Source organism: Phyllobates terribilis, unplaced genomic scaffold, assembly GCF_046119375.1.
Source record: "Phyllobates terribilis strain yellow unplaced genomic scaffold, ASM4611937v1 Scaffold_6__1_contigs__length_29720123, whole genome shotgun sequence".
Classification (NCBI taxonomy): domain Eukaryota; kingdom Metazoa; phylum Chordata; class Amphibia; order Anura; family Dendrobatidae; genus Phyllobates; species Phyllobates terribilis.
This window is the reverse complement of record NW_027362766.1, coordinates 8414056-8558234: the sequence shown is the minus strand read 5'-3', so window position 1 is coordinate 8558234 and position 144179 is coordinate 8414056. Positions and strand designations below refer to the sequence as shown.

Here is a 144179-nt window from a genome sequence, read left to right as displayed (position 1 = left end):
ATATATATATATATATACACACACACATATTGTGTTTATATACTGTAATATACAGTTGAAACCAGAAGTTTCCATGCACTATATAAAGACACATCTCCATGTTATTCTCAATATCTGACATGAAATCAGAATAAACCTTTCCCTTTTTAGGTCAATTAGGATTATCATCATTTTTAATATTTGCCAAATGCCAGAATTATGAGAGAGCGAGAATGTTTTAAGGCATTTTTATTACTTACTGCAAAGTCAAATGTTTCCATCCATTTCATTAGTATTTGGTCCCATTACCCTTAAACTGAATGTCTTGGGTCTGACGTTTGGGATCTCCTTCCACAGCTTCTCACAATAGTTGGTCTGAAAGTTTTAGGATAAACTCAAGATGTTTCATACTTTTGCCAGTCTTGATCAAATCAGGGAGTCGATCGATGGGAGACAAGAGAAACACAACCAATTCTGTCTGAGTCCCAGACTTGTCTACTCTCAGATGCCTGGTTACATGCTTTTATTACTAACCACAAAGATAAGGAAAGTGGGAGTCGCTTACATTACGTTACCTAAAATGAAAGATAAGTTGGGAAAAGCAAAGTTGTACATTTATGTATTTTTCTAAATTTCCTTAACTTGTTATATCTAGTTTTACTATAGTTTCAGAAATAAAGGAAAGCTTCATACGGAGACAGCTCTGTATGAGACACCACGAAATAACACTTATAAAGCTAATATTAAAATTGTCTAAATAAATGTGAATTGTCTAAATAATAAAGCATAGTATAAATCTTTACCATAACACTGCCGACAAAACTGGTGTAACTGATCCAGGTTTGTAGGTCGCCTTGCTCGCAGCCTTTTCAGCTTTGCCCATAAATTTTCAATAGGATTGACATCAGGGCTTTGTGATGGCCGCTCCAAAACACTTAATTTGTTATTCTTAAGCCATTTTGTTACCATTTTGGCAGTATGCTTCGGGTCATTGTCCATTTGGAAAACCCATTTCCGCCCAAGCTTTAACTTCCTGGCTGATGTCTTGAGATGTTGCTTCAGTATTGCCACATAATCTTCTTTTCTCATGATGCCAACTATTTTGTGAAGTGCACCAGTCCCCCACAACATGATGCTGCCACCCCCGTGTTTCACAGCTGGGATGGTGTTCTTAGGCTTCCAAGCTTCTCCCTTTTTCCTCCAAACGCAACGATGGTCATTTATGCCCGAAAAGTTAAATTTTAGTTTCATCAGACCACAGGACATGTCTCCAAAAATTAAGGTATTTGTTCTTGTGTGCATTTGCAAACATTAATCTGGCTTTTTTATGTTTCTTTTGGAATATTTCCTACTTCCTGGCAGAGTGGCCTTTCAGCCCATGTTGATACAGTACTGGTTTCACTGTGGATATTGACACAATCTTACCAGCTTCCGCCATCATCTTCACAAGGTCTTTTGCTTTTGTCCTGGGGTTGATATGCACATGTCTGACCAAAGCACGTCCATCTCTGGAACATAGAACCTATCTCCTTCCTGAGCGCTATGATGGCTGGACATTCCCATCTTGTTTGTACTTGCGTATAATTGTTTGTACAGATGAACAAGGCACCTTCAGGTATCTTGATATTGTACCCAAGGATGAGCCAGAGTTGTGCAAGTCCACAATTCTCTTCCTGATATCTTGGCTGATTTCTTTAGACTTTCCCATGATGCTACACAAAGAAGCAGTGTGTTTCAGGTGTGCATTAAAATACATCAACAGATGTGTCTCTAATTAACTCAGATGATGTTTAAAGGCAGAGTAATCTTACTGTATGTAAACTTTTGACTTTGCAGTAAGTAATAAAAATGCCTTAAATAAAACATTCTCTCTCTCTCATTATTCTGCCATTTGGCAAATGTTAAAAATGGAAAAGGTTTATTCTGATTTCATGTCAGATATTGAGAAAAACATACACTATATAAAAAGACACATATGGATGTAAACTTCTGGTTTCAACTGTGTATATATAATATATACAGTTATATGAAAAAGTTTGGGCACCCCTATTAATCTTAAGCTTATTGTTTTAGAAAAATTGGTGTTTGTGCATCAGCTATTTCAGTTTGATATATGTAATAACTGTTGGACACAGTAATGTTTCTGCCTTGAAATGAGGTTTATTGTACTAACAGAAAATGTGCTATCTGCATTCAAACAAAATTTGACAGGTGCATAAGTATGGGCACCTCACCAGAAAAGTGACATTAATATTTAGTAGATCCTCCTTTTGCCTCTAGTCGCTTCCTGTAGCTTTTAATGATTTCCTGGATCCTGGATGAAGGTATTTTTGACCATTCCTCTTTACAAAACAATTCCAGTTCCTGTAAGTTTGATGGTCGCCCCCGAGCATGGACAGCCCTCTTCAAACGATCCCACAGATGTTCAATGATATTCAGGTCTGGGGACTGGGATGGCCATTCCAGAACATTGCAATTGTTCCTCTGCATGAATGCCTGAGTAGATTTGGAGCGGTGTTTTGGATCATTGTCTTGCTGAAAGATCCATCCCCTGCGTAACTTCAACTTTATCACTGATTCTTGAACATTATTGTCAAGAATCTGCTGATACTGAGTGAAATCCATGCGTCCCTCAACTTTAACAAGATTCCCGGTGCCGGCATTGGCCACACAGCCCCAAAGCATGATGGAACCTCCACCAAATTTTACTGTGGGTAGCAAGTGTTTTTCTTGGAATGCTGTGTTTTTTTGCCGCCATGCATAACGCCTTTTTGTATGACCAAACAACTCAATCTTGGTTTCATCAGTCCACAGGACCTTCTTCCAAAAAGAAATTGGCTTCTCCAAATGTGCTATTGCATACCACAGCCGACTCTGTTTGTGGCGTGCTTGCAGAAACCGCTTCTTTCGCATCACTCTCCCATACAGCTTCTCCTTGTGCAAAGTGCGTTGTATAGTTGACCGATGCACAGTGACACCATCTGCAGCAAGTTGATGCTGCAGCTCTCTGGAGGTGGTCTGAGGATTGTACTTGACTGATCTCACCATTCTTCTTCTCTGCCTTTCTGATGTTTTTCTTGGCCTGCCACTTCTGGTCTTAACAAGAACTGTCCCTGTGTTCTTCCATTTCCTTACTATGTTACTCACAGTGGAAACTGACAGGTTAAATCTCTGAGACAGCTTTTTGTATCCTTCCCCTGAACAACTATGTTGAATAATCTTTGTTTTCAGATCATTTGACAGTTGTTTTGAGGAGCCCATGATGCCACTCTTCAGAGGAGATTCAAACAGGAGAACAACTTGCAAGTGGCCACTTTAAGTAGCTTTTCTCATGATTGCATACACCTGGCTATGAAGTTCAAAGCTCAATGAGGTTACAAAACCAAAAAAAGTGCTTTAGTAAGTCAGTAAAAAGTAGGAGTATTTAAAACAAGAAAATAAGGGTGCCCATACTTATGCACCTGTCAAATTTTGTTTGACTGCAGATTGCACATTTTCTGTTAGTACAATAAACCTCATTTCAAGGCAGAAACATTACTGTGTCCAACAGTTATTACATATATCAAACTGAAATAGCTGTTGCAAAAACACCAATTTTTATAAAACATTAAGCTTAAGATTAATAGGGGTGCCCAAACTTTTTCATATAACTGTATGTGTGTGTATATGTATATACGGTACAGACCAAAAGTTTGGACACACCTTTTTATTTAAATATTTTTCTGTATTTTCATGACTATGAAAATTGTCCATTCACACTGAAGGCATCAAAACTATGAATTACCACATGTGGAATTATATACTTAACAAAAAAGTGTGAAACAACTGAAAATATGTCTTATATTCTAGGTTCTTCAAAGTAGCCACCTTTTGCTTTGATGACTGCTTTGCACACTCTTGCCATTCTCTTGATGAGCTTCAAGAGGTAGTCACCGGAAATGGTTTTCACTTCACAGGTGTGCCCTGTCAGGTTTCATAAGTGGGATTTCTTGCCTTATAAATGGGGTTGGGACCATCAGTTGTGTTGTGCAGAAGTCTGGTGGATACACAGCTGATAGTCCTACTGAATAGACTGTTAGCTGCTTTTTTCTTGCCATAATACAAATTCTAAGTAAAGAAAAACGAGTGGCCATCATTACTTTAAGAAATGAAGGTCAGTCAGTGCGAAAAATGGGCAAACTTTGAAAGTGTCCTCAAGTACAGTTGCAAAAACCATCAAGCGCTACAAAGAAACTGGCTCACATGAGGACTGCCCCAGGAAAGGAAGACCAAGAGTCACCTCTGCTTCTGAGGATAAGTTTATCCGAGTCACCAGCCTCAGAAATCGCAGGTTAACAGCAGCTCAGATTAGAGACCAGGTCAATGCCACACAGAGTTCTAGCAGCAGACACATCTCTACAACAACTGTTAAGAGGAGACTTTGTGCAGCAGGCCTTCATGGTAAAATAGCAGCTAGGAAACCACTGCTAAGGACAGGCAACAAGCAGAAGAGACTTGTTTGGGCTAAAGAACACAAGGAATGGACATTAGACCAGTGGAAATCTGTGCTTTGGTCTGATGAGTCCAAATTTGAGATCTTTAGTTCCAACCACCGTGTCTTTGTGCGACGCAGAAAAGGTGAACGGATGGACTCTACATGCCTGGTTCCCACCGTGAAGCATGGAGGAGGAGGTGTGATGGTGTGGGGGGGCTTTGCTGGTGACACTGTTGGGGATTTATTCAAAATTGAAGGCATACTGAACCAGCATGGCTACCACAGCATCTTGCAGCGGCATGCTATTCCATCCGGTTTGTGTTTAGTTGGACCATCATTTATTTTTCAACAGGACAATGACCCCAAACACCTCCAGGCTGTGTAAGGGCTATTTGACCAAGAAGGAGAGTGATGGGGTGCTACGCCAGATGACCTGACCTCCACAGTCACCAGACCTGAACCCAATCGAGATGGTTTGGGGTGAGCTGGACCGCAGAGTGAAGGCAAAAGGGCCAACAAGTGCTAAGCATCTCTGGGAACTCCTTCAAGATTGTTGGAAGACCATTTCCGGTGACTACCTCTGGAAGCTCATCAAGAGAATGCCAAGAGTGTGCAAAGCAGTCATCAAAGCAAAAGGGGGCTACTGTGAAGAACCTAGAATATAAGACATATTTTCAGTTGTTTCACACTTTTTTGTTAGGTATATAATTCCACATGTGGTAATTCATAGTTTTGATGCCTTCAGTGTAAATGAACAATTTTCATAGTCATGAAAATACAGAAAAATCTTTAAATGAGAAGGTGTGTCCAAACTTTTGGTCTGTACTGTATATATACTAAAATAAAAATTCAGACAGGGCAAAAATAACCTCCAAGATAAGGGGAGGTAACACAACTCACTATGGCCTTTTCTTGGAGGTTATTTTTGCCCTGTCTGAATTTTTATTTTAGTTCATTTATCTTTGTTGTTTTCCATCATTATCAATAAAGTATTATATTTTACTTTTTGCAGTTAGAATCTCTTCTTCTCTGATCGGTTGATATACCGATATAGATTATGGAGTTCTATCAATGTTGAAGTGTCTAACACTATAATTTTCTTTGCTCTGGACATATGGAAATAATTGTATAGTGTTTGTAAAATGTTTTGTATGTTTTATAAAGGGGACAAAACAATACGGAATATACAGTTACATAGAATAAAAGGATAAAGCAAGGAAACTGTTACGGATCCGGGTGGTGGAACCTCTGTGCTGTGATACAAGGAGGGACCAGATGGGTGTAACTAAGTGCCAACCCGGACCGACCCTGGCCACACGGCGGCTTAGTCGACTCCGTGAACCAAGGAGGGACCGAGCAGAGGGACCAGGTGCCACTCTGGGACCGACCTTGTGTGAGAGCAGGCGACTCCCACGGGTCAGATGGCTGAAGCTGACAGGTACAGCGGATGAGCACGGCAGGTCGCCTGACAGGTGATCCGGGAAGGCAAGCAGGTGGGCACGGCAGGTAGACTAACAGGTAGACAGGCTGGCGGGCATGGCTGATAGGCTGGCGGGCACGGCTAACAGACAGGCTGGCAGGTACTGGAACCTGAGGGCTGAGGAGAGTGTTAGCACACAAACAACAACCTTGCACGGGCACCTCCATTTTGGAGGAGGTGCTATATATAGGAGTGGTTCTCCGGCCATTGACCGGGGACTCTTTAGGACGGCGTGCACGGCCCCTTTGAGAGGGAGGAAGCGCGTGCGCGCCCTAAGCACAGTGACCGGGAAGCTGCGCGGTGCGCTCAACAGCAGCATGGGAGCTGGAGGATGCCGGACTGGGACCGGGGCGGTGAGGGGAACGGCATCTCTGCCCGGCAGGAGGCAGAGACACCGATGCTACAGTACCCCCGTCTTTACACCCCCTCTTCTTTAGGCCTGCAAGAAATTTTTCTAGAAGACGAGGGGCATGAATGTTCTCCCTGGGCTCCCAAGACCTCTCCTCAGGACCAAACCCCTTCCAATCCACAAGAAAGAAAGTCTTTCCTCTTACCCTCTTGATGGCCAAAATGTTTTCTACCTCAAAGACGTCCTCAGCGGAGACTGGAGCTGGAGTGGTACCTGAATCGTCTAAAGAATTAAGGACAACCGGCTTGAGGAGAGACGCGTGAATGGAGTTGGGGATCCGTAAGGAGGCCGGGAGTTTCAGCTTGTAAGCCACTGGATTTATTTGGTTCAGAATCTCGAACGGACCGATGAACCGCGGACCCAACTTGCATGATGGTATCTTGAGACGGACATATTTGGAGGAAAGCCAGACCTTGTCTCCCGGACAGAATTGAGGCGGCTCCAGACGTCTCTTATCAGCATGTCTCTTCATCCGCTCGGAGGACTGAAGAAGCGCAGATCTAGTGTCTTACCAAATCGCAGAAAATTCACTGACGAGAGACTCCGTGGCAGGATTGTCCACTGAAGAGGAGACTGGAAACAGTATCCGGGAGTGTCGACCGTAGACCACAAAAAACAAAGACTTAGCAGAAGACTCACTCACATGGTTGTTATAGGAAAACTCGGCCCAGGGCAGGAGCTCAACCCGATCGCTATGGTGAGCATTGACAAAGTGCCGAAGAAAACTGGTGAGGATCTGATTTATACGTTCCACTTGGCCATTGGACTGAGGATGATAGGCCGAAGAAAAATCCAAAGAAACATCCAGCAGCTTGCACGCGGCTCTCCAGAAGTGAGAAGTAAACTGAACTCCTCTGACTGAGACAATGTGGAGGGGTAAGCCGTGGAGACGGAAGATGTGATGGATGAAGTCCTTAGCCAGCACAGGTGCAGACGGAAGACCAGGCAGAGGGATGAAGTGAGCCATCTTGGAGAAGCGGTCGGCGACCACCCAAATGACAGTACAACCGGCCGATACAGGAATGATGAAAATCCATTGCAATATGTTGCCATGGAGCGGAGGGCACGGGAAGAGGAAGGAGACGACCGGCTGGAAGGCGCCTAGGTATCTTGTTACGGGCACAAGAGGAACAAGCTGCGACAAAATCCGCAACATCCTTGCGCAGGGTGGGCCTCTAATAATGCCGGGTAATGAGTAGAAGCGTCTTCCTCTGGCCAGCCAGTTTGGACAAATGGCCCCAGAGTAAGACCCTCTTCCGATCCTGAGCCGCAACAAAGGTCTTACCAGGAGGTAGATGAGACAGGTCAAATGGAGCAACAGTCATAATTCTGGAGGGGTCAATAATGTGTAGAGGCTCCTCCTCTAGGTCGGAAGACAGAAAAGAGCGGGATAGAGCGTCAGCTTTAATGTTCTTGTCTGCCGGGCGGTAATGGAGAGAGAAGCCGAATCAAGCAAAGAACAAAGACCATCTGGCCTGACGCGGGTTTAGTCTTTGGGCGGTCTGCAAATAAGCGAGGTTTTTATGGTCAGTGTAGATGACCACCGGGTGTAGAGCCCCCTCAAGCAAGTAGCGCCACTCCTCTAGCGTTAATTTGATGGCCAGCAGTTCTCGATCTCCTATGGAGTAATTGTGCTCGGACGGAGAGAAGAGTTTGGAAAAGAAGCCGCAGGTCACCATTTATCCGGACGAGGATTTTTGGGTAAGCACTGCTCTTGCTCCTGAGAAAGACGCATCAACCTCCAGGAAGAACTGTTAATTGCAATCCGGACGGTGTAGCACGGGAGAAGAGGAGAAGGCTGGTTTAAGAGAGATAAAGGCATTCTCTGCCTCGGAAGACCACTCCCTGGGATTTGCTCCCTTATGGGTAAGAGCAGAGATGGGAGCTGTCTGGGAGGAGAAATGAGGAATGAAGAGGCGGTAATAGTTAGCGAATTCCAGAAACCACTGAATAGCCTTCAAGCCCTCCGGTCGGGGCCACTTTAAGACTGCAGACACCTTCTCGGGATCCATCCGCAGTCCAGTCTCAGAGATGATATACCCCAGAAACGGCAGGGAGGTCTGCTCAAAGAGGCTATTTCTCGAACTTGGCATACAGGCGATTCTTCCGGAGCCTCAGCAGGACCTGATGAACATCCCTTCGGTGAGAGGGCAGATCAGGGGAGAACACCAAGATATCGTCCAGGTACACCACCACGCAGGAATACAGGAGATCTCAAAAGATATCGTTTACCAACTCCTGGAAGACGGCTGGAGCATTACAGAGGCCGAAGGGCATCATGTGGTACTCGTAGTGACCATCCCGAGTGTTGAATGCCGTCTTCCACTCATCTCCCTGACGAATCCGGACCTGATTGTACGCCCCACGCAGGTTGAGCATAGTGAAGATCTTTGCGCCTTTTAGGCGGTCAAACAGCTCCGAGATGAGAGGCAGGGCTAACTTATTCTTGATGGTAATCTGGTTTAGGTCCCTATAGTCGATACAAGGACGAAGAGAGACGTCTTTCTTTTTGACGAAGAGGAATTCTGCTCCAGCCGGAGAGGTGGATTTCTGGATAAATCCGCTAGCAAGATTTTCTTCAATGTATTCAGAAATAGCACGGGTCTCGGCCAGCGACAAGGGGTGGATTCGCCCGCGAGGAGGTGAAGCCCCCGGTATTAGGTCGATGGGGCAATCATACGGCCTATGAGGTGGTAGTGTCTCTGCCTCCTTTTTATCAAAGACGTCCGCATGGGATCAGTAGGGTGCTGGCAGGCCAGGTAGGTTAGCCGGAGTAGACGGGGGTCGAGCAGGACGAACCGGAACTAGACAGGTCTTATGACATTCCTGACCCCAACAGAGCACCTCACCCGAGCTCCAATTCAGGACGGGCACATGTCTCTGTAACCAAGGCAGGCCAAGCAAGATAGGATGAGAGAGATCGGACAGTACGTAAAAGATCTTCTCCGAGTGCAGCTTTCCCACTTGAAGAGTTACCGGCTCAGTGACCAACAAGATGGTTTCAGGGAGAAGCTTTCCATCCACAGAGGAAACCGCTAAAGGATCCGCCAGACATATGGTAGGAATCTGAAAATGCTCCACAATGACCTGTTGGATGAGATTCCCAGCGGCTCCGGAATCCAGATGGGCAGTCTCGAAGAAGCGGGTCTCACCACTGGTAACGGAAACGGACAGAGTCAATGGCGGAGAGGAAGAACTCTTGCCTAGGACGACCTCTCTGAGCGGTCGTAGACACTGGAGTTTCCCGGTCTCACCGGGCAAGAGCGGATCTGATGCTCTATATTGCGACAACAGAGGCAGCTCCCCTCGGCATGATGGGTCTCCTGGCGAGACTTGACCATCTTAACTTGATAAATTTGCATAGGGTCTAGAGAAGACACCCGGGGGAGTGTAGGTTGCGAGACTGGACTTTGGAGGACGGGAGCGAGGCGCAGAGGTCTCCTCTCACGGGTCATCTCCTTAGCGCGTTCGAGAAAACGGATGTCAATCCGGGTAGCTTACACCAAGTCGTCCAGGGAGGTAGGTATGTCACGACTGGCTAACTCATCCTTGATCCGTCCGGAAAGGCCCTCCCAAAAGGTGGACACTATGGCTTCATTGTTCCAGGCAAGTTCAGATGCGAGGGTTTGGAAACGCACGGCATACTGTCCCACAGAGAGACTCCCTTGGCGTTGTTGGAGAAGTGAGGAGTCAGTAGAAGATTTTCGTCCGGGCTCATCGAACACCTTCCGGAAAGCCTGGAGATCAGACACCAGAAGATCCCCTCTCTCCCACAGAGGGTTAAGCCACGCCAACACCTCTCCGGTGAGGTGAGACATGATGAATGCCACCTTGGCCCGGTCGGAGGTGAACTGGTGTGCCAGGAGTTCAAAGTGCAGTGTGCACTGATTTATGAAGCCCCGACATAGGACAGGGTCACCACCAAAATGTGGAGGCGCTGAAAGCCGGGGTCCAAAGCCAGGTGCCACAGCGTCACTGGGTTGAGGTGCCGTTCGGTTAGAGGCGGACACAGTCGGGGTGGACAGCACGTCCAAGCGGGAGTTGACTGTCTGCAGATAAGACAGGATTGTATCCTGTTAGGATCTCTGGTGAGAGACCTCTTGGTACAGGTCTGAGAGTGAAGGAGCCTGGGAGCCACCGGGTTCCATGGCCTGTTCAAACTGTTACTGATCCGGATGGTGGAACCTCTGTGCTGAGAAGCAAGGAGGGATCAGAGGGGCGTAACTAAGTGCCAACTCGGACTGACCCTGGCCACACGGCGGCTTAGTCGACTCCGTGAACCAGGTGCCACTCTAGGACCGACCTTGTGTGAGAGCAGGCGACTCCCACGGGTCAGATGGCTGAGGCTGACAAGTACAGCGGATGAGCACGGCAGGTAGCCTGATGGGTGATCCGGGTAGGCAAGCAGGCGGGCACGGCAGGTAGCCAGACAGGTGCTCCGGGTAGGCAAGCAGGCGGGCACAGCAGGTAACCTGACAGGTGATCCGGGTAGGCAAGCTGGCGGGCACGGCAGGTAGACAGGTTGGCAGGTACTGGAACCTGAGGGCTGAGGAGAGTGTTAGCACACAAACAACAACCTTGCACAGGCACCTCCATTTTGGAGGAGGTGCTTTAAATAGGAGTGGTCCTCCAGCCATTGGCCGGGGACTCTTTAGAACGGCGCGCGTGGCCCCTTTAAAGAGGGAGGAAGTGAGCGTGCGCGCCCTAAGCACAGTGCCCGGGAAGCTGCACGCAACAGCAGCAGGGGGGCTGGAGGATGCCAGACTGGGACCGCGGCCATGAGGGGAACGGCGTCTCTGCCTCCTGCTACAAAAGCTTACTAAACCTGTCATCACAGCAATGGCTTCAGATTTATGGAGGGAGGTTCTCCAGGAAAAACTGACAGCACCCGCAGTGAACTGTGCCTCCTAGTACTGACAATGCCCAAAACTTGCATTTTCCTTTTTATAAGCTCCTAAGTTACACCCACATACCTCCCCCTTGACGACCCTCTAGAGGGTTGGATTTGGGATGTGGCTTCAGTTTCAGAAAATTATGAGATTCCCTAAATTGACTAGCTTTGCTCCGGAGAGTTGCATGTGCTCGATATCAACGTCATATTTTTTTACCATGATTGTATCTTTACATAGAGACCAAATATGACAGGTGTAGCCTCGTCTATTAGGTCCGTATTCAATTGACGGGATTCTGGTCATCGCTCAGCGACTTGAAACCATGCCTTGCATTAGCCACTTCATCACGTTTCCAAAAATATGATTTTCCTATCTATTGGATCAACACAGTTCATGCAAACCTCCCTTCTTAATTTCTAGTAAGCACACAAAAGAGAATCCCAGACCTTTACATTTTTTTTAAACATCTTATCTCAATCATAAATCTACTCCAGGTTCCTGAAGCAGTGCCTCACATCTGTTAGGTAACCATGGAAAACTTCCATTGGCTAATTCCAAGGGAGGGGGTCAGCTGCATAGAATAGAGTGCGAGCTCTTCGCTCATCTCCATAAGCATTTTAATTTTCTCCATGACAATGTGCCTTACCAAAAAGCTCTAACTTGGTCTCGCCTGTCCACAAAACTCTCTCAGAAGGATTTTTGCTTACTGCAGTCAAGCTTTTTTATGTCTCTATGTTAGCAGTGGGGTCCTACTGGGTCTCCCGCCATAGCATTTCATTTCATTCAGATGTGGACAGATAGTTTGCGCTGACAAGGATAAACCTTGAGCCTGCAGAACAGCTTGAATTTTTTTGGAACTTTATTGGGGTTGTTACAAACTATCAGGACTATCCTACATTGCAACCTTTCAGAATTTTTTCTCTGCCATCCATGTCTAGGGAGATTAGCTAGTGCCATGGGTTGTAAACTTTTTAATTATCTTGTGCACCGTGGACAAAGGAACATCTAGATCTCTGGAGATGAACTTGTAACCTTGAGATTGTTGATATTGTTAAACCATTTTGGTTCTCAACGCCTCAGACAGTATTCTTCTCTCTCCTCCAGGCTTAGTTTGGCACACCCAGACACACTGTCACAAATAATTTGGGGATTTGTGTGTGCTGTAACTTAAATGTAGTTTTTTCCTTTTTGTCCAGCAAGGGTTAATCTTAGTCTCTTTCTGGCAGCCTTTTGAGGATGGTCAGCTGATATTGGTTGCTGCCACTCCCACCTCCCTTTAAATAGCCACATGATCCATCAGCTGACCACTGGTTATAGTTCATTCTATGCTGACCTCTTTGAAGGAGCCAGTCTTTGGAGAAGCTGTGGTGTTCGTTGCAGTTGCAGAGGTGAAGTTTCCTGTTGGAAATTTAAGTGTATTTTATGTTATCTTCCCATTGTCTTGTCTTGCCTTCCTCGTGTTGTCCTATTGTAGTGGTGAGGCTAGTGTCTCGCTGGCCTGCGCACTAGCCAGGTTAAATCCAGGGCCAGCAAGGGCTTAGGCACGTGATCACGCACAGGGGGCAGGACCTGTCTAGGGGCATTATGGGAGCTTAGGGACAGACACAGGTTGGTGTCAGGTGGTGTCCCTTCCCATGTTCCCTACCGCTAGGGCCCCCCCCCCCTATATTCTCCCGTTGCAGCCCTGTGTTGTGCCGTCCATCTCCTTGTCATTCCGTGACACACACAATGCAAAGATTGAGTCCTTTTCTCCCCTTTTTATCTAGTTTCTGGTGTGATTTTCATATTGCTCACACCTTTTACTTGCCACAGGTGAGTTTGAACGAACATCACATGCTTGAAACAAATTTATTTACCCACAATTTTGGAAAGGTGCCAACAATTTTGTCCGACCTATTTTTGGGGTTTTGTGTTTAAAGTATGTTCAATTTGCCTTTTTTCTCTCTCTTTTCTTGTGTTGTTTAAATACACACAAAGGAAATACACGTGTGTGTGTGTGTGTGTGTGTGTGTATAACAGAACATGTGAAATTGCAATAATTTTCTAGGATAAATAATTCATTTTCTGGAACAATTTCAAGGATGCCAACACTTCCATCCATGACTGTATACTGGTCAGGAGATGCTAGGAGTAGTTATCAGTCATTATCAGACTGCAGACCACACAGGAACCACAGCAGTGATGAGACACACACAGGATCATAGATAATCATATATATCCAAATACCTTATATCCTCTCTGATTGCAGCCATTCTCATCCCTTTCTTCTCCGCCTGATCCAGACGCCATGAGGACTTTTCACATCCACATCTCATCTCTTCAGATTTCCATCTTCTCTGGTCTCTGCAGCACATCCGGACAAGATGCCCTTTAAAATGTGTTATTAAATGCACTCTCCTCCATAGTGACCCCTCACGCTCCCCCTCCTCCATACTGTCCCTCACACTCCCCCCTCCTCCATAATGTCCCTTACATTCCCCCCCCATACTGTCCCCTCACGCTCACCCCTCCCCCAAACTGTCCCCTCAGACTCCTGCCGCCCACATACTGTCCCCTCACGCTCCTGCCTCCCCTCCCTCTCCCCTCACTCCCCCAAGCTGTCTGCCAACAATCCCCCCTCCTCCATACTGTCCCTCACACTCCCCCCCACCCCCCTCATACTGTCCCTTACACTCCCCCTCCTCCATAATGTCCCTTACACTCCCCCTCCTCCATAATGTCCCTTACACTCCCCAACTCCATAATGTCCCTTAAACTCCCCCCTCCTCCATAATGTCCCTTACACTCCCCCTCCTCCATAATGTCCCTTACATTCCCCCTCCCCCATACTGTCCCCTCAGATTCATGCTGCCCCCATACTGTCCCCTCACACTCCTGCCTCCCCTCCCTCTCCATACTGTCCCCTCACTCCCACTCCCCCATGCTGTCTGCCAACACTCCCCCCCCTCCTCCATACTGTGCACTCACATTCCCCCCTCCATAATGTCCCCACACTTTCTCCCCTCCCTGATACTGTCCTCTCACACTCCACTTTTCCCATACTGTCCCCTCACATTCCCCTTCCCATCCTGTCCCCTCACACTCACTCCCATACTATCGCCTCATACTCCCCCGCCCCCCCATGCTGTCCCCTCACACTCACTCCCATACTATCGCCTCATACTCCCCCACCCCCCCATGCTGTCCCCTCACACTCACTCCCATACTATTGCCTCATACTACCCCGCCCCCCCATGCTGTCCCCTCACACTCCACCTTCCCATCCTGTCCCCTCACACTCACTCCCATACTATCGCCTCATACTCCCCTCCCCCCCCCATGCTGTCCCCTCACACTCCACCTTCCCACCCTGTCCCCTCACACTCACTCCCATACTATTGCCTCATACTCCCCCCCCCCCTCCCCCCCATCCTGTCCCCTCACACTCCACCTTCCCACCCTGTCCCCTCACACTCACTCCCATACTATCGCCTCATACCCCCCCCCCATGCTGTCCCCTAACACTCCACCTTCCCACCCTGTCCCCTCACACTCACTCCCATACTATCGCCTCATACCCCCCCTCCCCATCCTGTCCCCTCACACTCCACCTTCCCACCCTGTCCCCTCACACTCACTCCCATACTATCGCCTCATACTCCCCCCCCCCATGCTGTCCCCTCACACTCCACCTTCCCACCCTGTCCCCTCACACTCACTCCCATACTATCGCCTCATACTCCCCCCCCCCCCTATCCTGTCCCCTCACACTCCACCTTCCCACCCTGTCCCCTCACACTCACTCCCATACTATCGCCTCATACTACCCCCCCCCACCCCCCCCCATGCTGTCCCCTCACACTCCACCTTCCCACCCTGTCCCCTCACACTCACTCCCATACTATCGCCTCATACTCCCCCCCCCCCCCCCATCCTGTCCCATCACACTCCACCTTCCCACCCTGTCCCCTCACTCACTCCCATACTATCGCCTCATACTCCCCCCCCCCCCCCCCCCCCCAATACTGTCTCCTCACACTCCACCTTCCCACCCTGTCCCCTCACACTCACTCCCATACTATCGCCTCATACTCCCCCCCCCCCCCCCATGCTGTCCCCTCACACTCCACCTTCCCACCCTGTCCCCTCACACTCACTCCCATACTATCGCCTCATACTCCCCCCCCCCCCCCCATGCTGTCCCCTCACACTCCACCTTCCCACCCTGTCCCCTCACACTCACTCCCATACTATCGCCTCATACTCCCCCCCCCCCCCCCCATACTGTCCCCTCACACTCCACTCCTCCTTCCCATACTGTCCTCGCACATTCCCTTTCCTTCATACTGTCCCCTCACGCTCCCCAATAGATAATACTAATAGATCACAGACTGCACGAGTCAACAGTGTGACGCAGCAGCAAAAAAAGGCAAACACAGTTCTGGGATGTATTAAGAGAAGAATAATGTTCTGTCCTAGCAGTAAAATGCTGTTTTATATTGTTTGGTAATAGCACCATATGTTGGCGATTTTAATGTATGCATTCTAGTTTGTTTGCAATGTATTATGGGAAGTTCCTAATGCATTGTGTGGGATTGTTCCTTCTGCATTATAGTCCTGTTATGACACTGTGAAAGGAACAGCTGCCATTGTTCCTGTATTCTAAAGAGAAACCACATCACTCATTTTCTATCTTGTGCTCCTTATAAACAGCCTGCTCCAAGCATAGTTTGTAAACCACCATCTATGTGTTTACTGCGGTGTTGTTACAAGTATGTATTAGATAGGTAATCATCAGCTTGTATATTCCATCATGTTATTATTTATTATTATATCGCCATTTATTCCATGGCGCTTTACATTTGAAAGGGGTAACATAGCAAAACAAATACAATGATCTTTAACAAAACGTGTCGGCGACTGGTACAGGCGGAGCGAGGGCCCTCCCCGCGAGGGCTCACAGTCTACAGGGGATGGGTGAGGATACAGTAGGTGAGGGTAGAGCTGGTCGTGCAGCGGTATGGTGGAGCAAGGACCCTGCCCGCGAGGGCTCACAGTCTACAAGGGATGGGTGAGGATACAGTAGGTGAGGGTAGAGCTGGTCGTGCAGCGGTATGGTGGAGCAAGGACCCTGCCCGCGAGGGCTCACAGTCTACAAGGGATGGGTGAGGATACAGTAGGTGAGGGTAGAGCTGGTCGTGCAGCGGTATGGTGGAGTGAGGACCCTGCCCGCGAGGGCTCACAATCTACAAGGGATGGGTGAGGATGCAGTAGGTGAGGGTAGAGCTGGTCGTGCAGCGGTATGGTGGAGCGAGGACCCTGCCCGCGAGGCTCACAGTCTACAGGGGGATGGGTGAGGATACAGTAGGTGAGGGTAGAGCTGGTCGTGCAGCAGTATGGTGGAGTGAGGACCCTGCCCGCGAGGGCTCACAATCTACAAGGGATGGGTGAGGATGCAGTAGGTGAGGGTAGAGCTGGTCGTGCAGCGGTATGGTGGAGCGAGGACCCTGCCCGCGAGGGCTCACAGTCTACAGGGGATGGGTGAGGATACAGTAGGTGAGGGCAGAGCTGGTCGTGCAGCGGTATGGTGGAGCGAGGACCCTGCCCGCGAGGGCTCACAGTCTACAGGGGATGGGTGAGGATACAGTAGGTGAGGATAGAGCTGGTCGTGCTGCGGTATGGTGGAGCGAGGACCCTGCCCGCGAGGGCTCACAATTTACAGGGGATGGGTGAGGATACAGTAGGTGAGGGCAGAGCTGGTCGTGCAGCGGTATGGTGGAGCGAGGACCCTGCCCGCGAGGGCTCACAGTCTACAAGGGATGGGTGAGGATAGAGCTGGTCGTGCTGCGGTATGGTGGAGCGAGGACCCTGCCCGCGAGGGCTCACAGTCTACAAGGGATGGGTGAGGATAGAGCTGGTCGTGCTGCGGTATGGTGGAGCGAGGACCCTGCCCGCGAGGGCTCACAGTCTACAAGGGATGGGTGAGGATAGAGCTGGTCGTGCTGCGGTATGGTGGAGCGAGGACCCTGCCCGTGAGGGCTCACAATTTACAGGGGATGGGTGAGGATACAGTAGGTGAGGGTAGAGCTGGTCGTGCAGCGGTATGGTGGAGCGAGGACCCTGCCCGCGAGGGCTCACAGTCTACAGGGGATGGGTGAGGATACAGTAGGTGAGGGTAGAGCTGGTCGTGCAGCGGTATGGTGGAGTGAGGACCCTGCCCGCGAGGGCTCACAATCTACAAGGGATGGGTGAGGATGCAGTAGGTGAGGGTAGAGCTGGTCGTGCAGCGGTATGGTGGAGCGAGGACCCTGCCCGCGAGGGCTCACAGTCTACAGGGGATGGGTGAGGATAGAGCTGGTCGTGCTGCGGTATGGTGGAGCGAGGACCCTGCCCGTGAGGGCTCACAATTTACAGGGGATGGGTGAGGATACAGTAGGTGAGGGTAGAGCTGGTCGTGCAGCGGTATGGTGGAGCGAGGACCCTGCCCGCGAGGGCTCACAGTCTACAGGGGATGGGTGAGGATACAGTAGGTGAGGGTAGAGCTGGTCGTGCAGCGGTATGGTGGAGTGAGGACCCTGCCCGCGAGGGCTCACAATCTACAAGGGATGGGTGAGGATGCAGTAGGTGAGGGTAGAGCTGGTCGTGCAGCGGTATGGTGGAGCGAGGACCCTGCCCGCGAGGGCTCACAGTCTACAGGGGATGGGTGAGGATACAGTAGGTGAGGGCAGAGCTGGTCGTGCAGCGGTATGGTGGAGCGAGGACCCTGCCCGCGAGGGCTCACAGTCTACAGGGGATGGGTGAGGATACAGTAGGTGAGGATAGAGCTGGTCGTGCTGCGGTATGGTGGAGCGAGGACCCTGCCCGCGAGGGCTCACAATTTACAGGGGATGGGTGAGGATACAGTAGGTGAGGGCAGAGCTGGTCGTGCAGCGGTATGGTGGAGCGAGGACCCTGCCCGCGAGGGCTCACAGTCTACAAGGGATGGGTGAGGATACAGTAGGTGAGGGTAGAGCTGGTCGTGCAGCGATATGGTGGAGCGAGGACCCTGCCCGCGAGGGCTCACAGTCTACAGGGGATGGGTGAGGATACAGTAGGTGAGGGTAGAGCTGGTCGTGCAGCGGTATGGTGGAGCAAGGACCCTGCCCACGAGGGCTCACAGTCTATAAGGGATGGGTGAGGATACAGTAGGTGAGGGTAGAGCTGGTCGTGCAGCGGTATGGTGGAGCGAGGACCCTGCCCGCGAGGGCTCACAGTCTACAGGGGATGGGTGAGGATACAGTAGGTGAGGATAGAGCTGGTCGTGCTGCGGTATGGTGGAGCGAGGACCCTGCCCGCGAGGGCTCACAATTTACAGGGGATGGGTGAGGATACAGTAGGTGAGGGCAGAGCTGGTCGTGCAGCGGTATGGTGGAGCGAGGACCCTGCCCGCGAGGGCTCACAGTCTACAAGGGATGGGTGAGGATACAGTAGGTGAGGATAGAGCTGGTCGTGCTGCGATATGGTGGAGCGAGGACCCTGCCCGCGAGGGCTCACAGTCTACAAGGGATGGGTGAGGATACAGTAGGTGAGGGTAGAGCTGGTCGTGCAGCGGTATGGTGGAGCGAGGACCCTGCCCGTGAGGGCTCACAACTTACAGGGGATGGGTGAGGATACAGTAGGTGAGGGTAGAGCTGGTCGTGCAGCGGTATGGTGGAGCGAGGACCCACAATTTACAGGGGATGGGTGAGGATACAGTAGGTGAGGGTAGAGCTGGTCGTGCAGCGGTATGGTGGAGCGAGGACCCTGCCCACGAGGGCTCACAGTCTACAGAGGATGGGTGAGGATACAGTAGGTGAGGGTAGAGCTGGTCGTGCTGCGGTATGGTGGAGCGAGGACCCTGCCCGTGAGGGCTCACAGTCTACAAGGGATGGGTGAGGGTAGAGCTGGTCGTGCAGTGGTATGGTGGAGCGAGGACCCTGCCCGCGAGGGCTCACAGTCTACAGGGGATGGGTGAGGATACAGTAGGTGAGGGTAGAGCTGGTCGTGCAGCGGTATGGTGGAGTGAGGACCCTGCCCGCGAGGGCTCACAGTCTACAGGGGATGGGTGAGGATACAGTAGGTGAGGGTAGAGCTGGTCGTGCAGCGGTATGGTGGAGCAAGGACCCTGCCCACGAGGGCTCACAGTCTACAAGGGATGGGTGAGGATACAGTAGGTGAGGGTAGAGCTGGTCGTGCAGCGGTATGGTGGAGCGAGGACCCTGCCCGCGAGGGCTCACAGTCTACAGGGGATGGGTGAGGATACAGTAGGTGAGGGCAGAGCTGGTCGTGCAGCGGTATGGTGGAGCGAGGACCCTGCCCGCGAGGGCTCACAGTCTACAGGGGATGGGTGAGGATACAGTAGGTGAGGATAGAGCTGGTCGTGCTGCGGTATGGTGGAGCGAGGACCCTGCCCGCGAGGGCTCACAATTTACAGGGGATGGGTGAGGATACAGTAGGTGAGGGTAGAGCTGGTCGTGCAGCGGTATGGTGGAGCGAGGACCCTGCCCGCGAGGGCTCACAGTCTACAAGGGATGGGTGAGGATACAGTAGGTGAGGATAGAGCTGGTCGTGCTACGGTATGGTGGAGCGAGGACCCTGCCCGAGAGGGCTCACAGTCTACAAGGGATGGGTGAGGATACAGTAGGTGAGGGTAGAGCTGGTCGTGCAGCGGTATGGTGGAGCGAGGACCCTGCCCGTGAGGGCTCACAACTTACAGGGGATGGGTGAGGATACAGTAGGTGAGGGTAGAGCTGGTCGTGCAGCGGTATGGTGGAGCGAGGACCCACAATTTACAGGGGATGGGTGAGGGTAGAGCTGGTCGTGCAGTGGTATGGTGGAGCGAGGACCCTGCCCGCGAGGGCTCACAGTCTACAGGGGATGGGTGAGGATACAGTAGGTGAGGGTAGAGCTGGTCGTGCAGCGGTATGGTGGAGTGAGGACCCTGCCCGCGAGGGCTCACAGTCTACAGGGGATGGGTGAGGATACAGTAGGTGAGGGTAGAGCTGGTCGTGCAGCGGTATGGTGGAGTGAGGACCCTGCCCGCGAGGGCTCACAGTCTACAGGGGATGGGTGAGGATACAGTAGGTGAGGGTAGAGCTGGTCGTGCAGCGGTATGGTGGAGCGAGGACCCTGCCCGCGAGGGCTCACAATCTACAAGGGATGGGTGAAGATACAGTAGGTGAGGATAGAGCTGGTCGTGCAGCGGTATGGTGGAGTGAGGACCCTGCCCACGAGGGCTCACAGTCTACAGGGGATGGGTGAGGATACAGTAGGTGAGGGTAGAGCTGGTCGTGCAGCGGTATGGTGGAGCGAGGACCCTGCCCGCGAGGGCTCACAATCTACAAGGGATGGGTGAAGATACAGTAGGTGAGGATAGAGCTGGTCGTGCAGCGGTATGGTGGAGTGAGGACACTGCCCGCGAGGGCTCACAATCTACAAGGGATGGGTGAAGATACAGTAGGTGAGGATAGAGCTGGTCGTGCAGCGGTATGGTGGAGTGAGGACACTGCCCGCGAGGGCTCACAGTCTACAGGGGATGGGTGAGGATACAGTAGGTGAGGGTAGAGCTGGTCGTGCAGCGGTATGGTGGAGCGAGGACCCTGCCCGCGAGGGCTCACAATCTACAGGGGATGGGTGAGGATACAGTAGGTGAGGGTAGAGCTGGTCATGCAGCGGTATGGAGGAGCGAGGACCCTGCCTGCGAGGGCTCACAGTCTACAAGGGATGGGTGAGGATGCAGTAGGTGAGGGTAGAGCTGGTCGTGCAGCGGTATGGTGGAGCGAGGACCCTGCCCGCGAGGGCTCGCAGTCTACAAGGGACGGGTGAGGATACAGTAGGTGAGGGTAGAGCTGGTCGTGCAGCGGTATGGTGGAGCGAGGACCCTGCCCGCGAGGGCTCACAGTCTACAGGGGATGGGTGAGGATACAGTAGGTGAGGGTAGAGCTGGTCATGCAGCGGTATGGTGGAGTGAGGACACTGCCCGCGAGGGCTCACAGTCTACAGGGGATGGGTGAGGATACAGTAGGTGAGGGTAGAGCTGGTCGTGCAGCGGTATGGTGGAGCGAGGACCCTGCCCGCGAGGGCTCACAGTCTACAGGGGATGGGTGAGGATACAGTAGGTGAGGGTAGAGCTGGTCATGCAGCGGTATGGTGGAGTGAGGACACTGCCCGCGAGGGCTCACAGTCTACAGGGGATGGGTGAGGATACAGTAGGTGAGGGTAGAGCTGGTCATGCAGCGGTATGGTGGAGCGAGGACCCTGCCCGCGAGGGCTCACAATCTACAGGGGATGGGTGAGGATACAGTATGTGAGGGTAGAGCTGGTCATGCAGCGGTATGGAGGAGCGAGGACCCTGCCTGCGAGGGCTCACAGTCTACAAGGGATGGGTGAGGATGCAGTAGGTGAGGGTAGAGCTGGTCGTGCAGCGGTATGGTGGAGCGAGGACCCTGCCCGCGAGGGCTCACAGTCTACAGGGGATGGGTGAGGATACAGTAGGTGAGGGTAGAGCTGGTCATGCAGCGGTATGGAGGAGCGAGGACCCTGCCCGCGAGGGCTCACAGGCTACAGGGGATGGGTGAGGGTAGAGCTGGTGGTGCAGCGGTATGGTGGAGCGGTGGTTACTGCAGGTTGTAGGCTTGTCGGAAGAGGTGGGTCTTCAGGTTCCTTTTGAAGGTTTCCACGGTAGGCGAGAGTCTGATGCGTTGAGGTACAGAGTTCCAGAGTAGGGGGGATGCACGGGAGAAATCTTGTATATGGTTGTTGGAGGAGGAGATAAGAGGGGAGTAGAGAAGGAGATCTTGTGAGGATCGGAGGTTGCGTGCAGGTAAGTACCGGGAAACTAGGTCACAGATGTATGGAGGAGACAGGTTGTGAATGGCTTTATATGTCGTGGTTAGGGTTTTGAAATGGAGTCTCTGGGCAAGGGAGAGCCAGTGAAGGGATTGACAGATAGGAGAGGCCGGGGAATAGTCTGGCAGCAGAGTTTAGGATAGATTGGAGGGGTGCGAGAGTGTTAGAAGTGAGGCAACAGAGCAGGAGATTGCAGTAGTCGAGGCAGGAGATGAGGGTGTGCACTAATAATTTTGCAGATTCGTGGTTGAGGAATGTGCAGATCCAGGAGATATTTTTGAGTTGGAGTCGGCAGGAAGTGGAAAGGGCTTGGATATGAGGTTTGAAGGAGAGATAAGAGTCCAGGGTTACCCTGAGGCTGCGAGCTTGTGGGACTGGGGAGAGTGGGCAGCCATTGACTTTGATGGATAGGTCTGTTGGGTGGGTTGAGTGAGATGGGGGGGGGGGGGAGATGATGAATTCTGTTTTATCCATGTTAAGTTTTAGGAATCTAGCAGAGAAGAAGGATGAGATAGTGGACAGACATTGTGGGATTCTGGTTAGTAAGGAGGTGATATCAGGTCCAGAGAGGTAGATCTGTGTGTCGTCAGCATAGAGATGATACTGAAAGCCATGGGTCTCTGAGCTGTCCCAAACTGAAGGTGTAGATGGAGAAGAGCAGGGGTCCAAGAACTGAACCTTGGGGGACACCGACAGATAGGGGGCGAGATGAGGAGGTGGAGTGGGAGACGTTAAATGTCCGGTCTGTTAGGTATGAGGAGATCCAAGATAGGGAAAGAACTGTGATGCCAAGAGATGAGAGAGTCTGTAGTAAGAGGGAATGGTCCACTGTGTCAAATGCAGATGACAGGTCCAGGAGGAGGAGGACAGTAGTGTAGCTTGGATTTGGCGGTTAGTAGGTCGTTGGTGACTTTAGTCAGTGCAGTTTCAGTGGAGTGATGCGGTCGGAAGCCAAATTGTAAGCGATCAAGCAGAGAGCAGGAGGAGCGGTGGGAGGACAGTTCAGAATGGACGTGTTGTTCCAGTAGTTTTGAGGCAAAGGGGAGAAGTGATATGGGGCGATAGCTAGACAGAGAGGATGGGTCAAGGGATGGCTTTTTGAGGATGGGTGTGATCGAGGCATGTTTGAAGCATGAGGGGAAGACACTAATTGTTAGTGACAGGTTGAAAAGGTGGGTTAGGGTTTTGATGAGAATTGTGGTAAGGTTAGGGATGAGGTGGGACGGGACTGGTCAAGTTCACAGGTGGTGAGGTGTGATTTGGAGAGTAAAGAGGAAAGTTGATCTTCCATAATGATGGAGAAGGTGGTTTTAGAGGTGGAGGGTTGAGTAGATATGAGGAGGGGCTGTGGAGACTTTAGGCAAAAGCATTGTCTGATGGTGTCAATCTTCTGCTTGAAGAATGAGGCAAAGTCTTCGTCGGAGAGGAGAGGGAGGAGGCACTGGGGGACAGAGGAGAGAATTGAAAGTTTTGAATAGCTGTTTAGGGTTGTGAGACATTGAGGATATGAGAGATGAGAAGTAGGTTTGTTTTGCAGCAGTAAGTGTGGACTTGAAAGAAGTGAGGGACTGTTTGAATGTGATGAAGTGCTTGTTGGAGTGCGACCTTTTCCATATCCGTTCAACAACCCTGGAGGCCCTTCGTAGCTCTTTAGTCAGGTTGATGTGCCAGGGTTGACTATTGAGTGTGCGAGCTGTGGTATGTGTGGGAGGGGCGACCAAATTGAGAGCTGCAGCTGGTGAGTTAGATAGGTAACAAAGGCTGGTGAAGATGAAGTCCAGTGTGTGACCATCTTTGTGAGTGGGGGTGGAAGACCATTGAGCAAGGCCGAAGGAGGAAGTGAGGGATAGAAGCTTAGAGGCAGCAGAGAGGGAAGTGTCAATGGGGATGTTGAAGTCACCCATGATGATAGTGGGGATGTCGGCGGAAAGGAAGTGAAGTAGCCAGGTGGTGAAGTGGTCGAAGAAAGTGGTGGCTGGCCATGGGGGGCAGTAAATGACTGCCAGTTGGAGGGGGAGTAGATGCGCACACAGTGCACCTCAAAAGAGGGGAGAGTAACGGAGGGCGGCAGTGGGATATGGGTGAAGGTGCAGGTATCTGACAGGAGAAAACCTACTCCTCCACCATGCTTGCCGCTGGGTCGGGGTGTGTGGGAAAGGTGGAATCCGCCGTACGAAAGTGCAGCTGGAGAGGCCGTGTCAGAGGGGGGCAAGCCAGGTTTCAGTGATGGCGGGAAGGAAAATTTGTTAGTGATGAAAAGGTCATGGACATAGGAAAGTTTGTTGCAGACGGAGCAAGCGTTCCATAGAGCTCCTGTTAGTGGGACTGGGGAAGCGGGAGCTGGGCGGATGGATATAAGGTTTGAAAGGTTGCGAGAGTTTGTGACATATCGTGGATAGGAGGTGGAAGTGACTCTGGGGATGTGGTGAAGTTGACCAGGATTTGAAGGGATATCGCCTGCAGTCAGAAGAAGAAAGTGTTAGTAGGTAGGAGCAGGAGAGGGCATGAGTTGGCTGTCTGTGTTTGGAGATGCAGGATTGAATGTTGAGGAATAGTTCTGAGGAGGAGGTGAGATGAATGGGGAGGATGGAGGGAGAGATGAAGAGTTCCTTGCTAGGTGTAGGGATTAGGGGTGTTAGTAGAAAGTGTAGGACTATAAGGGAGAGAGTGAAAACAAACAAACATTGTTTACTTTGCCTGGGTATCTTGTTTCCTTCAGGTTCAATTCAGGGTCTAATTCAATGCCACACTTGTATGATCCACACTGGCCGACTACATCATCAAACTTAGTCTTTAGAATATATATACTAGCAAATGCATTCAGGTGTTAAGGAGAGGGGAGACTCCTCCAACCCATGTTTATCAGATAACATGTTATGCTGTGTATTGCAGACTATCTATTGCACTGTACAGTTACATGTTCTGAAATACTCCTGTTATTACATCTTATAGTTTCACCCTTTCCTGTCACAATCTCCAATCAATAAAAAGAAGGTTACAACTTCACAGCCTCTTTTCTTAACCCCTTTAAAGCCTGGGGTGTATTAGTACGCCGCAGGCCATCCCCCCCCGGTTTAGTGAGGGCTCCGGCGCTGATTCTTACAGCTGACATGTGCCCGCAACAGCCGCGGGTAGAATCGCGATCCACCCGCGGCTGTTAACCAGTTAAATGCCGCTGTCAATCGCTGACAGCGGCATTTAACAGCTGCGCCGGAAGCGTGGGCTTAGCCCGCCCATCAGTGACCCCGTCACGTGATCGCAGGACACTGATGGGTGGGCATGGCAACCTGGGGTCTGCAGCAGACCCCTGTGGTTGTCATCTCTCGCTAGCGATGAGCGCCACCTAGTGGTCGGTGCTCATGGCACAGGAGCATTTCTCCTGCATACAGGCAATCTGCTCGTCGCCTGTATGCAGTAGAAACGATCAGGAAGCTGCAGATTCTAGTCTCCTATGGCGACTATAGAAGAAAGCAGAAAGTGTAAAAACCAATGGTTTTAAAAATATAAAATACGTTTAAATCACCGCCCTTCGCCCCATTCAAAATAATTAAAAAAAACAACCCACATACACATATTTGTCTTGCCGCATTCAGAATCGCCCGATCTATCAATATAAAAAAAGAATTAATCCGATCGGTAAACGGCGTAACTAGAAAAAAATTCTAAACGCCAGAATTACGATTTTTGGTCGTCGCAACATTCAAATAAAATGCAATAACGGGCGATCAAGACATCTGATCTATCCCAAAATGGTATCAATAAAAACGTCAGCCCGGCACGCAAAAAATAAGCCCTCACATGGCCATATTGACTGAAAAATAAAAAGGCTATGGCTCTGGGAAGAAGGGGAGCAAAAAACGAAAACTGAAAAACCCAAGGTCCTTAAGGGGTTTCTTAAAGACGGGGTTTAGCTACATGTCTCAGTGCACACCGTGCTAACGTGTGAGGACAGTATACAGAGAGTCTAGATCACGTGAAGTCATTACCGCACTTTACTCCTCTCTGGTCAGACCTCATCTGGATACTGCGTCCAGTTCTGGGCACATTTTAAAAAAGACATCGACAAACTGCTGCAAGTGCAAAGAAGAGCGACCAGAATGGTGACCGGTCTGCAAACCATGTCCTATGAGGAACGGTTACAGGATCTGGGAATGTTTAGCTTTCAAAAAAGAAGACTGAGAGGAGACTTCATAGCTGTCTACAAATATCTGAAGGGCTGTCACACTGTAGAGGGATCATCTTTATTCTCATTTGCACAAGGAAAGACTAGAAGCAATGGAAGAAACTGAAATAGAGAAGATACAGATTAGATATTAAAAAAAACCTTTTTGCCAGTGAGATGATCAATGAGTGGAACAGGCGGCCCCGAGAGGTGGAGAGTTCTCCTTAAATGAAAGTATTCAGAGGCTGGACAGACATCTGTCAGAGAAGCAGGGGGTTGGACACTATGACCTTGGAGGTTCCTTCCAAGTCCAAAATTCTATGATTCCCACCCTCCCATATATTGTCCCCTTACACTCCCACCTCCCCCACAGTGTCCCCTAACACCTTTCCCTCTCCCAAATTGTCCCCTCCATACTGTCCCCTCGCTCCCATCTTCCCTCCATACTGTCCCCTCAAGCTCTCCCTCCCCCATAATGTCCCCTCACACACTCTTCCCTCTACACTGTCCTCTTAAAGTTCCCTCCATACTGTCCCCTCAAACAAACCCTCCCTTGGATACTGTCCCCTCACACTCCTCCCTCCATACTGTCCCCTCCCATTCCCACTTCATCTCCATACTGTCCCCTCAAACACCATTTCCTTTTATACTATACCCTCACACTCCCCCATACTGTCCTCACGCACTCCCCTCACCCATACTGTCCCCTGAAATTCCCTCCCATCCATACTGTCCCTTAACACTTCTCCATATTCTTCTCACATTCCCCTTCCCTCCATATGTTCCTCACATTACCCCTTCCCCTCCATACTGTCCCCTCACACTCACCCCCCCACTCCCATACTGTCCCTTCACACTCCCACCTCCCTTATGCTGTTCTCCTCTCACACTAAACACTAATACTGTCCTCCCCTCCATACTGAATTCTCACATTCCCCCTCCATACTGTCCCCTAACACTCTCCAAACCTCCCAAAGCATCTCCTCACACTACTCTCTTCCCCCATACTGTCCCCTCATACTCTCCCTCCTCTCCATACTGTCCCATCAGGCCACCCCCTCCCCTCCATACTGTCCCATCAGGCTACCCCCTACCCCATACTGTCTCCTCACTCCCCCTCCCCCATACTGTCCCATCAGGCTACCCCCTCCCCTCCATACTGTCCCATCAGGCTACCCCCTCTCCTCCATACTGTCCCCTCACATGCCCTCTCCATACTGTTGCCTCAAACTCCCCCATACTGTCTCCTCCCCCGCTTCCATACTGTCCCCTCACACTACCACCTCCCTCATACTGACCTCTGGCACTCCCCTCTAATACGGTCCCCTCACACTCCCTCCCCTCCATAATGACCCCTCCCCTATATTGTCCCCTCACATTACCCCCTCTCACTATCACCATGCTATACCCTTACACTCCCCCTCCCCCTACACACCCTCACCTACACTCTCACCTCCATACTGTTCATTCCCCCTCCCATCCATACTGTCCTTTCACACTAACCATCCCCTCCATACTGTCCCCTCACACTCCCACCTTTCGCCTATTGAACCCTGGAAAATCCACCCTAATACTGACCCCTACATTCCCCCCACTGACCCTTAGCACACCCCCATACTGTCCCCTACCACTCCTTCCATCCCATATTGTCCCCCCACACTCCCTCCTTGCATACTGTGCCATCACACTCCCCCCTCTTCCATACTGTCCCCTCACGCCCCCCTCTTCCATACTGTCCCCTCACGCCCCCCCCTCTTCCATATTGTCCCCTCACGCTCCCCCCCCTCTTCCATATTGTCCCCTCACGCTCCCCCTTCTTCCATACTGTCCCCTCACGCTCCCCCCTCTTCCATACTGTCCCCTCACGCTCCCCTCTTCCATATTGTCCCCTCACGCCCCCCCTCTTCCATATTGTCCCCTCACGCTCCCCCCTCTTCCATATTGTACCCTCACGCTCCCCCCTCTTCCATATTGTCCCCTCACGCTCCCCCCTCTTCCATACTGTCCCCTCACGCTCCCCCCTCTTCCATACTGTCCCCTCACGCTCCCCCCCTCTTCCATACTGTCCCCTCACGCTCCTCCCTTCTCCGTACTGTCCCCTTCCCCCTCCCCCCTCCTCCATACTGTCCCCTTACGCTCCCCCCCTCTTCCATACTGTCCCCTCACGCTCCCCCCCTCTTCCATACTGTCCCCTCACGCTCCCCCCCCCACCTCCATACTGTTCCCTCAGGCTCCCTCCCCCTCCTCCATACTGTCCCCTCAGGATCCCTCCTCCATACTGTCCCCTCACGATCCCCCCTTCTCCATACTGTCCCCTCACGCTCCCCCTTCTCCATACTGTCCCCTCATGCTCCCCCTTCTCCATACTGTCCCCTCACACTCCCCCCTCCTCCATACTGTCCTCTCACGCTCCCTCCATACTGTCCCCTCACGCTCCCTCCATACTGTCCCCTCATGCTCCCCCTTTCTCCATTCTGTCTCCTCACGCTCCCCCTTCTCCATACTGTCCCCTCACGCTCCCCCTTCTCCATACTGTCCCCTCACGCTCCCCCTTCTCCATACTGTCCCCTTACGCTACCACCCTTCTCCATACTGTCCCCTTACGCTACCACCCTCTTCCATACTGTCCCCTCACGCTCCCCCCTCTTCCATACTGTCCCCTCATGCTCCCCCCTCTTCCATACTGTCCTCTCATGCTCCCCCCTCTTCCATACTGTCCCCTCACGCTCCCCCCTCCTCCATACTGTCCCCTCACGCTCCCTCCACACTGTCCCCTCACGCTCCCCCCTTCTCCATACTGTCCCCTCGCACTCCCCCCTTACGCTACCACCCTTCTCCATACTGTCCCCTTACGCTACCCCCCTCCTCCATACTGTCCCCTCATGCTCCCCCCTCCTCCATACTGTCCCCTCACGCTCCCCCCTCCTCCATACTGTCCCCTCACGCTCCCCCCTCCTCCATACTGTCCCCTCACGCTCCCCCCTCTTCCATACTGTCCCCTCATGCTCCCCCCTCTTCCATACTGTCCCCTCACGCTCCCCCCTCCTCCATACTGTCCCCTCACGCTCCCCCCTCCTCCATACTGTCCCCTCACGCTCCCTCCATACTGTCCCCTCACGCTCCCCCCTTCTCCATACTGTCCCCTCGCACTCCCCCCTTACGCTACCACCCTTCTCCATACCGTCCCCTTACGCTACCCCCCTCCTCCATACTGTCCCCTCACGCTCCCCCCTCTTCCATACTGTCCCCTCATGCTCCCCCCTCCTCCATACTGTCCCCTCACGCTCCCCCTCTTCCATACTGTCCCCTCACGCTCCCCCCTCTTCCATACTGTCCCCTCACGCTCCCCCCTCTTCCATACTGTCCCCTCACGCTCCCCCCTCTTCCATACTGTCCCCTCACGCTCCCCCCTCCTCCATACTGTCCCCTCACGCTCCCCCCTCCTCCATACTGTCCCCTCACGCTCCCTCCATACTGTCCCCTCACGCTCCCCCCTGCTCCATACTGTCCCCTCACGCTCCCTCCATACTGTCCCCTCACGCTCCCTCCATACTGTCCCCTCACGCTCCCCCCTTCTCCATACTGTCCCCTCGCACTCCCCCCTTACGCTACCACCCTTCTCCATACCGTCCCCTTACCCTACCCCCCTCCTCCATACTGTCCCCTCACGCTCCCCCCTCTTCCATACTGTCCCCTCATGCTCCCCCCTCCTCCATACTGTCCCCTCACGCTCCCCCCTCTTCCATACTGTCCCCTCACGCTCCCCCCTCCTCCATACTGTCCCCTCACGCTCCCCCCTCTTCCATACTGTCCCCTCACGCTTCCCCCTCTTCCATACTGACCCCTCACGCTCCCCCCTCTTCCATACTGTCCCCTCACGCTCCCCCCTCTTCCATACTGTCCCCTCACGCTCCCCCCTCTTCCATACTGTCCCCTCACGCTCCCTCCTCTTCCATACTGTCCCCTCACGCTCCCCCCTCTTCCATACTGTCCCCTCACGCTCCCCCCTCTTCCATACTGTCCCCTCACGCTCCCCCCTCTTCCATACTGTCCCCTCACGCTCCCTCCTCTTCCATACTGTCCCCTCACGCTCCCTCCTCTTCCATACTGTCCCCTCACGCTCCCCCCTCTTCCATACTGTCCCCTCACGCTCCCCCCTCTTCCATACTGTCCCCTCACGCTCCCCCCTCCTCCACACTGTCCCCTCACGCTCCCCCCTCTTCCACACTGTCCCCTCACGCTCCCCCCTCTTCCATACTGTCCCCTCACGCTCTCCCCTCTTCCATACTGTCCCCTCACGCTCCCCTCTTCTCCATACTGTCCCCTCGCACTTTTCTCCCTTCACGAAATTACTTCCAACAAAGCAGGGGTGACTTCGCCCCCCTGGAAGCACTTCGCCCCCCTGGAAGCACTTAGCTCACTCCTCCTCTTCGGAGTCCGGTCCCTCGGCTTCTTCCGTTGTGGTGGCAGGTGATATGCCGGCGTGACGCCTCTCATATTCTTCTTCTTGGCTTTCAGTGTAAGCACCGGCTCGCAGAATGGCGGAACATAAAGAGGGCTGCCGCCTGGACACTAATGACTGCCGGGGCCCCTGCACAGTGGTTGTGGCCCTGCTTTCCCGCTCCTGTCCGCCAGGAGGCGCTGGCGCGGCCCCGCCCCGTGCAGAGCTCACCTGTACCTGATACCGCCCATGTAACCGGGAGCAGGAGACCCCGGAACAGAGACAAGACCCTGAGCGACCCCCGGACCGAGGAGCGGGACACTTAATGAGGTCGTGAGACCCCGTAGGAGACGGCGTCCTGAGACCACCATGGTGAGAGCCACTGCTACGAGGGGGGGTCCGCTGTGTAGTGATGTGTATGAGGGGGGTCCGCTGTGTAGTGATGTGTATGAGGGGGGTCCGGTGTGTAGTGATGTGTATGAGGGGGGTCCGCTGTGTAGTGATGTGTATGAGGGGAGGGGTCCGCTGTGTAGTGATGTGTATGAGGGGGGGTCCGCTGTGTAGTGATGTGTATGAGGGGAGGGGTCCGCTGTGTAGTGATGTGTATGAGGGGAGGGGTCCGCTGTGTAGTGATGTGTATGAGGGGGGTCCGCTGTGTAGTGATGTGTATGAGGGGGGTCCGGTGTGTAGTGATGTGTATGAGGGGGGGGGTCCGCTGTGTAGTGATGTGTATGAGGGGGGGGGTCCGCTGTGTAGTGATGTGTATGAGGGGGGGGGTCCGCTGTGTAGTGATGTGTATGAGGGGGGTCCGGTGTGTAGTGATGTGTATGAGGGGAGGGGTACGCTGTGTAGTGATGTGTATGAGGGGGGGGGTCCGCTGTGTAGTGATGTGTATGAGGGGGGTCCGCTGTGTAGTGATGTGTATGAGGGGGGTCCGCTGTGTAGTGATGTGTATGAGGGGGGGTCCGGTGTGTAGTGATGTGTATGAGGGGGGGTCCGGTGTGTAGTGATGTGTATGAGGGGGGGTCCGGTGTGTAGTGATGTGTATGAGGGGAGGGGTCCGCTGTGTAGTGATGTGTATGAGGGGGGGTCCGCTGTGTAGTGATGTGTATGAGGGGGGTCCGCTGTGTAGTGATGTGTATGAGGGTAGGGTCCGCTGTGTAGTGATGTGTATGAGGGGAGGGGTCCGCTGTGTAGTGATGTGTATGAGGGGAGGGGTCCGCTGTGTAGTGATGTGTATGAGGGGGGTCCGCTGTGTAGTGATGTGTATGAGGGTAGGGTCCGCTGTGTAGTGATGTGTATGAGGGGGGGTCCGCTGTGTAGTGATGTGTATGAGGGTAGGGTCCGCTGTGTAGTGATGTGTATGAGGGAGGGGTCCGCTGTGTAGTGATGTGTATGAGGGGGGGGGTCCGCTGTGTAGTGATGTGTATGAGAGGGGGGGTCCGCTGTGTAGTGATGTGTATGAGGGGAGGGGTCCGCTGTGTAGTGATGTGTATGAGGGGGGAGGGGTCCGCTGTGTAGTGATGTGTATGAGGGGAGGGGTCCGGTGTGTAGTGATGTGTATGAGGGGAGGGGTCCGGTGTGTAGTGATGTGTATGAGGGGGGTCCGCTGTGTAGTGATGTGTATGAGAGGAGGGGTCCGCTGTGTAGTGATGTGTATGAGGGGAGGGGTCCGGTGTGTAGTGATGTGTATGAGAGGGGGGGTCCGGTGTGTAGTGATGTGTATGAGGGGAGGGGTCCGCTGTGTAGTGATGTGTATGAGAGGGGGGGTCCGGTGTGTAGTGATGTGTATGAGGGGAGGGGTCCGCTGTGTAGTGATGTGTATGAGGGGAGGGGTCCGCTGTGTAGTGATGTGTATGAGGGGAGCGGTCCGGTGTGTAGTGATGTGTATGAGGGGGGTCCGCTGTGTAGTGATGTTGACGCGCCCCTGGGCCTGCTTGGTGTAGCGTTGCGCACGCGGGGACTACCCGGAGCCGGGCCTGTTGGGGGTAGTAGTCTCGTGGCGGTGACCCGGTCCGTGCCCAGGGAGTCAAACTGTGTGGCTGAGTATTAGCAGTAGATGTTGGACGACTACACCACCCGTTGAATGCAGCTATGGAGCTGCCGCTGCAGGGCAGACCGCTGAGGCCGGTGGTACGATTGTGCAGCGTAGATGGTATAACCCCCAACGGGAGGGGTATGGCCTCAGGGCAGCCGACGTGGATGATGGGGGTAGCAGGAACCACTCAGAGACGATGCGGTGTCGTTCAGGGTCTTTACTGGTGATAAAGATAGACCCTCCCGGAGTACTGGCTAGCGATCGGGGCCTGGTCAGTCTTTGAGCAGATGGGATTTCCCCTGGCCAGGCGGAGTTGTAGGCCTCCCCAACTAATTGTACTCTTCTGGCTACCTTGCTAGAGGCGGGTAAAAGTAGCCCACGTCCCTGAGTGTACCGTGTGGTGCTCACCCGTATGGCCGGTGACTCGGGGCCTTCTAGTGGCTTCCGCTCCACGACGGCGGTGCTGGTCCCACGCGTGTGACCGTACCTTCGGGTTTCTTGGCCAGAGGACCTGAAATCCCCTGCCGGTCGGTTTCTGCTGCTGGGTAAGGATTAGTCCCCACAGCCTCGGACTCCGGGTCCGGTGATAATTCTTGAATCAGGGCGAGCTCTACAGCTGCCAGCCCCTGATTCCTTTTAGCGCGACTTCCCAGAGCTCCTGATCTCTCTTTCCTATAGCTGCTCCTCTCCAGACCAGACTTTGTCTCTGTCTGGGACTCCTCTTCTTAACTCCCTAACCCTGCCTCAGCCCCAGTTTTATATAGGGGAAGTTCTTCCCCTCCCAGGACTGGGCAGGAGGTGTGGCATACATAGGATTCCTGACCAAGAGACCTCCCACCTGCTCTCAGACATAATATTGCTATTACTGTGGAACCCAGACCCCTGGGGTGCCACATTCCCCCCTAGTGAAATTTAGTACTCCGGGACTAAACATACTTTTGTCAACATAACAAGGTATAAACAATAACGTTCTGGTAGAAACAACACATAAGGTGGTCACGGCGTGTCCGCAACCGGGTGTAACTTTTGAGGAAAACAAAGGTGTCCATTTCACCAAAACAGGGAGACCGTAACCAGGTAGGGGTCTGTCCTGCCCCGAGTCCTTATCAGTCTTTTAGTCCGTCCTGGGTTACGCGCCAACTATATGCACAAAGGATTCCCGGTAAATCCACCAAAGACTCCTACAAATAACTAGAAACACATAATTATACACAAGCAACAATAAACAGGTAAACATTAATAGAATAGCTTGAACATTTAGATCCTCCACCGTATGGGCAACTGGCCTCTAGTGACCCTAGTGGACCTACGGAGCTGGCTGACTGGTCCTGAGCTACAGGGTATAGGAGCTGTCAAGGGTAAACTGGGCAGCCGTCTACGGACTCTTTGGCTCACTAGGGGTATGGCAGGCTCACTATAAGCAGAGGGTTGATTCTCCGGGTCTGCTTGTGTGGGGTCTTCTGCCTCCTGGACCGGCTGTTCTTCCAGCTCTACCTGTGTCTCCGTAGGCACTTGGGATGCTGGTTGGAGGAACGTGAGGACGGGTACCACAACAGCACCATTGACTTGAGTCCAAGACCGAGGGAAGTCTCCGAGCACAGTACTAACCATATCTTCCCTTTCCTCTACGGGTCGAGGGTCTTCTTGTGCCTCTTCAGGGTTCCGTAGCTGTTCAGGACACTTCTTCAGGTGATCCCGGGATACAATGGCTGTGGTTTCCCCTCCGTCTTTACTGATTGTACAGATCTTTGGGTTGTCGTGGCTTGAGGGCAGTACGGTGTACGGGTCCTTCTCCCACTGGTCGTCCAACTTGTGGAGCCGTCTTTTCCTCTTCAAGACCTGCTCTCCGGGCACCAGGGGAACAGCGGGAGCATACTGGTTGTAAGTTTTCTCCTGTCTTTCCCTAGCATGACAGAGACTTCGCTCCACGCTCTCCTGTACTTTCCGGTACTGCTGCTGCCTCTCTGTGTCCCAGTCTGCTTCTGGTGAAGTGTCCTCGGGTGTCAGGACTCCCATCTCCAGATCAACAGGAAGCTTACCAGGTCTTGTCCTCATTAGGTAAGCCGGGGTACAGTTGGTGGAACCTACAGGGATGTGGTTGTATAGGTCCACCAGGTCGGGCAGCTTTTCAGGCCACAGACTACGTTCTTCCAGGGGCAATGTTTTCAGAAGATCTATCACCACCTGGTTCATTTTCTCACAAAGTCCATTAGTTTGCGGGTGATAGGGTGTTGTTCTAATCTTCCGGCAGCCATACAGGGTGCAGAACTCCTGGAAGACTTCCACTTCAAAGGCAGGCCCCTGGTCCGTCAGCACCTGCTCCAGGTATCCGTGCGGACGGCAGAAGTGCTGCTGGAAGGCTCTAGCTGCTGTTTGAGCCGTTAAGTCCTTGACGGGGACGACAACCAAGAACCGGGAGTAGTGATCCACGATGGTTAACGCGTAGACGTAGCCACTTCTGCTTGGGGTCAGTTTTACATGATCCAAGGCTACCAGTTCCAACGGCTGTCTGGTGATGATGGACTGCAGGGGAGTCTTCTGGCTGGCACGGTCCCTCCTTCTTAGGTTGCATGGGCCACAGTCTCTGCACCACCTCTCGATGGTTCCTCTCATGCCTACCCAATGGAACCGCCCGCGCAGCAGGAACTCCAGCTTCTTCCATCCGAAGTGCCCAGCTCCGTCGTGGTATGCCTCCATCACCATAGCTGCGTCTCTTCTTGGCACCACTACTTGCCAGATTAGTTCATGCGTCCGGGAGTTAACCATTCTGCGGCACAACTTCCCCTTGTAAAGGAACAGTCGACTTTTCTCAGCCCACAGTTGCTTGGCTTCCTCCGGAGCGTCTGGGTCAAGGCGTGCATCTGGCCGAGTCAGCATCTCCTTTACCAGTCGGACGGCAGGGTCACTGTCTTGCGTCTCCGCCCAGTTGTAATGAGGTAATGGGTTGAACGTAGCGGATTGCTTACTCCTTACACGGTGGGAATACTGGATAGTCCCATGACGGTGGAACGCGGGGAGTTCAACTTCTTCCAGTTCCTCTGAATCTTCCCCTACGTCCGGTAGGTTCGGCATCCTGGACAGGGCGTCCGCGTTGGTATTGGAGCGTCCTGCCCGGTATTTGATTGTAAACTCATAGTTGGACAAGCGGGCCATCCATCTCTGTTCTAGGGCACCGAGTCTTGCAGTGTCCAGGTGTGTCAACGGGTTGTTATCCGTGTACACGGTGAACCGGGAAGCAGCGAGGTAGTGCTTAAAGCGTTCGGTGACTGCCCACACCACTGCCAGGAACTCTAGCTTAAATGAGCTGTAATTCTCAGGGTTTCTTTCGGTGGGTCGCAGTTTTCGGCTGGCGTAAGCAATTACCCGTTCCTTCCCCTGCTGGATCTGGGACAGTACGGCTCCTAGCCCGATGTTACTGGCGTCGGTGTAGAGGATAAAGGGCTGGCTATAATCAGGGTACGCCAGGATTTCATCCCCCGTGAGGGCCATCTTCAGCTGGCGGAAGGACTCTTCTTCCAGCTTCTCCCATCTGAAGGGTGGCTTCTGGTTCTTGGCCTTCCTGGACTGGCCTATCAGGAGGTCCTGCATAGGAGCTGCCTTTTTGGTGAAACCGGGAATGAACCTTCGGTAGTAGCCTACCAACCCGAGGAACTGCCTCACTTCCTTTACGCTGGAGGGGCTTGGCCATTCCTTAATTGCGGTGATCTTATCAGGGTCGGGAGCCACTCCGTCAGCACTCACCACGTGTCCCAGGTACTGCACCTTTGGCTTCAGGAGGTGACACTTGGAGGGTTTCACCTTTAGGCCGTAACTTGCCAGAGCTTCGAACACTTCCGCCAGGTGTTTCAGGTGGTCCTCGTAGGTCTTGGAATAGACGATGACATCGTCCAGGTATAACAGGACCGTCTCAAAGTTTCGGTGTCCCAGACAGCATTCCATCAATCGCTGGAAGGTTCCTGGTGCGTTGCAGAGTCCGAACGGCATGCAGGTAAACTCGCTAAGTCCCATCGGGGTGGTGAATGCGGTCTTCTCCCGGTCCGCCTCTGCTACAGGAACCTGCCAGTACCCGCTAGTGAGATCCAAGGTGGAGAAGAAGTTAGCAGATTTTAAAGCAGCAAAGACTCCTCTATTCTTGGTAAGGGGTACGCATCTTTGTGTGTGATACGGTTAATTTTCCGGTAATGTACACACATTCTCATGGTGTTGTCTTTCTTTTTGACCAAGACTAGTGGAGCTGCCCAGGGGCTACAGCTATCCCTGATTACCCCAGCCTCCTTCATGTCTCTAAGCATCCCCTTGGCGTGTTGGTAGTGTGCAGGGGGTACGGGTCGATACCTCTCTTTTATGGGAGGATGGTCTCCCGTGGGGATGTGGTGTTCTACCCCCTTGACTCGCCCGAAGTCTAACGGGTGTTTACTAAACACTTTCTCGTACTCTCGAACCACCCGGTAGACTCCCTGTTTCTGGTGGGAGGGAGTGGAGTCAGTACCCAAATGTAGTTGCTGACACCAATCCTCCATTATTTTCGTAGAGCCGTTACCTTCCTCCGGGTGAGATGGAGGCAAGGGTTCCACAGACTGTATAGAATTTTGGTTGATAGTATATAATTTGGCTAGCGTAGCATACCGGGGCAGGTATACTTCCCTTTTCCCGATATTTATTATACGAACGGGCACCCTCCCATGGCGTACATCAACTACCCCCCGTGCTGTCAAAATGGTGGGCCTACTGTCTGAGTAGACTGGTTCTACCATGGCCTGGTAATCTCTACCTCTCAGACCAATAGCTGCCCGGCACCAAATCATCATTTCACTTTTCGGGGGCATGGCAATAGGGAAAGGGTCACACATTCTTACGCTACCAATCTCACCACCGGAGAGTTCCACCTGTTGCCGTCGCATCAGTGCCCGGATCTCTTTCTGGAGCACTCGCTGCTGGCCGGAGCTGGCGTTCTTGGCAACCTGCTGTAAAATGAAAATCACCTCTGCAAGACAATTTTCAATCACATTAGTTCCTAGAGTTATCTTTGGGTGACTCTCGCGCTTGTCAATGTCTACAATGATCAATCCCTGTGCTGCCAGTTCGACTCTACCGATTTTAATGGTCATTTCTTTAAATCCGATCTGTGGCACGGGCTGACCATTACTGGCGATGATACTCAAGTCGTCTTCTGGATAGCGGGTTATATCCGAGTCATTCCAGTACTGCTTGAAGAGCACGTACGGGATGGTGGTGACCTGTGACCCGGTGTCCAGTAGGGCACTCATAGGGATGCCATCCAGTACCACAGGCAAGACTGGACGTCCTCCCACATATTTGTCGCGCCAGTTCGATGGGCCTGGTGATCTTTTTCCTGGGGGTTGGCCCTCTACCCCAGGTTGTGCCAGTTTAAAGGACAGTACCTTGCCATATGTCCGGGTTGATTGCAGCGGCGGCAGATAGGTTGTCCGTCCTCGTTGTACCGGTCGCTGGGTCTTCCTCTGGCCGGTGGGGTCCTCCTTGGTCGACGCCACGGGATGTCCTCCGGTCCGGATGCCAGCTGGATCTTCCCTGGAGTGGAAACCTGTAAAGACTGCACAGTTCGGGTTAGCGCAGCAACGCTTTTAACTAGCTCTTGGACCTGATGGTGCAGGTCCGGAGCCGGGTCATTGTTCAAAGCCTGCGCATCAGCCCACACAGGCCCTGCCGACAAGGGCGCCGCCTCCTGGTGGTAAGTGATAGCTGGGCGCCTGTGGGTCACAACGCCACCCGGTGTCGGTTCTCGGAGCACCCGGATGGCTCTGTCCTTGAACTGTGCAAAGTCCAGATGAGGATCCTGTAAGGCTATGGCCCGCAACTGGGTTCGGTGGACATTGCAATATAGTCCCTCTATAAATTGCTCGGTCAACAGCCTGTCCTCGTTTCCCACGCTGTCAGGGTCGGTCTGCTTAATGGCTCTCAGTGCCTCTTGTAGGTTTAGTGCATAGTCCCTTATACTCTCATGTGCTCGCTGCTTGCACCCATAGAATCTAAGCTTAATCTCGGCTGAGGTGCGGGTATCAAAGGTGTCCCTCAGCCGGGTTAGTATCCCTGCGACAATCCTCCTCCCAGGTGGCCAGGACTTTACCTCCCTTTGGGCTGCCTCGGTTAGTTGGGCCACCAGGATGCTCACTTTTTGCTCTTCTGTGAGGGGGTACACCTGGAAGAGGCTATCCAGCTTTTCTTTAAAGTCATTCAGGGTATGTGACTCCCCTGAGTACTGGGGTAGCCAGGCTGCTCCCGGGATATAGGGCATGGTGAAAGGCATGACTGCAGCAGCGGTGGCGCTGGCGGGGGTTGAGGCAGTGAAGCTCTCCTCCGTATCCGACATCTTTCTCCCCCCCTAGTGGACCGTGGCCTACCTTGCGATGATCCTCTTCCGTAGGCCGCGGCTCCGCAGTGGATCGTCAGGGTTGAGGACCTTCCGTCGCGCTCCTGTGACGTCGGCGTCTGCTGGGCTCCTTCCAGGACCTTACGCAACGTCCTGACGTGAGGCGGGGCTTCAGTTCTCGCGCACTTTCAGAGTCCACGCCCCTCTTCTTCCCGCACGGCGTCTTCAAGATGGCGTCCAACGGCGGGAAAACTCCACGGATGGCGGGAAGAAGGCAGAAGATGGCGCCGGATGGCGGGAAAACTTCGCGGATGGCGGGAAGAAGGTAGAAGATGGCGCCGGATGGCGGGAAAACTTCGCGGATGGCGGGAATCTTCACCACTGGTAAGTTTGAACAGTCTTTTTCAGGCACGCAGTACCCGGTGGTTGCGGGCACGAAATCCTGCCGACTACGCCAAAGTTGACGCGCCCCTGGGCCTGCTTGGTGTAGCGTTGCGCACGCGGGGACTACCCGGAGCCGGGCCTGTTGGGGGTAGTAGTCTCGTGGCGGTGACCCGGTCCGTGCCCAGGGAGTCAAACTGTGTGGCTGAGTATTAGCAGTAGATGTTGGACGACTACGCCACCCGTTGAATGCAGCTATGGAGCTGCCGCTGCAGGGTAGACCGCTGAGGCCGGTGGTACGATTGTGCAGCGTAGATGGTATAACCCCCAACGGGAGGGGTATGGCCTCAGGGCAGCCGACGTGGATGATGGGGGTAGCAGGAACCACTCAGAGACGATGCGGTGTAGTTCAGGGTCTTTACTGGTGATAAAGATAGACCCTCCCGGAGTACTGGCTAGCGATCGGGGCCTGGTCAGTCTTTGAGCAGATGGGATTTCCCCTGGCCAGGCGGAGTTGTAGGCCTCCCCAACTAATTGTACTCTTCTGGCTACCTTGCTAGAGGCGGGTAAAAGTAGCCCACGTCCCTGAGTGTACCGTGTGGTGCTCACCCGTATGGCCGGTGACTCGGGGCCTTCTAGTGGCTTCCGCTCCACGACGGCGGTGCTGGTCCCACGCGTGTGACCGTACCTTCGGGTTTCTTGGCCAGAGGACCTGAAATCCCCTGCCGGTCGGTTTCTGCTGCTGGGTAAGGATTAGTCCCCACAGCCTCGGACTCCGGGTCCGGTGATAATTCTTCAATCAGGGCGAGCTCTACAGCTGCCAGCCCCTGATTCCTTTTAGCGCGACTTCCCAGAGCTCCTGATCTCTCTTTCCTATAGCTGCTCCTCTCCAGACCAGACTTTGTCTCTGTCTGGGACTCCTCTTCTTAACTCCCTAACCCTGCCTCAGCCCCAGTTTTATATAGGGGAAGTTCTTCCCCTCCCAGGACTGGGCAGGAGGTGTGGCATGCATAGGATTCCTGACCAAGAGACCTCCCACCTGCTCTCAGACATAATATTGCTATTACTGTGGAACCCAGACCCCTGGGGTGCCACAATGTGTATGGGGGGGGGGTCCGCTGTGTAGTGATGTGTATGGGGGGGGGGGTCCGCTGTGTAGTGATGTGTATGAGGGGAGGGGTCCGGTGTGTAGTGATGTGTATGGGGGGGGGGGTCCGCTGTGTAGTGATGTGTATGAGGGGGGTCCGCTGTGTAGTGATGTGTATGAGGGGGGTCCGGTGTGTAGTGATGTGTATGAGGGGGGGTCCGCTGTGTAGTGATGTGTATTGGGGGGGGGTCCGCTGTGTAGTGATGTGTATGAGGGGAGGGGTCCGCTGTGTAGTGATGTGTATGAGGGGGGAGGGGTCCGGTGTGTAGTGATGTGTATGAGGGGGGTCCGGTGTGTAGTGATGTGTATGAGGGGGGTCCGCTGTGTAGTGATGTGTATGAGGGGGGAGGGGTCCGGTGTGTAGTGATGTGTATGAGGGGGGTCCGCTGTGTAGTGATGTGTATGAGGGGAGGGGTCCGGTGTGTAGTGATGTGTATGAGGGGGGTCCGCTGTTTAGTGATGTGTATGAGGGGAGGGGTCCGGTGTGTAGTGATGTGTATGAGGGGAGGGGTCCGGTGTGTAGTGATGTGTATGAGGGGGGTCCGCTGTGTAGTGATGTGTATGAGGGGAGGGGTCCGGTGTGTAGTGATGTGTATGAGGGGGGGGGGGGTCCGGTGTGTAGTGATGTGTATGAGGGGGGGGTCCGCTGTGTAGTGATGTGTATGAGGGGAGGGGTCCGGTGTGTAGTGATGTGTATGAGGGGGGGGGTCCGGTATGTAGTGATGTGTATGAGGGGGGGGGTCCGGTATGTAGTGATGTGTATGAGGGGGGGGGGGTCCGGTGTGTAGTGATGTGTATGAGGGGGGGGTCCGCTGTGTAGTGATGTGTATGAGGGGAGGGGTCCGCTGTGTAGTGATGTGTATGAGGGGAGGGGTCCGCTGTGTAGTGATGTGTATGAGGGGAGGGGTCCGCTGTGTAGTGATGTGTATGAGGGGAGGGGTCCGCTGTGTAGTGATGTGTATGAGGGGGGGTCCGCTGTGTAGTGATGTGTATGAGGGGGGTCCGCTGTGTAGTGATGTGTATGAGGGGAGGGGTCCGCTGTGTAGTGATGTGTATGAGGGGGGGGGGGTCCGCTGTGTAGTGATGTGTATGAGGGTAGGGTCCGCTGTGTAGTGATGTGTATGAGGGGAGGGGTCCGGTGTGTAGTGATGTGTATGAGGGGGGGTCCGGTGTGTAGTGATGTGTATGAGGGGGGTCCGGTGGCTGCGGGTCTTTGTGTACTATGAGCCCCATCATCATTGATCTTGCGTCTTCTCGTTCAGCGACTTTCCTGCCACAGTTGGTTCCTCCGGGAGGAAGAGACAACTTCATACAGAAACCAATGAGAACAGCCATAGTGTGACCTGTATCTGATCCTCTCCTGTGTGATACTGTCTGCTGAGCCGTGTATCTAATCCTCTCCTGTGTGATACTGTCTGCTGAGCTTTGTATCTAATCCTCTCCTGTGTGATACTGTCTGCTGAGCTGTGTATCTAATCCTCTCCTGTGTGATACTGTCTGCTGAGCTTTGTATCTAATCCTCTCCCGTGTGATACTCTCTGCTGAGCTGTGTATCTAATCCTCTCCTGTGTGATACTGTCTGCTGAGTCGTGTATCTAATCCTCTCCTGTGTGATACTGTCTGCTGAGCCGTGTATCTAATCCTATCCTGTGTGATACTCTCTGCTGAGCCGTGTATCTAATCCTCTCCTGTGTGATACTCTCTGCTGAGCCGTGTATCTAATCCTCTCCTGTGTGATACTGTCTGCTGAGCCGTGTATCTAATCCTCTCCTGTGTGATACTGTCTGCTGAGCCGTGTATCTAATCCTCTCCTGTGTGATACTCTCTGCTGAGCCGTATCTAATCCTCTCCTGTGTGATACTCTCTGCTGAGCCGTGTATCTAATCCTCTCCTGTGTGATACTGTCTGCTGAGCCGTGTATCTAATCCTCTCCTGTGTGATACTGTCTGCTGAGCCGTGTATCTAATCCTCTCCTGTGTGATACTCTCTGCTGAGCCGTATCTAATCCTCTCCTGTGTGATACTCTCTGCTGAGCTGTGTATCTAATCCTATCCTGTGTGATACTGTCTGCTGAGCCGTGTATCTAATCCTCTCCTGTGTGATACTCTCTGCTGAGCCGTGTATCTAATCCTCTCCTGTGTGATACTGTCTGCTGAGCCGTGTATCTAATCCTCTCCTGTGTGATACTGTCTGCTGAGCCGTGTATCTAATCCTTTCCTGTGTGATACTGTCTGCTGAGCCGTGTATCTAATCTTCTCCTGTGTGATACTGTCTGCTGAGCCGTGTATCTAATCCTATCCTGTATGATACTGTCTGCTGAGCTTTGTATCTAATCCTCTCCCGTGTGATACTCTCTGCTGAGCTGTGTATCTAATCCTCTCCTGTGTGATACTGTCTGCTGAGTCGTGTATCTAATCCTCTCCTGTGTGATACTGTCTGCTGAGCCGTGTATCTAATCCTATCCTGTGTGATACTCTCTGCTGAGCCGTGTATCTAATCCTCTCCTGTGTGATACTCTCTGCTGAGCCGTGTATCTAATCCTCTCCTGTGTGATACTGTCTGCTGAGCCGTGTATCTAATCCTCTCCTGTGTGATACTGTCTGCTGAGCCGTGTATCTAATCCTCTCCTGTGTGATACTCTCTGCTGAGCCGTATCTAATCCTCTCCTGTGTGATACTCTCTGCTGAGCCGTGTATCTAATCCTCTCCTGTGTGATACTGTCTGCTGAGCCGTGTATCTAATCCTCTCCTGTGTGATACTGTCTGCTGAGCCGTGTATCTAATCCTCTCCTGTGTGATACTCTCTGCTGAGCCGTATCTAATCCTCTCCTGTGTGATACTCTCTGCTGAGCTGTGTATCTAATCCTATCCTGTGTGATACTGTCTGCTGAGCCGTGTATCTAATCCTCTCCTGTGTGATACTCTCTGCTGAGCCGTGTATCTAATCCTCTCCTGTGTGATACTGTCTGCTGAGCCGTGTATCTAATCCTCTCCTGTGTGATACTGTCTGCTGAGCCGTGTATCTAATCCTTTCCTGTGTGATACTGTCTGCTGAGCCGTGTATCTAATCTTCTCCTGTGTGATACTGTCTGCTGAGCCGTGTATCTAATCCTATCCTGTATGATACTGTCTGCTGAGCTTTGTATCTAATCCTCTCCCGTGTGATACTCTCTGCTGAGCTGTGTATCTAATCCTCTCCTGTGTGATACTGTCTGCTGAGTCGTGTATCTAATCCTCTCCTGTGTGATACTGTCTGCTGAGCCGTGTATCTAATCCTATCCTGTGTGATACTCTCTGCTGAGCCGTGTATCTAATCCTCTCCTGTGTGATACTCTCTGCTGAGCCGTGTATCTAATCCTCTCCTGTGTGATACTGTCTGCTGAGCCGTGTATCTAATCCTCTCCTGTGTGATACTGTCTGCTGAGCCGTGTATCTAATCCTCTCCTGTGTGATACTCTCTGCTGAGCCGTATCTAATCCTCTCCTGTGTGATACTCTCTGCTGAGCCGTGTATCTAATCCTCTCCTGTGTGATACTGTCTGCTGAGCCGTGTATCTAATCCTCTCCTGTGTGATACTGTCTGCTGAGCCGTGTATCTAATCCTCTCCTGTGTGATACTCTCTGCTGAGCCGTATCTAATCCTCTCCTGTGTGATACTCTCTGCTGAGCTGTGTATCTAATCCTATCCTGTGTGATACTGTCTGCTGAGCCGTGTATCTAATCCTCTCCTGTGTGATACTCTCTGCTGAGCCGTGTATCTAATCCTCTCCTGTGTGATACTGTCTGCTGAGCCGTGTATCTAATCCTCTCCTGTGTGATACTGTCTGCTGAGCCGTGTATCTAATCCTTTCCTGTGTGATACTGTCTGCTGAGCCGTGTATCTAATCTTCTCCTGTGTGATACTGTCTGCTGAGCCGTGTATCTAATCCTATCCTGTATGATACTGTCTGCTGAGCCGTGTATCTAATCCTCTCCTGTGTGATACTGTCTGCTGAGCCGTGTATCTAATCCTCTCCTGTGTGATACTCTATGCTGAGCTGTGTATCTAATCCTATCCTGTGTGATACTGTCTGCTGAGCCGTGTATCTAATCCTCTCCTGTGTGATACTGTCTGCTGAGCCGTGTATCTAATCCTTTCTTGTGTGATACTGTCTGCTGAGCCGTGTATCTAATCCTCTCCTGTGTGATACTGTCTGCTGAGCCGTGTATCTAATCCTCTCCTGTGTGATACTGTCTGCTGAGCTTTGTATCTAATCCTCTCCCGTGTGATACTCTCTGCTGAGCTGTGTATCTAATCCTCTCCTGTGTGATACTGTCTGCTGAGTCGTGTATCTGATCCTCTCCCGTGTGATACTCTATGCTGAGCTGTGTATCTAATCCTCTCCTGTGTGATACTCTATGCTGAGCTGTGTATCTAATCCTCTCCTGTGTGATACTGTCTGCTGAGCTGTGTATCTAATTCTATCCTGTGTGATACTGTCTGCTGAGCCGTGTATCTAATCCTATCCTGTGTGATACTCTCTGCTGAGCCGTGTATCTAATCCTCTCCTGTGTGATACTCTCTGATGAGTCGTGTATCTAATCCTATCCTGTGTGATACTCTCTGCTGAGCCGTGTATCTAATCCTCTCCTGTGTGATACTGTCTGCTGAGCCGTGTATCTAATCCTCTCCTGTGTGATACTGTCTGCTGAGCCGTGTATCTAATCCTCTCCTGTGTGATACTGTCTGCTGAGCCGTGTATCTAATCCTCTCCTGTGTGATACTCTCTGCTGAGCCGTATCTAATCCTCTCCTGTGTGATACTCTCTGCTGAGCCGTGTATCTAATCCTCTCCTGTGTGATACTGTCTGCTGAGCCGTGTATCTAATCCTCTCCTGTGTGATACTGTCTGCTGAGCCGTGTATCTAATCCTCTCCTGTGTGATACTCTCTGCTGAGCCGTATCTAATCCTCTCCTGTGTGATACTCTCTGCTGAGCCGTGTATCTAATCCTATCCTGTGTGATACTGTCTGCTGAGCCGTGTATCTAATCCTCTCCTGTGTGATACTCTCTGCTGAGCCGTGTATCTAATCCTCTCCTGTGTGATACTCTCTGCTGAGCTGTGTATCTAATCCTCTCCTGTGTGATACTCTCTGCTGAGCCGTGTATCTAATCCTATCCTGTGTGATACTCTCTGCTGAGCCGTGTATCTAATCCTCTCCTGTGTGATACTGTCTGCTGAGCCGTGTATCTGATCCTCTCCTGTGTGATACTCTCTTCTGAGCCGTGTATCTAATCCTATCCTGTGTGATACTCTCTGCTGAGCCGTGTATCTAATCCTCTCCTGTGTGATACTCTCTGCTGAGCCGTGTATCTAATCCTCTCCTGTGTGATACTGTCTGCTGAGCCGTGTATCTAATCCTCTCCTGTGTGATACTGTCTGCTGAGCCGTGTATCTAATCCTCTCCTGTGTGATACTCTCTGCTGAGCCGTATCTAATCCTCTCCTGTGTGATACTCTCTGCTGAGCCGTGTATCTAATCCTCTCCTGTGTGATACTGTCTGCTGAGCCGTGTATCTAATCCTCTCCTGTGTGATACTGTCTGCTGAGCCGTGTATCTAATCCTCTCCTGTGTGATACTCTCTGCTGAGCCGTATCTAATCCTCTCCTGTGTGATACTCTCTGCTGAGCTGTGTATCTAATCCTATCCTGTGTGATACTGTCTGCTGAGCCGTGTATCTAATCCTCTCCTGTGTGATACTCTCTGCTGAGCCGTGTATCTAATCCTCTCCTGTGTGATACTGTCTGCTGAGCCGTGTATCTAATCCTCTCCTGTGTGATACTCTCTGCTGAGCCGTATCTAATCCTCTCCTGTGTGATACTCTCTGCTGAGCTGTGTATCTAATCCTATCCTGTGTGATACTGTCTGCTGAGCTGTGTATCTAATCCTCTCCTGTGTGATACTCTCTGCTGAGCTGTGTATCTAATCCTCTCCTGTGTGATACTCTCTGCTGAGCCGTGTATCTAATCCTATCCTGTGTGATACTCTCTGCTGAGCCTTGTATCTAATCCTCTCCTGTGTGATACTGTCTGCTGAGCCGTGTATCTAATCCTCTCCTGTGTGATACTGTCTGCTGAGCCGTGTATCTAATCCTCTCCTGTGTGATACTGTCTGCTGAGCCGTGTATCTAATCCTCTCCTGTGTGATACTGTCTGCTGAGCTGTGTATCTAATCCTCTCGTGTGTGATACTCTCTGCTGAGCTGTGTATCTAATCCTCTCCTGTGTGATACTCTCTGCTGAGCCGTGTATCTAATCCTATCCTGTGTGATACTCTCTGCTGAGCCGTGTATCTAATCCTCTCCTGTGTGATACTGTCTGCTGAGCCGTGTATCTAATCCTCTCCTGTGTGATACTGTCTGCTGAGCTGTGTATCTAATCCTCTCCTGTGTGATACTCTCTGCTGAGCCGTGTATCTAACCTCTCCTGTGTGATACTGTCTGCTGAGCCATGTATCTAATCCTCTCCTGTGTGATACTCTCTGCTGAGCCGTATCTAATCCTCTCCTGTGTGATACTCTCTGCTGAGCTGTGTATCTGATCCTCTCCTGTGTGATACTGTCTGCTGAGCCGTGTATCTGATCCTCTCCTGTGTGATACTCTCTTCTGAGCCGTGTATCTAATCCTATCCTGTGTGATACTCTCTGCTGAGCTGTGTATCTAATCCTCTCCTGTGTGATACTCTCTTCTGAGCCGTGTATCTAATCCTATCCTGTGTGATACTCTCTGCTGAGCTGTGTATCTAATCCTCTCCTGTGTGATACTCTCTGCTGAGCCGTGTATCTAATCCTCTCCTGTGTGATACTTTCTGCTGAGCCGTGTATCTAATCCTCTCCTGTGTGATACTGTCTGCTGAGCCGTGTATCTAATCCTCTCCTGTGTGATACTGTCTGCTGAGCCGTGTATCTAATCCTCTCCTGTGTGATACTGTCTGCTGAGCCGTGTATCTAATCCTCTCCTATGTGATACTGTCTGCTGAGCCGTGTATCTAATCCTCTCCTGTGTGATACTGTCTGCTGAGCCGTGTATCTAATCCTCTCCTGTGTGATACTGTCTGCTGAGCTGTGTATCTAATCCTATCCTGTGTGATACTCTCTGCTGAGCCGTGTATCTAATCCTCTCCTGTGTGATACTGTCTGCTGAGCTGTGTATCTAATCCTCTCCTATGTGATACTGTCTGCTGAGCCGTGTATCTAATCCTCTCCTGTGTGATACTGTCTGCTGAGCCGTGTATCTAATCCTATCCTGTGTGATACTGTCTGCTGAGCCGTGTATCTAATCCTATCCTGTGTGATACTCTCTGCTGAGCCGTGTATCTAATCCTCTCCTGTGTGATACTGTCTGCTGAGCTGTGTATCTAATCCTCTCCTGTGTGATACTGTCTGCTGAGCTGTGTATCTAATCCTCTCCTGTGTGATACTCTCTTCTGAGCCGTGTATCTAATCCTCTCCTGTGTGATACTCTCTGCTGAGCCGTGTATCTAACCTCTCCTGTGTGATACTGTCTGCTGAGCCGTGTATCTAATCCTCTCCTGTGTGATACTCTCTGCTGAGCCGTGTATCTAATCCTCTCCTGTGTGATACTCTCTGCTGAGCCGTGTATCTGATCCTCTCCTGTGTGATACTGTCTGCTGAGCCGTGTATCTGATCCTCTCCTGTGTGATACTCTCTTCTGAGCCGTGTATCTAATCCTATCCTGTGTGATACTCTCTGCTGAGCTGTGTATCTAATCCTCTCCTGTGTGATACTCTCTGCTGAGCCGTGTATCTAATCCTCTCCTGTGTGATACTTTCTGCTGAGCCGTGTATCTAATCCTCTCCTGTGTGATACTGTCTGCTGAGCCGTGTATCTAATCCTCTCCTGTGTGATACTGTCTGCTGAGCCGTGTATCTAATCCTCTCCTGTGTGATACTGTCTGCTGAGCTGTGTATCTAATCCTCTCCTATGTGATACTGTCTGCTGAGCTGTGTATCTAATCCTCTCCTGTGTGATACTGTCTGCTGAGCTGTGTATCTAATCCTATCCTGTGTGATACTGTCTGCTGAGCCGTGTATCTAATCCTCTCCTGTGTGATACTGTCTGCTGAGCCGTGTATCTAATCCTCTCCTGTGTGATACTGTCTGCTGAGCCGTGTATCTAATCCTCTCCTGTGTGATACTGTCTGCTGAGCTGTGTATCTAATCCTCTCCTGTGTGATACTGTCTGCTGAGCCGTGTATCTAATCCTATCCTGTGTGATACTCTCTGCTGAGCTGTGTATCTAATCCTCTCCTGTGTGATACTGTCTGCTGAGCCGTGTATCTAATCCTCTCCTGTGTGATACTGTCTGCTGAGCTGTGTATCTAATCCTCTCCTGTGTGATACTCTCTGCTGAGCCGTGTATCTAACCTCTCCTGTGTGATACTGTCTGCTGAGCCATGTATCTAATCCTCTCCTGTGTGATACTCTCTGCTGAGCCGTATCTAATCCTCTCCTGTGTGATACTCTCTGCTGAGCCGTGTATCTAATCCTCTCCTGTGTGATACTCTCTTCTGAGCCGTGTATCTAATCCTATCCTGTGTGATACTCTCTGCTGAGCCGTGTATCTGATCCTCTCCTGTGTGATACTGTCTGCTGAGCCGTGTATCTGATCCTCTCCTGTGTGATACTCTCTTCTGAGCCGTGTATCTAATCCTATCCTGTGTGATACTCTCTGCTGAGCCGTGTATCTAATCCTCTCCTGTGTGATACTCTCTGCTGAGCCGTGTATCTAATCCTCTCCTGTGTGATACTGTCTGCTGAGCCGTGTATCTAATCCTCTCCTGTGTGATACTGTCTGCTGAGCCGTGTATCTAATCCTCTCCTGTGTGATACTCTCTGCTGAGCCGTATCTAATCCTCTCCTGTGTGATACTCTCTGCTGAGCCGTGTATCTAATCCTCTCCTGTGTGATACTGTCTGCTGAGCCGTGTATCTAATCCTCTCCTGTGTGATACTGTCTGCTGAGCCGTGTATCTAATCCTCTCCTGTGTGATACTCTCTGCTGAGCCGTATCTAATCCTCTCCTGTGTGATACTCTCTGCTGAGCTGTGTATCTAATCCTATCCTGTGTGATACTGTCTGCTGAGCCGTGTATCTAATCCTCTCCTGTGTGATACTCTCTGCTGAGCCGTGTATCTAATCCTCTCCTGTGTGATACTGTCTGCTGAGCCGTGTATCTAATCCTCTCCTGTGTGATACTCTCTGCTGAGCCGTATCTAATCCTCTCCTGTGTGATACTCTCTGCTGAGCTGTGTATCTAATCCTCTCCTGTGTGATACTCTCTGCTGAGCCGTGTATCTAATCCTATCCTGTGTGATACTCTCTGCTGAGCCTTGTATCTAATCCTCTCCTGTGTGATACTGTCTGCTGAGCCGTGTATCTAATCCTCTCCTGTGTGATACTGTCTGCTGAGCTGTGTATCTAATCCTCTCCTGTGTGATACTCTCTTCTGAGCCGTGTATCTAATCCTATCCTGTGTGATACTCTCTGCTGAGCTGTGTATCTAATCCTCTCCTGTGTGATACTCTCTTCTGAGCCGTGTATCTAATCCTATCCTGTGTGATACTCTCTGCTGAGCTGTGTATCTAATCCTCTCCTGTGTGATACTCTCTGCTGAGCCGTGTATCTAATCCTCTCCTGTGTGATACTTTCTGCTGAGCCGTGTATCTAATCCTCTCCTATGTGATACTGTCTGCTGAGCCGTGTATCTAATCCTCTCCTGTGTGATACTGTCTGCTGAGCCGTGTATCTAATCCTCTCCTGTGTGATACTGTCTGCTGAGCTGTGTATCTAATCCTCTCCTGTGTGATACTGTCTGCTGAGCTGTGTATCTAATCCTCTCCTGTGTGATACTGTCTGCTGAGCTGTGTATCTAATCCTCTCCTGTGTGATACTCTCTTCTGAGCCGTGTATCTAATCCTATCCTGTGTGATACTCTCTGCTGAGCCGTGTATCTAATCCTCTCCTGTGTGATACTTTCTGCTGAGCCGTGTATCTAATCCTCTCCTATGTGATACTGTCTGCTGAGCTGTGTATCTAATCCTCTCCTGTGTGATACTGTCTGCTGAGCCGTGTATCTAATCCTCTCCTGTGTGATACTGTCTGCTGAGCTGTGTATCTAATCCTCTCCTATGTGATACTGTCTGCTGAGCTGTGTATCTAATCCTCTCCTGTGTGATACTGTCTGCTGAGCTGTGTATCTAATCCTATCCTGTGTGATACTGTCTGCTGAGCTGTGTATCTAATCCTCTCCTGTGTGATACTGTCTGCTGAGCCGTGTATCTAATCCTCTCCTGTGTGATACTGTCTGCTGAGCCGTGTATCTAATCCTCTCCTGTGTGATACTGTCTGCTGAGCCGTGTATCTAATCCTCTCCTGTGTGATACTGTCTGCTGAGCTGTGTATCTAATCCTCTCCTGTGTGATACTCTCTGCTGAGCCGTGTATCTAACCTCTCCTGTGTGATACTGTCTGCTGAGCCATGTATCTAATCCTCTCCTGTGTGATACTCTCTGCTGAGCCGTATCTAATCCTCTCCTGTGTGATACTCTCTGCTGAGCCGTATCTAATCCTCTCCTGTGTGATACTCTCTGCTGAGCTGTGTATCTGATCCTCTCCTGTGTGATACTGTCTGCTGAGCCGTGTATCTGATCCTCTCCTGTGTGATACTCTCTTCTGAGCCGTGTATCTAATCCTATCCTGTGTGATACTCTCTGCTGAGCCGTGTATCTAATCCTCTCCTGTGTGATACTCTCTGCTGAGCCGTGTATCTAATCCTCTCCTGTGTGATACTGTCTGCTGAGCCGTGTATCTAATCCTCTCCTGTGTGATACTGTCTGCTGAGCCGTGTATCTAATCCTCTCCTGTGTGATACTCTCTGCTGAGCCGTGTATCTAATCCTCTCCTGTGTGATACTCTCTGCTGAGCCGTGTATCTAATCCTCTCCTGTGTGATACTGTCTGCTGAGCCGTGTATCTAATCCTCTCCTGTGTGATACTGTCTGCTGAGCTGTGTATCTAATCCTCTCCTATGTGATACTGTCTGCTGAGCTGTGTATCTAATCCTCTCCTGTGTGATACTGTCTGCTGAGCTGTGTATCTAATCCTATCCTGTGTGATACTGTCTGCTGAGCTGTGTATCTAATCCTCTCCTGTGTGATACTGTCTGCTGAGCCGTGTATCTAATCCTCTCCTGTGTGATACTGTCTGCTGAGCCGTGTATCTAATCCTCTCCTGTGTGATACTGTCTGCTGAGCCGTGTATCTAATCCTCTCCTGTGTGATACTGTCTGCTGAGCTGTGTATCTAATCCTCTCCTGTGTGATACTCTCTGCTGAGCCGTGTATCTAACCTCTCCTGTGTGATACTGTCTGCTGAGCCATGTATCTAATCCTCTCCTGTGTGATACTCTCTGCTGAGCCGTATCTAATCCTCTCCTGTGTGATACTCTCTGCTGAGCTGTGTATCTGATCCTCTCCTGTGTGATACTGTCTGCTGAGCCGTGTATCTGATCCTCTCCTGTGTGATACTCTCTTCTGAGCCGTGTATCTAATCCTATCCTGTGTGATACTCTCTGCTGAGCCGTGTATCTAATCCTCTCCTGTGTGATACTCTCTGCTGAGCCGTGTATCTAATCCTCTCCTGTGTGATACTGTCTGCTGAGCCGTGTATCTAATCCTCTCCTGTGTGATACTGTCTGCTGAGCCGTGTATCTAATCCTCTCCTGTGTGATACTCTCTGCTGAGCCGTATCTAATCCTCTCCTGTGTGATACTCTCTGCTGAGCCGTGTATCTAATCCTCTCCTGTGTGATACTGTCTGCTGAGCCGTGTATCTAATCCTCTCCTGTGTGATACTGTCTGCTGAGCCGTGTATCTAATCCTCTCCTGTGTGATACTCTCTGCTGAGCCGTATCTAATCCTCTCCTGTGTGATACTCTCTGCTGAGCTGTGTATCTAATCCTATCCTGTGTGATACTGTCTGCTGAGCCGTGTATCTAATCCTCTCCTGTGTGATACTCTCTGCTGAGCCGTGTATCTAATCCTCTCCTGTGTGATACTGTCTGCTGAGCCGTGTATCTAATCCTCTCCTGTGTGATACTGTCTGCTGAGCCGTATCTAATCCTCTCCTGTGTGATACTCTCTGCTGAGCTGTGTATCTAATCCTCTCCTGTGTGATACTCTCTGCTGAGCCGTGTATCTAATCCTATCCTGTGTGATACTCTCTGCTGAGCCTTGTATCTAATCCTCTCCTGTGTGATACTGTCTGCTGAGCCGTGTATCTAATCCTCTCCTGTGTGATACTGTCTGCTGAGCTGTGTATCTAATCCTCTCCTGTGTGATACTCTCTTCTGAGCCGTGTATCTAATCCTATCCTGTGTGATACTCTCTGCTGAGCTGTGTATCTAATCCTCTCCTGTGTGATACTCTCTTCTGAGCCGTGTATCTAATCCTATCCTGTGTGATACTCTCTGCTGAGCTGTGTATCTAATCCTCTCCTGTGTGATACTCTCTGCTGAGCCGTGTATCTAATCCTCTCCTGTGTGATACTTTCTGCTGAGCCGTGTATCTAATCCTCTCCTATGTGATACTGTCTGCTGAGCCGTGTATCTAATCCTCTCCTGTGTGATACTGTCTGCTGAGCCGTGTATCTAATCCTCTCCTGTGTGATACTGTCTGCTGAGCTGTGTATCTAATCCTCTCCTGTGTGATACTGTCTGCTGAGCTGTGTATCTAATCCTCTCCTGTGTGATACTGTCTGCTGAGCTGTGTATCTAATCCTCTACTGTGTGATACTCTCTTCTGAGCCGTGTATCTAATCCTATCCTGTGTGATACTCTCTGCTGAGCCGTGTATCTAATCCTCTCCTGTGTGATACTTTCTGCTGAGCCGTGTATCTAATCCTCTCCTATGTGATACTGTCTGCTGAGCTGTGTATCTAATCCTCTCCTGTGTGATACTGTCTGCTGAGCCGTGTATCTAATCCTCTCCTGTGTGATACTGTCTGCTGAGCTGTGTATCTAATCCTCTCCTATGTGATACTGTCTGCTGAGCCGTGTATCTAATCCTCTCCTGTGTGATACTGTCTGCTGAGCTGTGTATCTAATCCTCTCCTATGTGATACTGTCTGCTGAGCTGTGTATCTAATCCTCTCCTGTGTGATACTGTCTGCTGAGCCGTGTATCTAATCCTCTCCTGTGTGATACTGTCTGCTGAGCTGTGTATCTAATCCTCTCCTGTGTGATACTGTCTGCTGAGCTGTGTATCTAATCCTATCCTGTGTGATACTGTCTGCTGAGCTGTGTATCTAATCCTCTCCTGTGTGATACTGTCTGCTGAGCCGAGTATCTAATCCTCTCCTGTGTGATACTGTCTGCTGAGCCGTGTATCTAATCCTCTCCTGTGTGATACTGTCTGCTGAGCCGTGTATCTAATCCTCTCCTGTGTGATACTGTCTGCTGAGCTGTGTATCTAATCCTCTCCTGTGTGATACTCTCTGCTGAGCCGTGTATCTAACCTCTCCTGTGTGATACTGTCTGCTGAGCCATGTATCTAATCCTCTCCTGTGTGATACTCTCTGCTGAGCCGTATCTAATCCTCTCCTGTGTGATACTCTCTGCTGAGCCGTATCTAATCCTCTCCTGTGTGATACTGTCTGCTGAGCTGTGTATCTGATCCTCTCCTGTGTGATACTCTCTTCTGAGCCGTGTATCTAATCCTATCCTGTGTGATACTCTCTGCTGAGCCGTGTATCTAATCCTCTCCTGTGTGATACTCTCTGCTGAGCCGTGTATCTAATCCTCTCCTGTGTGATACTGTCTGCTGAGCCGTGTATCTAATCCTCTCCTGTGTGATACTGTCTGCTGAGCCGTGTATCTAATCCTCTCCTGTGTGATACTCTCTGCTGAGCCGTGTATCTAATCCTCTCCTGTGTGATACTCTCTGCTGAGCCGTGTATCTAATCCTCTCCTGTGTGATACTCTCTGCTGAGCCGTGTATCTAATCCTCTCCTGTGTGATACTGTCTGCTGAGCCGTGTATCTAATCCTCTCCTGTGTGATACTGTCTGCTGAGCCGTGTATCTAATCCTCTCCTGTGTGATACTCTCTGCTGAGCCGTATCTAATCCTCTCCTGTGTGATACTCTCTGCTGAGCTGTGTATCTAATCCTATCCTGTGTGATACTGTCTGCTGAGCCGTGTATCTAATCCTCTCCTGTGTGATACTCTCTGCTGAGCCGTGTATCTAATCCTCTCCTGTGTGATACTGTCTGCTGAGCCGTGTATCTAATCCTCTCCTGTGTGATACTGTCTGCTGAGCCGTGTATCTAATCCTCTCCTGTGTGATACTGTCTGCTGAGCTGTGTATCTAATCCTCTCCTGTGTGATACTCTCTGCTGAGCTGTGTATCTAATCCTCTCCTGTGTGATACTCTCTGCTGAGCCGTGTATCTAATCCTATCCTGTGTGATACTCTCTGCTGAGCCGTGTATCTAATCCTCTCCTGTGTGATACTGTCTGCTGAGCCGTGTATCTAATCCTCTCCTGTGTGATACTGTCTGCTGAGCTGTGTATCTAATCCTCTCCTGTGTGATACTCTCTGCTGAGCCGTGTATCTAACCTCTCCTGTGTGATACTCTCTGCTGAGCCGTGTATCTAATCCTCTCCTGTGTGATACTCTCTGCTGAGCCGTGTATCTAATCCTCTCCTGTGTGATACTTTCTGCTGAGCCGTGTATCTAATCCTCTCCTATGTGATACTGTCTGCTGAGCCGTGTATCTAATCCTCTCCTGTGTGATACTGTCTGCTGAGCCGTGTATCTAATCCTCTCCTGTGTGATACTGTCTGCTGAGCTGTGTATCTAATCCTCTCCTGTGTGATACTGTCTGCTGAGCTGTGTATCTAATCCTCTCCTGTGTGATACTGTCTGCTGAGCTGTGTATCTAATCCTCTCCTGTGTGATACTCTCTTCTGAGCCGTGTATCTAATCCTATCCTGTGTGATACTCTCTGCTGAGCCGTGTATCTAACCTCTCCTGTGTGATACTGTCTGCTGAGCCGTGTATCTAATCCTCTCCTGTGTGATACTCTCTGCTGAGCCGTGTATCTAATCCTCTCCTGTGTGATACTCTCTGCTGAGCTGTGTATCTGATCCTCTCCTGTGTGATACTGTCTGCTGAGCCGTGTATCTGATCCTCTCCTGTGTGATACTGTCTGCTGAGCCGTGTATCTAATCCTATCCTGTGTGATACTCTCTGCTGAGCCGTGTATCTAATCCTCTCCTGTGTGATACTCTCTTCTGAGCCGTGTATCTAATCCTATCCTGTGTGATACTCTCTGCTGAGCTGTGTATCTAATCCTCTCCTGTGTGATACTCTCTGCTGAGCCGTGTATCTAATCCTCTCCTGTGTGATACTTTCTGCTGAGCCGTGTATCTAATCCTCTCCTGTGTGATACTGTCTGCTGAGCTGTGTATCTAATCCTCTCCTATGTGATACTGTCTGCTGAGCTGTGTATCTAATCCTCTCCTGTGTGATACTGTCTGCTGAGCTGTGTATCTAATTCTATCCTGTGTGATACTGTCTGCTGAGCCGTGTATCTAATCCTCTCCTGTGTGATACTGTCTGCTGAGCCGTGTATCTAATCCTCTCCTGTGTGATACTGTCTGCTGAGCCGTGTATCTAATCCTCTCCTGTGTGATACTGTCTGCTGAGCCGTGTATCTAATCCTCTCCTGTGTGATACTGTCTGCTGAGCTGTGTATCTAATCCTCTCCTGTGTGATACTGTCTGCTGAGCCGTGTATCTAATCCTCTCCTGTGTGATACTCTCTGCTGAGCCGTATCTAATCCTCTCCTGTGTGATACTCTCTGCTGAGCTGTGTATCTGATCCTCTCCTGTGTGATACTGTCTGCTGAGCCGTGTATCTGATCCTCTCCTGTGTGATACTCTCTTCTGAGCCGTGTATCTAATCCTATCCTGTGTGATACTCTCTGCTGAGCCGTGTATCTAATCCTCTCCTGTGTGATACTCTCTGCTGAGCCGTGTATCTAATCCTCTCCTGTGTGATACTGTCTGCTGAGCCGTGTATCTAATCCTCTCCTGTGTGATACTGTCTGCTGAGCCGTGTATCTAATCCTCTCCTGTGTGATACTCTCTGCTGAGCCGTATCTAATCCTCTCCTGTGTGATACTCTCTGCTGAGCCGTGTATCTAATCCTCTCCTGTGTGATACTGTCTGCTGAGCCGTGTATCTAATCCTCTCCTGTGTGATACTGTCTGCTGAGCCGTGTATCTAATCCTCTCCTGTGTGATACTCTCTGCTGAGCCGTATCTAATCCTCTCCTGTGTGATACTCTCTGCTGAGCTGTGTATCTAATCCTATCCTGTGTGATACTGTCTGCTGAGCCGTGTATCTAATCCTCTCCTGTGTGATACTCTCTGCTGAGCCGTGTATCTAATCCTCTCCTGTGTGATACTGTCTGCTGAGCCGTGTATCTAATCCTCTCCTGTGTGATACTGTCTGCTGAGCCGTGTATCTAATCCTCTCCTGTGTGATACTCTCTGCTGAGCCGTATCTAATCCTCTCCTGTGTGATACTCTCTGCTGAGCCGTGTATCTAATCCTCTCCTGTGTGATACTGTCTGCTGAGCCGTGTATCTAATCCTCTCCTGTGTGATACTGTCTGCTGAGCCGTGTATCTAATCCTCTCCTGTGTGATACTCTCTGCTGAGCCGTGTATCTAATCCTCTCCTGTGTGATACTCTCTGCTGAGCTGTGTATCTAATCCTATCCTGTGTGATACTGTCTGCTGAGCTGTGTATCTAATCCTCTCCTGTGTGATACTCTCTGCTGAGCTGTGTATCTAATCCTCTCCTGTGTGATACTCTCTGCTGAGCCGTGTATCTAATCCTATCCTGTGTGATACTCTCTGCTGAGCCTTGTATCTAATCCTCTCCTGTGTGATACTGTCTGCTGAGCCGTGTATCTAATCCTCTCCTGTGTGATACTCTCTGCTGAGCCGTATCTAATCCTCTCCTGTGTGATACTGTCTGCTGAGCTGTGTATCTAATCCTCTCCTGTGTGATACTCTCTGCTGAGCCGTGTATCTAACCTCTCCTGTGTGATACTGTCTGCTGAGCCATGTATCTAATCCTCTCCTGTGTGATACTCTCTGCTGAGCCGTATCTAATCCTCTCCTGTGTGATACTTTCTGCTGAGCTGTGTATCTGATCCTCTCCTGTGTGATACTGTCTGCTGAGCCGTGTATCTGATCCTCTCCTGTGTGATACTCTCTTCTGAGCCGTGTATCTAATCCTATCCTGTGTGATACTCTCTGCTGAGCTGTGTATCTAATCCTCTCCTGTGTGATACTCTCTGCTGAGCCGTGTATCTAATCCTCACCTGTGTGATACTTTCTGCTGAGCCGTGTATCTAATCCTCTCCTATGTGATACTGTCTGCTGAGCCGTGTATCTAATCCTCTCCTGTGTGATACTGTCTGCTGAGCCGTGTATCTAATCCTCTCCTGTGTGATACTGTCTGCTGAGCTGTGTATCTAATCCTCTCCTGTGTGATACTGTCTGCTGAGCCGTGTATCTAATCCTCTCCTGTGTGATACTGTCTGCTGAGCTGTGTATCTAATCCTCTCCTGTGTGATACTCTCTTCTGAGCCGTGTATCTAATCCTATCCTGTGTGATACTCTCTGCTGAGCCGTGTATCTAACCTCTCCTGTGTGATACTGTCTGCTGAGCCATGTATCTAATCCTCTCCTGTGTGATACTCTCTGCTGAGCCATGTATCTAATCCTCTCCTGTGTGATACTCTCTGCTGAGCTGTGTATCTGATCCTCTCCTGTGTGATACTGTCTGCTGAGCTGTGTATCTGATCCTCTCCTGTGTGATACTCTCTTCTGAGCCGTGTATCTAATCCTATCCTGTGTGATACTCTCTGCTGAGCTGTGTATCTAATCCTCTCCTGTGTGATACTCTCTGCTGAGCCGTGTATCTAATCCTCTCCTGTGTGATACTTTCTGCTGAGCCGTGTATCTAATCCTCTCCTATGTGATACTGTCTGCTGAGCTGTGTATCTAATCCTCTCCTGTGTGATACTGTCTGCTGAGCCGTGTATCTAATCCTCTCCTGTGTGATACTGTCTGCTGAGCTGTGTATCTAATCCTCTCCTATGTGATACTGTCTGCTGAGCTGTGTATCTAATCCTCTCCTGTGTGATACTGTCTGCTGAGCTGTGTATCTAATCCTATCCTGTGTGATACTGTCTGCTGAGCTGTGTATCTAATCCTCTCCTGTGTGATACTGTCTGCTGAGCCGTGTATCTAATCCTCTCCTGTGTGATACTGTCTGCTGAGCCGTGTATCTAATCCTCTCCTGTGTGATACTGTCTGCTGAGCTGTGTATCTAATCCTCTCCTATGTGATACTGTCTGCTGAGCTGTGTATCTAATCCTCTCCTGTGTGATACTGTCTGCTGAGCTGTGTATCTAATCCTATCCTGTGTGATACTGTCTGCTGAGCTGTGTATCTAATCCTCTCCTGTGTGATACTGTCTGCTGAGCCGTGTATCTAATCCTCTCCTGTGTGATACTGTCTGCTGAGCCGTGTATCTAATCCTCTCCTGTGTGATACTGTCTGCTGAGCCAGTGCAGCATGTGCAGTTGCTGGGTGCAGTAGTGCCCCGGTGAGGGGTGGTAGATCTGTGCAGCTCCTCTGGGTCGGCTATAATCTGTGTGATCGGTACATTCGGACCTGTGCGGCGTTCCACACACCAGCATAGGCTGATACTGGTCGGATGTCTGTACATCGCGCTGTCTACACCGGCGATTGATCCAACGATAGTGCAGCCCACACAGGGACAGAACCATGTCCGCTGTTCACATGTGCTGCCGACAACCCGCATGTTATGTCTGGTAGTCAGCAGTGATAGGGTGCGGGGGTCCAGTGATCGGGCGCGGGGGTCCAGTGATCGGGCGCGGGGGTCCAGTGATCGGGCGCGAGGGTCCAGTGATCGGGCGCGAGGGTCCAGTGATCGGGTGCGAGGGTCCAGTGAGCGTGTCTTCTGCCGCTCTTCGGCTTATTGTTGCCCCAGGATCTTCCTTCACCCTCTGAGGGGCACATGGCGGATGTTCATGGGGGCCCAGGTTTAGGGATTTGTCACAGAGGAGTCGCTGCACCCAGTTAGTCATATGAGAACAGTAATTTTTTTATACTGAGACACCTGGTCAAAGTGCATGTCACCCGCCCGCCTCTTACCCTAAGGCTCCGCCCCTTACCCTGAGGCCCCGCCCACACTCCGGCACATTCCTAGCCTACTTTTTACCCCTTCACGATTTGCTCAGACCTGCACTTCGCAGGGAGGGTGAGGCCGGCACTGCATTCCTCTGCTGATAACTGTACACATCACACGAGGCCTCGTGTATAACCTGCCCCTCCGTATCACACATGACATCTCAGCGTGGACCGGTCACACGAGTGTGTGTGTGTGTGTGTTAGTTGTCAGCGTGGACCGGTCACACGCGTGTGTGTATTAGTTGTCAGCGTGGACCGGTCACACGCGTGTGTGTATTAGTTGTCAGCGTGGACCGGTCACACGCGTGTGTGTGTCTTAGTTGTCAGCGTGGACCGGTCACACGCGTGTGTGTATTAGTTGTCAGCGTGGACCGGTCACACGCGTGTGTGTATTAGTTGTCAGCGTGGACCGGTCACACGCGTGTGTGTCTTAGTTGTCAGCGTGGACCGGTCACACGCTTGTGTGTCTTAGTTGTCAGCGTGGATCGGTCACACGCGTGTGTGTATTAGTTGTCAGCGTGGACCGGTCACACGCTTGTGTGTGTTAGTTATCAGCGTGGACCGGTCACACGAGTGTGTGTGTTAGTTATCAGCGTGGACCGGTCACACGCGTGTGTGTGTGTGTGTTAGTTGTCAGCGTGGACCGGTCACACGCATGTGTGTGTGTTAGTTGTCAGCGTGGACCGGTCACACGCGTGTGTGTGTTAGTTGTCAGCGTGGACCGGTCACACGCGTGTGTGTGTGTGTTAGTTGTCAGCGTGGACCGGTCACACGAGTGTGTGTGTGTGTTAGTTGTCAGCGTTGACCGGTCACACGCGTGTGTGTGTCTTAGTTGTCAGCGTGGACCGGTCACACGCGTGTGAGTCTTAGTTGTCAGCATGGACCGGTCACACGAGTATGTGTGTGTTAGTTGTCAGCGTGGACCGGTCACACGAGTGTGTGTGTGTTAGTTGTCAGCGTGGACCGGTCACACGAGTGTGTGTGTGTTAGTTGTCAGCGTGGACCGGTCACACGAGTGTGTGTGTGTGTTAGTTGTCAGCGTGGACCGGTCACACGAGTGTGTGTGTGTTAGTTGTCAGCGTGGACCGGTCACACGAGTGTGTGTGTGTGTGTTAGTTGTCAGCGTGGACCGGTCACACAAGTGTGTGTGTGTGTTAGTTGTCAGCGTGGACCGGTCACACAAGTGTGTGTGTGTGTGTGTGTTAGTTGTCAGCGTGGACCGGTCACACGAGTGTGTGTGTGTGTTAGTTGTCAGCGTGGACCGGTCATACGCGTGTGAGTCTTAGTTGTCAGCGTGGACCGGTCACACGCGTGTGTGTCTTAGTTGTCAGCGTGGATCGGTCACACGAGTGTGTGTGTGTGTTAGTTGTCAGCGTGGACCGGTCATACGCGTGTGAGTCTTAGTTGTCAGCGTGGACCGGTCACACGCGTGTGTGTGTTAGTTATCAGCGTGGACCGGTCACACGCGTGTGAGTCTTAGTTGTCAGCGTGGACCGGTCACACGCGTGTGTGTCTTAGTTGTCAGCGTGGATCGGTCACACGAGTGTGTGTGTGTTAGTTGTCAGTGTGGATCGGTCACACGAGTGTGTGTGTGTTAGTTGTCAGCGTGGACCGGTCACATGCGTGTGAGTCTTAGTTGTCAGCATGGACCGGTCACACGAGTGTGTGTGTGTTTGTGTTAGTTGTCAGCGTGGACCGGTCACACGAGTGTGTGTGTGTGTTAGTTGTCAGCGTGGACCGGTCACACGTGTGTGTGTGTGTTTGTGTTAGTTGTCAGCGTGGACCGGTCACACGAGTGTGTGTGTGTTAGTTGTCAGCGTGGACCGGTCACATGGGTGATCTATCTGAGTCTTTCCTGTTGTGTGTGTTACGAGTCCGGGTGGTGGAACCTCTGTGCTTCGGTGCCAGGAGGGACCAGAGGGGCGTGACTGAGTGTCTACTCGACCTGACCAAGGTCGCACGGCGGCTCAATCGACTCCATGAACTAGGGAGGGACCGAGCAGGGGGACCAGGTGCCACTCTGGGACCGACCTTGTGTGAGAGCAGGTGACTCCCACGGGTCAGATGGCAGGAACTGACCGGTACAGCGGATGAGCACGGCAGGAAGGCTAATGGGTGGACCGGGTAGATAAGCAGGCTGGTTCGGCAGATAGCCAGACGGGTGCTCCGGGTAGGCAGGCTGGCGGGCACGACAGGTTACAGGCAGTTGCTCCTGGTAGGCTGGCTGGCGGGCACAACAGGTAACTGGCAGGTGCTTCCAGGTAGGCAGGCTGGACTGTAGGCAGACTGGCGGGCTGGACTGTAGGCAGACTGGCGGGCTGGACTGTAGACAGGCAGCGAGACCTGAGGGCTGAAGCAAGTGTTAGCACACGGAACAACAACCTTGCACAGGCACCTCCATATTGGAGGAGGTGCTTTAAATAGGGGAAGTCCTCCGGCCATTGGCCGTGGACTTTATAGGACAGCGCGCGCGGCCCCTTTAAGAGGGAGAGAGCGTGCGCCCTAAGCACAGTGCCTGGGAAGCTGCGCGCAGTGCGCTCCACAGTGGCTGCAGGACGGGAGCCGGAAGACGCCGGACCAGGGCCGTGGCGGTGAGGGGGACGGCGTCTCTGCCTGGCAGGATGCAGAGACGCCGATGCTACAGTACCCCCCCTTTACGCCCCCCCTTCTTTAAAGCCGAGAGAAATTTTTTAAGAAGATGAGGGGCATGAGTGTTCTCCCTGGGTTCCCAAGACCTCTCCTCCGGGCCAAACCCCTTCCAATCCACAAGAAAGAAAGTCTTTCCTCTTACCCTCTTGGTGGCCAAAATGTTTTCTACCTCAAAGACGTCCTCAGCGGAGACTTTTGCTGGAGCGGTACCTGGATCGTCAGAGAAGGAATTAAGGACAACAGGTTTGAGGAGGGATACATGAAAGGAGTTGGGAATCCGTAAGGAGGCCGGGAGTTTCAGCTTGTAGGCCAGGATTGATTTGGTTCAGAACCTCGAACGGACCGATGAACCACGGACCCAACTTATAGGAAGGTATCTTGAGACGAACATATTTGGAGGAAAGCCAGACCTTCTCTCCCGGACGGAATTGAGGCGGATACAGACGTCTTTTATCAGCATGTCTGAAGAAGTGCAGATCTAGTGTCTTCCCAAATAGCCAAAAATTCGCTGACCAGAGACTCCGCGGCAGGATTGTCCACTGAAGAGGAGACTGGAAACGGAATCGGGGTTGTTGACCGTAGACCACAAAGAACGGGGATTTAGTAGAAGACTCACTCTCATGGTTGTTATAGGAGAACTCGGCCCAGGGCTGGAGCTCAACCCAATCGTTATGGTGAGCATTGACCAAGTGCGGGAGAAAGCTGGTAAGGATCTGGTTGATACGTTCCACTTGACCATTGGATTGAGGGTGATAAGCAGAGGAAAAATCCAAGGAGACATCCAGCAGCTTGCACGTAGCTTTACATAAGCGCGAAGTGAACTGAACCCCGCGATCAGACACAATGTGGAGAGGTAGGTCGTGGAGACTGAAGATGTGATGGATGAAGTTGTTAGCCAGCACAGATGCAGACGGAAGACTAGGCAGAGGGATGAAGTGGGCCATTTTAGAGACGCGGTCAGTGACCACCCAAATGACTGTACAACCGGCAGAGACAGGGAGATCCGTAATGAAGTCCATAGCTATGTGTTGCCATGGAGTGGAAGGCACGGGAAGAGGAAGGAGACGGCCGGAAGGAAGGTGCTGAGGAACCTTGTTACGGGCACAGGTGGAACAAGCCGCGACGAAGTCCGCAACATCCTTGCGCAGAGAAGGCCACCAGTAATGTCGGGCGATGAGCAAAAAGGTCTTCCTCTGACCAGCATGACCGGCTAGTTTGGATGAATGGCACCAGAGTAGAACATTCTTACGATCCAGAACCGCTACAAAGGTCTTACCGGGTGGAAGAAGAGACAGGTCAAACGGAGCCACAGTCATTAATTTGGAGGAGTGGATGATATGTAGAGGCTCCTCCTCTTGGTCAGTGGACAGGAACGATAGGGATAAAGCATCAGCCTTAATGTTCTTGTCCGCTGGGCGGTAATGCAGAGTGAAGCAGAATCGGGCAAAGAATAGAGACCACCTGGCCTGACGCGGATGAAGTCTTTGGGCGTTTTGTAAATAGGCCAGGTTTTTGTGGTCAGAGTAGATGACCACCGGGTGCAGAGCCCCCTCCAACAGGTAACGCCACTCCTCCAGCGCTAATTTGATGGCCTGCAGCTCACGATCTCCTATGGAGTAGTTGCGCTCGGACGAGGAGAAGAGCTTGGAGAAGAAGCCACAGGTTACCATTCTCCTGGAAGGGGATTTCTGGGTGAGCACCGCTCCGGAGGAGGAGGCATCAACCTCCAGGAAGAACTGCTTGTTGCAATCCGGACAGTGCAGCACAGGGGCGGAGTAGAAAGCTTGTTTTAGGGAGACGAAGGCCTCCTCCGCTTCGGAAGTCCATTCCCTGGGATTTGCTCCCTTACGGGTGAGCGCGGAGATGGGAGCGGTCCGGGAGGAGAAATGAGGGATGAAGAGGCAGTAATAATTTGCGAAGCCCAGGAATCACTGAATCGCCTTCAACCCCTCCGGTCGGGGTCACTTTAAGACGGCAGAGACCTTCTCGGGATCCATCCGCAGACCAGTCTCGGAGATAATATAGCCCAGGAACGGAAGGGTGGTCTGCTTGAAGAGACATTTCTCAAATTTTGCGTATAGGTGATTCTGCCGGAGCCTTAGCAGAACCTGACGAACATCCCTCCGGTGTGAGGGTAGATCCGGAGAGAAGACCAAGATATCGTCCAGGTACACCACCACGCAAGAATACAGGAGATCACAGTAGATGTCGTTAACCAGCTCCTGGAAGGCGGCTGGAGCATTTCAGAGACCAAAGGGCATCACGTGATATTCATAATGACCGTCCCGGGTGTTGAATGCCGTCTTCCACTCGTCTCCCTGGCGGATCCAGACCAAATTGTATGCCCCACAAAGATCTTCGCGCCCTTAAGGCTGTCAAACAGCTCCGAGATGAGAGGCAGGGGGTACTTATTCTTGATGGTAATCTGGTTAAGACCCCTGTAATCGATAAAGGGACGTAGTGAGCCATCCATCTTCTTAACGAAGAAGAATCCTGCTCCAGCCGGGGAGGTAGATTTCTGGATGAATCCCCTCGCGAGATTCTCTTCTATGTACTCAGACATGGCCCGGGTCTCAGCCAGCGTCAAGGGGTAGATACGCCCGTGGGGAGGAGAAGCTCCAGGTACCAGGTCGATTGGGCAATCATACGGCCTATGAGGTGGACGTGTCTCTGCCTCCTTTTTGTCGTAGACGTCCGCATAGGACCAGTAGGGTGCCGGCAGACCAGGTAGATTAGCCGGAGTAGACAGAGGTCGAGCTGGACGAACCGGAACCAGGCAGGACTCATGGCATTCCTGCCCCCAACGGAGCACTTCACCAGATCTCCAATTCAGGACGGGTTCATGTCTCTGTAACCAGGGTAGACCAAGCAAGAGGGAGTGAGAGAGACCGGACAGCACATGAAAGGAGATCCTCTCTGAGTGAAGCATTCACACCTGATGGGTTACAGGCTCTGTGACGAGCAACATGGTCTCCGGAAGAAGTTTTCCATCCACGGAAGCGACCGCCAACGGTTCAGCCAGATGTATGGTAGGAATCTGATACTGCTCCACAACAGCCTGTGAAATGAGATTCCCAGCGGCTCCGGAATCCAGGTGGGCAGTCTCAAAGAAGCGGGTCTCACCACTGGAAATAGAAACAGACAGGGTCAAGGACGTAGAGAATTTACTCTTGCCTAGGACGACCTCTCCAACAGTCCAAGACATTGGAGTTTCCCGACCTCACCGGACAGGAACAGATCAGATGCTCTTTACTGCCACAGTAGAAGCAACTCCCCTCAGCTCTGCGTGTCTCCAGGCGAGACCTGACCATCTTGGTTTGGTCTATTTGCATAGGCTCTGGGGAGCGTGTCCGAGGAATAGCTGGTTGCGAGGCTGGGTCTTGGAATACAGGAGCGAGACGCGGAAGTCTTCTTTCCCGGGAAGTCTCCTAAGCTCGTTCCAAAAAACAGATATCAATCCGGGTAGCTAATGACACCAGGTTGTCCAGGGTGGAAGGGATGTCACGACCGGCTAGCTCCAGGTCCAGAGCCGGATGCCATAGTGCCAGTAGGTTGAGGTGCCGCCGGAGCGGGTGCCGCTCGGCTAGAGACGGAGACAGACTGGGTGCACAGCGTGTACAGGAGGGAGTTGACAGACCGCAGATAGGACAGGATCGTTTCCTGTTGGGATCTCTAACATGAAACCTCCTGGTACAGGTCAGAGAGTGAAGGAGCCTGGGGGCCACCCGGTTCCATGGCCTGTGCAAACTGTTACAAGTCCGCGTGGTGGAACCTCTGTGCTTCGGTGCAAGGAGGGACCAGAGGGGCGTAACTAAGTGCCTACTTGGCCTGACCAAGGTCGCACGGCGGCTCAATCGACTCCGTGAACCAGGGAGGGACCGAGCAGGGGGACCAGGTGCCACTCTGGGACTGACTTTGTGTGAGAGCAGGTGGCTCCCACGGGTCAGATGGCAGGAACTGACTGGTACAGCGGATGAGCACGGCAGGAAGGCTGATGGGTGGACCGGGTAGATGAGCAGGCTGGTTCGGCAGGTAGCCAGACGGGTGCTCCAGGTAGGCAGGCTGGCGGGCACGGCAGGTTACAGGCAGGTGCTCCTGGTAGGCCAGCTGGAGGGCAAAACAGGTAACTGGCTGGAGCTTCCAGGTAAGCAGACTGACAGGCAGGACGGACTGTAGACAGACTGGCGGACTGGACTGTAGACAGACTGGCGGACTGGACTGTAGACAGACTGGCGGGCTGGACTGTACACAGGCAGCGAGACCTGAGGGGGCTGAAGCAAGTGTTTAGCACATGGAACAACAACCTTGCACAGGCACCTCCATATTGGAGGAGGTTCTTTTAAATAGGGGAAGTCCTCCGGCCGTTGGCCGGGGACTTTTTAGGACGGTACGCGCGGCCCCTTGAAGAGGGAGAGAGCGCGCGCGCCCTAAGCACAGTGCCCGGGAAGCTGCGCGCAGTGCGCACCCCAGTAGCTGCAAGACGGGAGCCGGAAGACGCCGGACCAGGGTCGTGGCGGTGAGGGGAACGGCGTCTCTGCCCGGCAGGAGGCAGAGACGCAGATGCTACAGTGTGCCTCTTTCGCAGTACACCGTCTATAATTTTCGGGTCAGTGGATAAATACAGCCATGTGACCAGCTAATATTTACTTTCTGTCACCCCCTACAGGGGAGCAAGGAACGGTACCACTGGCAGACACAGAATGTGCGGCAGAGCGGGGTGGATGATATGGTTCTTCTGTCCAAAATCTCAGAGGAAGCCATCGTGGACAACCTGAAGAAACGCTACATGGATGACTTCATCTTCGTATCTTTCTCTACTGTAAAAGAGGACGACGGTCACCGTACACAGAGGAGTGTGTGTGTGTGGGGAAGGGAATTTCACCGGCGGATGACTGTCACTGTACATAGAGGGGCGGGGGGGATAACACGGAAGGACGACTGTCACCGTACACAGAGGAGTGTGTGTGTGGGGAAGGGAATTTCACCGGCGGATGACTGTCACTGTACATAGAGGGGCGGGGGGGATAACACGGAAGGACGACTGTCACCGTACACAGAGGAGTGTGTGTGTGGGGAAGGGAATTTCACCGGCGGATGACTGTCACTGTACATAGAGGGGCGGGGGGGATAACACGGAAGGACGACTGTCACCGTACACAGAGGAGTGTGTGTGTGGGGAAGGGAATTTCACCGGCGGATGACTGTCACTGTACATAAAGGGGCGGGGGGGGGATAACACGGAAGGACGACTGTCACCGTACACAGCGGAGTGTGTGTGCGGGGAAGGGAATTTCACCGGCGGATGACTGTCACTGTACATAAAGGGGCGGGGGGGATAACACGGAAGGACGACTGTCACCGTACACAGCGGAGTGTGTGTGCGGGGAAGGGAATTTCACCGGCGGATGACTGTCACTGTACATAAAGGGGCGGGGGGGATAACACGGAAGGACGACTGTCACCGTACACAGAGGAGTGTGTGTGTGGGGAAGGGAATTTCACAGGCGGATGACTGTCACTGTACATAGAGGGGCGGGGGGGATAACACGGAAGGACGACTGTCACCGTACACAGCGGAGTGTGTGTGCGGGGAAGGGAATTTCACCGGCGGATGACTGTCACTGTACATAGAGGGGCGGGGGGGATAACACGGAAGGACGACTGTCACCGTACACAGAGGAGTGTGTGTGCGGGGAAGGGAATTTCACCGGCGGATGACTGTCACTGTACATAGAGGGGCGAGGGGGATAACACTGAAGGACGACTGTAACCGTACACAGAGGTGCAGGGAGATAACACCCGAGAACAACTGTCACTGTACATAGTGTGTGTGTGTGGGGAGGGCGGGGTCGACAACAGTCACCATACACAGAGGAACTGGGGGAAAACACCGGAGGACAACTGTCACTGTAAACAGAGGGAGGGGAATAACATTGGAGGACGACTGTCATTGCACACAGAGGAAGATGGGGATAACATCGGAGGATGACTGTCACAGGGGACTATCACCATACACAAGGCAGGAGGGAGGAGGCACTGGAGTACGACACTATACAGAGAGGGGAGGCGGGATAACGCCAGAGAATGACTGTCACCATACACAGTGGGCGAGGGAGGGTGTATAACTTCAGAGGTGAACTGTCAGCCTAAACAGCGGAAGAAGGGGATAACACTGAAGGATGACTGACACTACACTGAGTGGGGATAACACCAGAGGACAACTGTCACTGTGCACGAAGGAGCGGGAATAACACTGGAGGATGACTGTCACCATACAGAGAAAGAGGAGGATAACGACTGTTGTCATACACAGAGGAGGGGGGATAGACCGGAGGATGAATGTCACCATACACGGAGGACAGGGGATAATAACACCGAAGGACAACACCGGTTGACAACTGTCACTGTACACAGAACAGGGCAGGATAACAGCGCAACACAACTGTCACACAACTGGAGAAAGTTTGTCATCGTACACAGGGGGATAACACCAGTGAACGACTGTCGCCATACACAGGGGGATAACAAGGAGGATGACTGTCACCGTACAAGTTGGAGAATGGGTGGGTAACACTGGAGGATGACTGTCACTGTATACAGAGGGAAGGGGGTATAACGCCGGAGAATGACTGTCACCGTATACAGATGAAGGGTGGAGGGATAACACCGGAAGATGGCTGTATATATTGAGACTGCTTTGTGGATGCATTTATGTAGGTGGGCATTTATGTCCATTTTATCCAAGTCCATTTATCGAAGTCCTTGCAGTTAATCATGGCAGTTAGCCAGGGCAGGAGACAGGTAAGACATTCAAAGAAAACTACTTGCACAACATTAGCATTGCAACAGGTAAGCACCATATGTATTTGTATCCTTTATATATTGGCTGCTGCATTCACTCACATCCACCATCCTTACACACACTCTGTGCACTCTATCCATATTGGCCCCTCTCCCCTCTTCTATGTACAGCACTCATGCTCTTTTCACAACCCTAAACTGCACAGATCCATTCACTCCCACCATACAACACAAGAAACGCTCTCACAAATCACTTAACCATCTGCTCACTCTCTCTATCTTCCTTCTCCTAGTTGCAGGAGATATCTCTCCCAACCCTGGCCCTTGTTATAATAGTAAGTTGAACCCCTCCCCTGCTGCACTCAGAAAGCACGCTAACCTCATTAATATTCATGGTGGCTCAGCGGATAGCACTGCAGCCTTGCAGTGCTGGGGTCCCGGGTTCTCCGGTTTCCTCCCACACTCCAAAGACATACTGATAGGGAATTTAGATTGTGAGCCCCAATGGGGACAGTGCCCATGAGTGTCTGTAAAGCGCTGTGGAATTAATGGCCCTTTATAAGTGAGTAAAATAAATGAATATTCCTTGCATGCCTTCTGTCTCCTTCAACTGTGCCCTTTGGAACGCTCGGTCAGTATGTAACAAACTCTCCTACATCCATTACTTTTTCCTTTCAAATTCCCTTAACTTTCTGGCTCTTATTGAAACCCGGATCCAGCAGCCGGACACCACCGCCAACAGAGGTTACTCTAACAAAATATTAAATTCAGCCAAAAGTATCTAAAACTAGACAAGAATATCGGGCACAAAATAATATAATGAATAGAAGATTTAAATAATCAATCTATGATTTCCTCTACAAATTACAGTAATAACTATCATCAGATAGTAAATATTATTAAAGAATTTGCCTACCAGATCGTATGAATATCAAAACTGATTTGATGTATATTTATTAGACTTTGATTCATTATTATGTATATTTGTCATTTTTTTGACTTATTTCCCTACGTCATTTCCTTTGCTTAATACTATTTAACCACACCTATGGCGCCGATACCATGCTCAACTAGGATGAAGAACATTGTGCTCAAAACGCGTCAGCTGCATGCTCCTGACATAGCGCTTTTAATCATGAATTATTTTGAATCTTTTTTCAATAAATATTGTTATTTTAATCAAACATTGATTTTCCGGATCAGAGGTGCTGGATCCCCTTTTTCCCTTTTGGATCCCTCTTTTGCTGCTGACACAAGCCTTTCAGAACGTGCACAAACGGAAAAACCTTGATACAAAAGGGCTGGTGAGCTGGAATACAAAACGTTTCTTTTGACTTCCACAGTTTTCACATACCCCCAGACCTGAGAGCAGACAAGGTGGAGGAGTTGGTCTGCTCCTATCAGCCAAATGTACTTTTCAGGTTATCCCCTCAGTTCCCTCCCTTATCTTCCCTTCTTTTGAGGTCCACACTGTCAGACTCTTCCGGCCCTTCTCCCTGCGAGTGGCGGTTGTGTATCGCCCTCAGGGCCCCATTCGTCCGTTTTTGGATCACTTTTCCACCTGGCTTCCTCAGTTTCTATCCTGTAACACCCCAACCCTCATCATGGGGGACATCAACATCCCCAGCAGTAACCCACTCTCTCCATCTGCCTCCCACCTTTTATCTCTAACCTCCTCCTTCGGCCTTTTCACAGCTTACTAACTCTCCTACTCACAAAGATGGAAACACGCTGGACCTGATCTTCTCCTGGCTCTGTTCAGTGCATGATTTTACTAACGCCCCTCTCCCGCTCTCTGACCACAACCTTCTGTCATTCTCTGTCACTAACTATCGCTCCGCTGAGGAGACCCCCACTTACCACACTTATAGAAATATACGTGCCATTAACACCCAGAAACTTATAAAGAAATTGTAGTCATCATTGCAGAGTACCCTGGATGAAGCTGCACCTCCCACACATAGAACAACTCGGCACAGACTGCAACAACCCTGGCACACGCTACAAACACGTCTTCTCCAGCGGTGCTCCAGGTGCGCTGATCGTCTGTGGAGAAAATCCAATCTGGCCGAAGATTTCATCCATTATAAGTTCATGCTTAAAAAATACAACTCCGCTCTTCACCTCTCCAAACAAACCTATTTCAATACCCTTATCACCTTACTTTCCAAAAATTCTAAACGCCTCTTTGACACTTTTCATTCCCTCCTCAATCCAAAAGTGAAAGCCCCGACTACCGACCTCAGCGCTGACGATCTGGCTAATTATTTCAAAGAAAAAATTGACCATATCAGACAAGAAATTTTCTCCCAATCCCCTAATACCATGCACAGTCCTACCTCCCCCATTGTATCTAGCTCACACTCTGACTTTGAACAAGTCACGGAAGAAGTAATCGGGCTCCTTGCATCTTCTCGCCCTACTACCAGCACCAGTGACCCTATTCCCTCACATCTCCTTCAGTCTCTTTCCCCGGCTGTCACCACTCATCTAACTAAAATATTTAATCTCTCTCTCTCATCCGGTATCTTTCCCTCCTCATGTAAACACTCCAGCATACATCCTTTACTTAGAAAACCATTCCTCGACCAAAACTGTGCTGTAACTACAGACCTGTGTCTAATCTTCCCTTCATCTCTAAACTCCTGGAACGTTTGGTCCACTCCCGTCTAATCCGCCATCTCTCAGATAACGTTCTTCTTGACCCTCTACAATCCGGTTTCTGCTCTTTACACCCTACAGAAACTGACCTCACTAAAGTCTCTAATGATCTACTAACAGCTAAATCTAATGGTCACTGCTCCCTGCTGATTCTCCTGGATCTCTGCAGCATTCGACACTGTGGATCACCAGCTCTTCCTCACTATGCTCCGCTCTATCGGGCTCAAGGACACTTTTCTCTTCTGGTTCTCCTCCTACCTATCTGACCGCTCCTTCTCTGTGTCTTTTGCCGGCTCCTCATCGTCCCCTTTTCCCCTTACTGTTGGGGTTCCTCAAGGATCAGTCCTAGGCCCCCTCCTGTTCTCCTTATTCACCACCCCTATTGGACAATCAGTAGATTTGGTTTTCGGTACCATCTCTATGCTGATGACACCCAATTATACACATAGTCTCCTGACCTCACCCCTGAATTATTACAAATCACCAGTGATTGTCTTTCCACCATCTCTAACATTATGTCCTCCCTCTATCTGAAACTGAACTTCTTGTGGTGAAGCCATCTCTGTGTGTGGCTTCACCATTACTCCCCAGCAACAAGCCTGCTGTCTCGGGGTCATACTTGCTTCAGATCTTTCCTTCACTCCCCAGATCCAATCACTCGCCCACTCATGTCATCTACACCTCAAAAATATTTCTAGAATTCGACCTTTTCTTACCTTTGACTCTGCAAAAACTCTGTCGCTCTAATTCATTCTCGTCTGGACTACTGCAACGCTCTACTAATCGGTCTCCCTCTTACTAAACTCTCCCCTCTCCAATCCGTCCTGAAAACAGCAGCCAGGATCATATTCCTTGCCAACCGCTACACCGATGCCTCTTCCCTGTGCCAGTCATTGCACTGGTTACCCATCTGCTATAGAGTTCAATATAAACTCATCACCCTCACCCACAAAGCGCTCCATGCTTACACGCTTACATTGATGGTTGACCATACAATACAAGCAATTGTTACCATCCACCTTTCGTGTCCCCCCTATTTCCCCATAGATTGTAGCTTGCGAGCAGGACCCTCGCTCCTCCTGGTATCTGGTGATTTATGGGATTATTGTTATTCTGTAACGTCTTTTATTGTCTGTACAGGTCCCCTCTAAAATGTAAAGTGCTGCTGAATAAGTTGGTGCTATAGAAATAAAAATTATTATTATGTGGCTTTCTTAACCCTTTAAGACATACATTGGGCCGGTACTGATCTCTGTTAACCCTTTTAAGCAGCTGCCATATTTCACTGAAAAGGAGATTGAGATGTACCAGGGAGCGGTGAGTAGTATATTTTATGATCGACGGCCCTGTATCTGTCTGTCGCCGTCCCCGGGCGGGGGGGGGGCTTGGGGCATGTGTCTGTTGCCGTCCCCGGGCAGGGGGGGGCATGTGTCTGTCGCCGTCCCCGGTGTGTGTGCGGGGGGGGGGGGGGCACGTGTCTGTCGCCGTCCCCAGCAATCATATATTACATTATTACGGCTCATTGTGACTGGTGAGGCTACACGGTATGAATTGGGTCTTGGTGAGATCCATTCTCAAGAGACTTATGGGAGTAAGTCACATGACTTGCACACCTTTGCGTACATAACAGGCTAAGATGCTGCTGTCTGATTGGCTAATGACCATGTGACAAACAGCTGTACAACCTAAATTTATCTTGTGCTCTCTGCTGTCCCCCAGTGGCCAGCCTCTGGTACTGCAGCTGCTGTTGTGTTCGGAGTATGATCCGTCGGATGCCTCGTGCATATGGTGGTATCAGTGACATGCTCCATGACATGGTGGATCCCACTGTTCTCGCTCCTGAACACAATACTCCATAATTCCCTCCTGTAGGGCATGTGACGCCATACTGCTGTGTGAACGAGATTCAAAGCCCCAGCGTCTGATACCGAAATGTCCATGACCTCTGGTAATTCATTGTTTGCACCCCTGCAGGCTCAGTATGAGAATCCCCCCCACATCTACGCCCTGGCTGACACAATGTACCGGAACATGCTGATTGATGGCGAGAACCAGTGCGTGATCATCAGGTGTGGACACCAGCCCACCATAATTGTTACTGGGGCCCACCTGTACCGGGCCCTTGTACACCACCAGCACAACTACCTAGCTCCATCTACACCATATCTGAACTCCCGTAGCCCGCCTGCGCCACTCCCGGGCGCCTCCGTAGCCCGCCTGCGCCACTCCCGGGCGCCTCCGTAGCCCGCCTGCGCCACTCCCGGGCGCCTCCGTAGCCCGCCTGCGCCACTCCCGGGCGCCTCCGTAGCCCGCCTGCGCCACTCCCGGGCGCCTCCGTAGCCCGCCTGCGCCACTCCCGGGCGCCTCCGTAGCCCTCCTGCGCCACTCCCGGGCGCCTCCGTAGCCTGCCTGCGCCACTCCCGGGCGCCTCCGTAGCCCGCCTGCGCCACTCCCGGGCGCCTCCGTAGCCCGCCTGCGCCACTCCCGGGCGCCTCCGTAGCCCGCCTGCGCCACTCCCGGGCGCCTCCGTAGCCCGCCTGCGCCACTCCCGGGCGCCTCCGTAGCCCGCCTGCGCCACTCCCGGGCGCCTCCGTAGCCCTCCTGCGCCACTCCCGGGCGCCTCCGTAGCCTGCCTGCGCCACTCCCGGGCGCCTCCGTAGCCCGCCTGCGCCACTCCCGGGCGCCTCCGTAGCCCGCCTGCGCCACTCCCGGGCGCCTCCGTAGCCCGCCTGCGCCACTCCCGGGCGCCTCCGTAGCCCGCCTGCGCCACTCCCGAGCGCCTCCGTAGCCCTCCTGCGCCACTCCCGAGCGCCTCCGTAGCCCTCCTGCGCCACTCCCGAGCGCCTCCGTAGCCCTCCTGCGCCACTCCCGAGCGCCTCCGTAGCCCTCCTGCGCCACTCCCGAGCGCCTCCGTAGCCCTCCTGCGCCACTCCCGAGCGCCTCCGTAGCCCTCCTGCGCCACTCCCGGGCGCCTCCGTAGCCCGCCTGCGCCACTCCCGGGCGCCTCCGTAGCCCGCCTGCGCCACTCCCGGGCGCCTCCGTAGCCCGCCTGCGCCACTCCCGGGCGCCTCCGTAGCCCGCCTGCGCCACTCCCGGGCGCCTCCGTAGCCCTCCTGCGCCACTCCCGAGCGCCTCCGTAGCCCTCCTGCGCCACTCCCGAGCGCCTCCGTAGCCCTCCTGCGCCACTCCCGAGCGCCTCCGTAGCCCTCCTGCGCCACTCCCGAGCGCCTCCGTAGCCCTCCTGCGCCACTCCCGAGCGCCTCCGTAGCCCTCCTGCGCCACTCCCGAGCGCCTCCGTAGCCCTCCTGCGCCACTCCCGAGCGCCTCCGTAGCCCTCCTGCGCCTCTCCCGGCCGCCTCCGTAGCCCGCCTGCGCCACTCCCGAGCGCCTCCGTAGCCCTCCTGCGCCACTCCCGAGCGCCTCCGTAGCCCTCCTGCGCCACTCCCGAGCGCCTCCGTAGCCCTCCTGCGCCACTCCCGGCCGCCTCCGTAGCCCGCCTGCGCCACTCCCAGGTCCCCATACTACACCTACACCAGGGGACATTTGTGATTCTGCTGACTCATCTATTTCATGTTTTCCACAGCGGGGAGAGCGGAGCCGGGAAAACCGTTGCAGCAAAGTACATAATGGGCTACGTCTCCAAAGTGTCCGGCGGAGGGCCGAAGGTCCAGGTAGCGGAGAAGTCCCCGTGTTGGACCGTCACTGTACAGGTGGCGGATGGGCTCCTCTTCATCATCTCTCTGTTCTTACAGCACGTGAAGGACATTATCCTCAAGTCAAATCCATTACTGGAAGCGTTCGGGAACGCCAAGACCGTCCGCAACAACAACTCCAGCAGATTCGTGAGTGCACAGTCACTGTATGTGCCAGGAGTGATGCACTGCAGGTCTCTGGTGTAATACTCTGCAGCATAGATCACTATGGCAGGAGTGATGCTCTGCAGGTCTGGCGGTGTAATACTGTTAGCATGTAGGAAGAATCTGGAGTCTTCATGCTTATAAAATAGTAATCTTTATTAAATACAAAATGTATAAAAAACACCACTAAAAAGGCATAAAGGTGCCAACAACTCCGATCACAGATGTGAAGATTATTATATAGTATATATATATAGGATGACAAGGTGGTCTACATAGACATCATGAGTATATAGTAAGCACCTGGATGCAATGATGACCCAATCAGGGCATTAGCCTCAATATTGGTCCTCAGTCATGATTACCATCAACCGTAAGAAATTGCCATCATTGATAAAAAATACAAACATATGCAGGTAGAGTTGTCAATGCAGAATAGGGCTCCCAGGATCCCCGACGCGCGTTTCGCTACTTACATGTGCTGCTTCATCATGGGGGAATGCATTGGGCATCGACTAGCAGGACCTTTTGTTGACGCGGCAAACGGTCATGTGGTATCAGGCCTAGCCAAGCATGTGGCAGTGTAAGCAGCGCATGCGCGCCCGAATGTCTACGTCACCGTGACATCACCAACTGGCATCATTGGTAGCATATGTGTGCGGAGGCATGGATAGTCACCGTGGCCACCGGACGCACACACCACAATGCTGAGACGCTGTGGGGAGGAGGAACAATGGGCGAAGGGCAGGCGCATGCGCTCATCACCAGACACGGACCAGGGTGTCACAGATGCTGCGGTGGACAGAAATAGGTAATGTGCAGACGTATAGATTGCACCAGAGGGAGCAGAAGACCTCAGGAGAAAATGCATCTATCTGATCTGTCCAAGATTCAATGCTGCTTGAAGGTTCCAACTTAGTCCACATCAGAAGGTAACATCATAGCCCGGCGCTGTTCCACTTAGGCCCCATTAAGGTCATATACTTACTGGATCGTCCGTGTAAGGGAGCGTGTTCGTGACATCAATGCGGCTAGGACTGTGACTGACGTTACCTCGACATTTTAGGATGTTCCATGCGTGTAATGCAAAATCTAATACGAGGTATTGAGGCTATTCACGGGGGCATTGGAGGAGGCAATTTGAAGAGGTTATTAGCTCAGAAAGAAGCCGGATGGATTGCCATTTTGGAGTCAATGACCCCTGATGGCTTGAATGTTTTGTAGCGTTCTTGTAGATAGGGGCCACTATCCCCTTTTTGTGTTTTTCCCCTTTTCCTATGTTGTTATTTTTCCATCTTTGTGTGTTTTTAGTTATATGACTATCTTCTACATTGTTTTTTGGTTTGTGATTCTGTTCTTCTGGCAGTTCCTTTTGGGTTGTGACATGACGATCCAGTAAGTATATGACCTTAATGGGGCCTAAGTGGAACAGCGCCGGGCTATGATGTTACCTTCTGATGTGGACTAAGTTGGAACCTTCAAGCAGCATTGAATCTTGGACAGATCAGATAGATGCATTTTCTGCTGAGGTCTTCTGCTCCCTCTGGTGCAATCTATACGTCTGCACATTACCTATTTCTGTCCACCGCAGCATCTGTGACACCCTGGTCCGTGTCTGGTGATGAGCGCATGCGCCTGCCCTTCGCCCATTGTTCCTCCTCCCCACAGCGTCTCAGCATTGTGGTGTGTGCGTCCGGTGGCCACGGTGACTATCCATGCCTCCGCACACATATGCTACCAATGATGCCAGTTGGTGATGTCACGGTGACGTAGACATTCGGGCGCGCATGCGCTGCTTACACTGCCACATGCTTGGCTAGGCCTGATACCACATGACCGTTTGCCGCGTCAACAAAAGGTCCTGCTAGTCGATGCCCAAAGCATTCCCCCATGATGAAGCAGCACATGTAAGTAGCGAAACGCGCATCGGGGATCCAGGGCCCTATTCTGACGTTGACAACTCTACCTGCATATGTTTGTATTTTTTATCAATGATGGCAATTTCTTACGGTTGATGGTAATCATGACTGAGGACCAATATTGCGGCTAATGCCCTGATTGTGTCATCATTGCATCCAGGTGCTTACTATATACTCATGATGTCTATTTAGACCACCTTGTCATCCTATATATATACTATATAATAATCTTCACATCTGTGATCGGAGTTGTTGGCACCTTTACGCCTTTTTAGTGGTATTTTTTATATATTTTGTATTTAATAAAGATTACTATTTTCTAAGCATGAAGACTCCAGATTCCTCCTACATGTGATTAGTTCCTTGTGGTTTTGATTCATGGGGTCATCCACGGCACGTGCCTTCAGCTGATCCTTCTACCATGCTAACTTTGAACCTGATGGGTTTTTGTTTAACAATTGGTGTAATACTCTGCAGCATAACTCACTATGGTAGGAGTGATGCTATGAAGGTCTTGTGGTGTAATACTCTGCAGCATAGATCATTATGGTACGAGTGATGCTCTGCAGGCCTCTTGGTGGTGGTGTAGTACTCTGCAGCAGAGATCACTATGGTAGGAGCGATGCGCTGCAGGTCTGGTGGTGTAATACTCTGCAGCACACATCTACCCCTTCTTTCCCGTCCTCCAGGGTAAGTACTTTGAGATCCAGTTCAGCCGCGGTGGGGAACCAGACGGGGGGAAGATATCTAACTTCCTCCTGGAGAAGTCTCGGGTGGTCAGCCAGAACACAGGGGAGAGGAACTTCCACATCTTCTATCAGGTGAGAGCGGTGGCGTCCATCTGAGGGGCAGGTTATGCTGCGGATCTCCAGAGCTGACATCCCTCTGTTTGTCTGCAGCTGTTGGAGGGGGCCAGTGCCGAGGACAGGGAGAACCTGGGGGTCACCTCTCCCGATTATTATTTTTATCTCAACCAGTCTGCGGTCTACAAAGTGGAGGACATCAGCGACAAGATGGAATTCACAGAGACCATGGTGGGTGTAGATATGGCAGATACCAGCAGGGGGTGCCACTACCAGCCCCATCATTCACTCTCAACCCACAGGTGGCCATGGACGTGGTTGGACTCTCCCATGAAGCGCAAGCCTCTGTTCTACAGATTGTCGCTGGGATCCTGCACCTGGGAAATATCGGTTTTCGAGAAAGCGGCAACTACGCCACGGTGGAGAGCGAGGACTGTGAGTGGTGGGGGGAGAGTCTGGGGGCTTTTATTGTGTGCTGGGGGGGGGTGCATGGATCGCGGCTCCGGCCATTAGCCTTTCCCTTATGTCCTGCAGTCCTGGCCTTTCCTGCATTCCTTCTCGGCATTGACCAATCTCGCTTAAAGGAGAAGTTGACCAGCCGCAAAATGGACAGTAAATGGGGGGGGAAATCCGAGGTGATCGACGTGACCCTCAATGTGGAGCAGGCGTGTTTCACACGTGACGCCCTTTCCAAAGCTCTGTACACCCGGCTCTTTGACTACCTGGTGGAGGTAAGAAAAAGCAACCAGACCCCCGAACGATACCCCCCCCAATCTTCTCCTATAACTCGTCGCCCTACTGTACACTGCAGCGCCTGTATTATAAATTACTCTGGTCGTCGTCAGGTTGCAGAATAAATTTGGGGCCAATCAGACGCCACATTTTACTCCTCCGTCTGCTTTTTTCTGCTTCCATGTGTAATGCTTGGTTTGTGGCCACAATCCTTCCATGAAGATGACTTCTAGGCAGACTTCTCCAAACAGTAAGTGGGATTAGCCGCTCGCTGCTAGTTCTAAGCTGATGGTACTGCTGGACAGCCTCCGATTTCCTAGGGATGGAACAAGATGTGACTTTCATCTGCTGCACTAAGTTTCCTTGGCCGATCCCTGCGTCTACAGTCCCATCATTGCCCGTTTCTTAGTGTGTCTTTTTGCCTGGGAGACACCTTGCTGATGCAGTATAACTACCTTGTGACTGGAAACTGTCTTCTGCAACTCACCTTTGCAGCAGAGCTTGGCTGCTCCTCACCCAGTGCTGCAATGTTTTCCACACCTGACTAAAACTTTTGCACAGTGTGTGCATATGTATTATATATGGTTTATACACTTACCCATCTCTTTCCAGGCCGTCAATAAAGCCATGCAGAAGGCCACTGAGGAATATAACATCGGGGTTCTAGATATTTATGGGTTCGAGATATTTCAGGTATGGGGGTGGCAGGGTGGCGGCTAGACTTTGTGCATACAGGGATATTGGCGACTTCATCTACAGTGGGGAAAATAAGTATTTGATACACGGCCGATTTTACAAGTTTTCCCACCTACACAGAATGGAGAGATCTGTAATTTTTATTGTAGGTCACTTCACCTGTGAGAGACAGAATCTAAAAAAAATCCAGAAAATCCCATTGTATGATTTTTACATAATTAATTTGCATTTTATTGCATGAAATAAGTATTTGATACAATAGAAAAACAGAACTTAATATTTGGTCCAGAAACCTTTGTTTGCAATTACAGAGGTCAGACGTTTCCTGTAGATCTTGACCCGGTTTGCACACACTGCAGCAGGGATTTTGGCCCCCTCCTCCATACAGATCTTCTCCAGATCTTTCAGGTTTCGGGCTGTCGCTGGGAAACATTGAGTTTCAGCTCCCTCCAAAGATTTTCTATTGGGTTCAGGTCTGGAGACAGGCTAGGCCAGGACCTTGAAATGCTTCTTATGGAGCCACTCCTTAGTTGCCCTGGCTGTGAGTTTTGGATCATTGTCATGCTGGAAGACCCAGCCACAACCCATTTTCAATGCTCTTACTGAAGGAAGGAGGTTGTTGGCCAAAATCTCGCGATGCATTTCCCCATCCATCCATCCTCCCTCCCTCCCTTCAATGCGGTGCAGTCGTCCTGTCCCCTTTGCAGAAAAACACCCCAAAGTATGATGTTTTCCCCCCACCATGCTTCACTGTTGGGACGGTGTTGGGGTTGTACTCATCCTTCTTCTTCCTCCAAACACGGCGAGTGCAGTTGATAACAAAAAGTTCTATTTTGGTCTCCTCTGACCACATGATCTTCTCCCATGCCTCCACTGGATCATTCAGATGGTCATTGGCAAACTTCAAACTGGCCTGGACATGTGCTGGCCTGAGCAGGGGGACCTTACGTGACCTGCAGCATTTTAATCCATGACGGCATAGTGTGTTACTAACGGTAATGTTTGAGAACTCTTTGGGAAAATTTGCAAAATCGTCCGTGTATCAAATACTTATTTTCCCCACTGTATGTATAGGGGACTTTTGGAATCATCTAGGGGGCGTTGTTTGGACGCCATGTCTGTGTATACGGGAGGTGATGGCCGCGGGTTTATTTTGGCCTTACTGAGTAACTTTTTCTCTCTCTTCCTCAGAAAAACGGCTTTGAACAATTCTGTATTAATTTTGTGAATGAGAAACTTCAGCAAATCTTCATTGAGCTGACGCTGAAGGCGGAGCAGGTGAGGGGTCCGTCCGGGGAAGCTATTTTCCTGGTGGGGTCCTGCTGAGTCGCTCCCCTTTTATTCCAGGAGGAGTACGTGCAGGAGGGGATCCGCTGGAATCCAATCGAGTATTTTAACAACAAGATTGTATGTGATCTGATCGAGAATAAACTGGTGAGTCCTGCAGCTCCCGAGCCTGGGGGGTATTATGTATGCCAGTATTTGGGGGGCAGGAATGGGACATCACCTCCTGATTCTGTTCCCCCAGAGTCCTCCGGGAATTATCAGCATCCTGGACGACGTCTGTGCCACGATGCATGCCAAGGGCGAGGGCGCGGACCAGACACTACTGCAGAAGCTCCAGGCGGCTATTGGGAGCCACGAGCACTTTAACAGCTGGAATAAAGGATTTATCGTCCATCACTATGCCGGGAAGGTGAGGAGCCACATGTGGGATGTGAGACCGCCATACATTGTCCTCTGTGGCATTGGGTGGAGTGAACCTGTAAACTGGTCTGCGGCCCCAAGTTTGGTTGTGGGCATGCACTGAGTAAATGGGAAAAAAACCCTATATAATTAACCCTTTTGTGATCATCCCCACCCAGGTGTCCTACACGGCAGAAGGATTTTGTGAGCGGAACAGAGATGTGTTATTCACCGACCTCCTAGAACTGATGCAGAGCAGTGAGATGTGAGTGGCAGTCGCTGGCCCGCACGGGTCCTCGCCACGTCCCACAGTTCGGTGATCTTACAGATAATCTCATCATGTTTTGTGTCGTTTAGACCGTTTATCAAAGACCGCTTCCCCGAAAATCTCAAAGCTGATAAGAAAGGGCGTCCGACCACAGCGAGCAGCAAGATAAAGGTGGTCCTCTGCTCATTACGCCTCGGGGCTGGGTCCCCCGTTAAGGCTATCCCATAAGCCCGGCCCTTCTCCTCTGTCCATGGAAATCACACGGGTCCATGTTTCTTTCTTGGGGTCTCTAAATTTACATTTTTCTTGTTTGGAGTCTTGTGTAACGCTCCATGTTTTTTGGTCAGGGTCTCTGTGCATTGCTTAGCAATTCTTAGTTGGGGTCTCTGTATAAGGCTCCATGTTTCTTGGTCAGGGTCTCGGTGTAAGGTTCCGTGTTTATTGGTCAGTGTCTCTGTGTAAGGCTTAGTGTTTCTTGGTCAGGGTTTCTGTGTAAGGCTCCATTTTTTTGGTCGGGGTCGCTGTGTAAGGTTCCATGATTATTGGTAGGAATTTCTGTGTACGGCTACATGTTTCTTGGTTGGGTCTCTGTGTAAAGCTTTGTTTCTTGGTTAATGTTTCTTGGTAGGGGTCTCTGTGTTTTTTTGTGGGCGTCTCTGTGTAAGGCTCCTTGGTTCTTGGCCGGTGTTTCTGTGAACGGCTCCTTGATACTTGGTTGAGGTCTCTGTATAAAGCTTTGTGTTTCTTGATTAGGGTCTCTGTGTAAAGATCTGTGTTTCTTGGTACTGGCCTCCGTGTTTCTTGGTCTGGGTCTCTGTGTAAGACTCTGTGATTCTTGGTCGGGGTCTCGGTGTAAGGCTCTGTGATTCTTGATCAGGGTCTCGGTGTAAGGTTCCATGTTTATTGGTCAGGGTCTCGGTGTAAGGCTCCTTGATTCTTGGTCAGGGTCTCGGTGTAAGGTTCCATGTTTATTGGTCAGGGTCTCGGTGTAAGGCTCCTTGATTCTTGGTCAGGGTCTCGGTGTAAGGTTCCATGTTTATTGGTCAGGGTCTCGGTGTAAGGCTCCTTGATTCTTGGTCAGGGTCTCGGTGTAAGGTTCCATGTTTATTGGTCAGGGTCTCGGTGTAAGGCTCCTTGGTTCTTGGTTGGGGGTCTCTGTATAAAGCTTTGTGTTTCTTGATTAGGGTCTCTGTGTAAAGATCTGTGTTTCTTGGTACTGGCCTCCGTGTTTCTTGGTCGGGGTCTCTGTGTAAGACTCTGTGATTCTTGGTCGGGGTCTCTGTAAAAGGCTCTGTGATTCTTGATCAGGGTCTCGGTGTAAGGTTCCATGTTTATTGGTCAGGGTCTCGGTGTAAGGCTCCTTGATTCTTGGTCAGGGTCTCGGTGTAAGGTTCCATGTTTATTGGTCAGGGTCTCTGTGTAAGGCTCCTTGGTTCTTGGTTGGGGTCTCTGTGTAAGGCTCCTTGATTCTTGGTCAGGGTCTTTGTGTAAGGTTCCATGTTTATTGGTCGGGGTCTCTGTGTAAGACTCTGTGATTCTTGGTCGGGGTCTCTGTAAAAGGCTCTGTGATTCTTGATCAGGGTCTTTGTGTAAGGATCTGTGTTTCTTGGTATGGGTCTCGTTTCTTTGTTGGGCCTCTGCTACTTGTTCCTTGATTAGGGTCCCTGTGTAAGGCTTCGTGTTTCTTGGTTGGGGTCTCTGTGTAATGCTTCGTGATTCTTGGTCAGGGTCTTTATGTAAGGATCTGTTTCTTGGTAGGGGGCTCCATGTTTCTTTGTCGGCGTCTCTGTGTAAGGCTTCTTGACTATTGGTCAGGGTCTCTGTGCAAGGTTTCATGTTTCTTGGTCGGGGTCTCTGTGATTATTGGTCAAAATCTTTGTGTAAGGATCTGTGTTTCTTAGTAGGGGTCTCCATGTTTCTTGGTTGGGGTTTCTGTGTATACAGCTCCATGTTTCTTGATTTGGGTGTCTGTGTAAGGCACTGTGTTTATTGGTCGGGGTCTCTGAGTAAGGCATTGTTTATTGATTGGGGGTCTCTTTGTAATGCTTCGTGATTCTTGGTCAGGGTCTTTATGTAAGGATCTCTGTTTCTTGGTAGGGGGCTCCATGTTTCTTTGTCGGCATCTCTGTGCAAAGCTCCATGATTCTTGGTCGGGGTTTCTGTGTACGGCTCCATGTTCCTTGATCGGGGTCTCTGTGTAAAGCTCCATGATTCTTGGTCGGGGTTTCTGTGTACGGCTCCATGTTCCTTGATCGGGGTCTCTGTGTAAGGCTCCGTGATTCTTGTTCAGGGTCTTTGTGTATGGCTGCGTGTTTCTTGATCAGGGTCTCTGTATGGCTACGTGTTTCTTTGGCGGGTTCTCAGTGTATGGCTGCGTGTTCCTTGATTGGAGTCTCTGTGTAAGGCTCAATGTTTCTTGATCAGGGTCTTTGGGTAAGGCTCCGTGAATCTTGGTCAGGATCTCTGTTTCTTGGTAGGGGTCTCCATATTTCTTGGTTGGGGTCTCTGTGTAAGGCTCCGTGTTTCTTGGTCGGGGTCTCTGTGTAAGGCTCCTTGGTCAGGTTCTCAGTGTACGGCTCTATGTTCCTTGATTGGGGTCTCTATGTAAGGCTGTGTTTCTTGGTCGGGGGTCTCTGTACAGAGATCCAGGCTTCTGCTCTGTGAGGGTGCTCTATGCTGTTGATAGTGACTTTGGCATTTACTTTCCTCTAAGAAACAAGCCAATGATTTGGTGCAGACATTGATGAAGTGCACCCCCCACTACATACGCTGCATCAAGCCCAACGAGACGAAGAAAGCACGCGACTGGGAGGACAGCAGGTAGCTGGGGAGGAGGAGGTGAACCTGAGCCACATGGATAAGAGAGACCTTACTTGGAGTCTGTTTCACCATCCAGGGTGAAGCATCAGGTGGAATATTTAGGCCTGCGGGAGAACATCCGTGTGCGACGTGCGGGGTATGCGTATCGCAGAGCTTTCCAGAAGTTTCTTACCCGGTATATAGCAATACATTGTGTGCATGCTTTTTTGGGGTGCATTCTCTGGACCCCGTGGTCTAATGGCCGATGTATCTGTAGCTATGCCATACTGACACGGGAGACATGGCCAGAATGGAGAGGAGACCAGAAGAAAGGCGTCCTCCATCTGCTGCAGTCGGTCAATATGGACTCCGATCAGTACCAGCTGGGCAAAAGCAAAGTGTTCATCAAAGCCCCCGAATCTGTAAGTGTAGGCGAGGGGGTGTTGGTAAGTCCATATGTAATCAAGTTCATCACGTTTTCTTGTGTCTTTAGCTCTTCTTGTTGGAAGAAATGAGGGAGAGGAAATACGACAGCTTCGCCCGCGTTATTCAGAAAGCCTGGCGAAAGCACACAGCTGTGCGCAAGTACATCCGTATGAGAGAGGAAGGTAGGTGGTGGGGTGGAGTGACCGAGAGATGGCAATATGCACATCCGTATGAGAGAGGAAGGTAGGTGGTGGGGTGGAGTGACCGAGAGATGGCAATATACACATCCGTATGAGAGAGGAAGGTAGGTGGTGGGGTGACCGAGAGATAGCAATATGCACATCCGTATGAGAGAGGAAGGTAGGTGGTGGGGTGGAGTGACCGAGAGATGGCAATATGCACATCTGTATGAGAGAGGAAGGTAGGTGGTGGGGTGACCGAGAGATAGCAATATGCACATCCGTATGAGAGAGGAAGGTAGGTGGTGGGGTGGAGTGACCGAGAGATGGCAATATGCACATCTGTATGAGAGAGGAAGGTAGGTGGTGGGGTGACCGAGAGATAGCAATATGCACATCCGTATGAGAGAGGAAGGTAGGTGGTGGGGTGGCGAGACCGAGAGATGGCAATATGCCCATCCGTATGAGAGAGGAAGGTAGGTGGTGGGGTGACCGAGAGATGGCAATATGCACATCCGTATGAGAGAGGAAGGTAGGTGGTGGGGTGGAGTGACCGAGAGATGGCAATATACACATCCGTATGATAGAGGAAGGTAGGTGGTGGAGTGGCGTGATCGAGAGATGGCAATATGCACATCCGTATGAGAGAGGAAGGTAGGTGGTGGAGTGGCGTGATCGAGAGATGGCAATATGCACATCCGTATGAGAGAGGAAGGTAGGTGGTGGGGTGGAGTGACCGAGAGATGGCAATATACACATCCGTATGATAGAGGAAGGTAGGTGGTGGAGTGGCGTGATCGAGAGATGGCAATATGCACATCCGTATGAGAGAGGAAGGTAGGTGGTGGAGTGGCGTGATCGAGAGATGGCAATATGCACATCCGTATGAGAGAGGAAGGTAGGTGGTGGGGTGGCGTGATCGAGAGATGGCAATATGCCAATCCGTATGAGAGAGGAAGGTAGGTGGTGGGGTGGAGTGACCGAGAGATGGCAATATACACATCCGTATGAAAGAGGAAGGTAGGTGGTGGGGTGGAGTGACCGAGAGATGGCAATATGCACATCCGTATGAGAGAGGAAGGTAGGTGGTGGGGTGGAGTGACCGAGAGATGGCAATATGCACATCCGTATGAGAGAGGAAGGTAGGTGGTGGGGTGGAGTGACCGAGAGATGGCAATATGCGCATGCGTATGAGAGAGGAAGGTAGGTGGTGGGGTGGCGAGACCGAGAGATGGCAATATGCCAATCCGTATGAGAGAGGAAGGTAGGTGGTGGGGTGGAGTGACCGAGAGATGGCAATATACACATCCGTATGAGAGAGGAAGGTAGGTGGTGGGGTGGAGTGACCGAGAGATGGCAATATGCACATCCGTATGAGAGAGGAAGGTAGGTGGTGGGGTGGAGTGACCGAGAGATGGCAATATGCACATGCGTATGAGAGAGGAAGGTAGTTGGTGGGGTGGCGTGACCGAGAGATGGCAATATGCACATCTGTATGAGAGAGGAAGGTAGGTGGTGGGGTGGCGAGACCGAGAGATAGCAATATACACATCCGTATGAGAGAGGAAGGTAGGTGGTGGGGTGGAGTGACCGAGAGATGGCAATATACACATCCGTATGAGAGAGGAAGGTAGGTGGTGGGGTGGCGAGACCGAGAGATGGCAATATGCACATCTGTATGAGAGAGGAAGGTAGGTGGTGGGGTGGCGAGACCGAGAGATAGCAATATGCACATCCGTATGAGAGAGGAAGGTAGGTGGTGGGGTGGAGTGACCGAGAGATGGCAATATGCACATCCGTATGAGAGAGGAAGGTAGGCGGTGGGGTGGAGTGACCGAGAGATGGCAATATGCACATCCGTATGAGAGAGGAAGGTAGGTGGTGGGGTGGAGTGACCGAGAGATGGAAATATGCACATCCGTATGAGAGAGGAAGGTAGGTGGTGGGGTGGAGTGACCGAGAGATGGCAATATGCACATCCGTATGAGAGAGGAAGGTAGGTGGTGGGGTGGAGTGACCGAGAGATGGCAATATGCACATCTGTATGAGAGAGGAAGGTAGGTGGTGGGGTGGCGAGACCGAGAGATAGCAATATGCACATCCGTATGAGAGAGGAAGGTAGGTGGTGGGGTGGCGAGACCGAGAGATAGCAATATGCACATCCGTATGAGAGAGGAAGGTAGGTGGTGGGGTGGAGTGACCGAGAGATGGCAATATGCACATCCGTATGAGAGAGGAAGGTAGGTGGTGGGGTGGCGTGACCGAGAGATGGCAATATGCACATCCGTATGAGAGAGGAAGGTAGGTGGTGGGGTGGCGAGACCGAGAGATGGCAATATGCACATCCGTATGAGAGAGGAAGGTAGGTGGTGGGGTGGAGTGACCGAGAGATGGCAATATGCACATCCGTATGAGAGAGGAAGGTAGGTGGTGGGGTGGAGTGACCGAGAGATGGCAATATGCACATCCGTATGAGAGAGGAAGGTAGGTGGTGGGGTGGAGTGACCGAGAGATGGCAATATGCACATCCGTATGAGAGAGGAAGGTAGGTGGTGGGGTGGAGTGACCGAGAGATGGCAATATGCACATCCGTATGAGAGAGGAAGGTAGGTGGTGGGGTGGCGTGACCGAGAGATGGCAATATGCACATCCGTATGAGAGAGGAAGGTAGGTGGTGGGGTGGAGTGACCGAGAGATGGCAATATGCACATCCGTATGAGAGAGGAAGGTAGGCGGTGGGGTGGAGTGACCGAGAGATGGCAATATGCACATCCGTATGAGAGAGGAAGGTAGGCGGTGGGGTGGAGTGACCGAGAGATGGCAATATGCACATCCATATGAGAGAGGAAGGTAGGTGGTGGGGTGGAGTGACCGAGAGATGGCAATATGCACATCCGTATGAGAGAGGAAGGTAGGTGGTGGGGTGGAGTGACCGAGAGATGGCAATATACACATCCGTATGAGAGAGGAAGGTAGGTGGTGGGGTGGAGTGACCGAGAGATGGCAATATGCACATCCGTATGAGAGAGGAAGGTAGGTGGTGGGGTGGCGAGACCGAGAGATGGCAATATGCACATCCGTATGAGAGAGGAAGGTAGGTGGTGGGGTGGAGTGACCGAGAGATGGCAATATGCCCATCCGTATGAGAGAGGAAGGTAGGTGGTGGGGTGGAGTGACCGAGAGATGGCAATATACACATCCGTATGAGAGAGGAAGGTAGGTGGTGGGGTGGAGTGACCGAGAGATGGCAATATACACATCCGTATGAGAGAGGAAGGTAGGCGGTGGGGTGGAGTGACAGAGAGATGGCAATATACGCATCTGTATGAGAGAGGAAGGTAGGTGGTGGGGTGCAGTGACCGAGAGATGGCAATATACACATCCGTATGAGAGAGGAAGGTAGGTGGTGGGGTGGAGTGACAGAGAGATGGCAATATACGCATCTGTATGAGAGAGGAAGGTAGGTGGTGGGGTGGAGTGACCGAGAGATGGCAATATGCACATCCGTATGAGAGAGGAAGGTAGGTGGTGGGGTGGCGAGACCGAGAGATGGCAATATACACATCCGTATGAGAGAGGAAGGTAGGTGGTGGGGTGGAGTGACCGAGAGATGGCAATATGCACATCCGTATGAGAGAGGAAGGTAGGTGGTGGGGTGGAGTGACAGAGAGATGGCAATATACACATCCGTATGAGAGAGGAAGGTAGGCGGTGGGGTGGCGTGACCGAGAGATGGCAATATGCACATCCGTATGAGAGAGGAAGGTAGGTGGTGGGGTGGAGTGACCGAGAGATGGCAATATGCACATCCGTATGAGAGAGGAAGGTAGGTGGTGGGGTGGAGTGACCGAGAGATGGCAATATGCCCATCCGTATGAGAGAGGAAGGTAGGTGGTGGGGTGACCGAGACCGAGAGATGGCAATATGCACATCCGTATGAGAGAGGAAGGTAGGTGGTGGGGTGGCGTGACCGAGAGATGGCAATATGCACATCTGTATGAGAGAGGAAGGTAGGTGGTGGGGTGGAGTGACCGAGAGATGGCAATATGCACATCCGTATGAGAGAGGAAGGTAGGTGGTGGGGTGGAGTGACCGAGAGATGGCAATATGCACATCCGTATGAGAGAGGAAGGTAGGTGGTGGGGTGACGGAGAGATGGCAATATGCACATCCGTATGAGAGAGGAAGGTAGGTGGTGGGGTGGAGTGACCGAGAGATGGCAATATACACATCCGTATGATAGAGGAAGGTAGGTGGTGGAGTGGCGTGATCGAGAGATGGCAATATGCACATCCGTATGAGAGAGGAAGGTAGGTGGTGGGGTGGAGTGACCGAGAGATGGCAATATACACATCCGTATGAGAGAGGAAGGTAGGTGGTGGAGTGGCGTGATCGAGAGATGGCAATATGCACATCCGTATGAGAGAGGAAGGTAGGTGGTGGAGTGGCGTGATCGAGAGATGGCAATATGCACATCCGTATGAGAGAGGAAGGTAGGTGGTGGGGTGGCGTGATCGAGAGATGGCAATATGCCAATCCGTATGAGAGAGGAAGGTAGGTGGTGGGGTGGAGTGACCGAGAGATGGCAATATGCACATCCGTATGAGAGAGGAAGTTAGGTGGTGGGGTGGAGTGACCGAGAGATGGCAATATGCGCATGCGTATGAGAGAGGAAGGTAGGTGGTGGGGTGGAGTGACCGAGAGATGGCAATATGCACATCCGTATGAGAGAGGAAGGTAGGTGGTGGGGTGGAGTGACCGAGAGATGGCAATATGCGCATGCGTATGAGAGAGGAAGGTAGGTGGTGGGGTGGCGAGACCGAGAGATAGCAATATACACATCCGTATGAGAGAGGAAGGTAGGTGGTGGGGTGGAGTGACCGAGAGATGGCAATATACACATCCGTATGAGAGAGGAAGGTAGGTGGTGGGGTGGCGTGACCGAGAGATGGCAATATGCACATCTGTATGAGAGAGGAAGGTAGGTGGTGGGGTGGCGAGACCGAGAGATGGCAATATGCACATCCGTATGAGAGAGGAAGGTAGGTGGTGGGGTGGCGAGACCGAGAGATGGCAATATGCACATCTGTATGAGAGAGGAAGGTAGGTGGTGGGGTGGCGAGACCGAGAGATGGCAATATGCACATCTGTATGAGAGAGGAAGGTAGGTGGTGGGGTGGGGTGACCGAGAGATGGCAATATACACATCCGTATGAGAGAGGAAGGTAGGTGGTGGGGTGGCGAGACCGAGAGATGGCAATATGCACATCTGTATGAGAGAGGAAGGTAGGTGGTGGGGTGGCGAGACCGAGAGATGGCAATATGCACATCCGTATGAGAGAGGAAGGTAGGTGGTGGGGTGGAGTGACCGAGAGATGGCAATATACACATCCGTATGAGAGAGGAAGGTAGGTGGTGGGGTGGCGAGACCGAGAGATGGCAATATGCACATCTGTATGAGAGAGGAAGGTAGGTGGTGGGGTGGCGAGACCGAGAGATAGCAATATACACATCCGTATGAGAGAGGAAGGTAGGTGGTGGGGTGGAGTGACCGAGAGATGGCAATATACACATCCGTATGAGAGAGGAAGGTAGGTGGTGGGGTGGAGTGACCGAGAGATGGCAATATGCACATCCGTATGAGAGAGGAAGGTAGGCGGTGGGGTGGCGTGACCGAGAGATGGCAATATGCACATCCGTATGAGAGAGGAAGGTAGGCGGTGGGGTGGCGTGACCGAGAGATGGCAATATGCACATCCGTATGAGAGAGGAAGGTAGGCGGTGGGGTGGAGTGACCGAGAGATGGCAATATGCACATCCGTATGAGAGAGGAAGGTAGTCGGTGGGGTGGAGTGACCGAGAGATGGCAATATGCACATCCGTATGAGAGAGGAAGGTAGGCGGTGGGGTGGCGTGACCGAGAGATGGCAATATGCATATCCGTATGAGAGAGGAAGGTAGGTGGTGGGGTGGCGTGATCGAGAGATGGCAATATGCCAATCCGTATGAGAGAGGAAGGTAGGTGGTGGGGTGTAGTGACCGAGAGATGGCAATATGCACATCCGTATGAGAGAGGAAGGTAGGTGGTGGGGTGACCGAGACCGAGAGATGGCAATATGCACATCCGTATGAGAGAGGAAGGTAGGTGGTGGGGTGGAGTGACCGAGAGATGGCAATATGCACATCCGTATGAGAGAGGAAGGTAGGTGGTGGGGTGGCGAGACCGAGAGATGGCAATATACACATCCGTATGAGAGAGGAAGGTAGGTGGTGGGGTGGAGTGACCGAGAGATGGCAATATACACATCCGTATGAGAGAGGAAGGTAGGTGGTGGGGTGGCGAGACCGAGAGATGGCAATATACACATCCGTATGAGAGAGGAAGGTAGGTGGTGGGGTGGAGTGACCGAGAGATGGCAATATACACATCCGTATGAGAGAGGAAGGTAGGTGGTGGGGTGGAGTGACCGAGAGATGGCAATATGCAGATCCGTATGAGAGAGGAAGGTAGGCGGTGGGGTGGAGTGACCGAGAGATGTCAATATACACATCCGTATGAGAGAGGAAGGTAGGTGGTGGGGTGGAGTGACCGAGAGATGGCAATATACACATCCGTATGAGAGAGGAAGGTAGGTGGTGGGGTGGAGTGACCGAGAGATGGCAATATGCACATCCGTATGAGAGAGGAAGGTAGGTGGTGGTGTGACCGAGAGATGGCAATATGGACATCCGTATGAGAGAGGAAGGTAGGTGGTGGAGTGGCGTGATCGAGAGATGGCAATATGCACATCCGTATGAGAGAGGAAGGTAGGTGGTGGAGTGGCGTGACCGAGAGATGGCAATATGCACATCCGTATGAGAGAGGAAGGTAGGTGGTGGGGTGGAGTGACCGAGAGATGGCAATATGCACATCCGTATGAGAGAGGAAGGTAGGTGGTGGGGTGGAGTGACCGAGAGATGGCAATATGCACATCCGTATGAGAGAGGAAGGTAGGTGGTGGGGTGGAGTGACCGAGAGATGGCAATATGCACATCCGTATGAGAGAGGAAGGTAGGTGGTGGGGAGGAGTGACCGAGAGATAGCAATATACACATCCGTATGAGAGAGGAAGGTAGGCGGTGGGGTGGAGTGACCGAGAGATGGCAATATGCACATCCGTATGAGAGAGGAAGGTAGGTGGTGGGGTGACCGAGACCGAGAGATGGCAATATGCACATCCGTATGAGAGAGGAAGGTAGGTGGTGGGGTGGCGTGACCGAGAGATGGCAATATGCACATCCGTATGAGAGAGGAAGGTAGGTGGTGGGGTGGAGTGACCGAGAGATGGCAATATGCACATCCGTATGAGAGAGGAAGGTAGGTGGTGGGGTGGAGTGACCGAGAGATGGCAATATGCACATCCGTATGAGAGAGGAAGGTAGGTGGTGGGGTGACCGAGAGATGGCAATATGCCCATCCGTATGAGAGAGGAAGGTAGGTGGTGGGGTGGTGTGACCGAGAGATGGCAATATGCCCATCCGTATGAGAGAGGAAGGTAGGTGGTGGGGTGGAGAGACCGAGAGATGGCAATATGCACATCCGTATGAGAGAGGAAGGTAGGTGGTGGGGTGGTGTGACCGAGAGATGGCAATATACACATCCGTATGAGAGAGGAAGGTAGGTGGTGGGGTGACCGAGAGATGGCAATATGCACATCCGTATGAGAGAGGAAGGTAGGTGGTGGGGTGGCGAGACCGAGAGATGGCAATATGCACATCCGTATGAGAGAGGAAGGTAGGTGGTGGGGTGGAGTGACCGAGAGATGGCAATATGCGCATGCGTATGAGAGAGGAAGGTAGGTGGTGGGGTGGCGAGACCGAGAGATGGCAATATGCACATCCGTATGAGAGAGGAAGGTAGGTGGTGGAGTGGCGTGATCGAGAGATGGCAATATGCACATCCGTATGAGAGAGGAAGGTAGGTGGTGGGGTGGCGTGACCGAGAGATGGCAATATGCAGATCCGTATGAGAGAGGAAGGTAGGCGGTGGGGTGGAGTGACCGAGAGATGTCAATATACACATCCGTATGAGAGAGGAAGGTAGGTGGTGGGGTGGAGTGACCGAGAGATGGCAATATACACATCCGTATGAGAGAGGAAGGTAGGTGGTGGGGTGGAGTGACCGAGAGATGGCAATATGCACATCCGTATGAGAGAGGAAGGTAGGTGGTGGTGTGACCGAGAGATGGCAATATGGACATCCGTATGAGAGAGGAAGGTAGGTGGTGGAGTGGCGTGATCGAGAGATGGCAATATGCACATCCGTATGAGAGAGGAAGGTAGGTGGTGGAGTGGCGTGACCGAGAGATGGCAATATGCACATCCGTATGAGAGAGGAAGGTAGGTGGTGGGGTGGAGTGACCGAGAGATGGCAATATGCACATCCGTATGAGAGAGGAAGGTAGGTGGTGGGGTGGAGTGACCGAGAGATGGCAATATGCACATCCGTATGAGAGAGGAAGGTAGGTGGTGGGGTGGAGTGACCGAGAGATGGCAATATGCACATCCGTATGAGAGAGGAAGGTAGGTGGTGGGGAGGAGTGACCGAGAGATAGCAATATACACATCCGTATGAGAGAGGAAGGTAGGCGGTGGGGTGGAGTGACCGAGAGATGGCAATATGCACATCCGTATGAGAGAGGAAGGTAGGTGGTGGGGTGACCGAGACCGAGAGATGGCAATATGCACATCCGTATGAGAGAGGAAGGTAGGTGGTGGGGTGGCGTGACCGAGAGATGGCAATATGCACATCCGTATGAGAGAGGAAGGTAGGTGGTGGGGTGGAGTGACCGAGAGATGGCAATATGCACATCCGTATGAGAGAGGAAGGTAGGTGGTGGGGTGGAGTGACCGAGAGATGGCAATATGCACATCCGTATGAGAGAGGAAGGTAGGTGGTGGGGTGACCGAGAGATGGCAATATGCCCATCCGTATGAGAGAGGAAGGTAGGTGGTGGGGTGGTGTGACCGAGAGATGGCAATATGCCCATCCGTATGAGAGAGGAAGGTAGGTGGTGGGGTGGAGAGACCGAGAGATGGCAATATGCACATCCGTATGAGAGAGGAAGGTAGGTGGTGGGGTGGTGTGACCGAGAGATGGCAATATACACATCCGTATGAGAGAGGAAGGTAGGTGGTGGGGTGACCGAGAGATGGCAATATGCACATCCGTATGAGAGAGGAAGGTAGGTGGTGGGGTGGCGAGACCGAGAGATGGCAATATGCACATCCGTATGAGAGAGGAAGGTAGGTGGTGGGGTGGAGTGACCGAGAGATGGCAATATGCGCATGCGTATGAGAGAGGAAGGTAGGTGGTGGGGTGGCGAGACCGAGAGATGGCAATATGCACATCCGTATGAGAGAGGAAGGTAGGTGGTGGAGTGGCGTGATCGAGAGATGGCAATATGCACATCCGTATGAGAGAGGAAGGTAGGTGGTGGGGTGGAGAGACCGAGAGATGGCAATATGCCAATCCGTATGAGAGAGGAAGGTAGGTGGTGGGGTGGAGTGACCGAGAGATGGCAATATACACATCCGTATGAGAGAGGAAGGTAGGTGGTGGGGTGGAGTGACCGAGAGATGGCAATATGCCCATCCGTATGAGAGAGGAAGGTAGGTGGTGGGGTGGTGTGACCGAGAGATGGCAATATGCCCATCCGTATGAGAGAGGAAGGTAGGTGGTGGGGTGGCGAGACCGAGAGATGGCAATATACACATCCGTATGAGAGAGGAAGGTAGGTGGTGGGGTGGAGTGACCGAGAGATGGCAATATACACATCCGTATGAGAGAGGAAGGTAGGTGGTGGGGTGGCGAGACCGAGAGATGGCAATATGCACATCTGTATGAGAGAGGAAGGTAGGTGGTGGGGTGGCGAGACCGAGAGATAGCAATATACACATCCGTATGAGAGAGGAAGGTAGGTGGTGGGGTGGAGTGACCGAGAGATGGCAATATGCACATCCGTATGAGAGAAGAAGGTAGGTGGTGGGGTGGAGTGACCGAGAGATGGCAATATACACATCCGTATGAGAGAGGAAGGTAGGTGGTGGGGTGGCGTGACCGAGAGATGGCAATATGCACATCTGTATGAGAGAGGAAGGTAGGTGGTGGGGTGGCGAGACCGAGAGATGGCAATATGCACATCCGTATGAGAGAGGAAGGTAGGTGGTGGGGTGGAGTGACCGAGAGATGGCAATATACACATTCGTATGAGAGAGGAAGGTAGGTGGTGGGGTGGAGTGACCGAGAGATGGCAATATACACATCCGTATGAGAGAGGAAGGTAGGTGGTGGGGTGGCATGACCGAGAGATGGCAATATGCACATCTGTATGAGAGAGGAAGGTAGGTGGTGGGGTGGCGAGACCGAGAGATAGCAATATACACATCCGTATGAGAGAGGAAGGTAGGCGGTGGGGTGGCGTGACCGAGAGATGGCAATATGCACATCCGTATGAGAGAGGAAGGTAGGTGGTGGGGTGGAGTGACCGAGAGATGGCAATATGCACATCCGTATGAGAGAGGAAGGTAGGTGGTGGGGTGGCGTGACCGAGAGATGGCAATATGCACATCCGTATGAGAGAGGAAGGTAGGTGGTGGGGTGGAGTGACCGAGAGATGGCAATATGCACATCCGTATGAGAGAGGAAGGTAGGTGGTGGGGTGGCGTGACCGAGAGATGGCAATATGCACATCCGTATGAGAGAGGAAGGTAGGTGGTGGGGTGGCGTGACCGAGAGATGGCAATATGCACATCCGTATGAGAGAGGAAGGTAGGTGGTGGGGTGGAGTGACCGAGAGATGGCAATATGCACATCCGTATGAGAGAGGAAGGTAGGTGGTGGGGTGGAGTGACCGAGAGATGGCAATATGCCAATCCGTATGAGAGAGGAAGGTAGGTGGTGGGGTGGCGTGACCGAGAGATGGCAATATACACATCCGTATGAGAGAGGAAGGTAGGTGGTGGGGTGGCGTGACCGAGAGATGGCAATATGCACATCCGTATGAGAGAGGAAGGTAGGTGGTGGGGTGGCGTGACCGAGAGATGGCAATATGCACATCCGTATGAGAGAGGAAGGTAGGTGGTGGGGTGGAGTGACCGAGAGATGGCAATATGCACATCCGTATGAGAGAGGAAGGTAGGTGGTGGGGTGGAGTGACCGAGAGATGGCAATATGCCCATCCGTATGAGAGAGGAAGGTAGGTGGTGGGGTGGCGTGACCGAGAGATGGCAATATGCCCATCCGTATGAGAGAGGAAGGTAGGTGGTGGGGTGGCGTGACCGAGAGATGGCAATATGCACATCCGTATGAGAGAGGAAGGTAGGTGGTGGGGTGGAGTGACCGAGAGATGGCAATATGCACATCCGTATGAGAGAGGAAGGTAGGTGGTGGGGTGACGAGACCGAGAGATGGCAATATGCACATCCGTATGAGAGAGGAAGGTAGGTGGTGGGGTGGAGTGACCGAGAGATGGCAATATGCACATCCGTATGAGAGAGGAAGGTAGGTGGTGGGGTGGAGTGACCGAGAGATGGCAATATACACATCCGTATGAGAGAGGAAGGTAGGTGGTGGGGTGGCGTGACCGAGAGATGGCAATATGCACATCTGTATGAGAGAGGAAGGTAGGTGGTGGGGTGGAGTGACCGAGAGATGGCAATATGCACATCCGTATGAGAGAGTAAGGTAGGTGGTGGGGTGGAGTGACCGAGAGATGGCAATATACACATCCGTATGAGAGAGGAAGGTAGGTGGTGGGGTGGCGTGACCGAGAGATGGCAATATGCACATCCGTATGAGAGAGGAAGGTAGGTGGTGGGGTGGCGAGACCGAGAGATAGCAATATACACATCCGTATGAGAGAGGAAGGTAGGTGGTGGGGTGGAGTGACCGAGAGATGGCAATATACACATCCGTATGAGAGAGGAAGGTAGGTGGTGGGGTGGCGAGACCGAGAGATGGCAATATGCACATCCGTATGAGAGAGGAAGGTAGGTGGTGGGGTGGCGAGACCGAGAGATGGCAATATGCACATCTGTATGAGAGAGGAAGGTAGGTGGTGGGGTGGCGAGACCGAGAGATAGCAATATACACATCCGTATGAGAGAGGAAGGTAGGTGGTGGGGTGGAGTGACCGAGAGATGGCAATATACACATCCGTATGAGAGAGGAAGGTAGGTGGTGGGGTGGAGTGACCGAGAGATGGCAATATGCACATCCGTATGAGAGAGGAAGGTAGGCGGTGGGGTGGCGTGACCGAGAGATGGCAATATGCACATCCGTATGAGAGAGGAAGGTAGGCGGTGGGGTGGAGTGACCGAGAGATGGCAATATGCACATCCGTATGAGAGAGGAAGGTAGGTGGTGGGGTGGAGTGACCGAGAGATGGCAATATGCACATCCGTATGAGAGAGGAAGGTAGGCGGTGGGGTGGCGTGACCGAGAGATGGCAATATGCACATCCGTATGAGAGAGGAAGGTAGGTGGTGGGGTGGAGTGACCGAGAGATGGCAATATGCACATCCGTATGAGAGAGGAAGGTAGGCGGTGGGGTGGAGTGACCGAGAGATGGCATATGCACATCCGTATGAGAGAGGAAGGTAGGCGGTGGGGTGGAGTGACCGAGAGATGGCAATATGCACATCCGTATGAGAGAGGAAGGTAGGTGGTGGGGTGGAGTGACCGAGAGATGGCAATATACACATCCGTATGAGAGAGGAAGGTAGGTGGTGGGGTGGAGTGACCGAGAGATGGCAATATACACATCCGTATGAGAGAGGAAGGTAGGCGGTGGGGTGGAGTGACCGAGAGATGGCAATATGCACATCCGTATGAGAGAGGAAGGTAGGTGGTGGGGTGGAGTGACCGAGAGATGGCAATATACACATCCGTATGAGAGAGGAAGGTAGGTGGTGGGGTGGAGTGACCGAGAGATGGCAATATACACATCCGTATGAGAGAGGAAGGTAGGTGGTGGGGTGGAGTGACCGAGAGATGGCAATATACACATCCGTATGAGAGAGGAAGGTAGGTGGTGGGGTGGAGTGACCGAGAGATGGCAATATACACATCCGTATGAGAGAGGAAGGTAGGTGGTGGGGTGGCGTGACAGAGAGATGGCAATATACGCATCTGTATGAGAGAGGAAGGTAGGTGGTGGGGTGGAGTGACCGAGAGATGGCAATATGCACGTCCGTATGAGAGAGGAAGGTAGGTGGTGGGGTGGAGTGACCGAGAGATGGCAATATGCACATCCGTATGAGAGAGGAAGGTAGGTGGTGGGGTGGAGTGACCGAGAGATGGCAATATGCACATCCGTATGAGAGAGGAAGGTAGGCGGTGGGGTGGTGTGACCGAGAGATGGCAATATGCACATCCGTATGAGAGAGGAAGGTAGGTGGTGGGGTGGAGTGACCGAGAGATAGCAATATACACATCCGTATGAGAGAGGAAGGTAGGTGGTGGGGAGGAGTGACCGAGAGATAGCAATATACACATCCGTATGAGAGAGGAAGGTAGGTGGTGGGGTGGAGTGACCGAGAGATAGCAATATACACATCCGTATGAGAGAGGAAGGTAGGTGGTGGGGTGGTGTGACCGAGAGATGGCAATATGCACATCCGTATGAGAGAGGAAGGTAGGTGGTGGGGTGGAGTGACCGAGAGATAGCAATATACACATCCGTATGAGAGAGGAAGGTAGGTGGTGGGGTGGAGTGACCGAGAGATGGCAATATGCACATCCGTATGAGAGAGGAAGGTAGGCGGTGGGGTGGAGTGACCGAGAGATGTCAATATACACATCCGTATGAGAAAGGAAGGTAGGTGGTGGGGTGGAGTGACCGAGAGATGGCAATATACACATCCGTATGAGAGAGGAAGGTAGGTGGTGGTGTGACCGAGAGATGGCAATATGGACATCCGTATGAGAGAGGAAGGTAGGTGGTGGTGTGACCGAGAGATGGCAATATGGACATCCGTATGAGAGAGGAAGGTAGGTGGTGGGGTGGAGTGACCGAGAGATGGCAATATGCACGTCCGTATGAGAGAGGAAGGTAGGTGGTGGGGTGGAGTGACCGAGAGATGGCAATATACACATCCGTATGAGAGAGGAAGGTAGGTGGTGGGGTGGAGTGACCGAGAGATGGCAATATGCACATCCGTATGAGAGAGGAAGGTAGGTGGTGGGGTGGAGTGACCGAGAGATGGCAATATGCACATCCGTATGAGAGAGGAAGGTAGGTGGTGGGGTGGAGTGACCGAGAGATAGCAATATACACATCCGTATGAGAGAGGAAGGTAGGTGGTGGGGTGGAGTGACCGAGAGATGGCAATATGCACATCCGTATGAGAGAGGAAGGTAGGCGGTGGGGTGGAGTGACCGAGAGATGTCAATATACACATCCGTATGAGAAAGGAAGGTAGGTGGTGGGGTGGAGTGACCGAGAGATGGCAATATACACATCCGTATGAGAGAGGAAGGTAGGTGGTGGTGTGACCGAGAGATGGCAATATGGACATCCGTATGAGAGAGGAAGGTAGGTGGTGGTGTGACCGAGAGATGGCAATATGGACATCCGTATGAGAGAGGAAGGTAGGTGGTGGGGTGGAGTGACCGAGAGATGGCAATATGCACGTCCGTATGAGAGAGGAAGGTAGGTGGTGGGGTGGAGTGACCGAGAGATGGCAATATACACATCCGTATGAGAGAGGAAGGTAGGTGGTGGGGTGGAGTGACCGAGAGATGGCAATATGCACATCCGTATGAGAGAGGAAGGTAGGTGGTGGGGTGGAGTGACCGAGAGATGGCAATATGCACATCCGTATGAGAGAGGAAGGTAGGTGGTGGGGTGGAGTGGCCGAGAGATGGCAATATGCACATCCGTATGAGAGAGGAAGGTAGGTGGTGGTGTGACCGAGAGATGGCAATATGGACATCCGTATGAGAGAGGAAGGTAGGTGGTGGGGTGGAGTGACCGAGAGATGGCAATATGCACGTCCGTATGAGAGAGGAAGGTAGGTGGTGGGGTGGAGTGACCGAGAGATGGCAATATACACATCCGTATGAGAGAGGAAGGTAGGTGGTGGGGTGGAGTGACCGAGAGATGGCAATATGCACATCCGTATGAGAGAGGAAGGTAGGTGGTGGGGTGGAGTGACCGAGAGATGGCAATATGCACATCCGTATGAGAGAGGAAGGTAGGTGGTGGGGTGGAGTGACCGAGAGATGGCAATATGCACATCCGTATGAGAGAGGAAGGTAGGCGGTGGGGTGGAGTGACCGAGAGATGGCAATATGCACATCCGTATGAGAGAGGAAGGTAGGTGGTGGGGTGACCGAGACCGAGAGATGGCAATATGCACATCCGTATGAGAGAGGAAGGTAGGTGGTGGGGTGGCGTGACCGAGAGATGGCAATATGCACATCCGTATGAGAGAGGAAGGTAGGTGGTGGGGTGACCGAGACCGAGAGATGGCAATATGCACATCCGTATGAGAGAGGAAGGTAGGTGGTGGGGTGGAGTGACCGAGAGATGGCAATATGCACATCCGTATGAGAGAGGAAGGTAGGTGGTGGGGTGGAGTGACCGAGAGATGGCAATATACACATCCGTATGAGAGAGGAAGGTAGGTGGTGGGGTAGAGTGACCGAGAGATGGCAATATGCACATCCGTATGAGAGAGGAAGGTAGGTGGTGGGGTGGAGTGACCGAGAGATGGCAATATACACATCCATATGAGAGAGGAAGGTAGGTGGTGGGGTGGTGTGACCGAGAGATGGCAATATGCGCATGCGTATGAGAGAGGAAGGTAGGTGGTGGGGTGGAGTGACCGAGAGATGGCAATATGCACATCCGTATGAGAGAGGAAGGTAGGTGGTGGGGTGGCGTGACCGAGAGATGGCAATATGCACATCCGTATGAGAGAGGAAGGTAGGCGGTGGGGTGGAGTGACCGAGAGATGGCAATATGCACATCGGTATGAGAGAGGAAGGTAGGTGGTGGGGTGGAGTGACCGAGAGATGGCAATATGCACATCCGTATGAGAGAGGAAGGTAGGCGGTGGGGTGGAGTGACCGAGAGATGGCAATATGCACATCCGTATGAGAGAGGAAGGTAGGCGGTGGGGTGGCGTGACCGAGAGATGGCAATATGCACATCCGTATGAGAGAGGAAGGTAGGCGGTGGGGTGGAGTGACCGAGAGATGGCAATATGCACATCCGTATGAGAGAGGAAGGTAGGCGGTGGGGTGACAGAGAGATGGCAATATGCACATCCGTATGAGAGAGGAAGGTAGGTGGTGGGGTGACCGAGAGATGGCAATATACACATCCGTATGAGAGAGGAAGGTAGGTGGTGGGGTGGAGTGACCGAGAGATGGCAATATACACATCCGTATGAGAGAGGAAGGTAGGTGGTGGGGTGGAGTGACCGAGAGATGGCAATATGCACATCCGTATGAGAGAGGAAGGTAGGTGGTGGGGTGGAGTGACCGAGAGATGGCAATATGCACATCCGTATGAGAGAGGAAGGTAGGTGGTGGGGTGGAGTGACCGAGAGATGGCAATATGCACATCCGTATGAGAGAGGAAGGTAGGTGGTGGGGTGGAGTGACCGAGAGATGGCAATATGCACATCCGTATGAGAGAGGAAGGTAGGCGGTGGGGTGGAGTGACCGAGAGATGGCAATATGCACATCCGTATGAGAGAGGAAGGTAGGCGGTGGGGTGGAGAGACCGAGAGATAGCAATATACACATCCTTATGAGAGAGGAAGGTAGGTGGTGGGGTGACCGAGACCGAGAGATGGCAATATGCCCATCCGTATGAGAGAGGAAGGTAGGCGGTGGGGTGGAGTGACCGAGAGATGGCAATATACACATCCGTATGAGAGAGGAAGGTAGGTGGTGGGGTGGAGTGACCGAGAGATGGCAATATGCACATCGGTATGAGAGAGGAAGGTAGGTGGTGGGGTGGAGTGACCGAGAGATGGCAATATGCACATCCGTATGAGAGAGGAAGGTAGGTGGTGGGGTGGAGTGACCGAGAGATGGCAATATACACATCCGTATGAGAGAGGAAGGTAGGTGGTGGGGTGGCGTGACCGAGAGATGGCAATATGCCCATCCGTATGAGAGAGGAAGGTAGGTGGTGGGGTGGCGTGACCGAGAGATGGCAATATACACATCCGTATGAGAGAGGAAGGTAGGTGGTGGGGTGGCGTGACCGAGAGATGGCAATATACACATCCGTATGAGAGAGGAAGGTAGGTGGTGGGGTGGCGTGACCGAGAGATGGCAATATACACATCCGTATGAGAGAGGAAGGTAGGTGGTGGTGTGACCGAGAGATGGCAATATGCACATCCGTATGAGAGAGGAAGGTAGGTGGTGGGGTGGAGTGACCGAGAGATGGCAATATGCACATCCGTATGAGAGAGGAAGGTAGGTGGTGGTGTGACCGAGAGATGGCAATATGCACATCCGTATGAGAGAGGAAGGTAGGTGGTGGGGTGGAGTGACCGAGAGATGGCAATATGCACATCCGTATGAGAGGAAGGTAGGTGGTGGGGTGGAGTGACCGAGAGATGGCAATATGCACATTCGTATGATAGAGGAAGGTAGGTGGTTGGGTGGAGTGACCGAGAGATGGCAATATGCACATCCGTATGAGAGAGGAAGGTAGGTGGTGGGGTGGAGTGACCGAGAGATGGCAATATGCACATCCGTATGAGAGAGGAAGGTAGGTGGTGGGGTGGCGAGACCGAGAGATGGCAATATGCACATCCGTATGAGAGAGGAAGGTAGGTGGTGGGGTGGAGTGACCGAGAGATGGCAATATGCACATCCGTATGAGAGAGGAAGGTAGGTGGTGGGGTGGAGTGACCGAGAGATGGCAATATGCACATCCGTATGAGAGAGGAAGGTAGGTGGTGGGGTGGAGTGACCGAGAGATGGCAATATGCCCATCCATATGAGAGAGGAAGGTAGGTGGTGGGGTGGAGTGACAGAGAGATGGCAATATGCACATCCGTATGAGAGAGGAAGGTAGGTGGTGGTGTGGCGAGACCGAGAGATGGCAATATGCACATCCGTATGAGAGAGGAAGGTAGGTGGTGGGGTGGCGAGACCGAGAGATGGCAATATGCACATCCGTATGAGAGAGGAAGGTAGGTGGTGGGGTGGAGTGACCGAGAGATTGCAATATACACATCCGTATGAGAGAGGAAGGTAGGCGGTGGGGTGGAGAGACCGAGAGATGGCAATATGCCCATCCGTATGAGAGAGGAAGGTAGGTAGTGGGGTGACCGAGAGATGGCAATATGCACATCCGTATGAGAGAGGAAGGTAGGTGGTGGGGTGGAGTGACCGAGAGATGGCAATATACACATCCGTATGAGAAAGGAAGGTAGGTGGTGGGGTGGAGTGACCGAGAGATGGCAATATACACATCTGTATGAGAGAGGAAGGTAGGTGGTGGGGTGGAGTGACCGAGAGATGGCAATATACACATCCGTATGAGAGAGGAAGGTAGGTGGTGGGGTGGAGAGACCGAGAGATGGCAATATGCACATCCGTATGAGAGAGGAAGGTAGGTGGTGGGGTGGCGAGACCGAGAGATGGCAATATGCACATCCGTATGAGAGAGGAAGGTAGGTGGTGGGGTGGAGTGACCGAGAGATGGCAATATGCACATCCGTATGAGAGAGGAAGGTAGGTGGTGGGGTTGAGTGACCGACAGATGGCAATATGCCCATCCGTATGAGAGAGGAAGGTAGGTGGTGGGGTGGCGAGACCGAGAGATGGCAATATGCACATCCGTATGAGAGAGGAAGGTAGGTGGTGGGGTGGAGTGACCGAGAGATGGCAATATGCACATCCGTATGAGAGAGGAAGGTAGGTGGTGGGGTGGAGTGACCGAGAGATGGCAATATGCACATCCGTATGAGAGAGGAAAGTAGGTGGTGGGGTGGAGTGACCGAGAGATGGCAATATGCACATCCGTATGAGAGAGGAAGGTAGGTGGTGGGGAGGCGAGACCGAGAGATGGCAATATGCACATCCGTATGAGAGAGGAAAGTAGGTGGTGGGGTGGAGTGACCGAGAGATGGCAATATGCACATCCGTATGAGAGAGGAAGGTAGGTGGTGGGGAGGCGAGACCGAGAGATGGCAATATGCACATCCGTATGAGAGAGGAAGGTAGGTGGTGGCGTGACCGAGAGATGGCAATATGCCCATCCGTATGAGAGAGGAAGGTAGGTGGTGGGGTGGAGTGACCGAGAGATGGCAATATGCACATCCGTATGAGAGAGGAAGGTAGGTGGTGGGGTGGAGTGACCGAGAGATGGCAATATGCACATCCGTATGAGAGAGGAAGGTAGGTGGTGGCGTGACCGAGAGATGGCAATATGCCCATCCGTATGAGAGAGGAAGGTAGGCGGTGGGGTGGAGTGACCGAGAGATGGCAATATGCACATCCGTATGAGAGAGGAAGGTAGGTGGTGGGGTTGAGTGACCGAGAGATGGCAATATGCACATCCGTATGAGAGAGGAAGGTAGGTGGTGGAGTGACCGAGAGATGGCAATATGCACATCCGTATGAGAGAGGAAGGTAGGTGGTGGAGTGACCGAGAGATGGCAATATGCACATCCGTATGAGAGAGGAAGGTAGGTGGTGGGGTGGAGTGACCGAGAGATGGCAATATGCACATCCGTATGAGAGAGGAAGGTAGGTGGTGGGGTGGAGTGACCGAGAGATGGCAATATGCACATCCGTATGAGAGAGGAAGGTAGGTGGTGGGGTGGAGTGACCGAGAGATGGCAATATGCACATCCGTATGAGAGAGGAAGGTAGGTGGTGGGGTGGAGTGACCGAGAGATGGCAAAATGCACATCCGTATGAGAGAGGAAGGTAGGTGGTGGGGTGGAGTGACCGAGAGATGGCAATATGCACATCCGTATGAGAGAGGAAGGTAGGTGGTGGGGTGGAGTGACCGAGAGATGGCAATATGCACATCCGTATGAGAGAGGAAGGTAGGTGGTGGGGTGGAGTGACCGAGAGATGGCAATATACACATCCGTATGAGAGAGGAAGGTAGGTGGTGGGGTGGAGTGACCGAGAGATGGCAATATGCACATCCGTATGAGAGAGGAAGGTAGGTGGTGGTGTGACCGAGAGATGGCAATATGCACATCCGTATGAGAGAGGAAGGTAGGTGGTGGGGTGGAGTGACCGAGAGATGGCAATATGCACATCCGTATGAGAGAGTAAGGTAGGCGGTGGGGTGGAGTGACCGAGAGATGGCAATATGCACATCCGTATGAGAGAGGAAGGTAGGTGGTGGGGTGGCGTGACCGAGAGATGGCAATATGCACATCCGTATGAGAGAGGAAGGTAGGTGGTGGGGTGGAGTGACCGAGAGATGGCAATATGCACATTCGTATGATAGAGGAAGGTAGGTGGTGGGGTGGAGTGACCGAGAGATGGCAATATACACATCCGTATGAGAGAGGAAGGTAGGCGGTGGGGTGGAGAGACCGAGAGATGGCAATATACACATCCGTATGAGAGAGGAAGGTAGGTGGTGGGGTGGCGTGACCGAGAGATGGCAATATGCACATCCGTATGAGAGAGGAAGGAAGGTGGTGGGGTGGAGTGACCGAGAGATGGCAATATGCACATCCGTATGAGAGAGGAAGGTAGGTGGTGGGGTGGCGTGACCGAGAGATGGCAATATACACATCCGTATGAGAGAGGAAGGTAGGTGGTGGGGTGGCGAGACCGAGAGATGGCAATATGCCCATCCGTATGAGAGAGGAAGGTAGGTGGTGGGGTGGTGTGACCGAGAGATGGCAATATGCACATCCGTATGAGAGAGGAAGGTAGGTGGTGGGGTGGTGTGACCGAGAGATGGCAATATGCCCATCCGTATGAGAGAGGAAGGTAGGTGGTGGGGTGGTGTGACCGAGAGATGGCAATATGCACATCCGTATGAGAGAGGAAGGTAGGTGGTGGGGTGGAGTGACCGAGAGATGGCAATATGCCCATCCGTATGAGAGAGGAAGGTAGGTGGTGGGGTGGTGTGACCGAGAGATGGCAATATGCACATCCGTATGAGAGAGGAAGGTAGGTGGTGGGGTGGCGTGACCGAGAGATGGCAATATGCACATCCGTATGAGAGAGGAAGGTAGGCGGTGGGGTGGAGAGACCGAGAGATGGCAATATACACATCCGTATGAGAGAGGAAGGTAGGTGGTGGGGTGACCGAGAGATGGCAATATGCACATCCGTATGAGAGAGGAAGGTAGGTGGTGGGGTGGCGTGACCGAGAGATGGCAATATGCACATCCGTATGAGAGAGGAAGGTAGGTGGTGGGGTGACCGAGAGATGGCAATATACACATCCGTATGAGAGAGGAAGGTAGGTGGTGGGGTGGAGTGACCGAGAGATGGCAATATGCACATCCGTATGAGAGAGCAAGTTAGGTGGTGGGGTGGAGTGACCGAGAGATGGCAATATGCACATCCGTATGAGAGAGGAAGGTAGGTGGTGGGGTGGAGAGACCGAGAGATGGCAATATGCACATCCGTATGAGAGAGGAAGGTAGGTGGTGGGGTGGCGAGACCGAGAGATGGCAATATGCACATCCGTATGAGAGAGGAAGGTAGGTGGTGGGGTGGAGTGACCGAGAGATGGCAATATGCACATCCGTATGAGAGAGGAAGGTAGGTGGTGGGGTGGAGTGACCGAGAGATGGCAATATACACATCCGTATGAGAGAGGAAGGTAGGTGGTGGGGTGGAGAGACCGAGAGATGGCAATATGCACATCCGTATGAGAGAGGAAGGTAGGTGGTGGGGTGGCGAGACCGAGAGATGGCAATATGCACATCCGTATGAGAGAGGAAGGTAGGTGGTGGGGTGGAGTGACCGAGAGATGGCAATATGCACATCCGTATGAGAGAGGAAGGTAGGTGGTGGGGTGGAGTGACCGAGAGATGGCAATATGCACATCCGTATGAGAGAGGAAGGTAGGTGGTGGGGTGGAGTGACCGAGAGATGGCAATATGCACATCCGTATGAGAGAGGAAGGTAGGTGGTGGGGTGGAGTGACCGAGAGATGGCAATATACACATCCGTATGAGAGAGGAAGGTAGGTGGTGGGGTGACCGAGAGATGGCAATATGCACATCCGTATGAGAGAGGAAGGTAGGTGGTGGGGTGACCGAGAGATGGCAATATGCACATCCATATGAGAGAGGAAGGTAGGTGGTGGGGTGGAGTGACCGAGAGATGGCAATATACACATCCGTATGAGAGAGGAAGGTAGGTGGTGGGGTGACCGAGAGATGGCAATATGCACATCCGTATGAGAGAGGAAGGTAGGTGGTGGGGTGACCGAGAGATGGCAATATGCACATCTGTATGAGAGAGGAAGGTAGGTGGTGGGGTGGAGTGACCGAGAGATGGCAATATGCACATCCGTATGAGAGAGGAAGGTAGGTGGTGGGGTGGAGTGACCGAGAGATGGCAATATGCACATCCGTATGAGAGAGGAAGGTAGGTGGTGGGGTGGAGTGACCGAGAGATGGCAATATACACATCCGTATGAGAGAGGAAGGTAGGTGGTGGGGTGACCGAGAGATGGCAATATGCACATCCGTATGAGAGAGGAAGGTAGGTGGTGGGGTGACCGAGAGATGGCAATATGCACATCTGTATGAGAGAGGAAGGTAGGTGGTGGGGTGGAGTGACCGAGAGATGGCAATATGCACATCCGTATGAGAGAGGAAGGTAGGTGGTGGGGTGGAGTGACCGAGAGATGGCAATATGCACATCCGTATGAGAGAGGAAGGTAGGTGGTGGGGTGGAGTGACCGAGAGATGGCAATATGCACATCCGTATGAGAGAGGAAGGTAGGTGGTGGGGTGGAGTGACCGAGAGATGGCAATATGCACATCCGTATGAGAGAGGAAGGTAGGTGGTGGGGTGGCGTGACCGAGAGATGGCAATATACACATCCGTATGAGAGAGGAAGGTAGGTGGTGGGGTGGAGTGACCGAGAGATGGCAATATGCACATCCGTATGAGAGAGGAAGGTAGGTGGTGGGGTGGAGTGACCGAGAGATGGCAATATACACATCCGTATGAGAGAGGAAGGTAGGTGGTGGGGTGGAGTGACCGAGAGATGGCAATATGCACATCCGTATGAGAGAGGAAGGTAGGTGGTGGGGTGGAGTGACCGAGAGATGGCAATATGCACATCCGTATGAGAGAGGAAGGTAGGTGGTGGGGTGGAGTGACCGAGAGATGGCAATATACACATCCGTATGAGAGAGGAAGGTAGGTGGTGGGGTGACCGAGAGATGGCAATATACACATCCGTATGAGAGAGGAAAGTAGGTGGTGGGGTGGAGTGACCGAGAGATGGCAATATACACATCCGTATGAGAGAGGAAGGTAGGTGGTGGGGTGGAGTGACCGAGAGATGGCAATATGCACATCCGTATGAGAGAGGAAGGTAGGTGGTGGGGTGGAGTGACCGAGAGATGGCAATATACACATCCGTATGAGAGAGGAAGGTAGGTGGTGGGGTGGCGTGACCGAGAGATGGCAATATGCACATCCGTATGAGAGAGGAAGGTAGGTGGTGGGGTGGAGTGACCGAGAGATGGCAATATACACATCCGTATGAGAGAGGAAGGTAGGCGGTGGGGTGGCGTGACCGAGAGATGGCAATATGCACATCCGTATGAGAGAGGAAGGTAGGTGGTGGGGTGGAGTGACCGAGAGATGGCAATATGCACATCCGTATGAGAGAGGAAGGTAGGTGGTGGGGTGGAGTGACAGAGAGATGGCAATATACACATCCGTATGAGAGAGGAAGGTAGGTGGTGGGGTGGCGAGACCGAGAGATGGCAATATGCCCATCCGTATGAGAGAGGAAGGTAGGTGGTGGGGTGGTGTGACCGAGAGATGGCAATATGCACATCCGTATGAGAGAGGAAGGTAGGTGGTGGGGTGACCGAGAGATGGCAATATGCACATCCGTATGAGAGAGGAAGGTAGGTGGTGGGGTGGTGTGACCGAGAGATGGCAATATGCCCATCCGTATGAGAGAGGAAGGTAGGTGGTGGGGTGGTGTGACCGAGAGATGGCAATATGCACATCCGTATGAGAGAGGAAGGTAGGTGGTGGGGTGGCGAGACCGAGAGATGGCAATATGCACATCCGTATGAGAGAGGAAGGTAGGTGGTGGGGTGGAGTGACCGAGAGATGGCAATATACACATCCGTATGAGAGAGGAAGGTAGGTGGTGGGGTGGCGAGACCGAGAGATGGCAATATGCACATCCGTATGAGAGAGGAAGGTAGGTGGTGGGGTGGAGTGACCGAGAGATGGCAATATACACATCCGTATGAGAGAGGAAGGTAGGTGGTTGGGTGACAGAGAGATGGCAATATGCACATCCGTATGAGAGAGGAAGGTAGGTGGTGGGGTGGAGTGACCGAGAGATGGCAATATGCACATCCGTATGAGAGAGGAAGGTAGGTGGTGGGGTGGAGTGACCGAGAGATGGCAATATGCACATCCGTATGAGAGAGGAAGGTAGGTGGTGGGGTGGCGTGACCGAGAGATGGCAATATACACATCCGTATGAGAGAGGAAGGTAGGTGGTGGGGTGGCGAGACCGAGAGATGGCAATATGCCCATCCGTATGAGAGAGGAAGGTAGGTGGTGGGGTGGTGTGACCGAGAGATGGCAATATGCACATCCGTATGAGAGAGGAAGGTAGGTGGTGGGGTGGAGTGACCGAGAGATGGCAATATGCACATCCGTATGAGAGAGGAAGGTAGGTGGTGGGGTGGAGTGACCGAGAGATGGCAATATACACATCCGTATGAGAGAGGAAGGTAGGTGGTGGGGTGGCGAGACCGAGAGACGGCAATATGCCCATCCGTATGAGAGAGGAAGGTAGGTGGTGGGGTGGAGTGACCGAGAGATGGCAATATACACATCCGTATGAGAGAGGAAGGTAGATGGTGGGGTGACCGAGAGATGGCAATATGCACATCCGTATGAGAGAGGAAGGTAGGTGGTGGGGTGACCGAGAGATGGCAATATGCACATCCGTATGAGAGAGGAAGGTAGGTGGTGGGGTGGAGTGACCGAGAGATGGCAATATGCACATCCGTATGAGAGAGGAAGGTAGGTGGTGGGGTGGAGTGACCGAGAGATGGCAATATGCACATCTGTATGAGAGAGGAAGGTAGGTGGTGGGGTGGAGTGACCGAGAGATGGCAATATGCCCATCCGTATGAGAGAGGAAGGTAGGTGGTGGGGTGGAGTGACCGAGAGATGGCAATATGCCCATCCGTATGAGAGAGGAAGGTAGGTGGTGGGGTGTAGTGACCGAGAGATGGCAATATACACATTCGTATGAGAGAGGAAGGTAGGTGGTGGGGTGGAGAGACCGAGAGATGGCAATATGCCCATCCGTATGAGAGAGGAAGGTAGGTGGTGGGGTGTAGTGACCGAGAGATGGCAATATACACATTCGTATGAGAGAGGAAGGTAGGTGGTGGGGTGGAGAGACCGAGAGATGGCAATATGCACATCTGTATGAGAGAGGAAGGTAGGTGGTGGGGTGGAGTGACCGAGAGATGGCAATATGCCCATCCGTATGAGAGAGGAAGGTAGGCGGTGGGGTGGAGTGACCGAGAGATGGCAATATACACATCCGTATGAGAGAGGAAGGTAGGTGGTGGGGTGGCGTGACCGAGAGATGGCAATATGCACATCCGTATGAGAGAGGAAGGTAGGTGGTGGGGTGGAGTGACCGAGAGATGGCAATATGCACATCCGTATGAGAGAGGAAGGTAGGTGGTGGGGTGGAGTGACCGAGAGATGGCAATATGCACATCCGTATGAGAGAGGAAGGTAGGTGGTGGGGTGGCGTGACCGAGAGATGGCAATATACACATCCGTATGAGAGAGGAAGGTAGGTGGTGGGGTGGCGAGACCGAGAGATGGCAATATGCCCATCCGTATGAGAGAGGAAGGTAGGTGGTGGGGTGGTGTGACCGAGAGATGGCAATATGCACATCCGTATGAGAGAGGAAGGTAGGTGGTGGGGTGGAGTGACCGAGAGATGGCAATATACACATCCGTATGAGAGAGGAAGGTAGGTGGTGGGGTGGCGAGACCGAGAGATGGCAATATGCACATCCGTATGAGAGAGGAAGGTAGGTGGTGGGGTGGAGTGACCGAGAGATGGCAATATGCACATCTGTATGAGAGAGGAAGGTAGGTGGTGGGGTGGAGTGACCGAGAGATGGCAATATGCCCATCCGTATGAGAGAGGAAGGTAGGTGGTGGGGTGGAGTGACCGAGAGATGGCAATATACACATCCGTATGAGAGAGGAAGGTAGGCGGTGGGGTGGCGAGACCGAGAGATGGCAATATGCACATCCGTATGAGAGAGGAAGGTAGGTGGTGGGGTGGCGAGACCGAGAGATGGCAATATGCACATCCGTATGAGAGAGGAAGGTAGGTGGTGGGGTGGAGTGACCGAGAGATGGCAATATGCCCATCCGTATGATAGAGGAAGGTAGGTGGTGGGGTGGAGTGACCGAGAGATGGCAATATACACATTCGTATGAGAGAGGAAGGTAGGTGGTGGGGTGGCGAGACCGAGAGATGGCAATATGCACATCCGTATGAGAGAGGAAGGTAGGTGGTGGGGTGGAGTGACCGAGAGATGGCAATATACACATCCGTATGAGAGAGGAAGGTAGGTGGTGGGGTGGCGAGACCGAGAGATGGCAATATGCACATCCGTATGAGAGAGGAAGGTAGGTGGTGGGGTGGAGTGACCGAGAGATGGCAATATACACATCCGTATGAGAGAGGAAGGTAGGTGGTGGGGTGGAGTGACCGAGAGATGGCAATATGCACATCCGTATGAGAGAGGAAGGTAGGTGGTGGGGTGGCGTGACCGAGAGATGGCAATATGCCCATCCGTATGAGAGAGGAAGGTAGGTGGTGGGGTGGCGTGACCGAGAGATGGCAATATGCACATCCGTATGAGAGAGGAAGGTAGGTGGTGGGGTGGCGTGACCGAGAGATGGCAATATACACATCCTTATGAGAGAGGAAGGTAGGTGGTGGGGTGGAGTGACCGAGAGATGGCAATATACACATCCGTATGAGAGAGGAAGGTAGGTGGTGGGGTGGAGTGACCGAGAGATGGCAATATACACATCCGTATGAGAGAGGAAGGTAGGCGGTGGGGTGGCGAGACCGAGAGATGGCAATATGCACATCCGTATGAGAGAGGAAGGTAGGTGGTGGGGTGGCGTGACCGAGAGATGGCAATATACACATCCTTATGAGAGAGGAAGGTAGGTGGTGGGGTGGAGTGACCGAGAGATGGCAATATGCCCATCCGTATGAGAGAGGAAGGTAGGTGGTGGGGTGGAGTGACCGAGAGATGGCAATATACACATCCGTATGAGAGAGGAAGGTAGGCGGTGGGGTGGCGAGACCGAGAGATGGCAATATGCACATCCGTATGAGAGAGGAAGGTAGGTGGTGGGGTGGCGAGACCGAGAGATGGCAATATGCACATCCGTATGAGAGAGGAAGGTAGGTGGTGGGGTGGAGTGACCGAGAGATGGCAATATGCACATCCGTATGAGAGAGGAAGGTAGGTGGTGGGGTGGAGTGACCGAGAGATGGCAATATGCACATCCGTATGAGAGAGGAAGGTAGGTGGTGGGGTGGCGTGACCGAGAGATGGCAATATACACATCCTTATGAGAGAGGAAGGTAGGTGGTGGGGTGGAGTGACCGAGAGATGGCAATATGCCCATCCGTATGAGAGAGGAAGGTAGGTGGTGGGGTGGAGTGACCGAGAGATGGCAATATACACATCCGTATGAGAGAGGAAGGTAGGCGGTGGGGTGGCGAGACCGAGAGATGGCAATATGCACATCCGTATGAGAGAGGAAGGTAGGTGGTGGGGTGGCGAGACCGAGAGATGGCAATATGCACATCCGTATGAGAGAGGAAGGTAGGTGGTGGGGTGGAGTGACCGAGAGATGGCAATATGCACATCCGTATGATAGAGGAAGGTAGGTGGTGGGGTGGAGTGACCGAGAGATGGCAATATGCACATCCGTATGAGAGAGGAAGGTAGGTGGTGGGGTGGCGAGACCGAGAGATGGCAATATGCACATCCGTATGAGAGAGGAAAGTAGGTGGTGGGGTGGCGAGACCGAGAAATGGCAATATGCCCATCCGTATGAGAGAGGAAGGTAGGTGGTGGGGTGGCGTGACCGAGAGATGGCAATATGCACATCCGTATGAGAGAGGAAGGTAGGTGGTGGGGTGGAGTGACCGAGAGATGGCAATATGCACATCCGTATGAGAGAGGAAGGTAGGTGGTGGGGTGGAGTGACCGAGAGATGGCAATATGCCCATCCGTATGAGAGAGGAAGGTAGGTGGTGGGGTGGAGTGACCGAGAGATGGCAATATGCCCATCCGTATGAGAGAGGAAGGTAGGTGGTGGGGTGGTGTGACCGAGAGATGGCAATATGCACATCCGTATGAGAGAGGAAGGTAGGTGGTGGGGTGGAGTGACCGAGAGATGGCAATATACACATCCGTATGAGAGAGGAAGGTAGGTGGTGGGGTGGCGTGACCGAGAGATGGCAATATGCACATCCGTATGAGAGAGGAAGGTAGGCGGTGAGGTGGAGAAACCGAGAGATGGCAATATACACATCCGTATGAGAGAGTAAGGTAGGTGGTGGGGTGGAGTGACCGAGAGATGGCAATATACACATCCTTATGAGAGAGGAAGGTAGGTGGTGGGGTGGCGTGACCGAGAGATGGCAATATACACATCCTTATGAGAGAGGAAGGTAGGTGGTGGGGTGGAGTGACCGAGAGATGGCAATATACACATCCGTATGAGAGAGGAAGGTAGGTGGTGGGGTGGAGAGACCGAGAGATGGCAATATGCACATCCGTATGAGAGAGGAAGGTAGGCGGTGGGGTGGCGAGACCGAGAGATGGCAATATACACATCCGTATGAGAGAGGAAGGTAGGTGGTGGGGTGGAGTGACCGAGAGATGGCAATATACACATCCTTATGAGAGAGGAAGGTAGGTGGTGGGGTGGAGTGACCGAGAGATGGCAATATGCACATCCGTATGAGAGAGTAAGGTAGGCGGTGGGGTGGAGTGACCGAGAGATGGCAATATGCACATCCGTATGAGAGAGGAAGGTAGGCGGTGGGGTGGAGTGACCGAGAGATGGCAATATACACATCCGTATGAGAGAGGAAGGTAGGTGGTGGGGTGGCGTGACCGAGAGATGGCAATATGCACATCCGTATGAGAGAGGAAGGTAGGCGGTGGGGTGGAGAAACCGAGAGATGGCAATATACACATCCGTATGAGAGAGTAAGGTAGGCGGTGGGGTGGAGTGACCGAGAGATGGCAATATGCACATCCGTATGAGAGAGGAAGGTAGGCGGTGGGGTGGAGAGACCGAGAGATGGCAATATACACATCCGTATGAGAGAGGAAGGTAGGTGGTGGGGTGGATTGACCGAGACATGGCAATATGCACATCCGTATGAGAGAGGAAGGTAGGTGGTGGGGTGGAGTGACCGAGAGATGGCAATATACACATCCGTATGAGAGAGTAAGGTAGGCGGTGGGGTGGAGTGACCGAGAGATGGCAATATGCACATCCGTATGAGAGAGGAAGGTAGGCGGTGGGGTGGAGTGACCGAGAGATGGCAATATACACATCCGTATGAGAGAGGAAGGTAGGCGGTGGGGTGGAGTGACCGAGAGATGGCAATATACACATCCGTATGAGAGAGGAAGGTAGGTGGTGGGGTGGCGTGACCGAGAGATGGCAATATGCACATCCGTATGAGAGAGGAAGGTAGGTGGTGGGGTGGAGTGACCGAGAGATGGCAATATACACATCCGTATGAGAGAGGAAGGTAGGTGGTGGGGTGGCGAGACCGAGAGATGGCAATATGCCCATCCGTATGAGAGAGGAAGGTAGGTGGTGGGGTGGTGTGACCGAGAGATGGCAATATGCACATCCGTATGAGAGAGGAAGGTAGGTGGTGGGGTGGAGTGACCGAGAGATGGCAATATGCACATCCGTATGAGAGAGGAAGGTAGGTGGTGGGGTGGAGTGACCGAGAGATGGCAATATACACATCCGTATGAGAGAGGAAGGTAGGTGGTGGGGTGGCGAGACCGAGAGATGGCAATATGCACATCCGTATGAGAGAGGAAGGTAGGTGGTGGGGTGGCGAGACCGAGAGATGGCTATATGCACATCCGTATGAGAGAGGAAGGTAGGTGGTGGGGTGGAGTGACCGAGAGATGGCAATATACACATCCGTATGAGAGAGGAAGGTAGGTGGTGGGGTGGCGAGACCGAGAGATGGCAATATGCACATCCGTATGAGAGAGGAAGGTAGGTGGTGGGGTGGCGTGACCGAGAGATGGCAATATACACATCCGTATGAGAGAGGAAGGTAGGTGGTGGGGTGGAGTGACCGAGAGATGGCAATATGCACATCCGTATGAGAGAGGAAGGTAGGTGGTGGGGTGGCGTGACAGAGAGATGGCAATATGCCCATCCGTATGAGAGAGGAAGGTAGGTGGTGGGGTGGCGTGACCGAGAGATGGCAATATACACATCCTTATGAGAGAGGAAGGTAGGTGGTGGGGTGGAGTGACCGAGAGATGGCAATATGCACATCCGTATGAGAGAGGAAGGTAGGCGGTGGGGTGGCGAGACCGAGAGATGGCAATATGCACATCCGTATGAGAGAGGAAGGTAGGTGGTGGGGTGGCGAGACCGAGAAATGGCAATATGCCCATCCGTATGAGAGAGGAAGGTAGGTGGTGGGGTGGCGTGACCGAGAGATGGCAATATGCACATCCGTATGAGAGAGGAAGGTAGGTGGTGGGGTGGTGTGACCGAGAGATGGCAATATGCCCATCCGTATGAGAGAGGAAGGTAGGTGGTGGGGTGGAGTGACCGAGAGATGGCAATATGCCCATCCGTATGAGAGAGGAAGGTAGGTGGTGGGGTGGTGTGACCGAGAGATGGCAATATGCACATCCGTATGAGAGAGGAAGGTAGGTGGTGGGGTGGAGTGACCGAGAGATGGCAATATACACATCCGTATGAGAGAGGAAGGTAGGTGGTGGGGTGGCGTGACCGAGAGATGGCAATATGCACATCCGTATGAGAGAGGAAGGTAGGTGGTGGGGTGGAGTGACCGAGAGATGGCAATATACACATCCGTATGAGAGAGTAAGGTAGGCGGTGGGGTGGAGTGACCGAGAGATGGCAATATGCACATCCGTATGAGAGAGGAAGGTAGGCGGTGGGGTGGAGAGACCGAGAGATGGCAATATACACATCCGTATGAGAGAGGAAGGTAGGTGGTGGGGTGGAGTGACCGAGACATGGCAATATGCACATCCGTATGAGAGAGGAAGGTAGGTGGTGGGGTGGAGTGACCGAGAGATGGCAATATACACATCCGTATGAGAGAGGAAGGTAGGTGGTGGGGTGGAGTGACCGAGAGATGGCAATATACACATCCGTATGAGAGAGGAAGGTAGGTGGTGGGGTGGCGTGACCGAGAGATGGCAATATGCACATCCGTATGAGAGAGGAAGGTAGGCGGTGGGGTGGAGAAACCGAGAGATGGCAATATACACATCCGTATGAGAGAGTAAGGTAGGCGGTGGGGTGGAGTGACCGAGAGATGGCAATATGCACATCCGTATGAGAGAGGAAGGTAGGCGGTGGGGTGGAGAGACCGAGAGATGGCAATATACACATCCGTATGAGAGAGGAAGGTAGGTGGTGGGGTGGAGTGACCGAGACATGGCAATATGCACATCCGTATGAGAGAGGAAGGTAGGTGGTGGGGTGGAGTGACCGAGAGATGGCAATATACACATCCGTATGAGAGAGTAAGGTAGGCGGTGGGGTGGAGTGACCGAGAGATGGCAATATGCACATCCGTATGAGAGAGGAAGGTAGGCGGTGGGGTGGAGTGACCGAGAGATGGCAATATACACATCCGTATGAGAGAGGAAGGTAGGTGGTGGGGTGGCGTGACCGAGAGATGGCAATATGCACATCCGTATGAGAGAGGAAGGTAGGCGGTGGGGTGGAGAGACCGAGAGATGGCAATATACACATCCGTATGAGAGAGGAAGGTAGGTGGTGGGGTGGCGTGACCGAGAGATGGCAATATGCACATCCGTATGAGAGAGGAAGGTAGGCGGTGGGGTGGAGAGACCGAGAGATGGCAATATACACATCCGTATGAGAGAGGAAGGTAGGTGGTGGGGTGGCGAGACCGAGAGATAGCAATATACACATCCGTATGAGAGAGGAAGGTAGGTGGTGGGGTGGCGAGACCGAGAGATGGCAATATGCCAATCCGTATGAGAGAGGAAGGTAGGTGGTGGGGTGGAGTGACCGAGAGATGGCAATATACACATCCGTATGAGAGAGGAAGGTAGGTGGTGGGGTGGCGAGACCGAGAGATAGCAATATACACATCCGTATGAGAGAGGAAGGTAGGTGGTGGGGTGGAGTGACCGAGAGATGGCAATATACACATCCGTATGAGAGAGGAAGGTAGGTGGTGGGGTGGCGAGACCGAGAGATGGCAATATGCACATCTGTATGAGAGAGGAAGGTAGGTGGTGGGGTGGCGAGACCGAGAGATAGCAATATACACATCCGTATGAGAGAGGAAGGTAGGTGGTGGGGTGGCGAGACCGAGAGATGGCAATATGCACATCTGTATGAGAGAGGAAGGTAGGTGGTGGGGTGGCGAGACCGAGAGATAGCAATATACACATCCGTATGAGAGAGGAAGGTAGGTGGTGGGGTGGAGTGACCGAGAGATGGCAATATACACATCCGTATGAGAGAGGAAGGTAGGTGGTGGGGTGGCGTGACCGAGAGATGGCAATATGCACATCTGTATGAGAGAGGAAGGTAGGTGGTGGGGTGGCGAGACCGAGAGATGGCAATATGCACATCCGTATGAGAGAGGAAGGTAGGTGGTGGGGTGGAGTGACCGAGAGATGGCAATATACACATCCGTATGAGAGAGGAAGGTAGGTGGTGGGGTGGCGTGACCGAGAGATGGCAATATGCACATCTGTATGAGAGAGGAAGGTAGGTGGTGGGGTGGCGAGACCGAGAGATGGCAATATGCACATCCGTATGAGAGAGGAAGGTAGGTGGTGGGGTGGAGTGACCGAGAGATGGCAATATGCACATCCGTATGAGAGAGGAAGGTAGGTGGTGGGGTGGAGTGACCGAGAGATGGCAATATGCACATCCGTATGAGAGAGGAAGGTAGGCGGTGGGGTGGAGTGACCGAGAGATGGCAATATACACATCCGTATGAGAGAGGAAGGTAGGTGGTGGGGTGACCGAGACCGAGAGATGGCAATATGCACATCCGTATGAGAGAGGAAGGTAGGTGGTGGGGTGGAGTGACCGAGAGATGGCAATATGCACATCCGTATGAGAGAGGAAGGTAGGTGGTGGGGTGACCGAGAGATGGCAATATGCCCATCCGTATGAGAGAGGAAGGTAGGTGGTGGGGTGGTGTGACCGAGAGATGGCAATATGCCCATCCGTATGAGAGAGGAAGGTAGGTGGTGGGGTGGAGTGACCGAGAGATGGCAATATACACATCCGTATGAGAGAGGAAGGTAGGTGGTGGGGTGACCGAGAGATGGCAATATGCACATCCGTATGAGAGAGGAAGGTAGGTGGTGGGGTGGCGAGACCGAGAGATGGCAATATGCACATCCGTATGAGAGAGGAAGGTAGGTGGTGGGGTGGAGTGACCGAGAGATGGCAATATGCGCATGCGTATGAGAGAGGAAGGTAGGTGGTGGGGTGGCGAGACCGAGAGATGGCAATATGCCAATCCGTATGAGAGAGGAAGGTAGGTGGTGGGGTGGAGTGACCGAGAGATGGCAATATACACATCCGTATGAGAGAGGAAGGTAGGTGGTGGGGTGGAGTGACCGAGAGATGGCAATATGCCCATCCGTATGAGAGAGGAAGGTAGGTGGTGGGGTGGAGTGACCGAGAGATGGCAATATACACATCCGTATGAGAGAGGAAGGTAGGTGGTGGGGTGGCGAGACCGAGAGATGGCAATATGCACATCTGTATGAGAGAGGAAGGTAGGTGGTGGGGTGGCGAGACCGAGAGATAGCAATATACACATCCGTATGAGAGAGGAAGGTAGGTGGTGGGGTGGAGTGACCGAGAGATGGCAATATGCACATCCGTATGAGAGAAGAAGGTAGGTGGTGGGGTGGAGTGACCGAGAGATGGCAATATACACATCCGTATGAGAGAGGAAGGTAGGCGGTGGGGTGGAGTGACCGAGAGATGGCAATATGCACATCTGTATGAGAGAGGAAGGTAGGTGGTGGGGTGGCGAGACCGAGAGATGGCAATATGCACATCCGTATGAGAGAGGAAGGTAGGTGGTGGGGTGGAGTGACCGAGAGATGGCAATATACACATTCGTATGAGAGAGGAAGGTAGGTGGTGGGGTGGAGTGACCGAGAGATGGCAATATACACATCCGTATGAGAGAGGAAGGTAGGTGGTGGGGTGGCATGACCGAGAGATGGCAATATGCACATCCGTATGAGAGAGGAAGGTAGGCGGTGGGGTGGAGTGACCGAGAGATGGCATATGCACATTCGTATGAGAGAGGAAGGTAGGTGGTGGGGTGGAGTGACCGAGAGATGGCAATATGCACATCCGTATGAGAGAGGAAGGTAGGTGGTGGGGTGGCATGACCGAGAGATGGCAATATGCACATCTGTATGAGAGAGGAAGGTAGGTGGTGGGGTGGCGAGACCGAGAGATAGCAATATACACATCCGTATGAGAGAGGAAGGTAGGTGGTGGGGTGGCGTGACCGAGAGATGGCAATATGCACATCCGTATGAGAGAGGAAGGTAGGCGGTGGGGTGGCGTGACCGAGAGATGGCAATATGCACATCCGTATGAGAGAGGAAGGTAGGCGGTGGGGTGGAGTGACCGAGAGATGGCAATATGCACATCCGTATGAGAGAGGAAGGTAGGCGGTGGGGTGGAGTGACCGAGAGATGGCATATGCACATCCGTATGAGAGAGGAAGGTAGGCGGTGGGGTGGCGTGACCGAGAGATGGCAATATGCACATCCGTATGAGAGAGGAAGGTAGGTGGTGGGGTGGAGTGACCGAGAGATGGCAATATGCCCATCCGTATGAGAGAGGAAGGTAGGTGGTGGGGTGGCGTGACCGAGAGATGGCAATATGCACATCCGTATGAGAGAGGAAGGTAGGTGGTGGGGTGGAGTGACCGAGAGATGGCAATATGCACATCCGTATGAGAGAGGAAGGTAGGTGGTGGGGTGGAGTGACCGAGAGATGGCAATATGCCCATCCGTATGAGAGAGGAAGGTAGGTGGTGGGGTGGCGTGACCGAGAGATGGCAATATGCCCATCCGTATGAGAGAGGAAGGTAGGTGGTGGGGTGGCGTGACCGAGAGATGGCAATATGCACATCCGTATGAGAGAGGAAGGTAGGTGGTGGGGTGGCGAGACCGAGAGATGGCAATATGCACATCCGTATGAGAGAGGAAGGTAGGCGGTGGGGTGGAGTGACCGAGAGATGGCAATATGCACATCCGTATGAGAGAGGAAGGTAGGTGGTGGGGTGGAGTGACCGAGAGATGGCAATATGCACATCCGTATGAGAGAGGAAGGTAGGTGGTGGGGTGGAGTGACCGAGAGATGGCAATATGCCCATCCGTATGAGAGAGGAAGGTAGGTGGTGGGGTGGAGAGACCGAGAGATGGCAATATGCACATCCGTATGAGAGAGGAAGGTAGGTGGTGGGGTGGAGTGACAGAGAGATGGCAATATGCACATCCGTATGAGAGAGGAAGGTAGGTGGTGGTGTGGCGAGACCGAGAGATGGCAATATGCACATCCGTATGAGAGAGGAAGGTAGGTGGTGGGGTGGCGAGACCGAGAGATGGCAATATGCACATCCGTATGAGAGAGGAAGGTAGGTGGTGGGGTGGCGAGACCGAGAGATGGCAATATGCACATCCGTATGAGAGAGGAAGGTAGGTGGTGGGGTGGAGTGACCGAGAGATTGCAATATACACATCCGTATGAGAGAGGAAGGTAGGCGGTGGGGTGGAGAGACCGAGAGATGGCAATATGCCCATCCGTATGAGAGAGGAAGGTAGGTAGTGGGGTGACCGAGAGATGGCAATATGCACATCCGTATGAGAGAGGAAGGTAGGTGGTGGGGTGGAGTGACCGAGAGATGGCAATATACACATCCGTATGAGAGAGGAAGGTAGGCGGTGGGGTGGAGAGACCGAGAGATGGCAATATGCCCATCCGTATGAGAGAGGAAGGTAGGTGGTGGAGTGACCGAGAGATGGCAATATGCACATCCGTATGAGAGAGGAAGGTAGGTGGTGGGGTGGAGTGACCGAGAGATGGCAATATACACATCTGTATGAGAGAGGAAGGTAGGTGGTGGGGTGGAGTGACCGAGAGATGGCAATATACACATCCGTATGAGAGAGGAAGGTAGGTGGTGGGGTGGAGAGACCGAGAGATGGCAATATGCACATCCGTATGAGAGAGGAAGGTAGGTGGTGGGGTGGCGAGACCGAGAGATGGCAATATGCCCATCCGTATGAGAGAGGAAGGTAGGTGGTGGGGTGGAGTGACCGAGAGATGGCAATATGCCCATCCGTATGAGAGAGGAAGGTAGGTGGTGGGGTGGCGAGACCGAGAGATGGCAATATGCACATCCGTATGAGAGAGGAAGGTAGGTGGTGGGGTGGAGTGACCGAGAGATGGCAATATGCACATCCGTATGAGAGAGGAAGGTAGGTGGTGGGGTGGAGTGACCGAGAGATGGCAATATGCACATCCGTATGAGAGAGGAAAGTAGGCGGTGGGGTGGAGTGACCGAGAGATGGCAATATGCACATCCGTATGAGAGAGGAAGGTAGGCGGTGGGGTGGAGTGACCGAGAGATGGCAATATGCACATCCGTATGAGAGAGGAAGGTAGGTGGTGGGGAGGCGAGACCGAGAGATGGCAATATGCACATCCGTATGAGAGAGGAAGGTAGGTGGTGGCGTGACCGAGAGATGGCAATATGCCCATCCGTATGAGAGAGGAAGGTAGGTGGTGGGGTGGAGTGACCGAGAGATGGCAATATGCACATCCGTATGAGAGAGGAAGGTAGGTGGTGGGGTGGAGTGACCGAGAGATGGCAATATGCACATCCGTATGAGAGAGGAAGGTAGGTGGTGGGGTGGAGTGACCGAGAGATGGCAATATACACATCCGTATGAGAGAGGAAGGTAGGTGGTGGGGTGACCGAGAGATGGCAATATGCACATCCGTATGAGAGAGGAAGGTAGGTGGTGGAGTGACCGAGAGATGGCAATATACACATCCGTATGAGAGAGGAAGGTAGGTGGTGGGGTGGAGTGACCGAGAGATGGCAATATGCACATCCGTATGAGAGCGGAAGGTAGGTGGTGGGGTGGAGTGACCGAGAGATGGCAATATACACATCCGTATGAGAGAGCAAGTTAGGTGGTGGGGTGACCGAGAGATGGCAATATACACATCCGTATGAGAGAGGAAGGTAGGTGGTGGGGTGGAGTGACCGAGAGATGGCAATATGCACATCCGTATGAGAGAGGAAGGTAGGTGGTGGGGTGGAGTGACCGAGAGATGGCAATATGCACATCCGTATGAGAGAGGAAGGTAGGTGGTGGGGTGGAGTGACCGAGAGATGGCAATATGCACATCCGTATGAGAGAGGAAGGTAGGTGGTGGGGTGGAGTGACCGAGAGATGGCAATATACACATCCGTATGAGAGAGGAAGGTAGGTGGTGGGGTGGAGTGACCGAGAGATGGCAATATGCACATCCGTATGAGAGAGGAAGGTAGGTGGTGGGGTGGAGTGACCGAGAGATGGCAATATACACATCCGTATGAGAGAGGAAGGTAGGTGGTGGGGTGGAGTGACCGAGAGATGGCAATATGCACATCCGTATGAGAGAGGAAGGTAGGTGGTGGGGTGGAGTGACCGAGAGATGGCAATATGCACATCCGTATGAGAGAGGAAGGTAGGTGGTGGGGTGGAGTGACCGAGAGATGGCAATATGCACATCCGTATGAGAGAGGAAGGTAGGTGGTGGGGTGGAGTGACCGAGAGATGGCAATATACACATCCGTATGAGAGAGGAAGGTAGGTGGTGGGGTGGAGTGACCGAGAGATGGCAATATGCACATCCGTATGAGAGAGGAAGGTAGGTGGTGGGGTGGAGTGACCGAGAGATGGCAATATGCACATCCGTATGAGAGAGGAAGGTAGGTGGTGGGGTGGAGTGACCGAGAGATGGCAATATGCACATCCGTATGAGAGAGGAAGGTAGGTGGTGGGGTGGAGTGACCGAGAGATGGCAATATGCACATCCGTATGAGAGAGGAAGGTAGGCGGTGGGGTGGAGTGACCGAGAGATGGCAATATGCACATCCGTATGAGAGAGGAAGGTAGGTGGTGGGGTGGAGTGACCGAGAGATGGCAATATGCACATCCGTATGAGAGAGGAAGGTAGGCGGTGGGGTGGAGAGACCGAGAGATGGCAATATACACATCCGTATGAGAGAGGAAGGTAGGTGGTGGGGTGGAGTGACCGAGAGATGGCAATATGCACATCCGTATGAGAGAGGAAGGTAGGTGGTGGGGTGGAGTGACCGAGAGATGGCAATATGCACATCCGTATGAGAGAGGAAGGTAGGTGGTGGGGTGGAGTGACCGAGAGATGGCAATATGCACATCCGTATGAGAGAGGAAGGTAGGTGGTGGGGTGGAGAGACCGAGAGATGGCAATATACACATCCGTATGAGAGAGGAAGGTAGGTGGTGGGGTGGAGTGACCGAGAGATGGCAATATGCACATCCTTATGAGAGAGGAAGGTAGGTGGTGGGGTGGAGTGACCGAGAGATGGCAATATGCACATCCGTATGAGAGAGGAAGGTAGGTGGTGGGGTGGAGTGACCGAGAGATGGCAATATGCACATCCGTATGAGAGAGGAAGGTAGGTGGTGGGGTGGAGTGACCGAGAGATGGCAATATGCACATCCGTATGAGAGAGGAAGGTAGGTGGTGGGGTGGAGTGACCGAGAGATGGCAATATGCACATCCGTATGAGAGAGGAAGGTAGGTGGTGGGGTGGCGTGACCGAGAGATGGCAATATGCACATCCGTATGAGAGAGGAAGGTAGGTGGTGGGGTGGAGTGACCGAGAGATGGCAATATGCACATCCGTATGAGAGAGGAAGGTAGGTGGTGGGGTGGAGTGACCGAGAGATTGCAATATGCACATCCGTATGAGAGAGGAAGGTAGGTGGTGGTGTGACCGAGAGATGGCAATATGCACATCCGTATGAGAGAGGAAGGTAGGTGGTGGGGTGGAGTGACCGAGAGATGGCAATATGCACATCCGTATGAGAGAGTAAGGTAGGCGGTGGGGTGGAGTGACCGAGAGATGGCAATATGCACATCCGTATGAGAGAGGAAGGTAGGTGGTGGGGTGGCGTGACCGAGAGATGGCAATATGCACATCCGTATGAGAGAGGAAGGTAGGTGGTGGGGTGGAGTGACCGAGAGATGGCAATATGCACATTCGTATGATAGAGGAAGGTAGGTGGTGGGGTGGAGTGACCGAGAGATGGCAATATACACATCCGTATGAGAGAGGAAGGTAGGCGGTGGGGTGGAGAGACCGAGAGATGGCAATATACACATCCGTATGAGAGAGGAAGGTAGGTGGTGGGGTGGCGTGACCGAGAGATGGCAATATGCACATCCGTATGAGAGAGGAAGGAAGGTGGTGGGGTGGAGTGACCGAGAGATGGCAATATGCACATCCGTATGAGAGAGGAAGGTAGGTGGTGGGGTGGTGTGACCGAGAGATGGCAATATGCACATCCGTATGAGAGAGGAAGGTAGGTGGTGGGGTGGCGTGACCGAGAGATGGCAATATGCACATCCGTATGAGAGAGGAAGGTAGGCGGTGGGGTGGAGAGACCGAGAGATGGCAATATACACATCCGTATGAGAGAGGAAGGTAGGTGGTGGGGTGGCGTGACCGAGAGATGGCAATATGCACATCCGTATGAGAGAGGAAGGTAGGTGGTGGGGTGACCGAGAGATGGCAATATACACATCCGTATGAGAGAGGAAGGTAGGTGGTGGGGTGGAGTGACCGAGAGATGGCAATATGCACATCCGTATGAGAGAGCAAGTTAGGTGGTGGGGTGGAGTGACCGAGAGATGGCAATATACACATCCGTATGAGAGAGGAAGGTAGGTGGTGGGGTGGAGAGACCGAGAGATGGCAATATGCACATCCGTATGAGAGAGGAAGGTAGGTGGTGGGGTGGCGAGACCGAGAGATGGCAATATGCACATCCGTATGAGAGAGGAAGGTAGGTGGTGGGGTGGAGTGACCGAGAGATGGCAATATACACATCCGTATGAGAGAGGAAGGTAGGTGGTGGGGTGGAGTGACCGAGAGATGGCAATATACACATCCGTATGAGAGAGGAAGGTAGGTGGTGGGGTGGAGTGACCGAGAGATGGCAATATGCACATCCGTATGAGAGAGGAAGGTAGGTGGTGGGGTGGAGTGACCGAGAGATGGCAATATGCACATCCGTATGAGAGAGGAAGGTAGGTGGTGGGGTGGAGTGACCGAGAGATGGCAATATACACATCCGTATGAGAGAGGAAGGTAGGTGGTGGGGTGACCGAGAGATGGCAATATGCACATCCGTATGAGAGAGGAAGGTAGGTGGTGGGGTGACCGAGAGATGGCAATATGCACATCCGTATGAGAGAGGAAGGTAGGTGGTGGGGTGACCGAGAGATGGCAATATGCACATCCGTATGAGAGAGGAAGGTAGGTGGTGGGGTGACCGAGAGATGGCAATATGCACATCTGTATGAGAGAGGAAGGTAGGTGGTGGGGTGGAGTGACCGAGAGATGGCAATATGCACATCCGTATGAGAGAGGAAGGTAGGTGGTGGGGTGGAGTGACCGAGAGATGGCAATATGCCCATCCGTATGAGAGAGGAAGGTAGGTGGTGGGGTGGAGTGACCGAGAGATGGCAATATGCACATCCGTATGAGAGAGGAAGGTAGGTGGTGGGGTGGAGTGACCGAGAGATGGCAATATGCACATCCGTATGAGAGAGGAAGGTAGGTGGTGGGGTGGAGTGACCGAGAGATGGCAATATGCACATCCGTATGAGAGAGGAAGGTAGGTGGTGGGGTGGCGTGACCGAGAGATGGCAATATACACATCCGTATGAGAGAGGAAGGTAGGCGGTGGGGTGGAGTGACCGAGAGATGGCAATATGCACATCCGTATGAGAGAGGAAGGTAGGTGGTGGGGTGGAGTGACCGAGAGATGGCAATATACACATCTGTATGAGAGAGGAAGGTAGGTGGTGGGGTGACCGAGAGATGGCAATATACACATCCGTATGAGAGAGGAAGGTAGGTGGTGGGGTGAAGTGACCGAGAGATGGCAATATGCACATCCGTATGAGAGAGGAAGGTAGGTGGTGGGATGACCGAGAGATGGCAATATACACATCCGTATGAGAGAGGAAAGTAGGTGGTGGGGTGGAGTGACCGAGAGATGGCAATATGCACATCCGTATGAGAGAGGAAGGTAGGTGGTGGGGTGGAGTGACCGAGAGATGGCAATATGCACATCCGTATGAGAGAGGAAGGTAGGTGGTGGGGTGGAGTGACCGAGAGATGGCAATATACACATCCGTATGAGAGAGGAAGGTAGGTGGTGGGGTGGCGTGACCGAGAGATGGCAATATGCACATCCGTATGAGAGAGGAAGGTAGGCGGTGGGGTGGAGAGACCGAGAGATGGCAATATACACATCCGTATGAGAGAGTAAGGTAGGCGGTGGGGTGGAGTGACCGAGAGATGGCAATATGCACATCCGTATGAGAGAGGAAGGTAGGCGGTGGGGTGGAGAGACCGAGAGATGGCAATATACACATCCGTATGAGAGAGGAAGGTAGGTGGTGGGGTGGAGTGACCGAGAGATGGCAATATACACATCCGTATGAGAGAGGAAGGTAGGTGGTGGGGTGGAGTGACCGAGAGATGGCAATATGCACATCCGTATGAGAGAGGAAGGTAGGTGGTGGGGTGGAGTGACCGAGAGATGGCAATATACACATCCGTATGAGAGAGGAAGGTAGGTGGTGGGGTGGAGTGACCGAGAGATGGCAATATGCACATCCGTATGAGAGAGTAAGGTAGGCGGTGGGGTGGAGTGACCGAGAGATGGCAATATGCACATCCGTATGAGAGAGGAAGGTAGGTGGTGGGGTGGAGTGACCGAGAGATGGCAATATACACATCCGTATGAGAGAGGAAGGTAGGTGGTGGGGTGGCGTGACCGAGAGATGGCAATATGCACATCCGTATGAGAGAGGAAGGTAGGTGGTGGGGTGGAGTGACCGAGAGATGGCAATATACACATCCGTATGAGAGAGGAAGGTAGGCGGTGGGGTGGCGTGACCGAGAGATGGCAATATGCCCATCCGTATGAGAGAGGAAGGTAGGTGGTGGGGTGGCGAGACCGAGAGATGGCAATATGCCCATCCGTATGAGAGAGGAAGGTAGGTGGTGGGGTGGTGTGACCGAGAGATGGCAATATGCACATCCGTATGAGAGAGGAAGGTAGGTGGTGGGGTGACCGAGAGATGGCAATATGCACATCCGTATGAGAGAGGAAGGTAGGTGGTGGGGTGGTGTGACCGAGAGATGGCAATATGCCCATCCGTATGAGAGAGGAAGGTAGGTGGTGGGGTGGTGTGACCGAGAGATGGCAATATGCACATCCGTATGAGAGAGGAAGGTAGGTGGTGGGGTGGAGTGACCGAGAGATGGCAATATACACATCCGTATGAGAGAGGAAGGTAGGTGGTGGGGTGGCGAGACCGAGAGATGGCAATATGCACATCCGTATGAGAGAGGAAGGTAGGTGGTGGGGTGGAGTGACCGAGAGATGGCAATATACACATCCGTATGAGAGAGGAAGGTAGGTGGTGGGGTGACAGAGAGATGGCAATATGCACATCCGTATGAGAGAGGAAGGTAGGTGGTGGGGTGGAGTGACCGAGAGATGGCAATATGCACATCCGTATGAGAGAGGAAGGTAGGTGGTGGGGTGGAGTGACCGAGAGATGGCAATATGCACATCCGTATGAGAGAGGAAGGTAGGTGGTGGGGTGGAGTGACCGAGAGATGGCAATATACACATCCGTATGAGAGAGGAAGGTAGGTGGTGGGGTGGAGTGACCGAGAGATGGCAATATGCACATCCGTATGAGAGAGGAAGGTAGGTGGTGGGGTGGCGTGACCGAGAGATGGCAATATACACATCCGTATGAGAGAGGAAGGTAGGTGGTGGGGTGGCGTGACCGAGAGATGGCAATATGCACATCCGTATGAGAGAGGAAGGTAGGTGGTGGGGTGGAGTGACCGAGAGATGGCAATATGCACATCCGTATGAGAGAGGAAGGTAGGTGGTGGGGTGGAGTGACCGAGAGATGGCAATATACACATCCGTATGAGAGAGGAAGGTAGGTGGTGGGGTGGAGTGACCGAGAGATGGCAATATGCACATCCGTATGAGAGAGGAAGGTAGGTGGTGGGGTGGCGTGACCGAGAGATGGCAATATACACATCCGTATGAGAGAGGAAGGTAGGTGGTGGGGTGGCGAGACCGAGAGATGGCAATATGCCCATCCGTATGAGAGAGGAAGGTAGGTGGTGGGGTGGTGTGACCGAGAGATGGCAATATGCACATCCGTATGAGAGAGGAAGGTAGGCGGTGGGGTGGAGTGACCGAGAGATGGCAATATGCACATCCGTATGAGAGAGGAAGGTAGGTGGTGGGGTGGAGTGACCGAGAGATGGCAATATACACATCCGTATGAGAGAGGAAGGTAGGTGGTGGGGTGGCGAGACCGAGAGACGGCAATATGCCCATCCGTATGAGAGAGGAAGGTAGGTGGTGGGGTGGAGTGACCGAGAGATGGCAATATACACATCCGTATGAGAGAGGAAGGTAGATGGTGGGGTGGCGAGACCGAGAGATGGCAATATGCACATCCGTATGAGAGAGGAAGGTAGGTGGTGGGGTGACCGAGAGATGGCAATATGCACATCCGTATGAGAGAGGAAGGTAGGTGGTGGGGTGGAGTGACCGAGAGATGGCAATATACACATCCGTATGAGAGAGGAAGGTAGGTGGTGGGGTGACAGAGAGATGGCAATATGCACATCCGTATGAGAGAGGAAGGTAGGTGGTGGGGTGGAGTGACCGAGAGATGGCAATATGCACATCTGTATGAGAGAGGAAGGTAGGTGGTGGGGTGGCGTGACCGAGAGATGGCAATATGCCCATCCGTATGAGAGAGGAAGGTAGGTGGTGGGGTGTAGTGACCGAGAGATGGCAATATACACATTCGTATGAGAGAGGAAGGTAGGTGGTGGGGTGGAGAGACCGAGAGATGGCAATATGCCCATCCGTATGAGAGAGGAAGGTAGGTGGTGGGGTGTAGTGACCGAGAGATGGCAATATACACATTCGTATGAGAGAGGAAGGTAGGTGGTGGGGTGGAGAGACCGAGAGATGGCAATATGCACATCTGTATGAGAGAGGAAGGTAGGTGGTGGGGTGGAGTGACCGAGAGATGGCAATATGCCCATCCGTATGAGAGAGGAAGGTAGGCGGTGGGGTGGAGTGACCGAGAGATGGCAATATACACATCCGTATGGAAGAGGAAGGTAGGTGGTGGGGTGGCGTGACCGAGAGATGGCAATATGCACATCCGTATGAGAGAGGAAGGTAGGTGGTGGGGTGGAGTGACCGAGAGATGGCAATATGCACATCCGTATGAGAGAGGAAGGTAGGTGGTGGGGTGGAGTGACCGAGAGATGGCAATATGCACATCCGTATGAGAGAGGAAGGTAGGTGGTGGGGTGGCGTGACCGAGAGATGGCAATATACACATCCGTATGAGAGAGGAAGGTAGGTGGTGGGGTGGCGAGACCGAGAGATGGCAATATGCCCATCCGTATGAGAGAGGAAGGTAGGTGGTGGGGTGGTGTGACCGAGAGATGGCAATATGCACATCGTATGAGAGAGGAAGGTAGGTGGTGGGGTGGAGTGACCGAGAGATGGCAATATACACATCCGTATGAGAGAGGAAGGTAGGTGGTGGGGTGGCGAGACCGAGAGATGGCAATATGCACATCCGTATGAGAGAGGAAGGTAGGTGGTGGGGTGGAGTGACCGAGAGATGGCAATATACACATCCGTATGAGAGAGGAAGGTAGGTGGTGGGGTGACCGAGAGATGGCAATATGCACATCCGTATGAGAGAGGAAGGTAGGTGGTGGGGTGGAGTGACCGAGAGATGGCAATATGCACATCTGTATGAGAGAGGAAGGTAGGTGGTGGGGTGGAGTGACCGAGAGATGGCAATATACACATCCGTATGAGAGAGGAAGGTAGGTGGTGGGGTGGAGTGACCGAGAGATGGCAATATGCACATCTGTATGAGAGAGGAAGGTAGGTGGTGGGGTGGAGTGACCGAGAGATGGCAATATGCCCATCCGTATGAGAGAGGAAGGTAGGTGGTGGGGTGGAGTGACCGAGAGATGGCAATATGCCCATCCGTATGATAGAGGAAGGTAGGTGGTGGGGTGGAGTGACCGAGAGATGGCAATATACACATTCGTATGAGAGAGGAAGGTAGGTGGTGGGGTGGCGAGACCGAGAGATGGCAATATGCACATCCGTATGAGAGAGGAAGGTAGGTGGTGGGGTGGAGTGACCGAGAGATGGCAATATACACATCCGTATGAGAGAGGAAGGTAGGTGGTGGGGTGGCGAGACCGAGAGATGGCAATATGCACATCCGTATGAGAGAGGAAGGTAGGTGGTGGGGTGGAGTGACCGAGAGATGGCAATATACACATCCGTATGAGAGAGGAAGGTAGGTGGTGGGGTGGAGTGACCGAGAGATGGCAATATGCACATCCGTATGAGAGAGGAAGGTAGGTGGTGGGGTGGCGTGACAGAGAGATGGCAATATGCCCATCCGTATGAGAGAGGAAGGTAGGTGGTGGGGTGGCGTGACCGAGAGATGGCAATATGCACATCCGTATGAGAGAGGAAGGTAGGTGGTGGGGTGGCGTGACCGAGAGATGGCAATATACACATCCTTATGAGAGAGGAAGGTAGGTGGTGGGGTGGAGTGACCGAGAGATGGCAATATGCACATCCGTATGAGAGAGGAAGGTAGGTGGTGGGGTGGCGAGACCGAGAGATGGCAATATGCACATCCGTATGAGAGAGGAAAGTAGGTGGTGGGGTGGCGAGACCGAGAAATGGCAATATGCCCATCCGTATGAGAGAGGAAGGTAGGTGGTGGGGTGGCGTGACCGAGAGATGGCAATATGCACATCCGTATGAGAGAGGAAGGTAGGCGGTGGGGTGGTGTGACCGAGAGATGGCAATATGCACATCCGTATGAGAGAGGAAGGTAGGTGGTGGGGTGGAGTGACCGAGAGATGGCAATATGCCCATCCGTATGAGAGAGGAAGGTAGGTGGTGGGGTGGAGTGACCGAGAGATGGCAATATGCCCATCCGTATGAGAGAGGAAGGTAGGTGGTGGGGTGGCGTGACCGAGAGATGGCAATATACACATCCGTATGAGAGAGGAAGGTAGGTGGTGGGGTGGTGTGACCGAGAGATGGCAATATGCACATCCGTATGAGAGAGGAAGGTAGGTGGTGGGGTGGAGTGACCGAGAGATGGCAATATGCCCATCCGTATGAGAGAGGAAGGTAGGTGGTGGGGTGGAGTGACCGAGAGATGGCAATATGCCCATCCGTATGAGAGAGGAAGGTAGGTGGTGGGGTGGTGTGACCGAGAGATGGCAATATGCACATCCGTATGAGAGAGGAAGGTAGGTGGTGGGGTGGAGTGACCGAGAGATGGCAATATACACATCCGTATGAGAGAGGAAGGTAGGTGGTGGGGTGGCGTGACCGAGAGATGGCAATATGCACATCCGTATGAGAGAGGAAGGTAGGCGGTGAGGTGGAGAAACCGAGAGATGGCAATATACACATCCGTATGAGAGAGTAAGGTAGGTGGTGGGGTGGAGTGACCGAGAGATGGCAATATACACATCCTTATGAGAGAGGAAGGTAGGTGGTGGGGTGGCGTGACCGAGAGATGGCAATATACACATCCTTATGAGAGAGGAAGGTAGGTGGTGGGGTGGAGTGACCGAGAGATGGCAATATACACATCCGTATGAGAGAGGAAGGTAGGTGGTGGGGTGGAGAGACCGAGAGATGGCAATATGCACATCCGTATGAGAGAGGAAGGTAGGCGGTGGGGTGGCGAGACCGAGAGATGGCAATATACACATCCGTATGAGAGAGGAAGGTAGGTGGTGGGGTGGAGTGACCGAGAGATGGCAATATACACATCCTTATGAGAGAGGAAGGTAGGTGGTGGGGTGGAGTGACCGAGAGATGGCAATATGCACATCCGTATGAGAGAGGAAGGTAGGCGGTGGGGTGGAGTGACCGAGAGATGGCAATATACACATCCGTATGAGAGAGGAAGGTAGGTGGAGGGGTGGCGTGACCGAGAGATGGCAATATGCACATCCGTATGAGAGAGGAAGGTAGGCGGTGGGGTGGAGAGACCGAGAGATGGCAATATACACATCCGTATGAGAGAGGAAGGTAGGTGGTGGGGTGGCGTGACCGAGAGATGGCAATATGCACATCCGTATGAGAGAGGAAGGTAGGCGGTGGGGTGGAGAAACCGAGAGATGGCAATATACACATCCGTATGAGAGAGTAAGGTAGGTGGTGGGGTGGCGTGACCGAGAGATGGCAATATGCACATCCGTATGAGAGAGGAAGGTAGGCGGTGGGGTGGAGTGACCGAGACATGGCAATATGCACATCCGTATGAGAGAGGAAGGTAGGTGGTGGGGTGGAGTGACCGAGAGATGGCAATATACACATCCGTATGAGAGAGGAAGGTAGGCGGTGGGGTGGAGTGACCGAGAGATGGCAATATACACATCCGTATGAGAGAGGAAGGTAGGTGGTGGGGTGGCGTGACCGAGAGATGGCAATATGCACATCCGTATGAGAGAGGAAGGTAGGCGGTGGGGTGGAGAGACCGAGAGATGGCAATATACACATCCGTATGAGAGAGGAAGGTAGGTGGTGGGGTGGCGTGACCGAGAGATGGCAATATACACATCCGTATGAGAGAGGAAGGTAGGTGGTGGGGTGGCGAGACCGAGAGATGGCAATATGCCCATCCGTATGAGAGAGGAAGGTAGGTGGTGGGGTGGTGTGACCGAGAGATGGCAATATGCACATCCGTATGAGAGAGGAAGGTAGGTGGTGGGGTGGAGTGACCGAGAGATGGCAATATGCACATCCGTATGAGAGAGGAAGGTAGGCGGTGGGGTGGAGTGACCGAGAGATGGCAATATACACATCCGTATGAGAGAGGAAGGTAGGTGGTGGGGTGGAGAGACCGAGAGATAGCAATATGCACATCCGTATGAGAGAGGAAGGTAGGCGGTGGGGTGGAGTGACCGAGAGATGGCAATATACACATCCGTATGAGAGAGGAAGGTAGGCGGTGGGGTGGCGAGACCGAGAGATGGCAATATGCACATCCGTATGAGAGAGGAAGGTAGGTGGTGGGGTGGCGTGACCGAGAGATGGCAATATGCACATCCGTATGAGAGAGGAAGGTAGGTGGTGGGGTGGTGTGACCGAGAGATGGCAATATGCACATCCGTATGAGAGAGGAAGGTAGGTGGTGGGGTGGAGTGACCGAGAGATGGCAATATGCACATCCGTATGAGAGAGGAAGGTAGGTGGTGGGGTGGCGAGACCGAGAGATGGCAATATGCACATCCGTATGAGAGAGGAAGGTAGGTGGTGGGGTGGCGAGACCGAGAAATGGCAATATGCCCATCCGTATGAGAGAGGAAGGTAGGTGGTGGGGTGGAGTGACCGAGAGATGGCAATATGCACATCCATATGAGAGAGGAAGGTAGGTGGTGGGGTGGAGTGACCGAGAGATGGCAATATACACATCCGTATGAGAGAGGAAGGTAGGTGGTGGGGTGGTGTGACCGAGAGATGGCAATATGCACATCCGTATGAGAGAGGAAGGTAGGTGGTGGGGTGGCGTGACCGAGAGATGGCAATATACACATCCGTATGAGAGAGGAAGGTAGGTGGTGGGGTGGCGAGACCGAGAGATGGCAATATGCCCATCCGTATGAGAGGAAGGTAGGTGGTGGGGTGGAGTGACCGAGAGATGGCAATATGCCCATCCGTATGAGAGAGGAAGGTAGGTGGTGGGGTGGAGTGACCGAGAGATGGCAATATGCCCATCCGTATGAGAGAGGAAGGTAGGTGGTGGGGTGTAGTGACCGAGAGATGGCAATATACACATTCGTATGAGAGAGGAAGGTAGGTGGTGGGGTGGAGAGACCGAGAGATGGCAATATGCCCATCCGTATGAGAGAGGAAGGTAGGTGGTGGGGTGGAGTGACCGAGAGATGGCAATATGCCCATCCGTATGAGAGAGGAAGGTAGGTGGTGGGGTGGAGAGACCGAGAGATGGCAATATGCCCATCCGTATGAGAGAGGAAGGTAGGTGGTGGGGTGTAGTGACCGAGAGATGGCAATATACACATTCGTATGAGAGAGGAAGGTAGGTGGTGGGGTGGAGAGACCGAGAGATAGCAATATGCACATTCGTATGAGAGAGGAAGGTAGGTGGTGGGGTGGAGAGACCGAGAGATGGCAATATGCCCATCCGTATGAGAGAGGAAGGTAGGTGGTGGGGTGTAGTGACCGAGAGATGGCAATATACACATTCGTATGAGAGAGGAAGGTAGGTGGTGGGGTGGAGAGACCGAGAGATAGCAATATGCAAATCCGTATGAGAGAGGAAGGTAGGTGGTGGGGTGGAGTGACCGAGAGATGGCAATATGCACATCCGTATGAGAGAGGAAGGTAGGTGGTGGGGTGGAGTGACCGAGAGATGGCAATATGCACATCCGTATGAGAGAGGAAGGTAGGTGGTGGGGTGGTGTGACCGAGAGATGGCAATATGCACATCCGTATGAGAGAGGAAGGTAGGTGGTGGGGTGGCGAGACCGAGAAATGGCAATATGCCCATCCGTATGAGAGAGGAAGGTAGGTGGTGGGGTGGAGTGACCGAGAGATGGCAATATGCACATCCGTATGAGAGAGGAAGGTAGGTGGTGGGGTGGAGTGACCGAGAGATGGCAATATACACATCCGTATGAGAGAGGAAGGTAGGTGGTGGGGTGGCGAGACCGAGAGATGGCAATATGCAAATCCGTATGAGAGAGGAAGGTAGGTGGTGGGGTGGAGTGACCGAGAGATGGCAATATGCACATCCGTATGAGAGAGGAAGGTAGGTGGTGGGGTGTAGTGACCGAGAGATGGCAATATACACATCCGTATGAGAGAGGAAGGTAGGTGGTGGGGTGGCGAGACCGAGAGATGGCAATATGCACATCCGTATGAGAGAGGAAGGTAGGTGGTGGGGTGGAGTGACCGAGAGATGGCAATATGCAAATCCGTATGAGAGAGGAAGGTAGGTGGTGGGGTGGAGTGACCGAGAGATGGCAATATGCACATCCGTATGAGAGAGGAAGGTAGGTGGTGGGGTGGCGAGACCGAGAGATGGCAATATGCACATCCGTATGAGAGAGGAAGGTAGGCGGTGGGGTGGAGTGACCGAGAGATGGCAATATGCACATCCGTATGAGAGAGGAAGGTAGGTGGTGGGGTGGAGTGACCGAGAGATGGCAATATGCACATCCGTATGAGAGAGGAAGGTAGGTGGTGGGGTGGAGTGACCGAGAGATGGCAATATGCCCATCCGTATGAGAGAGGAAGGTAGGTGGTGGGGTGGTGTGACCGAGAGATGGCAATATGCCCATCCGTATGAGAGAGGAAGGTAGGTGGTGGGGTGGAGTGACCGAGAGATGGCAATATACACATCCGTATGAGAGAGGAAGGTAGGTGGTGGGGTGGTGTGACCGAGAGATGGCAATATGCCCATCCGTATGAGAGAGGAAGGTAGGTGGTGGGGTGGCGTGACCGAGAGATGGCAATATGCCCATCCGTATGAGAGAGGAAGGTAGGTGGTGGGGTGGAGTGACCGAGAGATGGCAATATACACATCCGTATGAGAGAGGAAGGTAGGTGGTGGGGTGTAGTGACCGAGAGATGGCAATATACACATCCGTATGAGAGAGGAAGGTAGGTGGTGGGGTGGAGTGACCGAGAGATGGCAATATGCACATCTGTATGAGAGAGGAAGGTAGGTGGTGGGGTGTAGTGACCGAGAGATGGCAATATACACATTCGTATGAGAGAGGAAGGTAGGTGGTGGGGTGGAGTGACCGAGAGATGGCAATATGCACATCCGTATGAGAGAGGAAGGTAGGTGGTGGGGTGGAGAGACCGAGAGATAGCAATATGCACATCCGTATGAGAGAGGAAGGTAGGTGGTGGGGTGGAGTGACCGAGAGATAGCAATATGCACATCCGTATGAGAGAGGAAGGTAGGTGGTGGGGTGGCGTGACCGAGAGATGGCAATATGCCCATCCGTATGAGAGAGGAAGGTAGGTGGTGGGGTGGCGTGACCGAGAGATGGCAATATGCCCATCCGTATGAGAGAGGAAGGTAGGTGGTGGGGTGGAGTGACCGAGAGATGGCAATATACACATCCGTATGAGAGAGGAAGGTAGGTGGTGGGGTGGAGTGACCGAGAGATGGCAATATGCACATCCGTATGAGAGAGGAAGGTAGGTGGTGGGGTGACCGAGAGATAGCAATATGCCCATCCGTATGAGAGAGGAAGGTAGGTGGTGGGGTGGAGTGACCGAGAGATGGCAATATACACATCCGTATGAGAGAGGAAGGTAGGTGGTGGGGTGGAGTGACCGAGAGATGGCAATATGCCCATCCGTATGAGAGAGGAAGGTAGGTGGTGGGGTGGAGTGACCGAGAGATGGCAATATACACATCCGTATGAGAGAGGAAGGTAGGTGGTGGGGTAGAGTGACCGAGAGATGGCAATATGCACATCCGTATGAGAGAGGAAGGTAGGTGGTGGGGTGGCGTGACAGAGAGATGGCAATATGCCCATCCGTATGAGAGACGAAGGTAGGTGGTGGGGTGGCGTGACCGAGAGATGGCAATATGCACATCCGTATGAGAGAGGAAGGTAGGTGGTGGGGTGGCGTGACCGAGAGATGGCAATATACACATCCTTATGAGAGAGGAAGGTAGGTGGTGGGGTGGAGTGACCGAGAGATGGCAATATACACATCCTTATGAGAGAGGAAGGTAGGTGGTGGGGTGGAGTGACCGAGAGATGGCAATATGCACATCCGTATGAGAGAGGAAGGTAGGTGGTGGGGTGGCGTGACCGAGAGATGGCAATATACACATCCTTATGAGAGAGGAAGGTAGGTGGTGGGGTGGAGTGACCGAGAGATGGCAATATGCACATCCGTATGAGAGAGGAAGGTAGGTGGTGGGGTGGTGTGACCGAGAGATGGCAATATGCACATCCGTATGAGAGAGGAAGGTAGGTGGTGGGGTGGAGTGACCGAGAGATGGCAATATGCCCATCCGTATGAGAGAGGAAGGTAGGTGGTGGGGTGGAGTGACCGAGAGATGGCAATATGCCCATCCGTACGAGAGAGGAAGGTAGGTGGTGGGGTGGAGTGACCGAGAGATGGCAATATGCACATCCGTACGAGAGAGGAAGGTAGGTGGTGGGGTGGCGTGACCGAGAGATGGCAATATGCACATCCGTATGAGAGAGGAAGGTAGGTGGTGGGGTGGAGTGACCGAGAGATGGCAATATGCACATCCGTATGAGAGAGGAAGGTAGGTGGTGGGGTGGAGTGACCGAGAGATGGCAATATTCACATCCGTATGAGAGAGGAAGGTAGGTGGTGGGGTGACCGAGAGATGGCAGTATGCCCATCCATATGAGAGAGGAAGGTAGGTGGTGGGGTGGAGTGACCGAGAGATGGCAATATGCACATCCGTATGAGAGAGGAAGGTAGGTGGTGGGGTGACAGAGAGATGGCAATATGCCCATCCGTATGAGAGAGGAAGGTAGGTGGTGGGGTGGCGAGACCGAGAGATGGCAATATGCACATCCGTATGAGAGAGGAAGGTAGGTGGTGGGGTGGAGTGACCGAGAGATGGCAATATGCACATCCGTATGAGAGAGGAAGGTAGGTGGTGGGGTGACCGAGAGATGGCAATATGCACATCCGTATGAGAGAGGAAGGTAGGTGGTGGGGTGACCGAGAGATGGCAATATGCACATCCGTATGAGAGAGGAAGGTAGGTGGTGGAGTGACCGAGAGATGGCAATATACCTGCCGGCAGTCACATCCACGACCTGTCTGTCACCAGCTTCCACCATCGTCCTGAACAAGAAGGAACGGCGCAGGAACAGCATCAACAGGAACTTTGTGGGGGATTACATCGGCATGGATGGACGGCCTGAGCTGCGCCAGTTTGTGGGGCGCAGGGAGAGGATTGATTTTGCAGACACGGTTCTGAAGTTTGATCGACGTTTCAAGGTAAGGAACTCTCCCTGTAGGCTCGGGGCGTCCCAGCCAAAGCTTGTGCTCCAGTCAATAATAACAGGTATGTGATGTAGACTCTGAAGCGAGACCTGGTGTTGACCCCCAAATTCCTGTACCTGATCGGTCGAGCGAAGGTGAAGCAAGGGCCGGAGAAGGGGCAAATCAAAGAGGTGTTGAAGAGGAAGATTGAGCTGAAGGATATCCTGTCTGTATCATTAAGGTGAGGAAAGCTGGATTGCAGGCGAAGAAGATGGCGGCTCTGGTCCAGTTGTGATCTAGCCCCGCTCAGTTGTGATCTACCCCCGCTCTCTCCACAGTCAGCTGCAGGACGACTTCCTGGTGATTCATGAGGCGCAGTACGACAGCGTCCTGGAGAGCGTCTTCAAGACGGAGTTCCTCAGCCTCCTCTATAAACGCTATGAGGAGAGGACGCAGAAGAAGCTGCCGCTGCGATTCAGCAATCAGTAAGTGGGCGTGGGGGGCAGTAAGGACGGGTGGTTGTCCCTGAGGATGGAGAAACATGTTCTTCCTTTCTAGGCTAGAGTTTAAGGTGAAGAAAGAAGGGTGGACCCCATGGGGGGCTGCCGGCTCTCGACAACTGCAGTTCCAGCCAGGAATGGGCGACATGGCCGTCCTCAAAGCATTAGGAAAGGCAATGGTTGTCAGCATCGGCCCCGGATTACCTGCAAATTCTAGTAAGTAACAGCTGGAGTCATGGGTAATGGACGGCATAACCAATAACCGCTCCTCTTCTCTGTAGGACCGACACGGAAGGACAACCGAAAAAGCCAGTATCTTGATGGTCAGGGCAGAGCTACAGGGCGCGGTGAGTGTGACGTGTGGATGGGGCGAATGGGCACTGATCTATACAGAAATGTCAGCTTGTCTGGTGTCTTTGTCCCTAGAAGCCCTGTCATCCAATGGAGGCAACAAGAAGTCCCGGCCTCGGCTGACTCAACGAATGTCATTCACTTCCCGACAGAGCAGCATGGATCAGCCAAGTCTACCTAGACAAGGGGCCAGTCCAAGGGCCAAGGCTCCACCCGCAAACATGGACTTGGGCTTCATGAATGTCCCTGATGAGGGAGTGGCAGGGTGAGGATGGGGGAAGGGGTCAGACAAGAGTCATGAGGACAGCAGATCGGAGGTCCCTGCTAGAAAGGATAAGCTCCAGCTACCTAGACCTGAAGGTACAGGCTGGTAGTGGAGGCGCGGGCCGGTAGTGGATCGGAGGTCCCTGCTAGAAAGGATAAGCTCCAGCTATCTACACCTAGACTTGAAGGTACAGGCCGGTAGTGAATCTGAGGTCCCTGCTTGAAAGGATAAGCTCCAGCTGTCTAGACCTAGACCTGAAGGTACAGGCTGGTAGTGGAGGCGCTGGCCCGTAATGGATCTCAGGTCCCTGCTAGAAAGGATAAGCTCCAGCTGTCTAGGCCTAGACCTGAAGGTACAGGCTGGTAGTGGAGGCGCTGGCCCGTAATGGATCTCAGGTCCCTGCTAGAAAGGATAAGCTCCAGCTGTCTAGACCTAGACCTGAAGGTACAGGCTGGTAGTGGAGGCGCGGGCCGGTAGTGAATCTGAGGTCCCTGCTAGAAAGGATAAGCTCCAGCTATCTACACCTAGACTTGAAGGTACAGGCCGGTAGTGAATCTGAGGTCCCTGCTTGAAAGGATAAGCTCCAGCTGTCTAGACCTAGACCTGAAGGTACAGGCTGGTAGTGGAGGCGCTGGCCCGTAATGGATCTCAGGTCCCTGCTAGAAAGGATAAGCTCCAGCTGTCTAGGCCTAGACCTGAAGGTACAGGCTGGTAGTGGAGGCGCTGGCCCGTAATGGATCTCAGGTCCCTGCTAGAAAGGATAAGCTCCAGCTGTCTAGACCTAGACCTGAAGGTACAGGCTGGTAGTGGAGGCGCGGGCCGGTAGTGAATCTGAGGTCCCTGCTAGAAAGGATAAGCTCCAGCTGTCTAGACCTAGACCTGAAGGTACAGGTTGGTAGTTGAGGCGCGGGCCGGGAGTGGATCTGAGGTCCCTGCTAGAAAGGATACGCTCCAGCTGTCTAGACCTAGACCTGAAGGTACAGGCCGGTAGTGGAGGCGCGGGCCAGTAGTGGAGGCGTGGGCCGGTAGTGGATCTGAGGTCCCTGCTAGAAAGGATAAGCTCCAGCTGTCTAGACCTAGACCTGAAGGTACAGGCTGGTAGTGGAGGCGCGGGCCGGTAATGAATCTGAGGTCCCTGCTAGAAAGGATAAGCTCCAGCTGTCTAGACCTAGACCTGAAGGTACAGGCCGGTAGTGGAGGCGCAGGCCGGTAGTGGATCTGAGGTCCCTGCTAGAAAGGATAAGCTCCAGCTGTCTAGACCTAGACCTGAAGGTACAGGCTGGTAGTGGAGGCGCGGGCCGGTAGTGAATCTGAGGTCCCTGCTAGAAAGGATAAGCTCCAGCTGTCTAGACCTAGACCTGAAGGTACAGGCCGGTAGTGGAGGCGCGGGCCGGTAGTGGAGGCGCGGGCCGGTAGTGGAGGCGTGGGCCGGTAGTGGATCTGAGGTCCCTGCTAGAAAGGATAAGCTCCAGCTGTCTAGACCTAGACCTGAAGGTACAGGCTGGTAGTGGATCTGAGGTCCCTGCTTGAAAGGATAAGCTCCAGCTGTCTAGACCTAGACCTGAAGGTACAGGCTGGTAGTGGATCTGAGGTCCCTGCTTGAAAGGATAAGCTCCAGCTGTCTAGACCTAGACCTGAAGGTACAGGCTGGTAGTGGAGGCGCGGGCCGGTAGTGAATCTGAGGTCCCTGCTAGAAAGGATAAGCTCCAGCTGTCTAGACTTAGACCTGAAGGTACAGGCTGGTAGTGGAGGCGCGGGCCGGTAGTGAATCTGAGGTCCCTGCTAGAAAGGATATGCTCCAGCTGTCTAGACCTAGACCTGAAGGTACAGGTTGGTAGTGGAGGCGCGGGCCGGTAGTGAATCTGAGGTCCCTGATAGAAAGGATAAGCTCCAGCTGTCTAGACTTAGACCTGAAGGTACAGGCTGGTAGTGGAGGCGTGGGCCGGTAGTGAATCTGAGGTCCCTGCTAGAAAGGATAAGCTCCAGCTGTCTAGACCTAGACCTGAAGGTACAGGCTGGTAGTGGAGGCGCGGGCCGGTAGTGAATCTGAGGTCCCTGCTAGAAAGGATATGCTCCAGCTGTCTAGACCTAGACCTGAAGGTACAGGTTGGTAGTGGAGGCGCGGGCCGGTAGTGAATCTGAGGTCCCTGCTAGAAAGGATAAGCTCCAGCTGTCTAGACTTAGACCTGAAGGTACAGGCTGGTAGTGGAGGCGTGGGCCGGTAGTGAATCTGAGGTCCCTGCTAGAAAGGATAAGCTCTAGACCTAGACTTACACCACTGGAGGTACACTCCACGTTGTACACATGATGACCCTAGGAATAGCTCTAGATCTTCTTGGACTTGGAAGAACGATCTTCCTTTTTCTCCACCTCTATGAAAGAGCGGCACTGTTCCTCTTCTCTAACTCTGAAAATCCCATTCACTGGTCTAGAAATATCTGCTATAACCCATGTTTTGTCTCCTAGGGTCTGCAGGCGGCAGTCAAAAGAAGTGAAACCGGTGCCGGGTAGTGGAAGAGCCAAGCCAGCACCTAAACCCAAGCCCCAGCCTCAACTCCCCCGCTGCCGCGCGCTCTACGCCTACGACGCACAGGACACGGATGAGCTGAGCTTCAATGCAGACGACGTCCTGGACATTGTCCGAGAAGGTAGGTGTCGCCGTAGACCCTACACCATCTCCTCGCTCCGGCGGCTGCTTCTCGGGTCTTCGTGAGAAGCGGACTTACCACCACATATGTTTTATATCAGTTTTTTTCCCTCACCAGTCTGGGAGAAATTAAGTAGGCACGGATACCGGCACAGGGCGGTGAGAGTTTTCCATCGCCACCATCGCCTTCCCGTATCTGCTTATGCTGATTTCTTCTTCTCCGCTGCAGATCCCTCCGGCTGGTGGCAGGGCAGAGTACGAGGTCGAGAAGGGCTGTTTCCAGGAAATTACGTGGAGAAGATCTGACCCCTATGCTGCCGGCAGAACAAAGCGTTCATCTACTGGCTGCCATTTTCTTTTTATAAGTGATTTTTATATTTGTGCTGGGGCGAGTTCTCCTATTTATGGAACAGCCAATAAATCTTCCCGCACCAGCAGGAGTCACTCTGGTTCTATCATATACTGTGCCGCCGTGACTATACATCCCGCTCCACCTGTGGGGAGACATCGTGGATAAGCATCCCGCTCCAGCTGGGGGGAGCCATCGCGGATACGCATCCCGCTCCAGCTGGGGGGAGCCATCGCGGATACGCATCCCGCTCCAGCTGGGGGGAGCCATCGCGGATACGCATCCCGCTCCGCCTGGGGGGAGCCATCGCGGATACGCATCCCGCTCCAGCTGGGGGGAGCCATCGCGGATACGCATCCCGCTCCAGCTGGGGGGAGCCATCGCGGATACGCATCCCGCTCCAGCTGGGGGGAGCCATCGCGGATACGCATCCCGCTCCGCCTGGGGGGAGCCATCGCGGATACGCATCCCGCTCCAGCTGGGGGGAGCCATCGCGGATACGCATCCCGCTCCGCCTGGGGGGAACCATCGCGGATACGCATCCCGCTCCGCCTGTGGGGAACCATCGCGGATACGCATCCCGCTCCGCCTGTGGGGAGCCATCGCGGATACGCATCCCGCTCCGCCTGGGGGGAACCA

At 52.6% G+C, this 144179-nt stretch overlaps 1 protein-coding gene across 2 annotated transcripts; it reads left to right on the top strand.

Annotated features, from left to right (window-relative positions):
• The first annotated feature begins 30864 nt into the window (after positions 1 to 30864).
• LOC141152720 (unconventional myosin-Ie-like) lies at positions 30865 to 143625 on the top strand. Of its 2 annotated transcripts, none has more exons than XM_073637331.1 (28): positions 30865 to 31054; positions 67256 to 67393; positions 73279 to 73368; positions 74026 to 74120; positions 75635 to 75722; positions 75804 to 75893; positions 78517 to 78648; positions 78727 to 78861; positions 78933 to 79065; positions 79165 to 79361; positions 79975 to 80055; positions 81250 to 81336; positions 81406 to 81492; positions 81587 to 81754; positions 81924 to 82009; positions 82102 to 82183; positions 84726 to 84832; positions 84909 to 85007; positions 85089 to 85233; positions 85305 to 85419; positions 139274 to 139443; positions 139524 to 139669; positions 139767 to 139913; positions 139987 to 140144; positions 140210 to 140275; positions 140358 to 140544; positions 143011 to 143192; positions 143421 to 143625. In XM_073637331.1, the coding sequence occupies exons 1-28, from the start codon at positions 31052 to 31054 to the stop codon at positions 143495 to 143497; spliced, it is 3291 nt and encodes a 1096-aa protein (XP_073493432.1). In that variant the 5' UTR covers positions 30865 to 31051; the 3' UTR covers positions 143498 to 143625. The 2 variants fall into 2 exon arrangements, with proteins under 2 accessions (XP_073493432.1, XP_073493431.1); XM_073637330.1 differs by having other exon boundaries at positions 140355 to 140544.
• The last annotated feature ends 554 nt before the right edge of the window (positions 143626 to 144179 follow it).

What these genes read in the sequence shown, in the direction of transcription:
- LOC141152720 (XM_073637330.1), top strand. An exon ending in ACAACAACTCCAGCAGATTC is followed by an intron (nt 75,894 to 78,516) that starts GTGAGTGCACAG and finishes CCCGTCCTCCAG; the next exon opens with GGTAAGTACTTTGAGATCCA. An exon ending in CGCGACTGGGAGGACAGCAG is followed by an intron (nt 84,833 to 84,908) that starts GTAGCTGGGGAG and finishes TTCACCATCCAG; the next exon opens with GGTGAAGCATCAGGTGGAAT.